General features: G+C 32.6%; 5 protein-coding genes and 1 long non-coding RNA gene across 11 annotated transcripts; all 6 read left to right on the top strand.

Annotated features, from left to right (window-relative positions):
* The first annotated feature begins 21,253 nt into the window (after positions 1-21,253).
* LOC148619596 (uncharacterized) lies at positions 21,254-33,124 on the top strand. The gene is made up of 9 exons (XM_088579685.1): positions 21,254-21,341; positions 25,879-25,995; positions 26,632-26,753; positions 27,041-27,152; positions 27,737-27,823; positions 28,441-28,542; positions 29,841-30,038; positions 30,331-30,403; positions 31,831-33,124. The coding sequence occupies exons 1-9, from the start codon at positions 21,296-21,298 to the stop codon at positions 32,663-32,665; spliced, it is 1,692 nt and encodes a 563-aa protein (XP_088435811.1). The 5' UTR covers positions 21,254-21,295; the 3' UTR covers positions 32,666-33,124.
* A 4,655-nt stretch (positions 33,125-37,779) lies between these two features.
* Positions 37,780-46,932, top strand: LOC148619595 (uncharacterized). The gene is made up of 4 exons (XM_088579686.1): positions 37,780-37,866; positions 42,204-42,458; positions 42,778-42,850; positions 44,846-46,932. Exons 2-4 carry the CDS (start codon positions 42,257-42,259, stop codon positions 45,639-45,641), a joined length of 1,071 nt encoding a protein of 356 aa, XP_088435812.1. The 5' UTR covers positions 37,780-37,866; positions 42,204-42,256; the 3' UTR covers positions 45,642-46,932.
* Positions 46,933-57,356: 10,424 nt separating this feature from the next.
* On the top strand, positions 57,357-74,122 carry LOC148619594 (uncharacterized). 2 transcript variants are annotated; one of them, XM_088579684.1, is made up of 9 exons: positions 57,357-58,207; positions 60,578-60,700; positions 62,836-62,963; positions 63,817-63,982; positions 65,745-65,828; positions 66,046-66,153; positions 67,223-67,372; positions 67,859-67,928; positions 73,155-74,122. In XM_088579684.1, exons 1-9 carry the CDS (start codon positions 58,150-58,152, stop codon positions 73,777-73,779), a joined length of 1,512 nt encoding a protein of 503 aa, XP_088435810.1. In that variant the 5' UTR covers positions 57,357-58,149; the 3' UTR covers positions 73,780-74,122. The 2 variants fall into 2 exon arrangements, with proteins under 2 accessions (XP_088435810.1, XP_088435809.1); XM_088579683.1 differs by having other exon boundaries at positions 60,566-60,700.
* A 10,891-nt stretch (positions 74,123-85,013) lies between these two features.
* On the top strand, positions 85,014-95,823 carry LOC148619593 (patched domain-containing protein 3-like). 4 transcript variants are annotated; one of them, XM_088579681.1, is made up of 9 exons: positions 85,045-85,190; positions 85,559-85,742; positions 87,292-87,543; positions 89,234-89,298; positions 89,731-89,797; positions 90,649-90,861; positions 91,411-92,182; positions 93,074-93,274; positions 93,972-95,823. In XM_088579681.1, the coding sequence occupies exons 5-9, from the start codon at positions 89,792-89,794 to the stop codon at positions 95,405-95,407; spliced, it is 2,628 nt and encodes an 875-aa protein (XP_088435807.1). In that variant the 5' UTR covers positions 85,045-85,190; positions 85,559-85,742; positions 87,292-87,543; positions 89,234-89,298; positions 89,731-89,791; the 3' UTR covers positions 95,408-95,823. The 4 variants fall into 4 exon arrangements, with proteins under 4 accessions (XP_088435805.1, XP_088435807.1, XP_088435806.1 ...); XM_088579680.1 differs by lacking the exon at positions 87,292-87,543; XM_088579679.1 differs by lacking the exons at positions 85,559-85,742; positions 87,292-87,543 and having other exon boundaries at positions 85,014-85,190.
* A 4,935-nt stretch (positions 95,824-100,758) lies between these two features.
* On the top strand, positions 100,759-110,184 carry LOC148619592 (mitotic spindle assembly checkpoint protein MAD2A-like). The gene is made up of 5 exons (XM_088579677.1): positions 100,759-100,856; positions 101,915-102,061; positions 103,529-103,649; positions 106,440-106,543; positions 107,466-110,184. Exons 1-5 carry the CDS (start codon positions 100,787-100,789, stop codon positions 107,630-107,632), a joined length of 609 nt encoding a protein of 202 aa, XP_088435803.1. The 5' UTR covers positions 100,759-100,786; the 3' UTR covers positions 107,633-110,184.
* Positions 110,185-112,725: 2,541 nt separating this feature from the next.
* Positions 112,726-118,843, top strand: LOC148619591 (uncharacterized). 2 transcript variants are annotated; one of them, XR_015921619.1, is made up of 6 exons: positions 112,726-112,926; positions 114,147-114,235; positions 114,747-114,866; positions 115,807-115,988; positions 116,412-116,531; positions 118,525-118,843. It is a non-coding gene; the product is annotated as an uncharacterized LOC148619591 (long non-coding RNA). The 2 variants fall into 2 exon arrangements; XR_015921620.1 differs by lacking the exon at positions 114,147-114,235 and having other exon boundaries at positions 112,730-112,926.
* Positions 118,844-144,179: the final 25,336 nt, after the last annotated feature.

The raw sequence follows: 144,179 nt of genomic DNA, 5'->3' as shown, positions 1-144,179 counted from the left end.
ATGACACAATGAACTCATTGATTGTTATGGTATGGGAATTTCCGGCATGAAAACAGATTTATTGTAGTGTGTCTGGAATTAGAAGAAATTTATTTATTTCACAGATGCACCTGGCCCATTTTCCAGTGTTCAGTTTTTTTGTGGGGTTGCTTATCTATCCTTCAGTTTAAAATTTAATCTTTTAGTTGATTTGAAGTGGAATGTCAAAATAATGTCATCTGTTTTCTACTATTATTTGCTAACTTGAGACCCTTCTTTTTAATAAAACGAAATTCGACAAACTTTGTCTCTGTCTTCCTGTCATTGTGTTGATAAACAAGGGCATCTTCCTAAAATATCAAGTCCGTGCGAAGTAAATATAATTCAATATTTGTTGTACAGTTATTATGACAGATTTGGTAACATAGCTTATGATGTAATGAGGCATAACCTTTGTACCTCATATGAGGTATGGTAAATCGTTCAGTTTGAATTTGCTTATTTTACATTTGCTTATATTTTGCTTTGATTTGCTTTTTGATTTGCTTAGCTTAATTTTGCTTAGTTAGATGCTTTTTCTATTTGCTTTGCTCTTTCAGTTTTCTTTAATATGCTTATTTTTATATAATATTGAAGTTAACGAATGAGAGTAACTATTTTCATTTTGATCTTTTGGCAAGTTTTATACTGTTTCTAAGGACACAAAAAAGTAACTTTCGATCAGATGATATTTAAGTATTCAATGTATTAATTTTATGAATCTGTGACGCAACATTGTGTCGACTATCTAATGCCTAACATAGTGCGATTACAGTACTTCAGGTTGCAACATTACAACATCAACTAACACGATGAGTCCACTTCGACTCGAGAATCGTTAAAATCCTTCAAAAATATTTTGTTCTTTTGTTTCAGCATTGACGTTTTGATCATTTGTTTCTAGTTTTGTTGTTTCTATAGTATTATTAATTATCTATTTGTCATTTTCGCTTTTTTGTTTATCTATGCATCAAACTTGTCTCATGTTTTGTTTTCTGTTTTTTTTTTAATTGTTCTGTTATAGTGTTTATAATATTTGTTTCTTAATTGTATTATTCACACACTATTTCCATCGAATATTATCTTTTCAAGTATTAAAATATCAAAATCATTAAATTATACATTTCTACAACCTCAGTAATGTTTTCGTTGACAGACCGCTATTGGCGATTCAAATCAACATTCGAATAAAATTCATACTTGCAATTGAAGCCTTACATCGATTCATAATAAAATCGGCCTAAATAAAAAATTATAACGTGGTTGTATAAAGGTATGTATACTCAAAACATTACTATGTTACAATAAATGGTTTGCAAACAGTCATGGTTATTGTAACAGTTGATAACTCCTTTCTGTGGCATTAATTCAATGTGTATCCTGAAAAAGCTCTTGGAGACAATCATTTCAAGACTATTATCAGAATATATTAGCATTAAAACCTCTAATTTTACAACACTGTATACTTCTAAAAACATTATACATCGTTGTTTTTCCAAAAAAAGATGGTACACCTAGATACAAGTATATAGTTCTCGGTAGAGATTCTCATACTTTGTAAATTACTTCCAAATATACAGAAGAAAATGTTTACCTAATGCTGGAATTTTTAATCGATAACATATTTGTCCAGTGTGGTGGACGTGTTTTTCAATAAACGGTCGGTATTTCAATGGGAACAAATTGTGCTCCTCTACTTGCTGACCTACTCCTTCACTCTTATGAGGCTGACTTCTTTCAGATAGAAAGAAGCAGAGCTTTTGTATCGCGTTAGAACTCTAACAACTAGGTTTTTGGGACAGGGTTATGTTGCTTCAAGATTGAAGTCATCACTACAGAAGTTTTATGGTCGTCATCATGAAGTTGTGGATTGTTACGGTGTATCCATCTGAACCATGAAAACTGATTTATTCAATGGGTCATAATTTTCCTTTCCTCGTTTGTCTACCTCGGACTTGACTTTTTTACGAGCAACTCGGCGAGTGTTTTCAGAAAAGCAGAGGATGCTTACCCTACCGGTGCACCTGGTCAATGCTCCCAGGTTTTAGTGGATTCCGAGTTGCTCATTTGCTTTTGTTACTTTGTATGTATGATTTTAGTTACTTTATGTTCTTTGTTGTGTATGACTGTTTTCCATGTCTGGTCTTTGTCCCTGGATTACATTCTTTTGATAACCGCTATAACATTGGTTCCCTTGATTACTCTTTTAATATATATAGTTTTCGACTACTAATATTTTTTGTATTAATTGGACTCTAGTTTGTCGCCATGTTAGGTTTGCATATTTTATCGTATATAAATTGATAGATCACTGAAGTGAAAAAAAAGGTTAAGGCATACATTGATAACTCAACGAAACTTACTGCTGTTTAATGCTGATACTCACAGTGTAAGGAGGAAATAATCATATTTTTGCTATATACTATTTTGTTTGTTTTTTTTAATCAATCCTTGGCAAATTTTGTAGAGTAAAATCAGAAAAGCAAGTAATTATAATTGTAAAATGGAAAAGAACGAATCAAGTCAACATCGTTGTATTGACAATAATGCATATATCTATAAACAATACAAAGATGAGAACGGTTTTATTGTTAAAAAATGTAGTATTATGACCCAAGCTTGTCTTAAAATAATGAGAAGAAAATTCCCGGAATGACTTTATTCGTTTCGTGTTTAATCAATCATATGGCGGAAATAACTAAATAAAAAAAAATAAATACAAAATTATGTAAAACAAGAAAAAAGAGGTAGCGAAAGGGAATCGGTAGACAAATAGACAACAGAAAAATCAGAACACCAAACACTTAAAAGTGTGCACAGATAAAAAAAAAAACGGGCTGTGTGAATGCCATTTGCATACAACTAACGACTGCCGTGACGATTTATTCAGCTAGATATATTTTTGTTTGCCAAAAAAAATCATTTCTTTTGGTTTTGACTTACTCACAAAAATCAAATATATCAATTGAAACATAAACCATAAATCTGTTTTCGGTTTGTATACTGTGATCTTCCCTCAATTAATTTTATATTCCAAAACTCTGCCACAAGTATCCATACAAAACATAATTCATATTTGGATCTGCAAAATACTCACTACCAAGGCTCTATCTTTTCGAAACTATTAACTTTCATACATATAGCTGCCAAAGAGGTCTTTAATCTTACCACGAAAATTGTTAGTCCCGTAGTGGTATTAATTCAATGGATCCTGACAAAGTCGAAAGATCTTGTGGAAACTTTCAATGCTATATTATTATCAGAATATTATAACATCAATACCTAAGATTTTTCAACCTGTAATACCAGTATTCCTTATACTTATTTGAAGTCGCGTATCAACATCAATATACATCATCGTTACTCAAAAAACAAAAAGACGGAACACCTAGATACAAATACGAAGTAATAGATCAGTTATAAATTTAACCTACAGGTACGAGACCACAATTATAGTTCCTATAATAATAGGGGATTTTTCAAAAATTTTTTAGAAACACTTCCTTTCAGAATTTCTCATACTTTTTGTGCTCAAATGGAAGAGGAATAATGAAATTATTTTAGTAGATGTGTTGAAATGAGAAATTTGACATTTAGGTTGTGATTTGGTGAGGTCAAAAAAGGTCAAGTTTGTGACATCCAGAAGCCATTTTGGGTCATTTTTTAGGGTATCTCTGTGTTTATGCATAAAATTTGAAAAAATAATGGTAAATTTTTTTATATTTTTTATATAAGTTGTTGGAAGGTTCAAATTAACGTCCCTGAAAATCTGAATTGAATTGCGCCGGTGGAATTTTTTTAAATTACAGAAAGGCTATAAAGAAGACAGTGGGAAAATTAATTGTGGTTTCGTGCCTAATAGAGAGGTATGTTTGCATACAAAAACAGCTGATATGGCTACATTTTTATATTGGCGAGTATTTTTATGTTTCATATGTGTAGTAGAGGTACAGTACTATTGAAATATATCAAATTTACTATATTTTGAGGAAATTTTGCATAATTTAGCCATTTTTCAAAAGATAGGAGATGGATATCTCAAATTTGGACATTTTGTGGTTTTGAGGAGTACCAAATCCTCGTTTTGAGAAATATTCCTACTCAATCTTGCTTGAAAAAGTAACTTTACAAAATGGATGCCTTTTTTCAGAAGTATCATCAAAAGCTAGAGGAAAAATGTGCCCTTGGGCTAAATGGAGAGTGTTTTATTTGGACAGGGTCATGTACACCAAATGGCAAATATGGGGTCATAAATTGTAGATTTCCTGGTGCCATTGGGTGGAAATTATTATATGTGCACAGGCTTGCATACATGATACAGCATAGGGCTGCACAGTTAGCAGCTGTTGATGTATCACACCTGTGCCACAATACCAAATGCATAAATGTAGCTCATCTGGTGTTGGAACCACATGGTATCAACAACAGTAGGCAAACATGTGTGTCGAAAGGGGAATGTATAGGTCACATTGCCCCCTTTACCCCCTGTTTAGTGCACCTTAAGATGCCAGATAATAATTTAGGTATTTTAATGGATTTAAAAGAAAATGGGCAGGGGAAAGTGTTCATTTATTCATTAAATTTCATTTTATTCGTATCAATATAAGAAATCTTTTTGAAAGATTTGGGTGGTCCTTAAAAGGACCTTTGATTTTTTTAAGCTGTCTGTCTTTTACTTAGGCATCTTCTTCTTGCAGTATGCATCATGCATCAGCTCATCTGGTACAGGATCTAGTTGCCCTTTTACATAGTCTGGTCTCTTTTTGTGGAGCTCTTTATGAATCTTGTGTTCCTCCAGTCTGACAGCTGTCTGTTGTAACCTTCTTATCTTTACTTCAGGTTTCTGCTCATAATTCCTTTTGTAAGTATACTCTCTGTCCATTTTATCAAAGAAGGTCTCACAGTCTTCGGACACTTTAATGTTCAACTCTTTGCTTTTCATCTTGGCTGATGTACCAGGTCTGTTGTTGGTCCTGTGTATTGCAGAATGAAGTCTGCCTTCCATGTTTTTTCCATGAGTTACATTTTTTGGTAAACTCACACTCAATGCACGATGAACTCCTTCATTTTTATTTGTTGTGTGGAACATTCTCATGCTATTGACTGCTTCCTCACTAAGTATCATTTTCAGTAGTTCTAGCAGTATAATTTCATCAATTTCATCTATTTTCAGCACAGTGATGTTGTAAGTGCTTAGGTAAAAGGATCTAGTCCACCAGTTATCACTGACTGTACCTTTGCATACCACAGACTCCTTAAGGCAAGATGAACAGTCTCCACCATAACACTGGACTGTAGTTGAAAGGATGGTAGGTAATTTTTTACATACTTTTTCTGTGTCCTTGTTATATTCATTCATTAACTGGTTCAATATCATGGAACTGCGACACTTCAAGTCCAGGCTAAACATTTTCTTCAAGTCTTTGTTCTCTTCTTTAGTTTGTCCATGAAACATGGTCTCACTAAACTCAGCTCGCATTCCCGCTCGGAATTGATGTTGGCTTAGATGTACTGGGTCCGCCAGTCTCTGCACTTCCCACATAGGATACAGTACATGTATGGCATCTTCTACTCCTTTAGCGGAACGTGCATCTCCATCTGTTGTGGCATAACGGATAAGCATACCTTGCAGTGCAAGCTGATTTCCAATTTCTTTTCCCATGGCATATTCTGATATTGGTATAGTTCTATGAAGGGTAGCAGTACAGTCTTCATGGCCTGGGCACTCTGCATCAAATCCCTTTCCTCTGAGCCAAGCTCCCTTCCAACATAGCTGGTTTAGTGAAGATGATGCGACTACAAACTTCCATGGAGTATTTTGTTCAATCGCAAGCATCTGTGCCTGTGATGCATTTAACCCTGGTTTCTTCCTGCTGGACCTTGTTGCAGTTGGGTACCTGCCATCTAAGGTCACATCTATCACATTTGCTGGTTGTCCCTTCTTTTTGTTGTATGCCTTCACTTGTTCAACCTTATCTTTCATGTCGTCCTTGTTCTGCTTTACCATAACTTTAGAAATTCGGTCGGTGTTTCTCTGCATACCACTCTTGCATGGAGGTGGAACACTTACACGCGCTAAAATCTCCTGGGTCTTGGTGCTTCCTATTGGACTATCTAGTCCTGCTGAAACTAGCGCAATGTTAGTACCGGCTGGATTTGGCCCTGGCTTGTTGTTTTCAACTTCTGAGTACAACTTTGCTAGTGTTGGAGTCACAAACCAACAGTTTGCACACCGAACTCTGTACATGATACAGGCACCCCATTTTCTGTCACTATGTGGCTCCATCCATGGCCTCTTACAAGTTTTTGGTGTTTCCCTGTGCTGTTGGTACGCCAAGTTGAACATGTCAAACATCTTTTCACTCTCAATAATATGAGAATTATTTGATGTCACCTTTTCTTTGTCTGCTTTCAGGAACCGTGGCCGCAGGATCATACTGGATTTAATCACACCACTTCCATCTTCTTTTACCACTTGTGAGCTGTCAGTCCTGGATACGGAATCAGCTTTGATGTCGTCTTGTTGGTGATCTTGCAGATTCATTCGGATGTAAGCTTTTGACTCTTCTTCATCTGATGAAACTGCATTCTCAAAAACGAGACCTTTCGACCACGGAGTATGACCTTTCTTGAACCGTCCAGCATTACTAACCTTGTGGCTTCCTGCTAGACCAGTTTTGCCTTTGTTGTGTGGAGTATTACCATCAGTAAACATATTTGAATCTTCTTCTTGCATGGTTCCGCAACAAAATTTGGTATGATTTTAGTCTCGAAAGGGCTACTATTTGTACTTTTTGGTTCTTTTGATAGTTTAGGTGAGAATTTCTAGATGCTGACAATGTTTACTTAGTTCTAATAAGGCTCAGGGTGCAGTCTTTTACTCATTAGATCAGATAATTTGATCCTAATAGGATACTAGACTGCCCCCTGAGTGATGGGGGGTTTTCAAAGAATCATCAAAAGAAAGCCAATATGGTGGTTTAATTCCGTATTATTGATAACAAATATTTGATTTGGGATTGTTTTTGTACTTTTTAAGTAGATACTAGTAAAAAAAAATAAAATGCCTTTAGAAAAAAAAAAAAATTAAATTGACCATTTTTGCACCACTATATTATAATTTTCGTTCTTTGAGACCCAAATGTGATAAATCAATTTTGTTTTCTTTAAAATGTGAAGAAAAAAACTTGCTGTGATGAAAATTTCCTAAAATACCTGTGTAATTATTCAAAAATTTTCTTATCTGAAGAACTTTATGTATGAGTATGCAACCCTGAGCCTTTAGATTATTGGTCATATTGCCACCTGTAGAAAATAATTATTTACACAAATACTTTTCAACTTATCAAGAATCTGTAAATTGGGGCTGTTTTCTGAATTATTAAAGTAATTTACAATATTTTTTTCTATTTTTTTTATGAAGTAGAAGTATTTTTAATTTTAGCTTCATTTGATTCAATTCTATTTTTTTCCATATTTGGAATTTGAAAAAAAAAATTAAACCACTTTAAAACTATTTTGATAAAAGAAAATTTGTAATTCAAATACTATAATTATCCAAGAGAAAAAAACACTTTAGTTTGTGAAAATATCTCCAAAAGTAAAAAAGTTATTGCAATATTGATAAAAGTGGTCATATCTAACTTTTGGAATTTTTCAGATAAGAAAGAAGAGCTGCAAACAGTTTTGGGTAGCTGTCTTTGAAGCTGGTTTGTGGACATGATAATGAGCCGATTTGATCGAAACTTTGCAGAATGATTGGAAATATGATGAAATAACAGAAGATGGTTTTTTATTACAGTATTTTAACTTTAGCGCATCTAATAGGTACGAGACCACAATTATCTGCCCTTAGCTTTTCGTTGTATACGAATATAGTTCCTATAATAATAGGGGATTTTTCAAAAATTTTTTAGAAACACTTCCTTTCAGAATTTCTCATACTTTTTGTGCTCAAATGGAAGAGGAATAATGAAATTATTTTAGTAGATGTGTTGAAATGAGAAATTTGACATTTAGGTTGTGATTTGGTGAGGTCAAAAAAGGTCAAGTTTGTGACATCCAGAAGCCATTTTGGGTCATTTTTTAGGGTATCTCTGTGTTTATGCATAAAATTTGAAAAAATAATGGTAAATTTTTTTATATTTTTTATATAAGTTGTTGGAAGGTTCAAATTAACGTCCCTGAAAATCTGAATTGAATTGCGCCGGTGGAATTTTTTTAAATTACAGAAAGGCTATAAAGAAGACAGTGGGAAAATTAATTGTGGTTTCGTGCCTACAGTAGTGAAGAAATAGGCCAGCGAGTAGCAGAATATGATTTTTTACACTTGAACATCGGCCATTTGTTAAAAAAAACGCGTCCACCACACTGGACATATAATTGATAAAAACTCCAGCATTTTGACAACATCTTCGGTATATTTGGAAGATAATTTAGGATTGCTTTTTTACAAAGTATGGAGACCAATTTCTTCACTGCTGTAGGCTATATTTATAGCTGATCTGGTCCTCAAATGGAAGATCGTTGAGGCAGATCCTACAATCTGAGTTTACACTATAATGATGACGCTTTGTCTTTAAGCAATTCTAGTTTCATGGATTTTATACATCTTATCATCCCCTAAAGAACTTGTGATAAAGGGTTCTGCAGACACTATGATGTCATCCTTACTTCTTGACCTACGCTTTAGAGATCGATTGAAAGAGTAATTCATGAACAAATTATACGACAGACGCCATGAATTTTCATTCCGTTTTGTCTACGATCCTTTCATCTGCAGCAACATCCCTACATCACCTACGTGTGGAGACTTGTGCCATATTACAACTTATACGTCGCCATCATTAACTCGTGGATCGTAATGATGTATTCATCTGCACTATGAGAACCGATTTGTTCATCTTGTCATAGTTTTCTTTTTCTCTTGTGTTTACCCCGGGCGTGACATTTTATGAGGAACTCGGCGGATGTATCTAGAAAAGCAGAGGACGCTTACCCTAACTTTCCATTTGTTGCATGCTCCAAGATTTTGTTTTATTTTAGTCCGGGTTGTATTTACCTATATATCTTTGTACGTGTTGTCATAGTTTTTTTCATGCTCTTGGTTATGCGTGTGTATTTTTCCTATACCAGTCTTTATCCTTGAATTATATACCTTTTGAATTCCGGTCGGATATTGATTTTTTTAACAAGTACAAGTACAAAGATGATTGTCAGATTGAGACAACGCTTACAAGTATGCACACTATCTACACAGTCGATTGCATAAGACGTATTTAAATTGTAACGTTCCAATTATCTAGAAATGGTAGGATGTGAATTTAAATGTAATATAGTAACGGTAAATTCTTCAAAGATAAGATATACCAACATAGCAGATGGAAATTTAGTAAATATTTCTACTGAAGGGAAAGGTTTGTATAATTCACGAATAAAAAAATCTGTCAACTAAAATCTGGGTGTAGATATTGGTTTCAGTGGTGATAATTGAAAAAGTCAAATTAGTTTTAAAGACTAAAACAATTGTGTCTGAATATAAACAAAAGTTTGTGTCGAAAGACAAGAAACATACTAGTACTGGTATAAGAACATTACGAATAATTGTGTAAAGTAAATTGTCTTGCAATGACTCGCTTCTTTTAAACACATTTTGGTCCCTTTCCTGTATATTATCTTTCATCTAGATTTCTAAAAGTCTCTTCGTATAACAATAATTATCAAGGTGAACAATTATCATAAAGAAATAAAAAAGTTTTCGCTGCCAGGAAAAAGTCTTTGTTTACTTTTGTAAATTACAACTATATTTATCAATGACACTGATTAGTGAATGATGAATTTAACGTCTTTATGTTACACTTTTGCACTGCAATCGGCTTGTTATCATAAAATATAGCATTGCAGTTGTCATATCATAGCCATTATGAGCCCTGGGTAAGGAAATCAGAATATAAAGATGCTTTGGTGGTGAATGGATTATATGCACTTTTTTACCCTTTCTTATCACCTTTTTATGACTATAGTTCAGGTAATCAGGACGTTTGCTGAGGTGTATTTTAAATCAAAATATTTATGGCACACAATCGTAAAGAGGAAACCAAACAAAATACGGCACGATTGTTTTCATTAAAAAATAAATAATTTTTGTCATCTATTACGATGTTATGTGGAGTGGGTGAGGAATGTAAGATGATAACCAATATCGGAAAGAGCACACTAAGAGATTACAGATTAGTCTTGTGATATTAAAGATACTTTTCGCATTTGTATTTGTATATACACTTAATGAACAGTTTCATTTTACCGTAATTACCGATGCGGACTAGATTTGCGCACACTCCAATTTGAGTAGATTGGAAGTTTATTAATGAATAAAGATTTAAGGTCCTCTACACAACGACAGTCTGTGAAATAAGGAAAACATGGATACTTCAATAGTGTTGGAATGCGTTGATATTTGAATATTTGTCTTTTGGTTTGGAGAATTATTTGTTTTTCATTTATTGGATACATATCGTTTGTTTTTTTTATCCATATCATTTTATTGTATCGCAAAAGTTTGAGATTAAAAACTGAAATAAATAAATCTGCTAAATTTGCAATGTTTGAATGTTTTTTTTTAATTTTTTTTCTGCTGCAGCCGAAAAGCCAAATATTTGAAAACCACATGTAAAGATGAAGATAACTGATTTTTTTCAAATTAATTAAAATATATTTACTATTTTGCCGACAAATCGTTTGCAACAACTGACATTGTTTTCCAAACAGAATTATTGATTACAGAGAGAGATGTGAGCACTATTTTTGATAAAACTGTCTAGACTAAAAATGCTGTTGAAACTGTTAATGTTGATTCAAGTGCAATCATTTCTGTCATGGTTAACGTTACAGGATATGAAGTTATAGATGACAGTTTTGATATAGGTTTTAGTTGGTAGGGAGCGAGTCTCATTATTCACACTGAAGATAGTAATCAACGGTTGTGAAAACAACCAACGACAAATATGTATCGATTTAGAGAGTTTTTAAAGAAAGTCTTAACTGATTATTTACTGAAATGTTTTACGTAAACTAATTCTCTATTTTTAATGTAAAAGCTACAGCATCAGAATGATGTATACATATATATATATATATCTATATGTTTGAATACTTTTAGCATTGGTTTGTAGGTTTTACACTAGCGAGCTGTGTTTTGTCGTCCTAATTACTGTTATAGCAGTATGCTTATTCCGGTTTGTATAACTTACGGTTGTGTTTAAATAAAGCTTCTAATAAAGCAGAAAGTAGTTTCAACAATTGTACCTTCTATCTCTCTTATTCCAAAAATAATGTCTTAGAAGTGATAGTGTCATAGACATATTTAAAACAAAAGCAAGAGAAAGTCTGGGGTCACCACTGACGTTACTATGTTTAAAGAAACGCTCTATCGTTAAAAAGACTTGCGAAAGATAACCTGATTTTAATCTTCATTCACGTGACAACCGAAAAAAGGAAAAAAGGCAAAACTCGATTCAAGTTCAAAACAAAACTTGACCTCTTATTAATTACAACCAACAATATTTTGAATTTAAATCTCCTGATTACACTCAATGTATCAACATAAAATGTATACTAAAACCGGAGCGAAGGCGAAATCGTATGTAACATCAAAATAAGTAACAAAAACATGATATATCTTATTAGATTCATATTAAAGTAGGGATGTGAAATTTAGTATTGGATCTATTAGATTTACTGTACTATTCACGGAGGGCAAATGAAGAATATGTTTTCAATGTTTTATTATGCGGAAATAGCAAAACTAAAAGACTTCGCAATAATTGAAATTCTGTTGATTTTATGGATAGAAAAATCATATCCTTGATAAAAAATCTGTATTCCGTTAAGGTATGATATAGGCAATGCACATGCCTTATGGGTACCCAATTTGAATCATTGTTTGAAATGTTACTATGATACAACTGTAAGTATGATTTGTTTGAGAAAAACATATTCGGTAATTACGGTAGTCAAGAAAGCGCTTTGATATACTAATTAAATCATAATTGCAAAATAAAAATATGCTGATGAGCACCCATTGAAACAGTGTAACTTTACGGACTTATTTACACATGAGGGCGCCTTTAAGAAATAATGCATTTCCCTATTGTTTTCATAATGAATTATATTTCATCAAAATTAATGATGTAAAATTAATATAAAATAACACTGTTCTCTGATGTCAAAATGTTATTTATGGGAATAATTTGGGGTCATTCGACGCAAACTTACAAGTGTGAATTCATATAGTATACTATACTGTGTTAACTTTTAATTTACATTGAATGGAATTGAATAGAATTACCAAAAAGTTGGCACAGATGAAGTAAAGGACTCTTTCGCCGAAAAGAAGCCGAAAATAGTAAATTCAAAAGATAATAAAGAGAAAGCATTTCCACAGTGCAATGGCGACAAAAATACTCCAGAACATTTATTCTCAACCACAGTCCTCTAATGAAAATGAATATTATCACTTTGATTTCACACTCCGTTCGGACAGTAAGCATAAATTTGTGTCAGATGGCGAATATGTCAAACCAAAAGCTACAACCGCGAGTATATTTAGTCAACTTGGGATGATGGAACTCCAAAAAGTAACAAACTGCTCTCGCAGTGTAGAACTAGAAATAAGCTTATTATGTTGCAAAGTTTTCCACTCAATCCCTTTGGATATAGAATGGATTTGAGACGCAATTTTAGAAACAGTTCAATGATAAGGGAAAACTCAAAGATTTATTCAATGACAGTACCGATTGATGAAAACGATGCTGGTGTGTGTTAGATTTTACTCTTATAACTACTTGAGTGTTTACAATATCTAATAGATGTGACATAATATAACTGTATAAAAAGAACTAAACAAAAAAATAAATAATTGATCATTTTGTACTTAACTCATTCAATTTCGATGGCGGCACAATTTCAGTATAAAAAATTTTTTTTTCATTCAAATACTCTTCGATTATTACTCGTACTTATACTCAATAGAAAGATAAGAAATTACAAAAGTCAATTTGTTTTAAAACGTTGACCAAATCATAAACTTACGATGTATATTATAATTCCATTGAAGCATCAATATTTTAATACAACACAACAAAATATAGGATTATCATATTAACACATGTACGCTTTTCTAATATATCTGTTTGAGCCAATAGTCACTATTATTCGTGCAATAACCCTTAATTTTACAGTAATATTTTTTTCTTGTGTTCCTAGAGTATTATTTTTTTTTATTTCAGTTCTGAATTGTAAACATTGTTCTAATGATATTACCCAAGGTCAAATTATTGATATTAGCATTAGTGCAGTATGAATGTAGTTTTCCTTCGACACTGTTCATTTTCAATTAATATGTTCAAAAACTATTAATCAATTCATTTTCTTCCCATTTTATTTGAAACATGATCAACAGACTTTGATTTTTAGTCATACCTTTTAGAGGTGTCGATTGGCAAAATTGTACTATACTTTCTCGGTCAGTTATAATCAGTACACGTCTTCAACACTGACAAATCATTGTTTATGTAAGATGGACAGTAATTTTATACGGATCCGTGCCCGAATAAGTCGTTTAAATTCGCCACAACTCGATATTAGCCACTTGTATTCCATGTTTTAAGTCCTTTTTGTACAGTTTACGGTTGTTTGCTAATCTATAAAAACCTTAACTTTGTGTTGGCCAACTAATGTGAAAGTACTATTGTTCGTGGTGTACCTATTTTCGTGGTTTTCGTGGGAAGGTCATACCACGAATTGTGTTCCCCCAACAAAAAGAGACTTCCATTGAAGTGTATACTAAAACTCTCAAAACCACGAATTCAAGAACCCACGAGCTTGTGATTATTCCCTAATCTATGATAACCGGTATCCACGAATTAAAGTACTTTCACATTATTTGATTGACTTCGGTTTGTTGCTTTTTTAGCAACAAAAGCTTGGAAGAATTAACAGAGAGGCAATAATTTGTAAAGTTTACCATTTAATTCTTTTTGTCTTCCTTGAACATCCTATATAAGAGAATGTCCATAGAGGACCCAGGCAGAGGGTTGGACATGTCAATTTATTTCTCAAAAAATTTGTATTCATAAGAGATCAAAAACTCGTGTTTTCTTAGAAATTGTTATTGGTTTGTAAGTTACCGAAATGGCATGAGCAAAATAAATTACATATAAATAAGTATAAACTGTATAAAAGGGAAATAACTATTTTGTCTGCTGATGTTTTGCTTTCTTTTAATTTGGTTGGTATGTTATGGAACTTTCAATACATCTTCTGTGTCATCCATTTTTGATACAGAAGAAGAAATCCTGTTGTTTATTCGACACCATATTAAATATAACATCGCATCGGAACAGAAATATTGGTTGAATAAATTTAATTCTGTGTCGACCATGCCAAAAAATCTGCCTGCTTATTACATGGACAGTCTCTTAAAAGTTTTAATCTCTGTTTCTCTATATGGGATAAAATAAGTAATTGATAAATTTAGAATGTTATTATTCATAAAAGAAAAATAACATAAAATTGATTTGGCAACTTGCCAACATCTATTACTGAGAATTGTAGATTTTATAATACTACATGATATCAATGGTTATTCGGCTTTGATAAGCACAGGGAAGGAAATGGTTCAAACCGAATTCAAACACATGTATTGATCGAGTTTCCCTGTATTCAAAATAATAAATGTATCATTATAATCATGATAGCGATATAATTATTCGTTTTTGAAGGAGTGGTGGCTGTTTGTTTACTATAGTTTTGTTTTCAAAAGAAAATGTAAATCCAACATTTAAACTTTTATGATTAATTTCGTTCATTCATATTTCGTTGGTTGGAAAAAGTTTTTGCCGATTGACTCCAGTATAGTACATATTTTACTGGTGTAGTACAACAGGCCTCTATATCAGAGTTAGGATGTCTCTTTATATAGATATAATTATGCCTTTTTCCAAACAAATCAATATCTGTTCTGCTTCCGGAATTCGTCTCCAGGTTGTTGTGATTCTTGTTTAAATCCATTTATTTTAAGAAAACAAACCTCAAAATCACCTGAGCAACTTAATAACAAAATGAAAGTTAATTTCTATGTTTGTATAGTGGTTCCGACTGGTGCGGTGGTGACTGATTTGACTAATTCCCCTTCATTCCATGGCGACTACTGTTTCTAGCTATTTTTGTTCTGTACATTGCTATATGTTTTGCTGCTTTTAAAGTCTTATCAATTTTATTAAGCTCATTTATGAGTCTCTTGCGCTGGGTATTGTAGACCTCCCCCTTTTTTATGGCTTCCCCTCCAGGGCTTGCTTGGTGACGTTTTTGTCGTCCTTTCGTAATGTATGTCCAATCCTTTTCCATTTCTAGATCTTAAAATCTGCATTATAGGTTGTTGCTCAGTTCCAAATCTCAATTGGATATTTTGTTTAGCTATCTTATGTTGAAGATGTTTCTCAGGCATTTTTTAAAAAAAAGTTTGTTAGGATTTTAAAGATGATGCAGTCTACCTGCAGGTTTCTGTCCCATACATTAAAATAGATTAGACGTTAATATTAAATATTTTTATCTGAGTTCTAGTTCTTAAAGCACGGCTTCCCCAAACAGACTTACGCATGGTAATTACCTGTTGCAGTTTCGTTTTCCTTGCTGTTTTATCCTCATCGGTGCCTCCTGATATACTGGCAATACTCTGGGTAAGTAAAGTTTTGGACGTCAACTATGAGGAAGTCGCCAGTCTTTTATCAATATTTCATATCATATATATGAAGTTTTCTGTGGGTTGATGTAGGACTTGTTTATTTTGCTGTTGTTTGAAGACTGCTGGTCTGATTTTGGGCATCTTGAAAGCACATATGTGCAGATGTCACAAGCAGTCCCCCTTGAGATGATATAAAGGTCCATCAAATGCTTTTTAGATCATCCAATGCTGTTTTGTTTTTCAAAGAGTAATCAAGGAAACCAAGGTTATAGCGGTAATAAAAAAAATGTAATCCAGGGACAAATACCAGACATGGAAAGCAGATATACACAACAAGGAACAAGAAAAAATTAAAAGCATACATACAATGAAACAAGAGCAAATAAGAAACTCGGACTCCACAAATACAAGGAGCATGGACTAGGTGCACCGGTAGGCTAAGCGTCCTCTGCTGTTTAGAAACACCCGCCAAATTGCTCATAAAAAGTCAAGTCCGGGGTAACGATCCACGAGTTCATGGTGACGACCATAAAACATCTGTAGTGATGACTTCAATCTTGTAACAACATAACCCTGTTCCAAAAGCCTATTTCTTAGAGTTCAAGCGCGATACAAAAAGTCTAGTCTGCAAAGCTTCGGCAAGCTCTGGCATAACGTTTGTGATACGAACACTTCATACGCAGGTGCTGAAGAGATGTTGCCACAGATGAAAAAAAAGTTGACAATTCTGAATGAAATGAAAAGTCATCAGGTTTATCGTAAAGTTTGGTCAATAGTTTCCCTTTACCATCGATTTCTAAGTTCAAAATATGAGGCTGACTTCACGGTGTCTGTGTTATCCTTTATCTCAAGATCTTTGGGGTAGATGCAATGTATCAAAACAGATTAAAGGATCTAGCTAAACGATATTTTTCGGATCAGATCAGCTACAGAGTCAGCCTCAAAAGAGTGAGGGAATAGCTCAGCATGTGGAGGAGCACAATTTGTTCCCATTGGAATGCCGACCGTTTGTTGAAAAAACGCGTCCACCATACTGGGCGAATATGTTGTCGATTAAAAATTCCAGCATTTTGTAGACATATTGCTTTGTATTTTTGGAAGATAATTTGGAATTATTTCTTACAAATTATGAGGAATCTCTACAAAAAACTATATATTTGTGTTTAGGTGTACCATCTTTTTTGAAAGAAAAAAAAACAACAACGTATAATGTTTTAAGTCGGGATTTTAATCGAGTATGGGAAATAGAAGTTTTAATGTTATTATATTCAGATAATGGTCTTGAACTGATTGTCTCAAAAGATCTTTCGAATTTTTCAGGATCCACATGGAATAACTACCACTACGGGAGTTAAAAGTGTTGTGATAGGACTGCAGACCCTCTTTGACAGCTGTGAGTTCAGTCAACTACCGTTATAAAAAGGAGAGGAGATATAGGACAATCTTCTCAAGTTGTTACAGGAAATGATGGTTCAGTCATAGTTACATTGTGTTTTCTTGGCAGGAAAGTTGGCCTTGTAAGAGTTTTACCATTTTGATAAAAAAATTTTTTTGTGGAATTCCATAATGTCCAGGGTTCCAAAGGACCTGGTGGTCAATACTGTCAAAGGCCTTTAGAAATCCAGTGTGGATATATTTGTCTATGAATGATCTTTCTTGCTTAAAGCAAACTTTCTTCATCTCTTAGTTTCTTGTCAAATTAATTTTTCATTCCGCGAGGGATAATGCTGCACAACTATGTGATAAGAATGGATAACAAAGTGATGCCTCTCCAGATGTAAGATTGTGTACTATCACGTTTCCTTGCAAATTTTACAAGAGATCCATTTCGCCAGTCGTCTGGTATTTTTTTCCGTTTGACAGTTGTAATAGACCATGAGCTGGAGTATCATCTAGGGCTTAAAAAGCTTCTGCTGGTATGTTGTCAATGCCTCAGCTTTCCCATTCCTGCAGATTTCCAGAAACTTCAGTCAGTTCAGCATAAGTTAAGTTGTTGGTTCTCCCAGGTGGATCTACAGTAGTCGTCTGTTAATTACACCTCTGAAATGCTCTTTCAATATCTCAAGGTGTTCTTCAAATTTTGTTAAGGTGTTGTTGTCTTTGTCCTTGATTGATGAAGTTGATTGTTTACCCTTTAATAATTGCCTTTTTTACCATTGTCACATGCGTTTTCAGCTTCTTTTACCATTGTCACATGCGTTTTCAGCTTCTTTTACCATTGTCACATGCGTTTTCAGCTTCTTTTCCAGGTGTTCTTCATAATTATGTTTATCTTGCTTACAGCTTTTTTTCACCTTTTTAATTTACTGATATTCTGTTTTGTGCCTATCTGATTTTTGCAGTACGAACAATGCCGTTGATTTGTCTTCCTTGGTTGAATTTTTGCAAGTATTTTCAGACATCCATTGTTTGAAGTTTGTTTTTTTTTAGGTGGCCTATTGTTTTTTTAAGATTGTACAATTGACTCCCTAGTTTTACTCATGTTGTGTTGAGTTATCATCGTATTTTCTAGTGTACTAAATCTGTTATGAGGTAAAATTTTGTAGTCTTGAATAACTTTTTGGTCACTGAATTGATAAACATTAAATTTCTTTTTCCTTGTCTGTGTTCTTTTGGATGAAAGTAGCTTTGGTTTTAGCTGGCAATGAATAGGTGATGATCTTACGCTATATCAGCACATCTCTTAATGCGTACGTTTGCTGCGCTGACCTCCACCGTTTGGATATAGCAATATGATTAATTTGGTTTTCCATATCTCCTGTTATCGATACCAATTTTACTTTTATTAGGGGAAATCGTGCCACCAATTACTAGACTGTTTATGGCACGAAAATCAGCAAAGAGTTCTCCATTTTCATTCATTTCACTCATTCTATTTGGTTGTATTTCTCTTTCTCTCCCTTTACTATCCTTTTTATCTCCAAATTATCATGAGGATGTCTCTCTTTGGTTTTTCAATAGTTTGTAATGGGTTATAAAAGTCATATTTCTTTTCTTTGTTGATAAGTAAACATGGATTGATGTTGTTTTCTGAAATTGGTGTCAAACCTGGCAGTGGTGATTCTAGGTGATACAGGATTCAATTCTAACAGACCTGCTTAGTTTTTAGGGAAAGCATGAACTCAACACCTTTATCATTGAGATTAGTAATGTTGCTGTTGCCTGTTGCCTGAATAAAAAATGGTATTAAAATGAAAAATGGTGTCATGCCAGATGTATTCCACCTGACTTAACTTGGTCTTAAAATTCAATATTGTATCTGTCCATATCTTAGGCAGCTTGAAAGCTCTCTCAACGTTAATACAATGTGCAAAGGTAATTATGGTGAATATTTTGCCAGATGAATTTTCGGGATCACCATCATGTTTGAGGTTGAGGTGGTGAAGTGGAAGAATACAGAAGACCAAATCCAGGTTTGCTAGGTAATAGAACCTAATGTTGTGTTTTCTTTTTTCAATTGACGAAGATAAAAAAAAATGTTTTTTTTCCTCGGTACTTCAATTCAACAACCTTTATATTTTCATCAGTAAATTTGATTTGAATTTCAAACATGTTTGTCTATTGTGCAGAGATTTAAATTCATTATATATGTATCTATATCGTTTTTAGTATGGAAACAAACACATTTTTTTCTGGTCAAACAGACGTCATATTCTCGGTTTTGTCAAAATGTACAAGTTTCTATTCATACAGATAACCGTTTTGGAGGCTTAATTCGCTAATGTCATAACTGCTGATATTATATTTACTTGTTTCTTCAATTTTGTCAATAACAAGCAATGACAAATGAAATACTGTCAGGACAAAAAAGTGTGAAATAGAAACTTGCAACATTCATTATATTTCAAATATTTAATGTTGTATCAAAGAACTACAACAGTTGATTCCTAGCACAAAAAAAAAACTTGTTTGAGTAGAAAAAGTTTTATTGTATTAGTTTTGGCAATCATTAAAAACTTTTGATGACCTGTAAAGGTTTAATTGTTCGTTGTTTGGTGAATGACTCACTGACGTAAGATGTGTAAAAAATGTGATGCTTCTATTCATATTTGTTACATTCATATAAATATTTCAAGTACTTATTCAACACTAAAATTCACTGAAATTATTGATTTATAAAACAGTCTTGCTCACCTAAAATATATTGTCTAATTAGAAGTATGGTATTAAATAAATGTACATACATTGGTACCTAAAAGACGAATGATAGCTCACACAAATGTCCTTTGTTATAAAGTTTAACGCAGCATTTGAGCTTAAAAAAGGCTATCAAACTAAATATTTAAAAAAATGTGAAGCCAGGTTTTGGTACTTTGTTCTTTATATGTAAGACAAAATTAATACTTAATATTATAGAATAAATGCATAGTAGGCACCGTGCTTTTTTCAACAGTCAAACTTTCCGATCGCCATTTTCTTGAAAATAGGCCACAAACAATCAATAAGATTATCAAAGTAACAAATTAGAAGTATAGGAAAAGTCAGCAAACGGAAAACAATGTACTCTCTCTCTCCTTCTCTCTCTCTCTCTCTCTCTCTCTCTCTCTCTCTCTCTCTCTCTCTCTTATACGTAGACAAACACTTTTATGGAATTACTTTAGGTGATATCGACGATAATTTTAAAGTTTTTCCATAAAAATTGTTTAATGAAAAGTTATTCATAATCCTCAAAATCAAATCAATATCTGAATAATTTAGAACATCATCCTCTATAAATGCATTAAACATTTTTAATTCTTGCAAACTCAATGTATTACAGAAAAAATAAATTACAGAACAACATGACAATAACAATTTTAAAATTGATTTCTAACATTAGCTTATAAAATCCATTGAAGGAAATAGTGAATGTCAATTTATGAGAAATGCAATACATATGTAAATGAATCGAGTATTTACTTCCTGTTGACGCAACGAATCATATACAAAAACAAAAACCCTGTTTTCGGTCATTGTGTCTTGTTCTACGTGAGCTGAGATTAATCTCGTGCTTCAGCAAACAAATGTGCTCTTAAATTATTTTCAAGTACCTTTTTCCTCCCACTTACGATCCAATTAATTGCATAAAAAATAATGCATTTTGTGTGTGTGTGTTTTTTTTTTTTTTTTTTTTTTTTTTTTGCTTTTGTTTCTTCAAATTTCTACATTATACATAATGACTGAAATCATATTTTTGGTTTAACAAAACATTAGTTAGGTTTGGTGTCCTGAATTTAGCAGTATCTGAATTTTCCAAAAATGGGATTGTCCAATTTTCCAAAACAGTCGCATTAATTCAATTCTACAACTTACTGAACTACAAAACGTCAAATGTAGTATAATTTGATCGAAAAAAATTCAGGCTTCACACATAAACATTTACTAAATATCAACCCTATAAAAACTCACATTTGAATGTTCAGCAATCTATATTTAGTTAAATAACAGTTTAACTATGACCTTTGAATTCATAATCAAATGTTTCCGCATGGAAACTGTTTCAAAGGAAATAAATCAAATCAATATTTATCGCTTTCGGATACAAAGAAGGTTAATATGGATCGTAGATCAAGTTTATTGTATTTGTGTTTATATATGTTTGGTAAGAAAATTAAATAATTACTTTAGCAGTTGTTACCTGTGATTGGAGTCAAGTGTTTGAATTTTACTTTTTTGAAAAAAAAGGTCTGCAGCATGTTCTTAGTAAATGTTTCGTTACTTTGGGTGAGTGGAATAGTACTTGTTGTCCCCCGTGAACATATTTCTGCTCTCATTCCAGACGAACAAAATAAATTAAGGTCCTAATTATTTTTCAACATAACATTTATAAATGAAGTAACAAACTGATAAAATCTAGCCAGTAGTCAAAGGAAAAGTCCGTATAACAAAATGCAATCAGCGCATAAACCGGAAAGTTGGAAAACCACCGCAATGATCCTTATCTTTGTACATGCATTTCCAATTTAAATTCAGAGACGTTTCCTTCACTGCTATTTACATGTAATAGTTTTTTTTTGTATTGTTTTACTCTTTTCCTAATGAGTCGTCTATATTTTGTCCATTCGACCACGTCTTTTGGGGAGATTTAGTAACAAAAGAACAAATATAGGCTTTGTTAAATATTCTAAATACCATCAACTGAAATTAAAAAAACCCCTCAAAAACAGAATGACATTAATTGCTTGTCAAAGCGGGAAAAGGTGATTAGAAGAGTTTCACTAGTACCACTGTATCGAAGCAAGATATTTTTTATTTCATCTTCTGTTATATAGTCACATAAACATCATGTATCGTTCTTATTCTTAGATATACGGAATACTCTGTCCAACTATTTGAAACCGATGACTTGGGATTACTCCTCACAAAAATATACTTTAAACGCGATGGCTACTTTCTTCGATTTGTTAATTCCCAATTATTTTAAAGCAATATTTCTTCAAACCCTGTGTAAACAGTTTCTACACCACAACTTTACACGACTTGCAAGATCATGCCGGTCTTAACTGATGCTTTGTACCACCTTAGATTTTTTTTACAAATAAGCTATTGGAAAAAGGGTATTGTGCCACAAAACTAAAATCATCACATCAAAAGTTTTATAATGACAAAATGAACTCATTGATCGTTAAGATGTGGTCATGTCCACTATGAGAACAGACTTGTTGTGGTGTGTTTGGAATTAGAAGAAACTTTTTCTACAGTGTTAAGTTTATTTTGGGTTACTTATCTATCTTTTAGCTTAGAATGATCTTATTGTTGATTAGAACTGGTCTGTCTGTTTTCTTGGTGTAGCCTGTGTCACGTGGTTACTGATAACTTGTTTCCCTGTCAAGTTAATCTCAAATAACTTCTGTTATTATTCATTTATTTAAAACCCTGCTTTTTTGGTTAGAACCAAACTATATTCTATATCTTTCACTCTACTGCACTCGAGAACAGACTTGTTTTGGTGTGTTTGGAATTGGAAGAAACTTATTCCACCGATGCATCTGATCCATTTTCCTAGTGTTAAGTTTATTTTTAATTTGGGTTACTTATCTATCTTTAGCTTAGAATGATCTTATTGTTGATTAGAACTGGTCTGTCTGTTTATTTGGTGCAGCTTGTGTCACATGATTACCGATAACTTGTTTTCATGTAAAATTAATCTCAAATGTCTTCTGTTATTATTCACTTACTTAAAACCTTGCTTTCTTGCATAGAACCAAACTCTATTATATACCTCTCACTCTACCACACCCCTTTTACAAAACAAGTCTTGACACTCCTGTTTCTGACCTTACGTCAACCTCATCATTTTACAGACTTGTTGCCATCATATTGGATATAGATTTCCACAGACTCTTTAAACCAGATTGTGTAAAAAGTCAAGAAAAACGATCATTTGTTCAACTACCATTTGTCAAGAAAGGTATAGATGCAATTAATTTGGATAACATTCTCCATAAAAAAAACGTTACCAACCAAATTCACCAATATTTCAAAGACAAATCCATACCAAATATTTTATATTTCTGTAAGTCTATTGTTTGTGTGATTTTAGTTACTTCATGTTCTTTGTTGTGTATGACTGTTTTCCATGTCTGGTCTTTGTCCCTGGATTACATTCTTTTGATTACCGCTGTAAACTTGGTTCCCTTGATTACTTTTTCTCCCATTGCATCCATTTTTTTCAAATATAAAAGGCTATTGCAGAACCTCGAGATTGAGGACATCAAGGCTAAACCACCTGACTGTTCTGGCAAAATCTATCCATTCAAATATGGTCCTTCCGGTCACGTCGTTACGGGAGATTTAACCATCATCGAATACGAATCTCTGCGTAATATTCTTTCTAAAGGTCCCAAGTACAGTGAACCACGCTCCATAAAGTTGTTATGGATGCCGAGGAGGACTACGCAAGAAAATGGATAAAACATGAACAAGTAAAGACATTGACCATCTGTCAGAGTGGTTTAAGGTCGTGAGACTTTTAATTTTGGAACGAATGCAAGTTTTAAGTAGGTCAATGAGTGCCAATGCTACATTAAATTTCAAAGACCCCGATGTAGCAAACACATTGTCTACTATACATGACAAATATGTTGTTGCACCAGCAGACAAAGCCCAAAACAACATTGTTTTGTCTGTAAAACGTTTTACATCCAATGGTTATTATCAGGGGTAGACGTAGAAAATAATAGCAGTGATAAGACATATACTGCTAAAACACTCCAAAGAAGAGATTGTGGAAAACCATAAATCTGTGCTATCCTCTTTTGATCTCTCTACCAAGGAATATGATTGTAATTTACCGTCTATGTACTGGATTCCTAAACTCCACAAGAATCCATACAGACAACTTTTCATAGCTGGATCTGCAAAATGCACCACCATACCTCTTTCAAAACTTTAAACTTCTATACTAACAGCTGTTAAAGAGGGCTGCAGTCCTACCACAACACTTGTTACTCAAGTAGTTGTATTAATTCAATGAGGATCCTGACAGATCTTTGGAGACAATCAGTTCAAGACTATTATCAAAATATAATAGCATTAAAACCTGTGATTTTTGTCAACCCTGTATACTTCTATTCCCCATACTCAGTTAAAATCCCGACTTAAAAACATTATATATCGTTGTTTTTCAAAAAAAAGATGGTACACCTAGATACAAATATGTAGTTCTTGATAGAGATTCCTCATACTTTGTAAGAAATAATTCCAAAATATCTTCCAAATATACAGAGGAAGATGTTTACAAAATGTTTAAATTTTTAATCAACTTATTTGTACGATGTGGTGGACGCGTTTTTTTAAATTTCAAACCGGTCGGCATTCCAATGGGAACAAATTGCGCTCTTCCACTTGCTGATCTATTTCTTCACTCTTAGCAGGCTGACTTTATAGCTGATCTGATCCAAAAGAAATAATATCGTTGAGCTAGATCCTTTAATCTCAGTTTGCGCCATACAGATGACGTATTATCTTTAAACATTCCTAATTTCGGGGATTTGATACAAATCGCACCTTCCACAAAACAATTGAGATAAAGTATACTACAGAAACTGTAAAGTCAACCTCATATCTTGAACTACACCTAGAAATCGGTGGTAATCGAACACTATTGACCAAACTTAACGGCAAAGGTGATGACTTTTCATTCAGAATTGTGAATTTTCCTTTCATTCGTGGCAGCATCCCTTCAGCACCTGCGTTAGGATCAACTCATACATTATGCCACAAACTACGCAGACTTTTTATATCGCGCTAACTCGTGGATTGGATCGTTATGGTGTATCTATCTGCGCCATGAAATCTGATTTATTCAACGTGTCATAGTTCTCCTTCCCTCTGTCGTCTACCCCGGACCTGCCTTTTTATGAGCAACTCGGCGGGTGTTTCTAGAAAAGCAGAGGACGCTTACCCTACCGGTGCACCTGGTCCATGCTTCCAGTTTTCCATGATATTAGTTACTTCATGTTCTTTGTTGTGTATGGCTCTCTTCCGTGTCTGGTCTTTGTCCCTGGATAACATTCTTTTGATTACCGCTATAACCTTGGTTCCCTTGATAATTCTTTTCACAAAACGAATAACTTTCTGTCTCTCTCTTCTTATCATTGTGTTGTTGAAAAAGGCATCTTCCTAAAAATTTCAAGGTAATTAATTCCGAAACGACAGTAAGTATGTCCTCTTTCAAAAAGACAAATTGTAGGGTCCGTAATAAATTACAATGTTGGTGGATTGCAACATCACAACATCAAGTCCACTTCGACTCGTTAAAATCCTTCAAAAATATTTTGTACACTGGTTGTTTCATTATTGACAAAGCAATTGTTTTGAAACCAGATCGTGGCCATACAACTTTTTTATAATTTGTTTCTAGTTTTGTTGTTTCTATTGGATTATAAATTAAGTATTTGCCCTTTTTTGCTTTTTTGTTTATCTATGCATTTTTCTTGCGTTTGTTTTTGTTTTTGTTTTTTTTTGTTTTTTGTTTTTTGTTTTTGTTTTTATTTGATTTCTTATAGCGTTCGTAATATTTGTTTCTTAATTGTATAGTTACACACTATTTCCATCGGATATTGTCTGTTCAAGTATAAAAATATGAAAAGTATTAAGGTATATATTTCTACAACCTCATACCTGTTTTTTGACAGACTTCACTGTAGGCAATAAAAATCAAAATTCGAATAGAAATCATACTTGTACTGCAAGTCTTCAATTGATTGGTAATGGAATCGGCCCAAATGAAACTGAAACTTGGTTGTATGAAGGTATGTATACTAAAAACATACCAATGTTACGAAAAATTGTTTGCAAACATTCGTTGTTATTGTAACAGTTGATAACTCTTTTTCTTCAACAAAAACTCGTTCACAAATATATTTTGTATTGGTTTGCTACACCGTGTAAATGGACAGTTCTTGCTTCTTGTTTGCTCGTTCAAACCATTTACTTTAATTTTGAAGTATTTGAATATCTTGTTGACGCTTCGGTATTTTGTTGTCGAAAATTACAATAGGAGGAGATGATTGCCGTGTTTTTAAACAGGACTGGACGTCACGTTAGAAAGACGATTTTTATCATTCAGTATAACTAGTTTCAATTTTACAGACACCCATGCTGGTTATAGTCGCATATCTAATGATTAGTCAACAAACTTTATATATATATATACTCTGCCACATGTTATTCATGATGCCATATCGACATTACTTGGAAAATAAACGTTTTCCCGGTCATCTAAAGTTACTTTTATACTAGAATATACACCTGTTGATCGGGAATAATAACGTTTTGATCTTATAAGACAAGCTGATTCGGATGAAGCGTACTTTTATCTTAATAATGCGTTGCAAAGGTATATGTTATATCTACTGACATTGCTTTTCACCATTGATTTATTTTAGATTATGCAATTAGCAATGAAATGCTGGTAAATGAATCGAGCTACAACTTGACAAGTATGACTTACTCAACATCAACGTGTGCGTTTCTATGCAATAAATGCTGTCATTATTTTGGGTTGCAGGTACTTTATTGTGTACAGGACATGCCTTTAATATATCATTCTTTCATTTAATACATAATTTCATCATAATTTGCTTCTATTGAAATGAAGATAATGCGCTCCAATTCTAAGCCTCATACAGATGTATGTTTGCAAATATGCATAGCAGGCTAACTTGTCGGTTTTGTTTGAACGATTCACAATAATTTAAAGGGATAAAACAGTGTATATATTTTTATGCTACATACTTTTTATGTTAATGATAAAGTAAAGATAAACTTAGGCAAATATTTTGTTTTGTTTTGTAGAGAGAAACTAGAAAGTGCTATTGCATCCCTTCGGCAAAAGCACAAAAATATAACTATTCAAGTATACAACATTGTTATGACAATAATACATGTATCTATAAGCAATCCAAAGGTAAGAACAGTATTATTTAAAAACAAATATTAAGTACTCAACTTGTTTTAGAATAAAAAACAATATCAGGAGAAGATACTATAAAAGACTGTGTTCGTTTCAGATTTAATCGATCATATGGGGGGAAAATAACTAGATAAATAGGATAAATAGTAAGTTATGAATAACAAGACTAAGAGGTAGCAAAAGAGTTTCAGTGGACAAAATATTGCCGGAAAGAAAAAATGAACAACAGAAGAAATTGAACAACATAAACATAAAATGCGCACAGAAAAAAAAACGAATAGTGAAAATGCCATAAGCATACAACTTATTCAGTGATATATTATCTAAAATGACTGTAGGGGAAACAAATTATTTCTACTGGGTTATAAACTTAAATATATTACATCTTATATTAAACGAAATAAAAATTATAAGCTTTTACAATCAATGAAAAAATGAATCATGAAAAATTTAAATTACACAAAAACCGTAAACTTCATTTAGTTAGTTGAAATATAGCTTAGAACATATTGATTGAATACCTTGAATAATAAACCTCTTAATCTTAACTTATAAGAACAATTTAACTTCTTTCTTAGGAAAGTATCTCAACTTATTGAAATATGCATCAGATAATGAAAGTTACATTGTAAATCTGAATATTTCCTGTGCAGTGGAGGGGAATGGTAAGTTACATATTACTTACAACGTAAGTTCATTCAGTAAAATCATAGGTAACCTTAAATCATATGTAAACGTTGGCATTTCCAATCGTTTGGGCAAGAGTTTCAAGGTACTATAATTATAATATAGTATTTGATAAAACAAATATAGTGCAGTTCAAAACGTGGTTTATATATCCACCTGGAATGTTTACTTTAACTTCATGATTATAATACAGTTATAAAGTTATTTATTAATTATTGTCTTAAATAATTGAATGAAAACAGCATGGTAGCTGATTATGGTCGAACAATGCAATAGAATCACAATAAAAGTACAAAATCAATCAATGGATAATTATATATGTTATTATGACCTATTATGCCATATGCTGCTACCACACTCTCCAAAGCAGAGAAAGTGGAAAAAACATAAACCAGGTCTACGAAGTAATATATCATCTATGATCTTTGCCTACAGTAGTGAAGGTAGTGAAGGTTTACTTAAGTTTTTCAACAAGTACAAATACAAAGATGATTGTCAGTTTTAAACAACGCTAACAAGTATACAAATTATCAGAACATTCAATTGCATAGAACTTGTTATGAATTGTAACGTTAAAATTGTAAATAAATGGTAGGCACTGGATTTGAATGTAACACAACAGAGATGAAGCCTCCACGGATGAGATGCACCAACCTGGGAGATAATAATTTGATAAAAGCTTTTCCTGAAGAAAATGGTTTGTACTTTTCACAAAAATATTGTCAACTGTAATCTGTGTGTATAAATTGGTTTCAGTGATAATACTTTAAAAGTCAAATTTGTTTCAAGGACTTAGACAATAGGTTTTGTGTCGAATTAAAACAAAATGCGGGTACTAGTATGGATTATTATTTGAAAGAAAAATTGTCTGGAAATTACTCGCGTATTCTAAACACATTTTTGTCTCTTTCATTTGAATTCTAAAAGACTCTTCGTATAGCGAAAATTATCGAAGAGAACAATTATCAGAAAAAGTCTTTGTGTTCTTATATAAATTAAAACTACACTTTATCATTGACACTATTGCACCGTAATTGGCTTGTTATTGTGGATTATAACTGCATCTTTCATATTATACCTATTATGAACCCTAGGCCATGATATTAGAATATAAAGGTTTTATGGTGAACGAATTATATGCACTGTTTTTCCCTATGTCCATAGTCCAGATAATCATGACGTTTGCTGAGGTGTAGTTTAAATCTGATATTTATGCCCTACTAAAGTAGAGCGGTAACCAAGCAAAATATAAATTAGCACCCCAAGATTGCATAATTATTTAGAAAACCATGCCCATAGATTAGACTGTTATCGCGAAAAATAAGCAGGTACTTTCTTCGTCAAACTCCGTGGTACGGATATCTTCAAAATTTCTCAAAATTTCATCGCCCCTCATCATTTTTTTCCCGTTTACATCATGCTCGTTTTTTTGGTAAAAAATGAATAAACTTTGTCAACTGGAATGGGCGTGGAGTGTAAGATCCTAGACAATTACGGAAATGGCTGGCACACTAAGCGATTACAGATTATTCTTGTCATATAAAAGAGATGTACTATGTTTTATGATTCTGTTGATGTCAAAATTCGAAACTTTGTTAGAAATATTAGAAAGGGAATATTTTACATGTGCAATGATTTAATTGGTTTGTTTTAGAGCTCACGACTTTGCGTTATTTTTACGAGGTTTCAATAAGAAAAACATGGATACTTCAATAGTGTTGGAATGCGTTGATATTTGAATATTTGTCTTTTGGTTTGGAGAATTATTTGTTTTTCAAGTATTGGATACACATCGCTTTTGTTTTTGTCCATATCATGTTAATAAATCGCAATATATTGAGATAAAAAACTGAAATAAACCTGCTAAGTTCGCAATGTTTGAACCGTCTTTAATTTTATGTTGCAGCCGAAAAGCCAAATATTTGAAAAGCACATGTAAAAGACGAATGTAACTGATCATTTCAATTTAATTAAAAGATATTCACTATTTTGCAGATAAATCGGTTGCGACAACTGACATTGGTGTACAACATGAATTGACTATACAGAGTGATGTGCACACTACTTTTGATAAAACTGTCTCAACTAAAAATGCTACTGAAACTGTTAATTTTGATTCAAGTACAATCATTTCTGCCATGGATAACGTTACAGGATATGAAGATAACAGTTTTGATATACGTTGTATAATTGGTAGGTAGCTGTCTGATAATGCCAGACATTGATTCGTACTACAGATAGTAATCAACGGTTGTGGAAGCTATATTTGTTTTTACAAAAATAACTTATCCGAGATTACGTGAATGGAAAAACAACAACGACAAATTTTCATTTATTTAAATAGTTTTTTAAAGAAAATCTCAACAGTGATTATCTATGAAATGTTACATTTTTATGTATACTAATTCACCAATGTAGAAGCTATATCATTAGAATAATATACACATATCTTTATGTTTGAATACTTTTATACATTGGTTTGTAGGTTTTACACTAGCGAGCTGTGTTTTTGTCGTTCTAATTACTGTTATAGCAGTTTGCCTTTTCCGACAAACAAGGTTTGTATAACGTACGGTTGTGTTAAAATAAAGCTTCTAATTAAAAAGGAATAAGTTGCAACACCTCGTCATGTTTTAGCACAAATTTACATCAAACTTTTTCCAATAAGCAATTCAACACTTCACAGACTGGAATTTCAAATGTTGATAAGATTTCACATTGTTACAGACTGTTTGTCCTCAAACTGTATTCAACCGCAAACAAAATTATACTTCTGAACGGGTTTATGATCTCCAAACTTGATGATTAGGTTGTTATTTTCTTTCAAATATCTTGAATTATAATGATATCTTTTTTACTGATTATTGTTCTAGTATATAATCCATTATTCCTTCGTAAATGGAATTTGCAATGTGCGACGGCCCATGTAAGACCAAATCATTCATATTCGTCTTACCTTAACTCTTTCTCTCAACCAAAGCCTTCAAAGTGGAAGCGTCATAGACTTATTGAAAAAAAAGGCAAGAGAAAATTTGAGGTCACTTTTGAAGTCACTATGTTTCAAGAAACGCTCCACCGTTACAATGATCTGGATTTTTCAAACTCGCGAAAGATAACCTGATGTTAAATCTTCATTCATGTCAGCACCTACTGTACTAAAACTGCTACTTGTCACCTATGTATCCAACAGATATATATTGATCAAATAAAAAAGGCAAACCTTAATTCAAGTAAAAAACAAACTTGACCTCTTATTAATTACAATATACGATATTTTGAATTTAAAACGCTTGGTCACAAGCAAAATATCAACTTAAAAATGTATACTTAGGACACATAAACATATATAGAAAAATACTGATATACGCTATTAGATTTATATTGAAATAGGGATGTGAAATTTAGTACTGGAGACTAAGATGATTTATTATTAGATTTACTGAACTATTCATGAACCGATAATTATAAATAATACTTCAATGTTTTTTCATGCGGAAACTGCAACTAAACGACTTGGCAATAATTGAAATTCTGTTATTTTTATATATAGAAAAATAAAAGTTTCCTTGATCAATAATCGGTATAATATAAGCAAATCACGAAGATTACTTAATTTGAATCATTTTTGAAGTGTTAAAATGAAAAGTATCACTTCCTGGAGAAAAATATCAGGATTCAGTGGTTACCATTGCCAAAAGTGGGCTCTGATATGCTTATTTAATAATAATTGCAAAAATAAATATATTTTTATGCGCCCCCATTTAAACAGTGTAACTTTATAGACTTATTTACACTTGAGGACGCCTTTTAAGAACGTTATGTATGTTCCCATTGTTTTCATACTTAATTATCAACTTCAATATTAATGATGTCACAATGTAAGATAACTTTGTTTCTTCGGTGTCAAAAAGGTTATTTGGGGATAAATCTGGGGTAATTCATGTAGTATAGTGAACTGTGTTAAATTTGAATTTATATTGAATAGAATTGAAAAGAATTCCCAAACAGTTAGCACAAATGAAGAAAAGGAATCTTTCTCTGAAAACAAGCTGATAATAGCAAATTCAAAACATGGTGCAGACAAAATATATTCGCAGTGCAATGGTGACGAAAGTACCCAAAACATCTGTTCTCAACCGCAGTCCTCTGATGGAAGTGAATATCATCACCTTGATTTCACACTCCGTTCAGACAGTAAACCTAAATTTGTATCAGACGGCGAATATGCCAGACCACGAACTAACACCGTAAGTGTATTTGATCAACCTTGGGATGCTGGGACGTCAAAAATTAACAAACTGTTCTCGCAGGTCAGAACTAGTGTATACGATAGTGCCAAAAACATTAAAAATTCAGTTATGAAACGAGAGAAGTATCAAGAAAATCCGACGCGGTCTAACAAAACAAAATATTATTGTAATGATTGGCAACCACCATTTTTACGATACCGTGAATCTCTGAAAAATTATACAAGGAAAAAGGTAGAAGACAATTCGATCGAAATTAATGAAGATAGGATAAGTGAAAGCAATAGATTCGAAGAAGAAATGAATTCTGGACACAAGCTTGACGGTCTATTCCCGGTTCTTCCTTATTCTGAAAGATTAAATGTGGTTTGTGATAATATTTACAGTGAACCAATTAATAAAAGAATATCTTTCCGTAATAGACTCAGTATGTTGTCAAGTTTTCCTCTCAAGCCCTTTGGATATAAACTGGATTTGAGACGCGATTCTAGAAACAGTTCAATGATAAGGGAAAAGTCAAGAATTTATTCAATGGCTGAACCGATTGATGAAAACGATGAAAGTGTGTGTTAGTTTTTTACTCTTATAACTGTTCGAATGTTTACAATAACTTATGAATGTGAGTTATTGGTAGTTCATAGAACTGGTTAAATATTACTGTATAAAAAGAACTAAAAAAAAGACAAAAATTACAAAACTATAAATAAATAGATTCATCGATTTGTTTAAAAAAAAAACCCTATCCATGTCATAAAGCTTACTTAGTATATTATAATTCCATTAAAAAACATATATAAGCAAAAGTTACTGTATACAACCCAATAAAGTATAGGCGCAGATTATTGTGTAACACTCGCACGCTCTTAAGAAATCTGCTCGGATCAATGGTCACCAATATTTATGAAATAACCCTTTTATTTTACAGTAATATTTTTTTCGTGTTCCTGAAGTGTTATTTTTTAGCTGCATGTATGAATTGTACACACTGTTCTAATCATATTGCACTACATCCAATATAGTGATATCAGTAGTAATGTAATATGAATGTAATTTTCCTTTGTCAGTGTTTATTTTCAATAGATATGTTTAAACAAAAAACTTGATTTGATTTGATTTCCACCCCCCTCATATTGAAATATGATCAATGAACTTCGATTTTAACCCAGTCCTGTAAACTGTTCATAAGCATTCAGCATATATTTTGAGTCAGAGTGTCCACTTTTAATACCGAAAAAATCCCTGTTTTTCCGACACCACATTGAATTCAACTTCACATGGGAACAAAAACATTGATCGGATGAAACTCCTGTGTTCATCATCTCACATAATCAGCCTGCTTTCTATATGGACAGTCTCTTAAAGTTCTGAACTATTTGTCTCTAAAAACATAGTATAAATACATGTAATTGATAAATTTAGAATATCACTATTCGCTTTCAAAAGTATACACAAATTAGATTTGGAAATTAGCCAACACTATCTTTTACTGAGAATTATAGATTTTATAATATTACATGGTATTAAAGGCTATTCAGTTTTAATTAGTACAGGGAAGGAAATGGTGCAAACTTAATACAAATTCATAAATTGATGAAGTTTCCTTGTATCCACAAAATAAATATATCAATATCATCAATGTTACTATACATCACTCGTTTTTGTGGGACTGGTGACTGTTTCTTTCCTGTAGTTTAAAAAAAATGTAAATCCAACAATTAAACTTTTTCTGACGAAGTTCATTATCCCATATGTCTTTGGTTATGGGAAACAAAGCATTTGCCCAGTAGTTCCCATATAGCGCAAATTTCACTTTTGTAAACATAGATATCCCTAAGCCATGTAGTAATTCAGATAAGTGCGAAGGCGACCTACTTGACTAATTCTACTTCATCCCATTGAGAACATAGGGAGACTACATTTTTTGTCCATCTTTCCGGTCCATAGCTGTTTTGTTTGCTTCTTCCTAGGTCTTATCAATTTTAATAAGCTCATGTGTGAGTCCCTTGTGCCTGGTGTTTTACGCCTTCCTATTTTTCAGTGTTTTATGTGTTCCAGTCCAGAGCTTGCTTTGTGATGTTTATGTCATTCTTTCGTATTGTATGTCCAATCCACTTCTATTTTGTACATTTTACAAATCTTTGTTATGGGTTAATGCTTAGTTCCACATTTCACTATTTGATATTTTGTTTTGACATCTATTATTGAAGGCGTTTCTCAGACATTTACTGGCGAAAGTTTGTCGGGATTTTATAGATACTGTAGTATCTATACAGACTTCTGATTCATATAGGAAAACAGATTTGATGTTTGTTTTATTTTTTATTTTTTTTTTATCAAACTGCTAGTCTTTAAAGCACGGCTTCTCCAAACAGGCTTAAGCATGGAAAATGCCTGATGTGCTTTCGTTTATTTTTTTGTTGTAGTATCCTCAACTATGCCTCTTGTTGTACTGACAATACTCCCAAAGTAAGTAAAGTTTTGGACGTCATCTTTGAGGAAGTCAGGTAATCTTTCTGGTTAGTATTTACTTTCATAGATTTAGTTTTCTGCGGGTGTATGCAGAGACCTGTATAATTTCCTGTTGTTTCAAGACTGCTGATCTGATGTTGGGCACCTTGAAAGCAATGGGATAGTCTGCAGATATCATCAGCAAATTCCAGGTCTTCTTGACTTCATGTAATGCCTTTAGGATCTTTGAAGGCTGTTTTTTTTCACACTTTGACGTACACCAGTTGTTACAGGGAATGGTTCTGTCATAGTTCCATTGTACCATTCTTTATCATTTTGATGATCTTCTATGGAATTCCATAGTGTCCAAGGTTCCAAAAGACCTGGTGGTCAATGCAGTCAAAGGCCTTTCCTTTTGGAAATCCTAAAATTGCCATTCTAATGTCTGTTTTATGATAATTCTCAGTGTTGGCATTTGGTCTACGTATAACGCTTGCCTAAAGTCAACTTATTTATCTCATAGTTGTTGTCAACTTCATTTTTCATTTTGGTTGGCATAATGCTGCACAACAGTTTGTCAAGGATGGATAACAAAGTGATGCCTCTCCAGTTGTTGGAATTTGATTTATCATCTTTCTTTGCAAATTTTACAAGAAATCCTTTACGCCAGTCGTCTGACACATCCTGACAAATTTATTCAAAAGTTGCAATAGACCATGGACTAGTATCACCTAGGGCTTAGAAAGCTTCAGGTTTTATGCTATCAATGCCTCTTGCTTTCCCATTCTTCAGATTTCTAATGACTCTAGTAACGTCAGCTAAAGTTACGTCGTTGGTCCTTCTATTCAGTGTCAGCCAACTTCTTGGATCAGGTGGATCTACTAGAAGTTTTGTCTGTTAAGTACAAGATGGAAATGCTCTTTCTATATCTCAAGGTGTTCTTCATGTTTGGTTAATGTGTTGTTGTCTTTGTCCCTGATTGGTGTACTTACCACTTAATTGCCTTGTCACTTCTGCCACATGCATTTTCAGCTTCTTGTTCTACGTGTTTTACATAATTCCATTTATCTTCCTGACAGCTTTTCTTCACCTATTAATTTTATGGATATACTGTGTTTGTGCCTATCTGATTGTTGCAGTAAGATCCATTTCTTTGAACTTGCTCCGTTGGTTGATTTTCTGACACGAGTTTTCAGACATCCATTGTTTGAGGTTTGGTCGAAGGTAACGCATAGTTTCTTCATATATGTAACAATTGAATCCCTAGTTATTTCCCATACTGCATTGATTTCGGAGTTGCCACTGTATTTTCTAGTGTACTTTATCACTTTGGCTGTGAAATTTGATAGTCCTGAACAACTTTTTGGTCTTTGAATAGATAAATATAAAATTTCTTTCTCCTTGTTTGGTTCCTTTGCCTTACAGTAGCTTTGGTTTTAGCTTGGCAATAAATAGATGTTGATCTAATGCTATATATATATATATTAGCTCCTCTCTTATTTCGTACATTTTGCAAAGATAACCTTCACCGTCGGAATACAGAAAGATGTTCTATTTCGTTTTCCAGATCTCCGTTGGCGAATCGATGTTTATTTGTGAAATCTGTCATGGAAAAAAGCATGCTACCTATTACTAGATTGTTTATTGGACAAAATGCAGCAAGTAGTTCCCCATTTTCATTCATTTCATCCATTGGGTCCTATTTCTTTTTTCACTCCATTTTCTAACATATCTGTACCAATTATTGCATTTCTGTCTCCAATTTATCATAAGAATGTGTCGCTTTGGTATAGAGTGTACAGAGTGTACAATAGTTTGCTATAAGTTGTAGAAGTCATCGTTCTCTTCTTTATCTGCATTGATTGTTGATAAGTAAAGCTGGATTATGTTGTTTTCTGAAAGTTGGTGTCATACATGGCAGTGATTATCCTAGGTGACACAGGAGTCCATTGTTTAGCTTTTTGGTCAGCATAAACCCAAGACCTTTATTATGAGGGGAGGGGGAAGTGATGTTGCTATTGCCTGAAAAATGATGGTATTGCCAATTGAACATGTTGGCATGCCAGATATATTCCATCTTCCTTCTTTTAGACCTAAAATTTTAATATTGCATCTGTCCATTTCTTTGGCGTCTAGCAAGCTCTTTTCATTTTGGTTCAATATGCGGCGGAATTCTGGTTTAATATTTTGGCATTTAATTTTTTTCACACGTTTGTAAATTTGACTTGAGCATGGCGTTAGTATCCAATTGAACTATACCATCACTTTGTCGTCGTAAACTTCTTTCTATTTTTCCTTTATTAATCATCCATAAAAAAAAACAAAAAAAATTTGATGAGCTCCACAAAAGTTACTATTGAAAGAGTAATCAAGGGAACCAAGGTTACAGCGCTAATCAAAAGGGTGTAATCCAGGCACAAAAACCAGACTGGACAACAGATACACACATCAAAGAACATTAAGTAAATCATACATACAAAGTAACAAAACCAAATGAGCAACTCGGACTCCACTAAAACTGGGAGGATGGAGCGGGTGCACCGGTAGGGTACGCGTCCTCTGCTTTTTTAGAAAGACCCGCCTAGTTGCCCATAAAAAGTCAAGACCTTGGTAGACGAATGAGGAAAGGAAAACTATGACACGTTGAAAAAATCAGTTTTCATGGCGCAGATGGAAACACCATAACGATCCACAAGTGCATGATGATGACCATAAAACTTTTGTAGTGATGATCTGGTAGCAACATAACCCTGCTCCACAAGCCTATTTGTTGAAACGTCTTTGTTCGTCGAATTCTGAGAGTTAATACTTATGAGGAAAAAGCATATTGTTTGAGAATTTTGCTTTAAAGTTCAACATACATAATTACGAATGGAAAAGCAATTTGATTGAACCATAAAGAGGAAATAAAAAATATTTTCGCGATGATTTTTTTTTAAACTTGTGCAAGCTATCATCAGGCAGAGATGTTTAAATAATCTTAACAACATAAACACAATTTTCAGATTTTTCTTAATTGTGAAGAATATGTAAAATTATTGATTTTTTAAAGGACACTTTGGTCGAAATATTTTAAACAAATCCTATATTACACGGTAAAAAAGGTTTTCCCCTGAGAAATTTTATTGATGCATTTTGAAAATTCCGCAAGATATTATTAGATAAAAAACAGAGCTTACCATCGACATCTAAATATGTGTTTACTTCCTCATTAGATTCGTTTTGCAGGAAATGCAATCAATAAAAATATATACCACTTTCCATTACAAATGACAATGATCATGGAATTAAGAGTGGTTTTCTGTCTATAGGCTCATGCATGACTGGTAAGACATACAGATCGGAATTATGTACTTATGATCAGCCAGGTTTAACCCAGATTAGCTTAAATGACCCGGATCGTTTTTATTAGTAATGTGAACGCCTTAATTGGAGGCAATGCCGATTAGTTTATTGTGATGCGAATGGGAACAAATTATGCTGCTACTCGCTGGCTGACCTATTCCTTCACTCTTGACTGACTGATATGATCCTCAAGAAGGAACATTGTATTTTCAGGTCCTTTGATCTCAGTTTCCACTATATGGACGATGCATTATCTTTAAACAATTTTACAATCGGGATTTTTATACATCATATCTACCCCAAAGAACTTGAGATAAAGGACACTACAGACAGTGTGATGTCAAATCAATATGTTGATTAGAGATGATGGTAAAGGAAATGTTAAAGACAAACGCGATGACTTCTTATTCCGTTAGTTATCTTTCCTATTATCTGGGACATCATCCCTTTAGCACATGCGTATGAAGGTTTTATATCACATTCATACTTAGTATCAGAACTGTTACGCCGACTTTTTGTACCGTGCTCGACTTCTCACAATTAGACTTCAAGAATAAGTTTATGCTGCTAAAAGACTGAGGTCTTCACTACAGATAATTTATTGTCGTCATAATGAACTCGTGGTTCCATACGATGTATCCATCTACACCATGAGAACCAATTTCTTCACCGTTTCAAAGTTTTTTTCTTCTCTCGCCTACTCTTCTAAATTCTATGAGAAATTCGGCTGGTGTGCAAAAGAAGGGGAAACTTACCCTACCGGTGCACCTGCTCTCAGTTTTGGGTGGCGTCAAAGTTGCTCATTTGCTTTTGTTGTTTTGTGCGTGCTATTTCATGTCCTTTGATGTGTTTATCTGTTTGCCCTAGCTGTTCTTTATTTTTTTATTATATTCTTTTAACTTTTGCCCCAAATCTGTGTTACCTTGATGACTTTAAAAAAAATATTTCGTTGATTCAGAATTAGACTTCACCAATATTTTAAACATCTATTATCAACAAAGGGGAAATTCCAAAAGGGGAACTAGATGAACAAATGCATACAGGAAGTATTAACATGGATTAACTGCGGTTCGTTTGCGAACGGGGTATATATCTCCTATATGCATTTGATGAATGAGAGGAAAACTACGTGTTTATCTTTTAACTTTTTCTTTCATCAGTTACAGATGGATTAAGTTGTTATACCGGAAAGACAATGTTCTTCCATTTTCATTTTCATATATCTAGACATAATATGTGAAATTTTATTTTTATTTCAAGAATTATAACATGGGCAAAATAAAACAAACAGTTTGTATTATTTTAACGCCAATCTCCTTCTCCAAGAAATGCTTTAATATTTCAATCTCAGTGTGGTACAATTAATGTTGTTCACTGTCATGTATTAAGACTTTTGAAACACCATGCAAAATCATTTGAAATTTTGGAAATGTTCTAAACTGTTATAGGATGAAAAGAACAACGTTCAGAAATATATAAATCACTGTTCCATGGATTTGTTTTGTTTTGTTTTGTTTTGTTTTTTTTTTTGTTTTTTTGTCTTTTATAATTTACTTATCTGTGACACTCATTTCCAATTACAAAACGTTCGACAACTTTTGTATCATTTTCATATAATGCTGTTGCAAAAAGGAGTAGGCTATTTTAAGAAAAAGTAGCAATACAAAAAGTACAAGCAAGGGGTATTTCATGGACAAAACAAGCATGGGAATACTGTAAGACAACAGTCAAAGAACAATAGTTTTTTTTGCGAGAATGAACAGTTTCTGTCTGTTGTTCATTAAATGACAAGACAGATCCGATGAAAAGGTAACAAAACCATAAAGAAGGGAGGTAATTTTCAAATAAGAAACATGCACTCTATATTGATAACTCATGCCAAAATGACAACCGTGTTTGTATTAGCCATTTACCTTGTTTGAAAAAAAATGAGTGAATAACTCTCGATTAACTGGAATGGCTACTGTGTTACTATTTGTGACAGGTGAGATGCCCATAGGAAAATCTAATTTGTCGCATTTGTCATGCGGTTTAGTTGAAAGTTGTATTTTTTAGTTGAAAGTTGTATATTTGAGATGATGTTTTTTAGTGGTTTAACTGTTGGGGCAGCACCATATTTTTATAGATGGTTTCAGTGTCTCTGAAGGATTAGAATCTATAACAACTGATGTTGATTTTGTACTTATTGAATTTTAAGAACTCCAATTCCAAAAAATGGACCTTACTGCTTCTCTTATTTAGAAAGGAAGAAAGGATGTCCGTGTCCTCCGATTTCCTTTTCTTAAAATTTAATCAATAAGTTGGTCAATTCCTTAAGAAGTAATAATGCTCCGATAACGAGCGTTAATGTTGGTTTCATTAATAAGTAATTGTGAGAATATTTGAAGCTCCTTTGGCTAATGTGTTGACACAATCAATGAGCACAATGTCTACCTTATCTTGCTCATTTGCTTTTGTTACTTTGTATGTATGACTTTAGTTACTTTATGTTCTTTGTTGTGTATGTCTGTTTTTTTCATGTCTGGTCTTTGTCCCTGGATTACATTCTTTTGATTGCCGCTATAACCTTGGTTCCCTTGATTACTCTTATCGTGTCACGAGATATGTTGTATCGATCCGAAAATTTTTTTTCTCAGCCAACTATTCACGGTTAGGTTGGCATTACTCAAAAAGATTAATCTTACCTATCACCTGTTATATTGGCTGTGGTCAGACTTTTGCTATGTCATTTTTGTTTCATTTTTCTTATTCGTCGCTTAATTGTTGTTTCATTGCATTGCCTTTATTTCGTTTCTATTGTGTTTTGATTTGATATTATACCATTTTTGTATTCCATGATTGAATTTTTGAATACAATTTCAAGATAATTTGAAAGTGTCAGATAATTTGGCAGGAACATTATTAATGTAGATATTTCTTCATAGTCAAACCTTTATTTCTTTGACATGATCCACGGAATACGATTCAAATCCATTTCCAGTACAATAAGACCTAGCTCGCCTGTTTTTCTAATAACTACTGGTCATGCCACAAGCATGTTGACAAAAGGTATATATAGACTATTATGTTTAACACAAGTCTTGATAGCAAACGTTGTACCCCAAAGGACTCTAAGCCTATCATGTTTTAGAGATAGATTGATATAACAAGAAATAAGTATAATAACTTGTAAGTTGTATTTTTTTATTTATTAATCCTTCACAAGTACACCTGTATTTGAGATAAAAGTTCCATTAATAATATGAAATGGACTACTACTTTACAGACCATGAATGCTGTCTTAACGAAACTTGTTTTGAAATTAAGGTTTAGTTAAGTTAGTCAAGTTGTGTTTAGTTCCCAAAGAATCATACCTCTTCACATAAGTTTCATTTTAAACAACATCAATGTTCTAATACGTTACTGGTTTAGACAGATTTCAGGATTATTTCGGGTTTGATTAAGATATCTTTCATTGTGTAAATCAATAGCAGGACTAAGGATTGTGAAGTGAAATATATAGCATCGTGCGATTTCAAACATTTTTTCAAAACAAATAAAGTTCGGTTTAATTCTTATGATGAAATATTACAATTACATATGTTTCTATAATTTTATTCATTCCCTATCATAGATAAATATAAAAAGAAGTCGACAACACACAGGGATCAATAAAAGTAATTGATTGTGAGCATGGCCTATATAAATAGTTCTAAGATATGTTTCGTCGACTCAAAAAACTTAACGTGTAAATGGTATTGGCGTATTTAAATAATAAGCATAGTAAATTTATTTGCTCAACTTTGACGACATAACCTTGCAAACACCCAAGATTGTTATATAGATGATGTGCTTAACTCCCCTTAACAGTGCACGATATTAACTAGTGCACGATAATAAACACTTTGATTTGTATTGTTCTTAAACAGCGTAATTATGTTATTTATTTCCTTTTTATCATGTTACAATAAAAAAAGTTCATGGTATTTTAATATTTGATGATTGGCAGTGGGACTCTGAGACAGATGATATTTTTGACAATTTTTTTTCGTTTTTTTTTTACTTAGGTTAGGGAAAGGGTCATTCTTTGAGCAACATGTAGATAATAGTAAAAGTGAAAAGTAGTTATTTTGAAGGAAATGCTCGACGTACATAGCCACTTGTGTTTTTCGTAATATTGATCACTAAACATAAGATTTATTGTCGAAATAATGTAACAAATAATATTTGTTTATCCAAAAAACCTATAGTGCAATTCCAGTACTCATAATAATTATAGTAGATTATTGAGGGTTATGATATTTCACTTAAATAATCATTAATATATTACCCATTACAGACGAAACTGAATGAACTAATGGTATATCGCTGGGAGTGGATAATAGGTCAAATATGACAACAGATTGGGTTCCGACAACAGAATTATCTACTTCTAAAAATAAAGAGAACACCACTGATTTATCTCATTCTGGCACATCAATCTCCAGTACAACAGATACTATCATTTCTTATTCAACTGCAAACATTACCGCCATGCTAAACGTCACAGAAAATTATACTAAAGATGATACATTTAATATACGATTTCTGGTTGGTAGGTTGAGTGATTTTAAGGAAAAATCAAGGATTTTGAAAGCAAAACCTACTTTATCAAGTGTCAAAAATACTGATCGCGAAACAACGACCAACATTTATCAGTATCGATTATTTTCCAAGAAAACGTCCCACTCAAATAATGAACTGACATATCATACTTTGTTGTGAAAATCAAATTATGGGCCTTGTTTTGTTTAAGTGATCAGAATTTCATGTGACAGCCAATATAGAATTTACATTTTTCTTTTGTATTTATCTGAAAAATTAATAAGAATATCTTGTCTGTATTTTAAATGATTTCACTGATTTGTTTTAAGGTTTAACACTTGTGATTTGTACCTTTGTGGTTCTGATTGCCGTTCTAGCAATAGGTCTCTTTCGACAAACACGGTATGTATAATATGTGATTCGAATTTTAATAAATATAAGATTAAATTTAGTTTTGTTTTAAAGATTTTTTTTTTCTTATCAACTACTTTTGAACTTGCATAAATGGTAACGTTGATAAAACATAGGTATAAACAATATTTCACATGTTCGAATATTTTGAACTATATCTTTACTTAAATTGTTTTAAGCCAGTTGATTGACTTTTTCTCTGTTCTGCAAGATGCGGTACTTTCAATATACTTACTTGGCACAATGGCGCCAAATAATTCTTGATATGATAGGATTACCCTACCAATAAGGCTTTGATGTTCACATAACCAACTTTTTGACAGTTTCTTAAATAAGGCTTTGATGTTTACATAACCAACTTTTGGACAGTTTCTTAAATAAGGCTTTGATGTTCACATAACCAACTTTTGGACAGGTTCTTAAATAAGGCTTTGATGTTTACATAACCAACTTTTGGACAGTTTCTTAAATAAGGCTTTAATGTTCACATAACCAACTTTTGGACAAGTTCTTAAATAAGGCTTTGATGTTTACATAACCAACTTTTGAACAGTTAAGTATTGCAACAAAAGTTTTGCTTCTTCGAGTTTTTTTCCGTTTAGTGCTTTGAATATGAAAAAAAATGTAAAACCTGAAATTAGAATGGATCTTTGTTTAATCCCTTATACATCTTTAAATGGAACATTTAATATGTCAAAGTCAAACTGGAGTGTAGATTTCTTTGTTAATTTAAACAAAACAAGAAAAAAAAGACAAAGTATGTGTTGAATTGTAATGTTATTCCCCTTCGCTGTTTATTTCGTTAAATGACTTTCTATGTACTAGATGTCCTATTTTTGTAGGATTAGGTACGAAATAAGAAAACAACGGTAATGAAATGTTCAGTGTAAGTATTTCTAAGAATCAGGCAAAATCTAATCGATCTCATAATAGCATTTCACTCAAGGATGCTTCTTATATTTGAAAACACAAATATTTGATCTCTGCATCACTGAATTTTCTCAGACATTTATTTAATAGAATGTTAGAAAAATGATATGTTTTGACAATGTTATCTGCCCTTGTTCATTAAGATTGCATTTCAATGCAATTACATCTCAATATATTGCCTTTTTACCTTGCTTTTGGTGGTATAAATAGTCTAATGAAACTATAAAAATAGTGCGTTTTTATATCATGTTTCAACCACTGCCTGATTCTTACAGATACTGACTCTTACTTACTCTATTCAATTAAAACGATTCAAATTAAAGCAACATAGGGTTTTAAAATTTGGCTTGCTTGATTATATTCATAATATATCAATAGAAAAATATTTTAGTTTGAAAGTAAAATTGCAAGTCTATGTTTTAATAATTGTTTTTGTCCTATACCTATCTTTAAATTTATTATGATACCGTATTTGTACAAACCAAGCATTGTCAGATTTGCAGCAGTTCTTACAGAATCGTTTCCTTACTCATTCAATAAAACAATTATATAGTCATTTTTCAGTTAAAGATTCGTCTGCTCTATTCAATGCATACGTATTTTTTCGTAAAGAGTCCTTGTTAATTTTGTAAAATATTCAATAATGAACATAATTATTACTCTTGTTAAAAAAGATTGATTGACAGCACCGTAAAATTCAAATTTTGCAATATGATAAAAGCTTGTTGTTCAAGATGTCCCAATATCACATCAATCGCAATGATAAATAAATGCACTCATTTTGAATTACATTATATCATGTATACAATGATTACCACAAGAAACAATATAAAGTCATTGATTGCGTTTATCAAAAAATCTCAAGGCTTTCGTATGCATATTTAATCAGTCTTGAGGAGCACTGCAACAAAAGTTATATGAATATAACAAAATATATCAAACCCCCACCCCCCCCCAAAAAAAACCCCAAAAAACAACAAAAAACAACAACAACAACAAAATTATCTTATATTATATTTTGTACTCTGTTCACAGTTGCTTATTTTTATCAATTAGGAATGATAGGATTACCCTACAAATTGAAGATAATGAAGAAAAGGAAACCCTCACCGAATGTAAGTCGACAACAGAAAATTCAAAAGACAAAGTAACTCCACACTCCAATGTCGAACCACCAGCTAATAGCATGCATTCGAAATCAGCACCCAATAATAATAGTGGATATCATCCCCTAGATTTCACACACCGTTCAGACAATAAGCAGACATATGTGTCAGACGAAGGGTACGTCAGACCAAGAGCTAACACTGTTAGTATATTTGATCAACCATGGGATGCTGGGACCTCAAAAATAAACAAACTATTCTCGCAATTCAGATTGAGTGTATATAATAGTGCCAAAAACGTCAGAAATTCAATCTCAAAAGGAAATATGAACCAAGGAATCCCCACTCGATCGGAAAATGTAAAACCTTCCAATGATTGGCAACCCCCATTTTTAGGAAAGCACAATTTTGCAGATAAACAAAGATCGGAAATGGTTGATACTCATGCTATTGAAAGTGACGAAGATGAAAATAGTTCTGGGACAAGTCATGATGGTCTATTCCCGGTTCCCCCATATTCTGAAAGACTGAAAGTGAAATATGATAATATTTACAGTGAACCAATTGATCAAAGAATATCGTTCCGAACCAGACTCAGTATCTTGAGAAGTAAACCTATCAAAATGCCATTTGGATTTCAACTTGACCTGACACGTAATTCTAAAGACAGCTCAATAATACGAGCAAAGTCAAGAATTCATTCAATGACTACGTCCATTGATAAAACTGATGAGACTATGTGTTAATGCCCAACTTAAAACGGTGTTTGAGCTATCACAAAATTATATGGATGCGTTTCGTTTGTCATTCATTTTGTCTTCAAGACCTCATAGGACTGTAAACTATATCACATTTTAAAGGCATCTAGAAGTTACTCACTAAACAGGCACAGAAAGTAAAAAAAATCTCAAAGTTTAACGCTTTCATAATTGTTTTAAAAATTAAAATATTGTGACGCTGTGCAAATGAAAGTTAGTACTCACTGTTGATTTGTGTGAGCACTCTTCAATTGTAAATACGTCATGCATTTGTGTATTGTGTTTTTTTTATAGTTCATTGCTCCAGTTTAAGTTGGAATTCTCATTAAATGTGTATAATATACAGGCAGTAGTGTAGTTGGTTAAAATATAATGATCTTCATGAAAGTATGAGATTATAGTTCTAGCACGCTCAAACCATCGTTACATTAACTATTAATCGATTACATAAAATTACATGATCGTGGTGATGTTTTGATCGACTCTTACAGCTAGTTGAAAAGGACCAGTTCCAATTCCAATACAAATCTTGGTAGGCTACTAAGTAGTTTATATAGCTCTCTAGGTAGAAATCTACCCTACATTATACCAATGTGTCTTACTTAACTACCACAGAACACCCGTGTGATCTATTGGACACTGTCTTTTAAGTTTGAATAGCTGTCAATTATGATGAACTTAACCTCTAAAGGTCAAGTAAATACAACTCACTGAAGCCATTTAGATCATTGTTCATTTGTTTACTGGTACTTTTTCAAGTTAATATTTTAGGTCAACTCATATTACATTCACTGTCTAATAATGATACTAGTATTTACAATCACTTCAAAACATTTCTTAAACATTTTTTTAAACTGCTTAATATTGAGCAGGTCTTTAGAGCGACTGGTGCATGCATTTATATTGCTAACTGAAAACATGGCCATTTTGCAAGAGTGTAATGAATGTTAACATAACTTTTAAGCTTTTAAAACTACTTCAGCTAGAAATAATCACAGTTTAACAATGTATGAGCATCAAATTCTTGCTAAAAAAGTTTCAGCATTCAGTTCAATTAAGTAATTGAAATTAAAAATTAGGCTTGGTCTATGAATATTTTAATACAATGAACAGTGTTATCCAATCAGAAACAAGTAAACCACTTGTATATAGAGTACATGCTACCCAAACATAGTGGTGAAGGCATGATATAAAAGATATGGTCATCATAATTGACAGCTATTCAAAATTAAAAGGCAGTGTCCAAAAGATCACATAGATGTTCTGAAGTAATTAAGTAGGACATATTGATATAATGTAGGGCAGATTTCTACTTAGAGAGCTATTTAAATTACTCACTAGCCTACATAAATTAGTATTGGAAATGGAACTGGTCCTTTTCAATTAGCAGAAATTAGTCTAGTGTGTTTAAAAAGTTTAGTGACAAATGAATATATAATAAAAAAAAAACATTGATTTTTTTTTCTCTCAATGAAACAGCATTAACAATTTAAAGATTCACCGTTAGAGTAATTGGGTCCCTTTTCATTTCAATAAGATTATGTTTTGTCACCTAACTTTCTTCTTGCCGATACACATTTCAATTTAAATCCACCGATGTAGAACTTGAGGTAAATGAAAACACGTACGCGCCACCATATTCTGTCTTCGATTTGGAATTTGACAAAAAGTGAAGCTTATGATTAAGTTTTAGGACAAACGAGACGGTTTGACATTATAATTATCTATTATCAGTCATCAATATCAGTCGTGTTAGGTTAAGGGGTGTAACTCAATATCTATATTTGTTCCATAGATTTTGACATCATTGTTGGTCGTTTTTTTTTTCCTGTTTTTTTGTTTTTTGTTTTTGTTTTTTGTTTTGTTTTTGTTTTGTTCATTTATCTTTGTACTATGTTTTCATGAGGAAATGCAATAAGAATTTATTAAAGCTCAGCAGTGTTTTTCTGTTATCAGGATAGTGTATATGCCATTTAAACATTTTAACAACTGTAAGTCGTTAATTCCATTTAAAGAATAAAGTATTGATTACATATAACAGAACTATTTGTGTTTGACTATCTATACTTATAAATAATACAGTAACAAAAATGACCGTGCTAGAGTGAGAAATAAATTTTCTATGATAAGAAATACAAAGTTAAACATGAAAAATCTCGAATGAAGATTTTACATTTTGTATTTTCGCAAATGTCGAAAATCGAACTAAGTGTTTGATCGAAATTTTAGTAACAGAAAAGTCTAACATTGAAATATTCTCATGAACACCGACACTTCAAGTAATGTTTAATAACTAGAAACTTAAACACATCTACTAAAATGTTGTTTTTGTCTTATTTCCTTTCAATTTATAGTAACCGTGTTAGCATACATTAAAGGCAATGTTTCTGAGTAAAACACACAAATGTTACAAATTCATTCCATTTCGCACTACAAACTTTGAACTATAGTATATAAAAATAGTACTAAAAAGGGAATATCGAGTATCTTTAGTATTGCTTAGGTATTGGGAATGCCTTTGCATTTATATGTGAACTCTCTTACTCCTGGCATATAAAAAATGCTAAACTTAGGAAGTTCCGAAAAGTGAAAATTTGTATTCCTTTTGATTGATATTTACACTTCATCAGTGATTGTCACATGATTTCCGTTTGGGTTTTTTCTTGTATGATGGTAATTTGGTCATTGTCCCCGGACTCCGTGAATCTAATCGTGTACTGTTATGACAAGATAATAATATTTGCATTGATAGCAGCAATAAGGTAAATAGTTTTTTTTCTAGAAATGCTATAAAGTATGAAATATTGCATTTACATCATATCAAATCAGTATGAAATCAAGTTATACAAAAACTTTCCGTGTGTTTATAGTGGTCATGGCATTTGATTACCTAAAAGGAACAGTCGGCAGCATTATTTGTTTCTTCAAGGATTGCAAAGTAGTAATATGCTGAAAGAGGCATAAAAAATAGCTACAAATATAATTTCTGGATTGTAATTTTGTTTCCAAACTATTTAAATTCGATTTATATCTTACCTCACACAATTTTTCTTTGACTCTTTTTCTGCACTCACAATTAATGCAATAGCAAACACATGTTATATATAATTGAAATATCAATTTAAAACATAAATATTCTTGTAATATCATATTGTGCGCACATGCCATTTATTTATCAAAATAGTTTTGCGTACGTTAACTGACATGTTGAATATCATACGAATAATGAAACGAAAATTAGAATTTTTTTTATATACTTGATGAATGTGCTCCTCATAAAAATAATAAGACTTTTGTACGTAATTATTGTATTTTGACTATTTAAAAAATGCAGAGTGCTCAAATAAAACACGTTCATGTACATATTGATAATTTTGTGCCAATAAATTAAAATAATGAGCACACAGTAACTAAATATTTAAAGACAAACTAAAAGCAGTTAATTTGATACGACAAAAACTTCTTTAATCAATATACAAAGTGCACACGAGCACACTAAGACTGTAGTAATCATAAACCATGTGTGAAACGTGTACAATAGCCTGTTATATACTTTTCGAAATGAAATAATAACAACCAATAAAAGGTAATATATACCAACAGGTTCAATATCGAAATATATAATCTACACAAAAAACATTACCCATACGATAAAACAACAGACCCAATTACACTTTTTCAGTTTGGGTGAGTATTGTTCAAACACAATTCCCAATTTTTCGAGTGTTGACTCAGATTGGAGTTATACAATGATGTATTATTGTTAATTTTTTTCAAGTTAAAACAAAAAAAAAAGAAACTTCTAAGCAGTATACAGCAGCTGGTTCATACAAATGTCATATATTGTTTTTTTTTCATATTTAGCCAAATACAGCTATCATCGACCCAATATGAAGGTCTATGGACATAATACGGGGTTCAATACGAAAACACTCGTTCTATTACCCTAATGCTAACAAACGGAAGTTCGTATGACATACCTTGTATCAACACAAGATGAAAAGAAAATATGTTGTAGATTCAAAGATTGAAATTTCAGCAAATTTATTTCAATGGTTTGTCAAATACCTTGAAGCTCAACTTCTGGAACAGGGCTATGATGCTACAAGATTGAATTCATCACTACAGAAGTTTTATGGTCGTCATCATGAACTCGTGGATCGTTATGATGTATCCATCAGCACCATGAAAACTGATTTATTCAACGGGTCATAGTTTGCCTTTCCTCGTTTGTCTACCCCGGACTTGACTCTTTATGAGAAACTCGGTGGGTGTTTCTAGAAAAACAGAGGACGCTTACCCTACCGGTGCACCTGGTCCATGCTCCCAGTTTTTAGTGGAGTCCGAGTTGCTCATTTACTTTTGTTACTTTGTATGTATGATTTTAGTTACTTTATGTTCTTTGTTGTGTGTGTCTGTTTTCCATGTCTGGTCTTTCTCCCTGTATTACATTCTTTTGATTACCGCTATAACCTTGATTCCCTTGATTACTCTTCCAAAGGGTAACGTATTAAAATCAAGTTAATTTGACCACGATTTTTTTTTTGAAATTTGAAATTTGAAATTATTTGAAATTCAAATAACAAGGAAAATGAAATATCAATCAAATTCATTACTGTTCTAAACATGACTTTTCGTTAAGACAAAAAAATTTCTACATCATCTGTATTGATGACATTGGATAGTTTTATAGAACCATACATTGTATATGTCACCACGGTGAGAGCATGGCTTTAAACTTATTAATACCCTTATCAGTTGTTGATTTATTTTACATTACATTAAATAAGCCACTCTTATTTAACGTATGTTTACCTTCCTATAGAAAACAAACTGTCTAACATTCTGTGAGATTAAATGGAGAAGACCTTCTAAAAATACAAAATTATTCTTAAATTTCTTTACAGTAATCATAAGTTGTCTATGATGTGGTCTTTTTATCTACTTCGTACACGGCTTGATATTTGCGATATCACACCATGAAAGATATGATATGAACTAGTGATATGTACACTTTGGCGTTGGGATTGGTTGTTGTGTGATTGTGTATCGTTTTCTATAAAACCTGATAGGCCAAAAGCGACGTTGTGATGTGTGATGTTTCTAATGTTGTTCTCCCGACACGTTGTTTGTGACTTCGTCCACGGATGATCACTTGATTTCCGCCATGACAGATGCCGAATATCAAGCAGCAAACCAATTCGAAAGAATTACGAGGAAAAAATTAATAACTTGTCAAATACAAATATCGCAAAATATATACTCTCTTTACTGAATTTCTTGCCGAGGCTCATTTGTTATTACGTCAAATTCAAATAACCTGAGTTGATATTTTGGGACATTCAACTTTCACTCATTATGAAACTTATAATCAATCAATTCATATTTCTAACGGTATATTTTTTCACAATGTGGAATCGTTAACATGTCTTAAGCATTCATATGAATTCTGTATGTTGGTGTATTGTAATCGTACCAGTGACCTTAGGTTAGTATTTGTGTTTGTTCGTTAGTATTCTTTTGATTTTTTCAATGTCATAGCGACAACAAATGGCATAGAGTCATGGGCATCAAAAGAGGCAATGACTACGCTTACACGCAATTCAGTGTCAACAGCCTTTTTATCTGTAAAAAGAAATTGACAATAAAAGTGTGTTCTACAAGAAGATGGTTTTGAAATCAAGATTATACTAGGTGGGCAATAATCAAATATGTCAATAACTTTATTTATATCACTGAATTATGTATTTATATATTCACATGGAAGAATTATTTACAGGCACACTCACTTATATAAGGAATATATAATTGATAGCGGAGATAATAAAAAGAAGAAAGTGGAATTGTAACTAATTCTACTATAGTAATAAAGAAACTATTGCCTATTGTCTAAAGAACATTGCAGAAATCTGAAACAAATGATACCAAATTGATGTTATTGACGATTGTTATGTTTGCTTGTTTGTTTTATTTTGATTCCCTTTGAATATATGTATTTAAATGTTTAGATTGACATGTACTTGTTTGTTTTTGTTGCTGTATATTGATGTTATTGTCTGGAATTTAAGAGCTAAATAAGTTTTTTCTTTAATATTGGTATGAAGGAAGATTATAACCGACATTGCCACAACACGTGTATTGTATTGTTTATTATTTTTTGTTCATAAGTACTTTTTTTATTATTTATATATATTATTTTTTTCTGGGTTCACTATAAGCCACGTGTTCAGTCATTAACCTGATTTTTTTCTTGTGTTTTTTTTTATCTATATTACGAAAAAGACAGTATGTTAAGTTCTCCAGTTATTCAAATGGCTTGACAATACACTTGCAACTATGTATATATAATTAATCATTTTTTTTCAATTTTGTAAGGTCATCCTAAGATAAACAGTTATAAAATTCATAATATGTGGAATCTACCATGTATAGCAATGTAGAATATAATACTAAAATTCATTTTAAAAACTTTATATAATACAATTATAACTGTTGGACAATTATTTCAATTCCAGCAAAGTTAGTGAGTTTGAATGATCTATTTAGGCTGGATTACCGTAGACATAGCGACATTTTGAGGTATTTTAGGACGGCAAATCTTGAAGAAGAAAAGTTGTAGAGAATTACATGCAATATGAAAGAGTAATCAAGGGAATCAAGATTCTACCGGAAACGTTATTCAGGGATTCAGACAAAAAAGGAAAACTGACACACACAAACCTTGAACTTGAATAAACACATACAAAGAAACAAGAGTTATTGCGCAACTCGGACTCCGTTAAAAGCTGGGAGTATGAACAATGTGTACCGATAGAATAACTTTTGGTGGAGATTGATACGCCGTGACGATTCGAAATTATGAAGACGACCATTTCACTTCGGTAGTGATGTAATATCTATTTTGTCAAATTCATTTTGTACTTGACTTGATAAATGGTCGGATTAGTTTTTTTTTGGAAATCTTGTTATCACACTTATTCAATCTTGAAGCATTATAACCCTGTTCCAGAAGCTATAACTATTTGTAAAAAGTCTAGTGCGATACAAAAATTCAGCATATTTACAAGCAAACTCGGTCATAACGTTTGAATATTTGAAATCCCCGACGCAGGTGCTGAAGAGATGTTGCCGCAGATGACAAGAAAGTTGACAATACGGAAGAAAAAGTCATAGCGTCTGCTGTAAAGTTTGGTTAATAGTTTTCCTTTCCCATCGATCTCTAAGTGAAGGTCAAGATATGAGGCTGACTTCACAGTATCCGTAGTATTCTGTATCTCAACTTTTTTGGGATAATGCAATGTTTTAAATCATCAAAACTAATTCGAAGGATTCAACTTAACAATATATATTCTTTTGGAAAACAAGAATACTTACAGTAATGATTGTCATCCACAATTTTTGAGAAATTATTATTCTGTAGATAATCAGAACTAAATTAAGGAGCTTGAAGCACAATATTTTTTTTAAAAAAGGTGCAATTTGATAAACAAAAAAATCGTATATTCAGAAAAAAGGAGTGCAACGAATTAGAGTAATCAAGGGAACTAAGGTTTCGACAGAAATCAAAAGAATGTAATCCAGGGACAAACAGCAGAATGAAAAAAAAAAAAAACAGACACTCAACAAATAACATAAAATAATCCAAATTATGCATACACAGTAACATAGGTAAATGAGCACTAAAAATTGAGAGAATGGACCAGGTGCACTAGTAGGGTAAGCGTCCTATGCTCTTCTAGAAACACCCTCCGAGTTCCTCATAAAAAAGTCATGTCCAGGGTAGACGAAAGAGGAAAGAAAAACTATGACATGTTGAACAAATCAGTTTTAATGGTGCAGTTGGATACACCGTAACAAACCATGAGTTCATGGCGACGACCATAACACTTAGATGTTGTAGTAACAAAACCCAGTTCCAGAAGCCTAAATGTAAGAAGTCTAGCGTGATACAAAAAGTCTGTGAAGTTACGGAAAGCTCTGGCAGAAAGTATGAGTTGTGATATGAAAACTCCATACGCAGGTGTTGAAGAGATGTTGCCACAGGTGAAAGGGAAGTTGACAAATCTAAATGAAAAATCATCACGTTTGTCGTAAAGTTTGGTCAATAGTTTTTCTTGACAAAATCTAAGTGTAGGTCAAGATATGAGGCTGACTTCAGAGCGTCTGTAGTATCATTTATCTCAATTTCTTTGGGAAAGATATTTAGAATCTTGAAGTACAATGTCTCTAAGAAGGCTTTGATCAATACATTTGTTTTATTTATTAGGCCGGTATTGAATATGGGGCCATTGTCTGGTATAACTGTACATTATATGAATCGAATTTACTTGAGAGTGTTCAAGTGGAGGCATTATAAGTAGTCTTCCAATAAATTCCTCAAAAACAAATTTAAAGATGTATGAGGAACTCGGATTGGAACCTTTATACAAGCGCCGTGACAAAACACATGCTAAATTTGATGAATAAGATGGTTAATAGCATTGGTCCAGAATATTAATCGAATATTATAAGACCTTAGAATATGAACATACACGACTATTATCTTAGACATCAATAATGATAACATGCGTTTGCCTGTCTGTAACACTATGGCTTATTCTAACAGCTTCATACCTTCAACTATACGACTTTTAACCAGCTTTCTACATTGACAAAACATAGCCTGTCTGTTTATGTTTTCAAAAAGAAGCAAAATTCAGTCAGCCATAAATGCTTCAACATAGATAACGGATGGAAAATATATGGCTCTGTCAGTAGAGGTGTAAAGCTAGCAACCTGAACCTTTACTTGCAGCTTCATCACTTGACTGACAGTCCAATCTGTCCTCAAGATGAAGACACGGTCGAAGATAACAATCACTTTTTCATGGTTTGTCCATACCGTCAACTTCGGAGGTTATCACTGAAGAATGTCTGAATGGAACTACAGATTGACTTTAATTGATAAAACATACTATATGGTAATTAACTCCTGACAAATAACAATAATGTTAAGATGGTGTTGGCTGTTCAAATTCATATCAAGAATACTAAACGATTTTGGTAGTACAAAATTATATGGTGCTGATGGTAGTTTTGTTGACAGACTTATGTATATATATTTACTTCCTACTTTGTTAAATAAAAATATTATTATGAGAAGAAATCTAGAAACACTTTTCAAGAATTGTGATTTAATTTGATGATTGAAAATGAAAATTTTAAATTCTTTCTATTTGATTTTTGATTGAGTGTAAAAATAACCATTTTTGACGATACATCATTTTGGCTAACGTATTTTCACTAATGTTTACACATTTCATTTTCCAAAAGCACAATTTTACTTTATTTTTTAAAGAAAACCATCGAAACAATTTATAATGATTTTTTTTCAATATTCCATCGGAAATAGAATTATCTTTCTTTAAACGCATTCTTTTACATATGATATTTTGTATTGTACATATCACCATGTAATTAATGTTGCCTTGTATTGAGAGGTATGTACATATGCCTAGCCTGCTTTCCATTCCTATTCATAATAATTTATGAATAAAATATGTTTAAACTATATTGCCATTCTTTCGCAGTGAAATGATGTCATTATAAAGTTATATATTATCTACAGATAGTTTTTTAAATTATCTTATTTTTATTCTCCAAAACAAGATGGTAACAAGCAGTAGCGTCGACAGTTCAGGATTTATCTATTAATATAATAATATGAATTCAATATATAGAATATTTAAAATGTCAAGGGCAAACAAAACTGAATGTACTGGAGCGAAAATTTTCAATTCCATTTATAAAGACATATATAAACGTCTCAGAATGTGACGACTCTATTCGCTATAATGCTTTCTCGGATAAATTGATTCAGGGAAGATAATGCAGCATAGAAAGGTCTGAAAAATTCCCAACGATATTTGCGAACTCGCTCCCCTGTGACATCTATGGCAACACTGCCTCAAAAGGCCAGCGCACCAGACCACTCGGCCTGTTAGGTTTTATTAAAATATAGCTTTCGCTGGCCGGGTCTTTCCTGTTTGTAGGATTATTCTATGCCAGTAACTTATCAAACCATATATGGTAGTACGGGACAGCTCACCTAGGTGTTGTTATGTAGGATAGGGGATCAAATTAACGAAACAAGTCACAACAAATCAATATTATACAAACGTCTGAGAATGTGACGACTCACTCTTTTCCATACACTACTTCCTTCGATCAACTTCAGGAAAGAAAACGTAAGCATAGCAGGGTCTACAAAATTCCCAACGATCTTATAACTGTCAAATTTACGAAGCAAATTTTTTGGTGGTTCCCTCCGCGGGACTCGAATTCGTACTGCTATGACATCTATGGCAACATCGTCTGCACAGAATCCAGCGCCCTAGACCACTCGGCCACCTAGGCTATATTACAATATAACTTTCGCTGGCCGTGTCATTCCTCCTCGTAGGATTAATCTGGGGCTGTAACGTAGTACAGCGTGTATCGTATACAGCTCATCTAGGTGTTGTTATGTAGGTTAGAGGATCAAATTAACGATACATGCCAAAACAAATCCAAACATAAAGTTCTATAAATGTTTTAAATATATCAAAGAGATTTCCATTCGTTCGCGTAAAGTTGATCGATTTTAGAATCACGACCGAATATACAAACTATGCTTTGTGTTGAGAGATAATAAAATCACCGGATTTTAATTATGTAAAATTGTCGGAAAATCATTTTGTGAATCATTGTTTTAAGATCAGAATTAAAGGCCGTTACTTTTACTAACATATATCTGACGAGTTTCGTTGAACATTACGTCGATGATCATTGACGATTAAGTGTTTGTTAGAAAGACTAATACAGTTATAAATAATCCTAGTAAAACAATTAGAAAACTAAATTTTGATGACAATGTTTTGGTTAGTAAAAGTAAAATCGAAATAGAATGACCTCTATAAAGGGTATCAACATTACATTGTTTTACAATTGTTTCTTTATTAGTGTCGTCAATATTCCAAAATTCTAATGCAATAATTATGTAACAAGGCTTTCCATTGGCTTTACTTAAGCGTATAAATCTGAATCAACCTGTCGGAGGCAATTCATAAAATACCGTGATCAAGATTTTCGTTCAAAGCAAGAATATTTGTGAATTATCATATAATTTTTTTCTCTTCCAAAATGCCTTCTTAAATAACATATTAACCACGATTACTAAACCGAAAGGGAAATTCCAAATCTCGCTATTTTGAAACAAACTATTTTCTTTGTGATGGAATTTAGAAGGCGTTTAAGGTGCTGTCAATGTTGATCAACGAGGACTCTGCTGGTGTATGAATGAAAGACAAAATTTAACACTTAACATCTCAGTTAGGAGAATTGCATTATAATATAAATAATCGTTTTGTATTTAAAGCCTTGCAGTCGTCCATCTGTAGGTTTACTGGCGCAAATATCCATTTACCTGGATTCGCTGAGCATCGCTCAGGTAAACTCAATTTGCAACAGAAAATTACAGATGGCCGTCCGCAAAGCTTCAAATACAAAACAGATATCTCTTAAATATATGAAATGATTTAACGGTATAGAAAACATATGAAATAGTAATACAAGTGTTGACGTAAAAAGTATAAGTCACTTAAATGTATAGCACGCCAAAAAAACTATGAAATACAATGTTTAACGGAAATACACTATCCATGGCTTTGTTCGCGTGTTTACAGGAAACCACACCAGGGAAGTTAAATTTACGACATATATATGCTAACAAAATATATGAAATGTAACTTTAGCAGTAGAAGGATATTCAATTTTAAGATACTTGGTGTATCATTCAAGGAAATCTCAAATTCAGATTTTGTTATGATCAATGTGTTTTCTTTCGAAAGAGAAAAGCCAGTTTTTATAGTTTTTATACTTGTTTCATTATAATTCGTTAAAATACTTTTCACTTAAATATATCAACAATGAAAGTAATATCATCAAAATATTCATATTATGAACAAAAAATATTATAAGCTTTTTAAAGTGGCAGTTCGTACAAATCTAGGGCAGAAAATAATTAATGTATGTCAGAAACCCACCAAGTTAACTGTATTTCTCATTCAGAAACAGTTACATATCACACACCAGTTTCAGTTTGACATTTGAATGTTGCATTTTTAAGATAGAATTACACAGAGTGTACAAGAAACTGGCGTTTTGGAAAAGTTATCGTTCTTGATTTGTTTTAATTTATGTTGGAGGTTATTTTATACTTTTCTTTAAAATATATTTCTGTATACAGGATGGACTTTTGGACGTAAAAATACGGTGTATTTTGTCGCAAAAGCGTCGCGTGTTAGCTGGGGTTTAATTCGCCTTGAATCAGTTAACCATTTAAAGAGAGCAAATTTTATATGGATTGGTACTGTAAGTGTATCAGTGCTATATAAACACTTGAAATATTGTTTTCGATTTAATTTCCGTCCGAAAAAAAAATAAGCCGGAAGAAAATTGGATGTGTTACCGCGTTATATATGTCGTTGACAATGAATGCTATTAAGATTCTCATGTATTTGCTTTCGTGGTCTTTAGGTAAGTGATTAGATATGTTAGAATGTACAAATCCATTCAATTAGTAATTATCTTTGTTTTGTTGTTAAATGACAAAATGAATATATATATATATATATATATATATATATATATATATATATATATATATATATATATATATATTCATTTTGTCATTTAACAACAAAACCAAGATAATTACTAATTGAATAGATATATATATATATAAGCATATTTCATAAATAACCTTATATAATAAAAACTAGTCACAGTCAGTAATGGGGTAAGTGTAACTGTAATATTTAATCAGTTGTAATCGATTATCTTTTTTTTTCAATTAATCATTGTGATCATGTGAATCTAAAATCCGAATACAGGTAATTTAATTAAATCCATTACTTTTCAGAAATATCATGTAAAACTTTTTCATTACTTTCTGATACAAAAAAAAGAAATAAATCTCAAATTATGTCTTTGAAAAATCATAAAGTTGTGTTTCTTGTAACTAGTTATGTAGTTAAGCCTGTCCCAATTTTTAACAACGAAAGAGAAAATATTGTGGTGAAAACAATATTCTTATGAACACTTAGGGATTTCACTAATGATATATTGTCCTTTAACCCATTCAAGTACATTTTAGTTGAAAAAACATTTTATCATCTTAGACAATTTTTTCCCTCAATTTGGTCTTATATATGTTATGCAAATATAAGGAACTTATTACATGTATAGGTTTTGATTTTTTTTAAATTCGTATGCAATAAAGTAGAACCCACTGTATGTCACACATTATGAATAAAAAGTGAAGAGTATTGAAAAAGTTTGTGAGAACTTCCAAAAAACAGATCAGATGTTATGTTCACTTTACCATTGTAAACAATTAATCAATTACTTTCAGAAATGGTGTTACCATTATTTGTTTTAATGCTACCTTTGGTAAAGTTATTGTAATTTAATCAATTTCATTGCAAGCAATAGGAACTATCTCTGATTGAGGCAGGGTTTGTTTTCTCCTTTAAAATATGGATAGTCTCATTTCAACCAAGTGAAATCGCCTTATTTCAACTCTTTGTTTATCTGAGATTTCCCGTTGCGATGGGTCATTGTGTGCTGTGTATCATTTTCTATAAATCTTGATTGGTCGAAAACGACGTTGTGACGTTTCTTACGTTGTTGCCCGACACCATTGTCGACGTCATAGATGAAAGATAACTTGAATTTCCACAATGCCTGATGCCTATGTTAAACGGCCAAGATATTCCTAATACATAATAAAACAATGGTTTTATAACTCGTGAAAGTTGAATATCGCAAAATAATAACTCTAGTTTTTTTTTATTCAACATCATAAAATACAAGTTTTGAACAATCATAGTAATTTTGAAATAGATCCTGCATTCCCGTCGTCCAGAAAAAAAACAATAATAACCATCCTAAATTCTAATTGAAATCTGTGTCCGAAGCCAATTACACACATCGCTTCCGATGAATAGACCAAGATCTGTTGATTTACATGAACAATAAATAAACAAATTGAAACAATTGAAAATTAAATAAGTTTTTAATTAAATAATGCTACTCATATAGTATCGCGGTAGAAGTTGGATGTCATTACTACAGACGTTTTATTGTGGTCATCATTTACTCGTGGATTGTTACGGTGCATCTATCTGCACCATGAAAACTGATTTGTTCAACTGGTTATAGTTTCACCCTCTTTCGTCTACTACTGACTTGACTTTCTATGTGCAACTCGGCGGTTGTTTCTAGAATAGCAGAGAACGCTTATCCTACCAGTGCACAAGGTCCATGCTCCCAGTTTTTAGTGGAATACGGGTTGCTCATTTACTTTTTTACTTAGTAAGTATTATTTTGGTTATTTCATGTTCTTTGTTGTATTGTCAGTTGTCCATATCTGGTCTTTGTCCATGGATAACATTCTTTTTATTTCTGCTAGAATTTTGGTTCCCTTGATTGTTCAATCTAATGTATTAGAAAATATGACAATATTTTTACTAAGCAACTTTGAAGAAATGGCGAGATTTAGATAATAAGCAAAGTTCCGATCCGTTGTGTAATCTGGTTAGGCACTGTGACGTTATTTGCATCAATTGGTCAGCAGTTCAAACTTTCAATACTTCTCAACTATATGATATTTTGATTCAAAATTTATTCTTAATTAGTACTGAAACCCACTGTGAAATTAAATAATGAGTGCTGATGTTTCTAACACCTTTTGAGCAAGTTAAAAGTGTAAATCATCCCAAACCAGTTAATTACTTTCGTATAATCTATTTGCATATTAAAGTCATTCCTAAAACAATGCCAAAAAATTAAAATATTAGATAATTAATAAATGTAAATTAATGTTGGAATAAGTTTATTCAACAGGTTGTTTAGCCAGCAAGGATATCGATAGAGATTTGTTGAAGAAAAATCAGTCTTGCACAACACAAAGAGTTACATGTAATAAAACTCAAGTGACGACAATGACGACAAAGTTTGTTTATAAAGGTACATGTATGGATATTTTTAAAACAGTAAAACTGTAAGAGACAGAAGACAATACGGATGCTAAAAAATACATATTTTATTCGAGTGTAAACAGCAGTATGTCCAATCTTTACTTAATTTTAAATTAATCATATTGCTATGCATAATCAGTGGAAAGAAATATTACACAATTAATCACATTTGAAATTAGTTCAAAAAGGTGTGAGGCCCTTTGTTACAATGAAAATGAAGAAACTGAATATAAATTACACAAATGTACAAACTGAGAACTCTCCGAACCAAAAGTTCATTTGAGCTATTTTCATTACTTTGCGTCCTTCGTCTCCTTTTTTGTGATTTCTTGTCTTTAAATACTTTTCTTTACTTACCAACTTCGGTCACCAGCATCCTTGGATATCCACATAGTAGACATGTGTCAGTTATGTATTTAAAGCATGAAACATGGTCACAATTGCAATTTTTAGATCGCAAGGGTCAAGTCACCAATTGCAATTTTTAGATCGCAAGGGTCAAGTCACCAATTGCAATTTTTAGATCGCAAGGGTCAAGTCACCAATTACTAGATATATCTCAAAAAGATATAAGAAAATAAATATGATATCCTTGTTGTTTAGCGTGAAGAATATTTAAACAGTCTATATAAGGTCGAGGTTGTATGAGGCCTCCTTATTGGTGTCATTGCCCACTAAATGTACAAAACTAACAATTGTGATCTTTTAAGTCTATAACTTGAAAATCGTAATACATATAGATTTAATATTGTTTAGCTGCATAGTGTGATCTCTGTTTTCGATATTTAAATTAACTGTGTCTTTAAACAATCAACAATCCCAGATTCAGTGATATCATATATCGCATCTACCCTACAGAACTCATGATACAGGATATTACAGACAATATTAACTTAACCTCATATCTTGGCCTACTTTGGAGATTGATAGATATTATCCTTTAAATAATGCATACAAAATTGCTATTGGATTATGTCGCAGGATGACTCCTTGTTAGACACATGTATATTGCCCTTGTAGGTCGAACACTGGTGTTTTCCAATTTTTGGCCAATATTTTGAAAATCATAACTAAGAGAAAAAATCCTACGAAAGATGAAATGATCTTTAAAATAAGGCCAACAAAATCTCTGTTTAGTCAAATATTTTACCCTTGAAAAGCAAAACATTGCGTTTTTTAGTTATTTCGCCATTTTTTGAGAAAAAAAAATAATTTCAGTAATGATATTTCGAATGATGAAGGGATCCTTTAGATTAGACCTATGAAAGATTCAACTGCGATTTGGCAAGGAAACTCCTATCTGGAATTAATGTCATTGAAAAAAACAAAGGATATTTTTGCAATATTGGCTTATATAATAAGACCTTTAGAGAAAGGGACTATTTTCCTATTCATGACATCAAATATTCATAAGGTGCTGTAAATAGTTTTGATAATCGATACTGGTCCTATTGGTGAGAAACATAGTGAAATTTTGCGGCAATGAATTTGCATACGAGCGAGTTATTACACCTACTTTAGCTTAAATGTATCTCTTAAATGGTGAATAATGTCGAATTTTAATTTAAAATTCATAACAATACATGTATTCAATCTGCATGTTAACAAGTATATTGTGGTGTTTCACCATATCTGTTTCCGTTACTTTTCTATTATGTTACAAATATCAACCTAATATACAATAGATAGTAGGATGTAGCTTGAATATAATGTTAATACTTATCTCAATGGTTTCTAGGTTCGATATTTATGGGCATATAAGGCTGTTTCACAAGGAGTTTTTTTACTGTTTGATACTAAATACAAAATACAAAAACACCACTCATGTCATCGATACTGCGGTACATTAACCAGCATATACAGCATTAAACAAAATACATAGTAAGATCTGAATCCAAATATAAAATGTAAACAAGATGTAGTTAAATGGACAATTTCTAACAAGTGATACATAGGAGATGCAGCCTCAATGTTTTACCGCTTTTAATTTCAAAATACTGAGAACATATGAAAAATGCATTTGTTATTTGTAAGATTAAATTGTTTTCTTGTAAACATAAATGCAAGGAATCGGGGGAAACGAAACAAAAGAAAATATTATACTATTCGAATTTATATTGACAGGTTGTTACTATGAGAATAAACATACATCAAATTTGATGAATGAACGTCATTACAATTTAACAGTTGAGGATTTCTCGACAGTAACATGTTTCTCCTGTTGCAAGAAAGACGATTTCGTCGGATTACAGGTACCTGTGTTTACCTTAGAAGAAGAAAAAAATCATGTTATATAAAGTACTAAGAAATAATATTCATGTGGAAAAAAAATATAATCTTGAAAGTTTAATTGCAATTGGGAAAACCAAATGATTAGTTTATAGCATTGTATACCCGATCGGTTTCAAATCTTCAATCATCTCACTGTTTGTTTTAAGAAAATCGATGATACGGTAAATACACTTTTACCATACCACTCCTAATAGAGGAGCAATACAGTGATCGGGTTTCCTGCCTGTTCGTCTGTCATCATATATTCATTCATCACATTATCGTATTCATAACTTTCCCAAACCCTTTGATGTATTTAAAAAAACTCTCTAGTAAGTATTTATGTGCAATGTTATTTTTTATAGTTTTATACCGCTAGTTGGACTCTTATGAAATTTACAAAGTGTTTATTAATTACTGTCAATTTTGTGCCTGCTATATGTATTTTTATTTCATATCTGATCAGATTTGAGATTTTATCTGCTTATTATGGACTCGTCCCTCTTACTAGTATTAAACGAACAGTAGTTGGTAAAATTTTGCTACTTGATGCATTGCTATGAAATTTTTTGTTAGGTTGATAAGGTGTAATTGGAATATGTCTATACTGATATGAGAAGACATCAGTGCTCACTCGCTCTAAACTTAGTTTTCTATCTCGAAAGCTGGTATTTTTCTCTATTAAATAATTAACAACCAGATAACTTTTACAAACACGCTCCTTTTTATATGTGTTGTTCCATGAATACTGAATTGTGTCATGTTGAAACTATCATCTTACCAATAAATCGTATTAATGCACAGCGTAATATTTTTATGCATGTCTGTCTTCAGTACCTTGGTGATAAAGACCTTTACATTTTGAAGTGTTTTTGTATATCAAAAGCAACAAAACAAGCAATGTTTCCTGTTGGTGCAGAATGTGGATCCCAATATTCAGTTAGCCATGATGATTACAATCTGTTCAAATACGTTTATGTGTATGGACATCTAAAAACAGGTGAGTTATAGGACAAACTATATTAAGTACATATAGTTCATGTGGATTTAAAAAATGAAATTGTGAATGTCTCTAACGTGTCTTGTTTTAAGGTTTAAGAGACAAAATATGTGTTAGATGTCGTATAATATCTAACAGGATCGTTCATATGACTTAATTTTCTAATGTTCTGTGTGAAGTAAAATTAATTGATTGCATGCACTTTTTTTCATTTCTAACTATTCCTTGTGGTTTTGTAAGTTTGTTTCTAAACAAAAAGAATACATATATCTGGGTGTAATACTTAAAGAGTAATCAAGGGAAAAAAGATTGTAGCGGTAATGCCAAAAAATGCAATCCAGGGACAAAGACCATACTTGAAAAACAGACACACAACAAAGAACATAAAAATACCCATACTCGATACCATCAGAGGTTGTCCTATTCAGTTACATCATGTACTAATGTTCGCGTTCTAGATTTACTTACGATGAAGTATCATTCGGTTAACGAAAGCTATATTATATAGCCTAGTTGGTCGAGTGGTCTAGAGCGTTGGACTTGGAGCAGGCGTTGTTGCCATAGATGTCAGATAATAGAAGGGATTCGAATCCCGCTGAGGAAGCGACCAAATTTGCATAGCAAATTTGGGAACTCGCATCGATTCAAGATTTTAGGTGTAGTTTAGACTTGCTTATATATATGATGACGTAAGCATGAAAGGGTTTGAAAAATTCCCAACGATGTTAGATTAGTCAAAGTTGCGAAGCAAATATTTGGTTGTTCCCTCGGCGAGACTCGAACACGTACTTCTGTGACCTTTATGGCAATTTTGGGAATTTTTCAGACCTTTCTATATATATATCTCAGTTGGCCTAGTGGTGTTGAGCGTAGGACTTAGTGTAGCCGGTGTTACTATATATGTCAGGTAATAGAAGGAATTCGAATCCCACTGAGTAAGCGACCATATTTGCATCGCTTACCCAAGGTTGTCTGAGGTTCTACAATCTTGCGTGTTTTATTCGTTTTCTTAGTTCGAGTTTGTTTCCGATTTTATATTTGAATTGAAATGACCTACATTTTACAGTTGATCATGACGTATAAATGGTCACGACCCTGTAAATATTGGTTTATTTAAAATAATCATTGACTATAAATAAAATGTAAGAAATAATCTATCAATTTCGTCTATTTCCCACTGGCTGGAAAATGTTTTCCATGACAGAAAAATTTACGTTTTTTCGTTGAAGGAAAAACATTATTACAGATAGTTTTGTGCAGAATTATGCAAACTACAACTATTTCATTATTGCACGACAACATCTCTTAAGAATCATATTTTAAAATAGTTGAGTCACTACTCCAACGTGTTTGTTTATACACTATTCTAGACATGAAAAATGTATGGCATACTTTCAAATAGGAGAGAAGGCAAAACAGGCACGAATTATATTCTACAATCTTGGATTTTAAAACACTATTTTAATATGTTAAGCAAAAAATCTGTATTTTATGAATGTTCATGGTTTATGGTGACTAGAATTTTGCAATATTCATTTTTATGTCAGAATCAGTATATTATAAATGGTTATTGGTATAATCTTACACAATGGATGAAAAGATTCTTTGTGCATTTTGAATGAATTTCGACTACAAAGAATTGTAAAACACATCCTTTAATCACCAGTAGTGTCTGATGCCTAGCATTGGGACATAGTTAACGTAATATAACCTTCGTGGAAATACATAATTCTCATTTTAATTTTTCTTATTTGCAATCAAGGTATTCAGACAGATTCGAGACAGAGTACAATTGAGGCGAAAGAGTCCACAACTTTAGCAGATAAATTAAATGATACCAGCAAACGTAAGTCTGAATGAATGAAATACTTAGTATTAGCACAAGATTAAAAGAAAATATTCACATTCGACTGGCAAAGGGTACATTATTCACTAAATGCAACAATCTATGAGGCTTAACATAATAATTTAGAATATTAAATACATGTAATTAGACAGATAAAGACAGGTATGTATCAAATTGAATCTAACATATATATATATATGAACACCATTTTTCACAGGGATAAGAGTCTGTTGCATGGTAGAAAATACATTCTATGAAAGAGGAACATATTTTAAATGTGAACGTAATGAGAATACAACCATGAACAGATCAGTGGATATAATAGGTATTTATCTTATAAATGATTGCTCATTTATTTCATATTAGTTAATATAGACAGGATTTCTGAAAACGTATATACATGTGCAATTTTCATAACGAAAATATGTTATTGAACCTCGTTTCAAAAACTGTCAACTAAATGAAGGCTACGAACAAAATTACCAAACTGATCAAATCGAGGCAGAGTCAAAATGAAAGACCGTAAATTAAATAGCAATATCAGGGTAACAACCTGAACGTTGGCAACCACAGCAATGGTCCTGGCGTGGTACATGCAGGCATTCAAAATGAGTTGTGGATTTAACCAGGTTTCATAGCGCGATACACGTCCCAATTCCATTACGGTTAATTATTTCCGAAATATTTGCGACAAAATTCGGCAACATAAAATAGGCACCAGCCAAAATCGATAAAATCAGTAGTCAAAACAGTATTAATGATAAGAACGATAGATAAGTGAAAATAAATAGAACTTACTCAAAATAAAACATGTAAATCCAAACCACGAATTTCAAAATAAGCCTTGAATTTTGATACACAAGTAAAACATACAGAAAATTAATTTGTAGACATTATGATAATCTATCATTTACATGTATAATCTGATTGACAGAGACAGAATATCTTCAATAAGATATGAATACTGGGAAAATAACTTTTATGCAGGGTTTTAGACGTTTTTTTATAACCTTGGTCCAAATCCTGTCTCTGAGGCAACGGTGGCGTCTTTTAAAAAATCAGAATAGTCAGCTACTAGCTCTGACATACCATATCAACTAAGAATTATAAACGCCATATGCAAAGGAAGCTGGTATATTACTGCACAAAATGGTCTTGTTTGTCATATATTTTTGTACTGAGATGATTACAGACCTCTAATTCGAGGTGAAGGACTAATCATTCAATACAAACAGTTGTTTCCTTTTTAAAAGTGGAAATAATCTGTATATTGAAATAAAACAATCTGTATATTATTATCAGTGGATGTAATTTATATTGTACTAGTAATTTTAGTTTAATGTTTGACTTTCTACCTTTCCGTTCATTTGAATATCTTAAATCTTTAACTAAAGCCACAACAAAGGCCAAAAACTCATTAACATCAAAACAGACCAAGACAACTAAATCAGTGCCGACGTCCGATGCGACAAGTACTTACTTGAGTCCAACCTCAACAGAATATGTTTTGACAAAAGATGGTTTTGATTTACAATTTACACTAGGTATGAATATATTCATATATGTTAACTCACATGTTTTTAAATATATTTATCTATTTTATTTTAGTGTATTATTTTAAAATTACATTCTATATCTTTCTTATAGTTACGTTTTTCCTAATCTTTCTTTTTGACCAAATTTAAATTACTACATGTAATGAAAAAGTTTTCACTTTGTTGACCAATGCAGGTCTTTTCTGTTCCATGAATGATGCCATTGTCTTACTTTCCTTACTTGTAACTTGTAAAAGCAAAAGATGATACCTTGTTTTATTTGACGTTTTTTAGACTTTTTACTTCCTATGTTTTAATTGTCTGTGCTGTCGTGAATTAAGATAATTTATGTCAATTTATACTACTGGTATATAGGGGATTGGAAATGGGCATTACCTTACTACATGTCTTTGTATTTTTCATCTCTTTCGATCACACTACATTTATTTCTACTTTTTCCTTGTATATTGTCTTAATGCATTTTATTTATTCAAGGTTTATCGACAATTTGTTCAGTTGTTGTCCTGCTTGCCGTGATGTCTATTTGTATGTCACGACTTAGACGGTATGTTAATTTCTTCAGTGAGAGAACGTGATCAGAATGACTATATACTTACAACCTAGGCAAAGACCATTTTATTCTCGAGGATAGGGGAACATAGATTTCATGCTTAATAAGATTTTTTTTTTCGCTTGCTATTTTTTTTTTCTTTCAACAACAACCATTTTCATTTGAAAATCTACATTGTTAAGTAATGAGAAATATATTGAATCATATTTTTGTTTTGTCTATGGATGAGTAAAAAATTAAATTTGGCTCAAATTTGGAATAAATATTTTTTTTCAAAATAATCTCTCCCTCTGTATAGGAATGGACGGTGCCTTAGTATGTGTAGTTTGATAATAAGTTTCTATCCTGCTAAATCAATGTGTCGTGACTAGTATCGTTTGCTGCATTTATGTACATGTACATTTTTGTCTGCATTTTGTTATGCCACACCCACTACTATGAAGCCTGGGAATCTAAAAACATTATGTGAAACAAAATGAAATCAACTCTGCGGGGCACAATAGGGATAAGTTATAGTTAAGCAAACACTAACTATATTTGAAAATAACTTTATCGCTTTTTTTTATTGCAGTATGAAAATATTGTAAAAAGTTTCTTAAAAAGCAGTCCACCTAAGAATCAAGCGGTGGGTGATTTATCGATGTCAGACATTTGACTTGCAATATGTAGGGTTTAATGGAAAAACAAGAATTAATATAAAAAAATGAAAAATGTTTTCACCGTAACCATAGGAACGACCATTCCTTAGCAACCACCAATTTTGGGCCTAAAAACACAAAAAACATCACAATTTGAATGTATTTTTTTATATCTAATAGTGGAATAAAAAAACTACATAATTTTATTAATAAACTATGTCTTAGGAAAAACAATTTACAATAAAGTACAAAGCAAATTAATTGGTTTAGATCTGGTTACCATAGCAATCAAAATTCTTAATTTTGGACAATTTGAAATGTACGAAAATAGGCTATGTTCAGACCCGTTTTGCTAACAAGAGCAAGTAGATATTAATTCAATGTATGCATGGATGTGTAGTAAATGCTCTCCAATGAAACATATCAATCATAAAATATGTCGCATGTCTTTGTTTTTTGCTCATCTAGACCCAAAATCACCCCCTGTAAGGACTTTTCTTCTTCTTAACATTTTTCATACAAACTTAACCATAACTTTTTTGCCTTTTTACTAAGATATCTGACATTTGGTATGTGGGTATTTCACGCCAAGGTTGAGTGTCATGTACCAAGGTGGGTGACTTTTGAACATGACCTTTGATCTTATGGTCAAATGACCTACACAATTTTGGCTTAAGTTAATGACTGATTTCATGCAATATTTCACCTCACAGTATGTCGTAAATGTAAAGAATCACTTGCCCTTCATCACTTGATTGTGTGTAACTCCAGTAGCAGTACTATTCTTTGACATCTGTTCTGGAATATGTGTTCTCTAAATTTCAAAATGGGAAGAACTCTGAGCTTAAATGATTATACCCCACGCAATGCAGCTGCGCAGGGTATAATGTGTTTGACCCTTCCGTCTGACCGTCAGTCCATCTTAAGTTTTCCGGACATTTTTTAAACAATTGCAGGTATTGAAATATTTTTTGGTTAATAAGTTCACCATGATAAACAAAAGGTCAAGTTAACTTTTCGATAATTTTTACCGAAATTACAGGCTTTGTACTTACCAAAATTCACAGAAATAATCGGTTTCCTGACATTTGCAGATATTGACATGATTTTTATTATAAATTAACAGTGGTAAGTTACAATACAAGTTTGTGTTTTGTTTCACTCCGATGATTTTACCGAAATTACGTGCCTTGAACTTTGCAAAATTTACAGAAATAATCGTTAAAGAACTTTTTTCGCTTGCAGATAATGACATGATAAGTTCACAATGATATGTTACAGGTCAAGTTTACAATTTGTTCCAATAGATGATATTTAATTTAGATAAATTAAAAGTTAAATTAATGAAAGAGTAATCAAGGGAACCAGCGGTAATCAAAAGAATGTAATCCAAGGACAAAGACCAGACATGGAAAACAGACATACACAACAAAGAACATAAAGTAACTAAAATCATTGAACGTCTGACGTTTTAAACTAACATTCTGAGTAACAGAATTTTGTTAGAAGAGGTTGGTTTTCTCGTCGTATATTTAAGCTGGGACGAAGGTCAGTGTGACCTATTGTCATCACTTTGTGTTCGTTGTAGTTGTCTGTTGTCATAGCTGACTTTTTCATAAATCTTTTTTAAATTTTATTTTGTTGAATCAGCATCCAAACGAAGTCTGCAACCTATATTTTACATTTCATTGACTACTAAAGTTTACTTCTGATCTCATATATGGACAATAATAAGTAGAAAGATCATGTAAACTTGTTGACTATAAATTAAAGTAGTTCGCATTTTACAATTATGCAATATATTCTTAAATGCCACGACAAGATGAAATGTATAATTTTAGGTTACCCATGTTTGGTTCTCACATAGTTTCTAGACAGCTACAGGTAGTAGATGTAGGGTAACAGGCCAGTAAACAAACATCTGTTATATTAGCTCTCCTTGCCAAAGGCCAAGTAAGCTTATGCCATCATTATTGGCGTCCCTCCTCATCGACAAATTTTCGAAATTCTCCTCCTCCAGATAATTTTGCTCAAAATGACTGTTGGGATTTATGATCCGTGAAAAAAAACATAGCCGCCCTTACTAGAAATTGAACATAGGTGTCTAAAGGCTTTTTTTAAATAACTCAAAATAACCGTTGCCTTTAGCGTAATTCTGGCAGGGGATAATATTGTCCAGGAATAAGAGAAGACTTATGCCGAAATTTTGCAAACGATATTTACAATTGATGTAGGAGTTATGACCCCTATAAAAGTTTTTTTGGCATTCCTCGTATGTACAACTTTGAAAATATTCTCCTCAAAAACAATTGTTCTGTATGGTATTCCACACAAAATAAATGTTCTTGATCCATGACAAAAACATAACCCCTGTTACTAGAATAGAACACATGGGTCAGAAAGCAATATTTTGAAAACAACTAAAAGGTTGTTGCCCTTTTCTGGAGGATTATATAGTTCAGCATCGTAAGATTGACCAATACCAACATTTTCGAAACGATTCGTCTACTAATGTAGGAATTATGTCTCCTGAAACAATTCTTATTTGTTCCACATGTACATATGCAATTTTGAAAATCTTCTCTAAAACCAATTAAGATCAGTTAATGGAAATAAAGCATATTGATTCTGTAGTCTATTGTGCTCGAAATGACTTGTGTTTTTAATCCATTAAAATGTGTATGGCTGCCTATACTAAAAATGGAACATAGGGGTCAGAAGAGTTTTTGTTTTTAAATAATTCAAAAACTGTTGCCTTCATCAAAATTCTGGTTCAGGTCATAAAATGCTATTAAAAGCATTTCCTGCATTTGACTATTCAGTTAATTTTAACTTAGCCTGTCTCATTGCCAATTTTTTTCTGATAAGCAAACGGTAAACCAGGTGAACGATTCAGGCTCTCTGAAGCTTCTAGTTATCCATTTATAATGTTTCTATAATATATTGGAAAATTTAACGTTGATTTTCCAATTGTTCTTCTCTAAATTTCTGGCACAAAATTCCATGTTGAGTAAGTCACAGTATTGTGACATTATGTTAAAACAAAAAAAATATAAAACATTTTGAAATTTCTGTAAACAAGAACCTACATGTTCATGTTTACAAGAATAATCATGGGAACCAAGATTCTAGCGGAAATCAAAAGAATGTAATCCTGGGATATTTTGATAAGAAGATGTGCATTTCAGTAAAACAGGAGTTAAAAATGAAAATGGGATATAATGTCAAGAGTTGATCAACAAAAACAAGAGATATTATTCTTGGGTCTGATTGAATTCTCTCAAAATACAGAAATTAATAAAAACAATTTAGTATCAGTCATATCTGTCCTCATTAACACTCATCAAGTCAAACGTTCATATGTTATTTGACCATGAGGTCAAAGGTCAAGTTCAAATGTCAACCAATCTAGTACGAGGCGCCTCGCCTTGAGAAAACATAACCCCATACAAATATCGGATGTCTAAGTAAAAAGACAAAAGAAAATTATAGCCCGGACAAAATTTTGTATGATATTTGGCCAAAATTTTGTATGTCATTTGACCTTGGAGTCAAAGGCCAAGGTCAAAAGTCATACAATCTAGAACATTACACTCTATCTTGATGTGATTTGATTAAATGTCAAACAGGTCAGATATCTAAGTAAAAACCCAAAAAGTAATGTCACAGACAAAATTGTGTGTCATATTTTGCCAAAATTTGTTTGTTATTTAACCTTGAGGTTAAAGGTCAAGGTCAAAGGTCACCTACTCTGGTGCGTGACACTCTGCCCCGAGAGGATATACCAACATACCAAATATTAGATGTCTAGGTCAAATGACAAAAAAGTTATGGTCTGGACAAAGTTTGTATGAAAAGAGTTAAGAAAAAAAAAAGTCTTTATGGGGGTGATTTAAGGTCCAAATGAGCAAGAAATAAAGATATGCTTCATATTTTTATTTTTGATATGTTTCAGAGGAGAACATCTACTACACATCCATGCATACATTTAATTAATATCTTCTTGCTCTTGTTAGCAAAACAGGTCTGAACATAGCCTATTTTTGTATATTTCAAATTGTCAAAAATCAAGAATTTTGGTTGCTATAGTAACCAGATCTAAGCCAACAAGATTGCTTTGTACTTTATTGTAAATTGTTTTCCATAAGACACACTTCATTAATATAATTATTTAGTTAGGTAAATTTCCACCATTAAATATAAAAAAGTACATTAAAATTGTGACATTTTTGTGATTATTAGGCCCTAAATTGGTGGTTGCTAAGGAGTGGTTGTTGCTATGGTAACGGGGAAAACATTTTTCATTTGTTCATTTTATTCATTGTTTTTTTATATATCCAACTGCTTTAAAATCAATTTGGATAAAATATCTGACATAAATCAATCACTTTCAGTGAAAATTGTATGATTCTTAGGCGGACTGCTATTTGATAACTCTACCATCTTCCATTTACGCTAAATAAAAAAAAACTTCAGAATTGTTTCAGTCCAGAACTAAATGTTTGTTTTTAATTACTTTTTTGAACTTTGGGACTTTAAAGATAACATTAATATAAGCATTAATTCAATATTTAAATTCCAGCGTAGGAAAGTATTCCTTTCATACACCCAAAGCTGTAGAAAATGAAACGCTGACGGACAGCAACCACACTAAACAGTCATCACAACTTACATTCAAAGAAAGTTATAGTTATCCAAAAGATACACTATTTCACCCAAACAAAGATGACGAAAGTAATCTAGACATTTATTCTCGACCGAAATTCTCTGATGAAAGTGAATATCATCACCTCGATTTCACACTCCGTTCAGACAATAATAAGACATTTGTGTCAGATGGTGAGTATGCCAGACCAAGAGCTGACACTGTTAGTGTATTTTATCAAACTTGGAATGCTGGGACTTCAAGGATAAACAAACTATTCTCACAATTCAGAAGCAGCATATATGATAGTGCAGGGAGTGTAAGAAATTCAATTTTCAAACGAGAGGTGGGTCATGGAAACCAATTACAATCTGAAAACATTTATGCTGATGATTGGCGAGTCCAAAATTTGAACAAACCCGATACCACGGAAAAATATATAAAAGGAGACAGGAACGATATTGATATTGAAATAGACACACTAGAACCAAACAAATATCATGACTTAGAACAGGAAAGGAGTACTCGAAATAAACATGGTGGACTTCCCCTGAAAGGCTGAATGTAAAGTGTGATGAAATGTATAGTGAACCAATTAATAATAGAATATCTTTTCGACATAGGCTCAGTATGCTGACAAGTAAAACTTTCAAAATGCCTGTTGTCTTTGAACTAGATCCTATACGTAATTCTAGCAGCAGTTCGAAAATGAGAACAAGTTCAAACAAATACAGTGGCGCTGAACAAATTTGTGAAAATGATGAAAGTCTATGTTAATGAAATGAAATATTGTTTTTAGGGTTTGAATAGTCGTGATCACTTTTTATAAGAGAACAGTTATTTGATATTCATAGAATGTATATAGAATATGAAGAATAGAAATTAAAATAAAAGGTATATCTTTATTTAGTGGGCAGTTGTTCCAATACCATGCAGGTGAGAATACCAGTGAAATAAGCGAAGGAATCAAACAACTAAAAAAAGTATCAAGACTTATCATAACTCTCATTCCGTTTGGTCATATATTCATGTTCTTATACTATTTTAGATAATTGATCACGAAATATCTTGTTCTAAGATTTTCATATATATGTATAGTACCATTTATCCATTCGTAGTGGGGGGGGGTTATAATAACGTAAATTATTGATTTATATCAATAGTCAGTAGTCCTTTTCAGTAGCCTTTTTATATTTCATATATCAAAAAATTATTTCGCTATTTCGATTTTCGTAGAAAACAGCATTATTTGATCAACATCGAAAATAAAGACTGCTCTAAGATTATCTGTCAACGGTACTAACAAGATACCCCCCATCCCCCAAAAAAATAAAAAAAATAAAAAGAATCAGAAAAAAAGTGGAATCACAATACGATCATTCTTCTGTAGAAATTGATAAAATTTAACTTGATTAAAAAGGACTATCTGCTAGAATTTCTTTTTAAATTAGCTTTTTGAAAAGAATGTACAGGTTAAATATCGGGAGAAATAGAAGCTTAGACAGCATGATAAAAGAATTAAACTGTATATTTCAGTCTTTTTATAGTCTTTTTTAGTCTTTTGTATGACAAAATACAGACAAAATGTCATCTCGTCGTGGTATAGGCAATTATGCCTGAGTGGAGCTATACATAATGAGACTTGTAAAGTTTATAAAATAGTTACTTTCTTGTATTATTTCGCACAGTGCGTCCGTCACCAGGATGTCGTCAGTATGACAGAATATACATGCATTTACTTTTTTACATTTATATTCTGTTTGGTAATGGTCAAGCTCGCTTTCAGTATCTTACTTTGTTTTATTGCGCCTGATATCTTGACCTACGATAAGAGGTCAACAAAGGGAAAATACACAATAAACAGACATACACAACAAAGAACATGAAGTAACTAAAATCATACATACAAAGTAACAAAAGCAAATGAGCAACTCGGACTCCACTAAAAACTGGGAGCATGGACCAGATGCACTGGTAAGGTAAGCGTCCTCTGCTTTTCTAGAAACACCAGTGAAGTCACTATTTTAAAGTTTTACGGACGACATTATGAACTCATTAACTGTTATGGAGTGCCAAGACAACATATTTGTTCACGATATCGTAAGGTTTTCATCTTTTGTTCGACATGCACATCATGTGAGTAACTCCACATTTGTTTCTGAAAAAAGCAGGGGACCGACACACCTGATTCATACTCCCAGATGTTGGTGGATGTCCGAGTTTCTCATTAAAGTATTATTTAAATAATGTATATATTTTCAGTTGATAAATGATGGTTATGGTGTTTTTTCTGTGTTATTGGTCTAGTGTTCGTCCCCGAATCATGAGTGCCATGGTTCTTCTTTCAATAATGATCTCTTTGCCTTTCGTTTCATTAGTTTAAACATATTTATTCAGAGAAATACACATATCATATAATACAAAACAATTTATATATCTGACAGGATCTGGAAACAGGCCTCAAGGTCTTTACAGGTATATCTCCTGCAATATTGACAAAAAATATAATACAAATATTGCATGCACTTAATAACATATACTGTTAACAATTTGTTGAAAAGGAAATGGTGAAGAGTTTAGTTCGGAAAAAAAATGAAATTAATCACGTTGCAAGTCGGTTGATGAATCTCTTACTCTTAAGAATAAATTTCTGCACCGTGATAAACACTTGCTTATTTTGATCATCGGTCATCTGATCAGAACCAAAAAGTAAATTATCGGTATTTAACATAACTGGTAAATTTAGGGAAAATAGTATCTCATTGCGAAGTTCTCGATATCTATCACAATGTAATAAGAAATGAGAGATTGATTCACTTCTGCCGCAAGCGCAATTCTGTGAATCCACTAGGTTGCGAAAAAAAAAACAGTCTTTAAACATGTTTAAAGATTTGGAATCGTGTATACAATGAGGCAATTTATTCCATAATTTAATGGCGGACGGTGTAGCCGAGCGGCGGAGATTAAAAAGGTCGTCTAATTAAACAGTTTAAATTACCTAAAAGTCACATGGAATTTTATTGTTTTAGATAGTTAATTGATTATTCAACTGTCACGCATAATGTCGTAAAGTATCAAAAGTGGTCCCTTTAGGAATTTAGATACCATTTAAGTATAACACCTTAACGACCCCACGTACGATTCGACAAAGATTTTATGAAAAGTCTATATTTTGAAATCGTTTTTTATTCAAAACCTGTCAATACACACATCGGACTATCGTCTCGTTAATTTGTGAAAGGAACACGTACAGAATTGAATACATGTACACCTGTCGAAAGTTGTGTAAATTTATAGTGTTTGTTTTAAATCCTTTTCACCTCGCTTCAATTAATTAAAGGCTTATTGAAAGTGATTTTTTACGATTAAAGCAAAAGCAACGATGCGTGATTCAAAATAAAACAATGATTTTTAAATAATTCATGAAGTGAAATATTTTTATGAAAGTGCTGCGATTTGTCATAATGTGATTCCAAGTATTTTACAAACTTTTCCCGAATCCGATTTGATTTTACTTTCAAGGTCAAATTTTGCGATTTTGTAATTGCTCTTTGAAGTCAGTTGGTTGTTACAGTTACAAGTTTACACGCATTTTTTCATTCGCTTGATTTGTTTTCATAGTTCCGTATTGTTTTCCGGGTTGTTTTAGGTTAAAGACCACCAATTCAACCATCTTATTTTAAAAATTTAAACAGTTTCTGAAAGGAAAAACATTTCTGTACATTTTATAGGTGCATTTTGCTTCTTGTGATGTGAAGCCTAATCTCCATAATGATTTTTAAATATACCCCTATCTTGTGAAAACACTGGGATTTCCCATGCTATTTATAGACCCTTCACTTCCGGTGACCAGTACTGCACTGCAAGTCTGCTAACCCCACATGCCATTCTGATGATTGTGAGCTGACATATGTAGAATCATGCTGATATATAGTCATCTGCAGGTTAAAGTTAAGGTAAAGTCCAGAGAAGCCATTGAATATTGTGAAATTAGCATAGAAGCCTATGGGAAGTGGAATTAGTGGTTTTTAGCCTTAAGTTGAAGCCATGGCAAAATGAAAAGTTTCTTGAAATAGCTTTAAACTACTTGAAGATCTTGTTAACTTTGCCATGAGAGGAATACACTACAAAAATCCTTCAAAATATGCATTTTTTTAAGTTATAGGTCCAAATTATGGAAAATTGGTCTTTTTGGCTGATTTTGATGTCCTATCTTGTAAAAAGTGTAGAAAATTTAGTAAAAATATCAAATATTAAACTTTGAGGGCTATATTTACCTAAATATGGTAGTAATAAGCACTTGAAATCAAGTTTTGTGTAGATTTGAGCAAAAATTAGGTTAGAAATGAGGAAAAACTCACTTTCATTACTGCGGTTAAGGCCATATAAGCATTCCCCTATGGCAACATGGAAAATCCATTATTGAGCACTTTTTTTGCTTTAGGTGCCCTTTACTGGTCATGTTTTAATGTGAAAACACTGTATTTACAAATTTAAAGCCAAATATATCACCTTTTGTGAAAATTTAAAGATTTAGGATTTTTGACATGTGATCAAGAAAAAGGGGGAGGCATGTCAGAAATAAATTTTTAAAAATAGACCAATTTCTCAGAAAATGATTACTTTTAAAACTATTTCTTCATTAATATTGTTAAAAAACAAGTTGTGATTGATATTTTTTATTTGAAAAGTCAGAAAAAGTTCTTTGCAAATATTTAATGCATTTCAGTATGGTAGAATATTTTCACTTTTTTGCTCGCACAACTTGGTTACCCTATATTTAAAAATCAAATATTTAAAAAAGTGCTTGTCACATTTCACTGAAACTTTGCAAATGCATTCAGTATGTGTGTAGGAAGATACCTGTATAGTTATTTATTTTTTCTAAGACAAAAAGTGACCCTTTATTAAGATGAAGCCATGGCAAAATGAAAAGTTTCTTGAAATAGCTTTAAACTACTTGAAGATCTTGTTAACTTTGCCATGAGAGGAATACACTACAAAAATCCTTCAAAATATGCATTTTTTTAAGTTATAGGTCCAAATTATGGAAAATTGGTCTTTTTGGCTGATTTTGATGTCCTATCTTGTAAAAAGTGTAGAAAATTTAGTAAAAATATCAAATATTAAACTTTGAGGGCTATATTTACCTAAATATGGTAGTAATAAGCACTTGAAATCAAGTTTTGTGTAGATTTGAGCAAAAATTAGGTTAGAAATGAGGAAAAACTCACTTTCATTACTGCGGTTAAGGCCATATAAGCATTCCCCTATGGCAACATGGAAAATCCATTATTGAGCACTTTTTTTGCTTTAGGTGCCCTTTACTGGTCATGTTTTAATGTGAAAACACTGTATTTACAAATTTAAAGCCAAATATATCACCTTTTGTGAAAATTTAAAGATTTAGGATTTTTGACATGTGATCAAGAAAAAGGGGGAGGCATGTCAGAAATAAATTTTTAAAAATAGACCAATTTCTCAGAAAATGATTACTTTTAAAACTATTTCTTCATTAATATTGTTAAAAAACAAGTTGTGATTGATATTTTTTATTTGAAAAGTCAGAAAAAGTTCTTCGCAAATATTTAATGCATTTCAGTATGGTAGAATATTTTCACTTTTTTGCTCGCACAACTTGGTTACCCTATATTTAAAAATCCAATATTTAAAAAAGTGCTTGTCACATTTCACTGAAACTTTGCAAATGCATTCAGTATGTGTGTAGGAAGATACCTGTATAGTTATTTATTTTTTCTAAGACAAAAAGTGACCCTTTAGGTTACAGACCACCAATTCAACCAATGAGCATTTGGAACGTACGCAAAAATAGTCCTACGCAGAAATTACCCCTGTTCCTCATAGTGCTGTGAAAAAAGTTCTCATCTTATTTTAAAAATTTAAACAGTTTCTGAAAGGAAAAACATTTCTGTACATTTTATAGGTGCATTTTGCTTCTTGTGATGTGAAGCCTAATCTCCATAATGATTTTTAAATATACCCCTATCTTGTGAAAACACTGGGATTTCCCATGCTATTTATAGACCCTTCACTTCCGGTGACCAGTACTGCACTGCAAGTCTGCTAACCCCACATGCCATTCTGAGGATTGTGAGCTGACATATGTAGAATCATGCTGATATATAGTCATCTGCAGGTTAAAGTTAAGGTAAAGTCCAGAGAAGCCATTGAATATTGTGAAATTAGCATAGAAGCCTATGGGAAGTGGAATTAGTGGTTTTTAGCCTTAAGTTGAAGCCATGGCAAAATGAAAAGTTTCTTGAAATAGCTTTAAACTACTTGAAGATCTTGTTAACTTTGCCATGAGAGGAATACACTACAAAAATCCTTCAAAATATGCATTTTTTTAAGTTATAGGTCCAAATTATGGAAAATTGGTCTTTTTGGCTGATTTTGATGTCCTATCTTGTAAAAAGTGTAGAAAATTTAGTAAAAATATCAAATATTAAACTTTGAGGGCTATATTTACCTAAATATGGTAGTAATAAGCACTTGAAATCAAGTTTTGTGTAGATTTGAGCAAAAATTAGGTTAGAAATGAGGAAAAACTCACTTTCATTACTGCGGTTAAGGCCATATAAGCATTCCCCTATGGCAACATGGAAAATCCATTATTGAGCACTTTTTTTGCTTTAGGTGCCCTTTACTGGTCATGTTTTAATGTGAAAACACTGTATTTACAAATTTAAAGCCAAATATATCACCTTTTGTGAAAATTTAAAGATTTAGGATTTTTGACATGTGATCAAGAAAAAGGGGGAGGCATGTCAGAAATAAATTTTTAAAAATAGACCAATTTCTCAGAAAATGATTACTTTTAAAACTATTTCTTCATTAATATTGTTAAAAAACAAGTTGTGATTGATATTTTTTATTTGAAAAGTCAGAAAAAGTTCTTTGCAAATATTTAATGCATTTCAGTATGGTAGAATATTTTCACTTTTTTGCTCGCACAACTTGGTTACCCTATATTTAAAAATCCAATATTTAAAAAAGTGCTTGTCACATTTCACTGAAACTTTGCAAATGCATTCAGTATGTGTGTAGGAAGATACCTGTATAGTTATTTATTTTTTCTAAGACAAAAAGTGACCCTTTAGGTTACAGACCACCAATTCAACCAATGAGCATTTGGAACGTACGCAAAAATAGTCCTACGCAGAAATTACCCCTGTTCCTCATAGTGCTGTGAAAAAAGTTCTCATCTTATTTTAAAAATTTAAACAGTTTCTGAAAGGAAAAACATTTCTGTACATTTTATAGGTGCATTTTGCTTCTTGTGATGTGAAGCCTAATCTCCATAATGATTTTTAAATATACCCCTATCTTGTGAAAACACTGGGATTTCCCATGCTATTTATAGACCCTTCACTTCCGGTGACCAGTACTGCACTGCAAGTCTGCTAACCCCACATGCCATTCTGAGGATTGTGAGCTGACATATGTAGAATCATGCTGATATATAGTCATCTGCAGGTTAAAGTTAAGGTAAAGTCCAGAGAAGCCATTGAATATTGTGAAATTAGCATAGAAGCCTATGGGAAGTGGAATTAGTGGTTTTTAGCCTTAAGTTGAAGCCATGGCAAAATGAAAAGTTTCTTGAAATAGCTTTAAACTACTTGAAGATCTTGTTAACTTTGCCATGAGAGGAATACACTACAAAAATCCTTCAAAATATGCATTTTTTTAAGTTATAGGTCCAAATTATGGAAAATTGGTCTTTTTGGCTGATTTTGATGTCCTATCTTGTAAAAAGTGTAGAAAATTTAGTAAAAATATCAAATATTAAACTTTGAGGGCTATATTTACCTAAATATGGTAGTAATAAGCACTTGAAATCAAGTTTTGTGTAGATTTGAGCAAAAATTAGGTTAGAAATGAGGAAAAACTCACTTTCATTACTGCGGTTAAGGCCATATAAGCATTCCCCTATGGCAACATGGAAAATCCATTATTGAGCACTTTTTTTGCTTTAGGTGCCCTTTACTGGTCATGTTTTAATGTGAAAACACTGTATTTACAAATTTAAAGCCAAATATATCACCTTTTGTGAAAATTTAAAGATTTAGGATTTTTGACATGTGATCAAGAAAAAGGGGGAGGCATGTCAGAAATAAATTTTTAAAAATAGACCAATTTCTCAGAAAATGATTACTTTTAAAACTATTTCTTCATTAATATTGTTAAAAAACAAGTTGTGATTGATATTTTTTATTTGAAAAGTCAGAAAAAGTTCTTTGCAAATATTTAATGCATTTCAGTATGGTAGAATATTTTCACTTTTTTGCTCGCACAACTTGGTTACCCTATATTTAAAAATCCAATATTTAAAAAAGTGCTTGTCACATTTCACTGAAACTTTGCAAATGCATTCAGTATGTGTGTAGGAAGATACCTGTATAGTTATTTATTTTTTCTAAGACAAAAAGTGACCCTTTAGGTTACAGACCACCAATTCAACCAATGAGCATTTGGAACGTACGCAAAAATAGTCCTACGCAGAAATTACCCCTGTTCCTCATAGTGCTGTGAAAAAAGTTCTCATCTTATTTTAAAAATTTAAACAGTTTCTGAAAGGAAAAACATTTCTGTACATTTTATAGGTGCATTTTGCTTCTTGTGATGTGAAGCCTAATCTCCATAATGATTTTTAAATATACCCCTATCTTGTGAAAACACTGGGATTTCCCATGCTATTTATAGACCCTTCACTTCCGGTGACCAGTACTGCACTGCAAGTCTGCTAACCCCACATGCCATTCTGAGGATTGTGAGCTGACATATGTAGAATCATGCTGATATATAGTCATCTGCAGGTTAAATTTAAGGTAAAGTCCAGAGAAGCCATTGAATATTGTGAAATTAGCATAGAAGCCTATGGGAAGTGGAATTAGTGGTTTTTAGCCTTAAGTTGTAATTTGGCGATTATTAATGTTGTTGTTCGGTGTGTTTGTATATTTGGTGCGTTTGATTAGTACATTAATATTGATGAACAGTTTTGATACCGATGCGAAACAAACGCATTTTGCGATTAATTTTGACAAATGTGTTATTTGAAAAGACGAAACTGATAAGAAACTTTGAAAGCATCAAAACCTGGACGTGATAGTTTGTTTCGTTCATCTGCTTTACGCAGATTCCTTGCATTTTATGCTCTTGTAGATTTTAAGGAGTCCGATGTGTCCTCAAAGCCATTCATAGTGCAGTACCACCTCCAATGTTTCATTGCTTTATATGTAAGAGGAAAACTCACAAAAATATAAAACATTACACAAACTGCTTTCTGATGAGAGAATGAATGGTCTTGAGGTGGTTGCTTTACGGTTCATTGATAAATGTTGTTCAGGATTTCCAATAAATCCTTACTTGGTAATGCTGATTATCATTCTGCTTGTCTGACTACCTATTTGACGGTAAAGGCTTAAGCAGAACCTTTGGTATTCATTATAATTTTGTCTTCCGTCTTAAAGCGGTGGTCATCTTGAAATGGCGGCCATGTTGGATTTCTTAGTATGTCATTGCGCAACTTCAAATAGTAGCCGATTTGTGTCAGTGAGTGCAAAATTTGGTTCCATTCTGTATAGCCACTTCTGAAAATACTCTCGAACAAAAGTTCTGGAGAAAGAAGAAAAAATTATAAGAAAAGAAAGGAACAAAACCAATATAGTCCTTCACTTCGTTTGGGGAACATAATAACAAGTATTTTGATAAGCATGTAAGTGACACCAGCATACTTGTGAAAATTACTACAACTCCTCTTTTTAAGCATGATAACTTGGAAATTTACAAAAATGAAATGGTTTCATTGCGCAGTGAATAGTGAGCTAGAGTCATATTTCAGTTTTTTTTATCACAAATTATTTGAAAAAAATATTTGATTATTTTGTAAATAACAATAGAACTATTATATATATAATGGGTGTTTTAAAATTTGCTTTAAAAGTGCAACTTTAAAGATTAAAGTACAATAATGAAAATGCACCTGATCTGCCTTAAGCGGTTTAAGGTCTCCAAATTTAGGATAAATCTTTCCTAAATGTATATGCCATGAATGCGGTAAAAATTGAAACCAATGTCTAGGCCATTTATAAAAGACAAACTTTTATGTACAAAATCAGCCTTTTGTAAGGGGATTTAGTGTTAGACATAAGTATGCGTCATTATTACGTCATTATCAGTTTACAATTGTTGATTCCGTCGTGCATAGATCGATATATATTCCGTATGATCAGATTCTGTGTGTATTTTTAATCTTTTATGTTAATAAATAGAAGCTAAGACAAATTATGTAAAATTTTACATTTCAGGGTCTTTTCCCCGTTAAGAACTATTCTCTGTCTCCTGCCTGTGAGATAATTTTAACTCAATTCAATAAATTGCCAGAAATTCCATATTTTTACAGCTTGAATAATAACCCCTTAAGCCAAACACGATCAAAAGCTTTGCTAATATCGCAAAATACTACACGAACTTCCTTCTCGCTATCTAATGCCCTACCAAACTCATTTGTAATATAAACAAGTTGGTTAACTGCTGAGTCACCACGAGTGAAGCCCGACTGGTAAAGAGTAATAACATTCTGATCTAAAAGAAAATGGTGTATATATTTATAAACACAGCGTTCAATACATTTTGAAATGATGCAAAGCAGGGAACTTTACTAGGATTCCCATTTTTGAAAACGGGGCTTACATGTGCTTGTTTGCAATTATTCGGAAACTAAGCAATCGATAATCGATATATTAAACAAACTGCATAATGGGTACTTAAACTCTAATGACGCTTCTTTTAGAATCCTGGCGCTGATCAAATCAGGACCAGTTGCTTTGATAGTATCGAAACATTTCAAAATATCTCCAACGCCTTTCTTTTCATTCTTTCATCGAATACGTAACCCTGTTTTTTTCTTATATTACTTTATATTTTTCGAAACTTTTTTAAACCCTCAAACTTTAACGTTTTTTGTGTGTAGTTGTACTGGGAAGATTTAATGAAATATCATTTTAAGAACTCTCAAGGTGGTACGAACTATAACGGACGCAAAATGATAGCTCGAAACTGAAAGTTCCCAATAGCGACGCTATCGTGTGTAGATGTATGTAGATGATAAAAAAAATTAATGCAGTACTAAATATATAGTTGCACTGTAATTTGGAAATGGAATCAACAGTGGATATTTGAGGTGAAATTTATAATAAATATGTGTTGGCAAATTCAGATCAGCTACTGCTCTTTAAAAGAAAATTATTATATAGTGCATTCCAAGCATTTTCCTTGGCAGGTGTAGAAATACATGTAGCAAGAAAACAAAAGAAACTATCAAATAAAATTAGCACTCTGAAGCATGTGCAACAACATATAAAAAATGCGTCAAGTCCTTTCGACCCGTAACTCACTCGATCCCTGCATGATTTTTAAACCACTCTTGATTGAAAAAGATTGAAAAAAAAAACGTGACCGTTTTGATAATATATATGTACACATAGTTTAAATACTACCTGTTTATAACATTTAACCTACAATTAACCCCGGGTCATTACTATTACATTTTTTCGACAATGATTTCGGTCTTGTTTTAAAAAGCGCCAATCGTCCATGGTTGGATAGTTCCATGTACAAATGTAAAATATTTGAAAATTTTAAGTACAATTATCTCCCTCGAAACATAAAAAATCAGTTTTGGTAGCCGTTTGTATCACTGGTTGGTATATATATATTTTTTTATGGTAAGTACGTCCATGTTATCAATCTGGTTATGCCATTCTAATTGCGAACAATCACGTGGCGAGACAGTTGTATACCGGATGTAAACATTACATAGCAGTAATTACTATGGAGGGGGCACTTCTTAATGGTATTAATGGCACCCAGTACCTTTTTTGTTTTTGGTGGATCTTTTATTTCAGTGCGTATAACCGAGATGAAAAAAATGGTTGATAACTTGTTAAGAAGGTAAGACTGTATGCATAAATCCGATAATCAATACCAATAATTCATGTAAAAGCAAACCATCGATCTGTTGATCGGCCCCGTTGACCGTTTAGGTAGATACATAATGTATATAAACGTCCTTGTCGGCATAAGTAATTTATTTTCATATGTTAAAGTCCTTGATTAAAGCCAATTCATGATGCTATCAAAGTTATAAGAGAGTAAATCAGATTTGACATATTTGGTCGATTGGAAACAAGTTAAGAGATGAACAGATAATGTTAAACTAGTACATGTATTGTACTTTTTTAACGCTTTGTCAATGTTTATATACCGACGTAAATACATGTAGTTGAGAGGACATAGTTAACTAAACTTTAAATCCATAGTCCATAGAGACCAAAACATGTCGTCAGTATTCAACGATTACTGCATGTAGAAAGGGAAGAAGTCTAAATGCGCACCATGTTACGAGTTCTTTCAAGAGTGCCACTAGACGCCGGGAGGCAAACCACAGAGTTGACGACATGAAAGTAAACGTCCTTTTGAAAACATGTTCAGGCGAAAAACAACGTAAGTTCCTATCATCAGCTTTCTTGGGACTGGCCATCCCTTTGGATTGAATGTCAAAACCCGCATTATTTATTCACCATAACCCGGTTTTCAACTGCTTTTCGTTTTAGAAATTTTCATCTTGAACTTGACGCATTTTTCATAACGATCATTGTGGTAGGGATTGACAGTTTTCTTCCCAATACTTTTTGCTCCTGGCGAAGGCCGTAAACCGGAAATTTGGGCTCATATTTTTCAATTATTTTTGTTTTATTCATATTTTATTTGTATTTTTAAACGTGGTTTTCGTCTACTAATTCATCATTCTAGTTTACTAAGGGCTCTGCTTGTGTCCTGTAGTGCTCACTGGATTAGTTCTGTGTCTAAGTCATTGTCCATTCATTAATAAGTCATGTTCCTTTGGGAGTATTAGATTATGTACTGAGAGGGTTTCGTCTAATTTTGAATAAAATTATACATTGTGGTAAAGTATTTAATTTCTGGGTTTGTTGTTACGTAAAAAAAGAGTCACTTTCACCAAAGGGTCGTGAGTTATACAATCATGAATTTAATTTCTGTCCACGGCAGTTCATTTTTAATTTTGCAGAAGAAGCATTGTGAAAGATTGTTTTGTCTTGTCATAATTATCGTGATTATACATAAACAGAATGAGACATTTATATACCGATGTTGATATGGATGGTGACAGGGAGTGTTTATTGTAATATCAAATCCCAGATCCTTTTCACTGGTTAAATGATACGTATATGGAAAGCAATAATTAACAAATTACAACCTTTTATTGACAATTTACAACTTTGAGGAAAAAGACCCCTTCTCAACATAGCATAGCAATGTGTCATTAATTTTAGCTTAACTAACTACATTGAGAAGGCTATAGATATGATTAACACAACTTAGCAAGACGCTTATTACACATTCTAGTTCTTGGTGACAAAGTTCATTTTTTGCATTTTCTAATTAATTTAGTATCAACACCTGGTCATTTGCATATACATGTGGTTTCATTACATTTGATAAGAATTTTCTGTAATCATGGATACGTATCTTCGATGTGTCATTACAAGTACTTAGATGTAATATTATATAAATAGCTTTTATATAGTAGAGTTTGGTAATATTGCTCGCAAATGTCCTACAGGGTTTAAACATTTGGTTGCAATAGCATTGAAATTACTATAGTAACATTCCAAGACAATCCATGTATAAACTAGGCAGCTCCTATGATATGGGTGACACAGTGTAAATTTTATTCCACCAATTTTTTCTTAAATTCAGTTATTATGTTTATCCCATTTTAAGACAAATGAACACAGGGATTGTTCTGTACCAAAATCAGATGACTCTGAATACATGTTCAAAGGTCCTTAACAAATCAACTAAATATGAATAGGTCAAAGAATCATGACATTTCTCTTTCTTCAAAAGTTTCTATAGTGTTCTCGATGTATTTTTTTCTTCGTTTTTTTACCATTTCACTTAATTACAAAACCAAAAAAATTACAAAATTCTGCATATCCAACCCACTATCTGTGTCTTTCGCTTACAGTGTAACTTGGATTGTGAAGTTTCAAGCCATGTACAGTATCCATGAACTTCTGACCCTGTCTTGTATTTTTTCTCTTGGACAATAGAATTAGGCAGGGTAGTGACCTGGGATAATAGGTTTATTTATATGATACGAGGTAAACACGAACACAAAAGTATCATGTTCCCAACCTAAAAAAATAATTTCAGATCGAGATAATACGGGATAACTGAGCATGGAGTTTAGTGGGGCGTTTTGTAGTATTTGAAACAGGTGTGTGGTTAAATTAATTGTTAATGTATTTAAGCGCTAAAAGTCTGTACAAATGTTTTTTTTGTTTTTTTTTTTATTTTTATTAAAGATTTGACTGTATGATAATTGACAAAGATGAAATATGGTAGGAAGAATCGGTTTGATATCTATTTTGAATAAAATTATACATTGTGGTAAAGTATTTAATTTCTGGGTTTGTTGTTACGTAAAAAAAGTGTCACTTTCACCAAAGGGTCGTGAGTTATACAATCATAAATTTAATTTCTGTCCACGGCAGTTCATTTTTAATTTTGCAGAAGAAGCATTGTGAAAGATTGTTTTGTCTTGTCATAATTATCGTGATTATACATAAACAGAATGAGACATTTATATACCGATGTTGATATGGATGGTGACAGGGAGTGTTTATTGTAATATCAAATCCCAGATCCTTTTCACTGGTTAAATGATACGTATATGGAAAGCAATAATTAACAAATTATAACCTTTTATTGACAATTTACAACTTTGAGGAAAAAGACCCCTTCTCAACATAGCATAGCAATGTGTCATTAATTTTAGCTTAACTAACTACATTGAGAAGGCTATAGATATGATAAACACAACTTATCAAGACCCTCATTACACATTCTAGTTCTTGGTGACAAAGTTAATTTTTTGCATTTTCTAATTAATTTAGTATCAACACCTGGTCATTTGCATATACATGTGGTTTCATTACATTTGATAAGAATTTTCTGTAATCATGGATACGTATCTTCGATGTGTCATTACAAGTACTTAGATGTAATATTATATAAATAGCTTTTATATAGTAGAGTTTGGTAATATTGCTCGCAAATGTCCTACAGGGTTTAAACATTTGGTTGCAATAGCATTGAAATTACTATAGTAACATTCCAAGACAATCCATGTATAAACTAGGCAGCTCCTATGATATGGGTGACACAGTGTAAATTTAATCCACCAATTTTTTCTTAAATTCAGTTATTATGTTTATCCCATTTTAAGACAAATGAACACAGGGATTGTTCTGTACCAAAATCAGATGACTCTGAATACATGTTCAAAGGTCCTTAACAAATCAACTAAATATGAATAGGTCAAAGAATCATGACATTTCTCTTTCTTCAAAAGTTTCTATAGTGTTCTCGATGTATTTTTTTTTTCGTTTTTTTACCATTTCAGTCAATTACAAAACCAAAAAAAATACAAAATTTTGCATATCCAACCCACTATCTGTGTCTTTCGCTTACAGTGTAACTTGGATTGTGAAGTTTCAAGCCATGTACAGTATCCATGAACTTCTGACCCTGTCTTGTATTTTTTCTCAGGGTAGTGACCTGGGATAATAGGTTTATTTATATGATACGAGGTAAACAGGAACACAAAAGTATCATGTTCCCAACCTAAAAAAATAATTTCAGATCGAGATAATACGGGATAACTGAGCATGGAGTTTAGTAGGGCGTTTTGTAGTATTTGAAACAGGTGTGTGGTTAAATTAATTGTTAATGTCTTTAAGCGCTGAAAGTCTGTACAAATGTTTTTTTTTTACTTTTTATTAAAGATTTGACTGTAGGATACCTGACAAAGATGAAACATGATAGGAAGAATTGGTTTAATATCTATTACCATGGAAATGATTTTTATTGTATCCGTTGTGGTATTAATCAATAGTTTCTTTCAGATAAATCCGTCACGATACAATCCCGGAATTATATTGATGTGATGTTTAAAAAGAATTACGGTACGGTAAGTAATTGTAATTAATTGCTTCATTTTTTCATTATTCAATTGAAATTTGTTGTTAAAATTGTTGCACAACTTAAATACAGGAAGGACAAACACATTTATATACCTAATTAATTTACATTAAATGAGACTTTAAAGTTAACATAAACTCTTACATTGCTAGTTCTTTAGTTACACGTATGGTGTTACGTTTTGTTTTCCCTATTTTCAGTATAATATATAATGTATTGTGTATGTATATTATCGTTTCTGATTCCTATTTCCACGTTCATGTCATGTACATGGATTTGGATATATATATGAATTGTCCCACTATTGACGCTTCAGTATTCTTTTTTTTCTTGCCGATATATACCCCTTGGATCTTTATATAGCTATATTTAACTCCTTGCCTTGTAAATAACTACTACTGTTAATGATTATTTTATACAGGTTTTCTAAATGGTGTCATAACTAATAAAACGAAGAATTTCAAGAAAGATAACCTTCCAGGATGTCGGTATGTTACTAAATCAAATGGTTTTATCATTAGATAATGGTAGGAAGGACGGTTTTCTTTTGATACATATGTAAATTCGAGGCTAATGGCACCGAACATATTTATATGGGGGCTGAGATTATTTTGAAAAAAATATTCAAAATCTGAACCATTTTTTTTTACTCAGCAATGGTCAGAAAAAAAATTCTGATTCAATATTTTCCCCATTACTTAGCAATGTAAAATTTCCAAAAAAATAAATAGCTTTGGCTGCTGCCGAAAAGAAATTCTAAATCAATATAAAATCAAAGCCCCCCCCTTCCTCCGAGAAGAAAACGGTCTCTGCCTAACTGAATGAAACGATCTCCACATGATAATCCTCAAAGAGTGAAATGCTATACTGCCAAACAGCAAATTAAAGTTGCAATTCTCCACACACACTCACACAGAGAGAGACACACACACTTACACACTCATGCACCCACAAGACTAAATGATTGATGTGCTTGTGTTGGATATGTAAATATGCTGATTGCAGATGTTAGCCAGAAACCATGACGATTCGTTTAAATGAAGTTTTTTGTATTGGATGGCCAAAGGTGGGGAAATTGGGAAAGAGTGAGATGTATTTGGATACATCATACATATTACGATTCTTATGATTATTTTCCATAACATGTTGCCGATTGCTTTGCAAATATTGTATAGCAACCAATTTGTCTTAAAAAAATGACATCACTTTTTTATGTATCATATTCAGCAAGAAAAATCAAAACTTAAACCAAGTCAGTTATTACAATGTATTTGGGATTATGACCAAATTACCAACTGACTTCTCTTTGTCAAATCAGTAACATAATTATTTTTTTTAGTGTTTTTACCGCCTCCATCGAAAAGTTGAAGAAAATGTTGGAGGAGCTTTTGAAAAATATGGCCGGTTTATCGCGAGACATCCCTGGCATGCGATCATCTTTGTTTTGGTGGTAGATATAGGGTTTGGAATAGGGTTAATCACACTCACACGTGAAGAGGGCTTGGAGCAGTATGCCCCAACAGACAGCACCTCCATGAAACATCGAGAGCTGGTAAGTTCAGTATGTTCTAAATGTATAAAATTGTGCTTATAAATAGCAACTCATGGTCGACTCATTTTTGAAGATAACAGGATATGAAATTGTATTGTGTAGACTTTAATTTTTGGTTTTATAGTAAAATGTGCATGTGATTTATCCTAACTTGTTAATTATCATATTTTGGCGAGAATGTAGCTTACATATTTTCCGGATTTATAACACTTCTCGTGCTCTTATTAATTTAGATATGGGCACATGCACCCTGAAAAAGTGCGAGATCTTTTGATTCCTGTTTTTGTTTGTATACGTACGCGTAATTATTTATTTTATGAAGTAGTCACGATGCTTATACTATAAGCAGTTTTTGGGTGCAAGGCATTTTTTCGCGATTCAACCTTAGTCCGTTTTTATTCAGCTACGAATAACAAGGACAGAATAATATTTAAGACTAAATAACTATGATATCATTAGATTTTTTTACTTTAAGAAAATACATTCATACAAGATTTATTTTTGATTTCTTTAAAATATATAATTAAGAAAGAAACCGTTGTATTTCAGCTTATTGGTATGTTCAATGTTGACACATCAACAAACTATTACGCACAGAGTTTAATTTATCTTGACAACAATGCTGTAGTAATTGCACAAAGGAAAGATGGAGGAAATATTCTGAATTCTGCAAGTTTTGTGGAACTTTCAGCAGTCCGTGACTTTGTCACGGCTACAAATGTCACTTCCGGCGGAAATACTTACACCTTCTCAGATCTGTGTGCGAAACGGTTTTCTTCGTGTTACATCGATGGGGAATATATCTTGGAGACTGACTTTAATGCTGCACTTGGTGCTGGCACTATTTCATATCCAACATTTACATCATCGTCAGGTGAAATATTTACAATAGAAAACACTTTTGCACAAGCTGTTCCCCTTGGAGGGTACCTCTCGAGTGCAACTGCAGTGAGATTCAGATTTAATCTAGCTAACACAGACTTGGATCTTGCCAAGAAGTGGGAATACGCCTTCCTTCAAAGAATTAAGTCTTACTCAAGCAGCATATTAACATTTGAATATGCTCATTCTGGTAGCCTGGATGAAGAACTGAATGCTAATATAGCTGGTGATATTGCCTTCTTTGCTGTCACATTTTCCCTAATTATAACATTTTCAGGGCTTGTTCTTTTTGGAGGGAATGGGGTGTCTAATCGTTACAACATCGGCCAGGCTGCTGTTCTGTCAACTGGACTTGCTATTGTTGCTGGTCTTGGCTTTGTGAGTGCCGTAGGTGTGAAGTTTGCCAGTATTGTTGGAACCATGCCTTTTCTTATAATAGGTAAATTAATGTGTTAATATTTTAATATATCTTCACATTACATTAAATATAGTTCCATTATTGTACACATTATTTTTAACTACAGAAATCAAACTAGAGCATTTGTTAATGTATTAGTAGAACTACAGGAGATCTTATTTCAACAAAATTAAATATCTAAACCTAGAAAGACGAAAAAAGTCATAACGACGGAAGAAAAACAATAGCTGATAATACACAAAAATATAATATATTCTCCGCATTTCAAACTCGGTCAGATCTTCACTAGTCAGATACATGTATAGGCTCATTGACAATGTACACGTGTAGCCGTAGAATAATATTAGAGATTTTTTATATCATGTTTAGAATATACTTATACTATAGCATTACTTACAACGAAAACATTGACTACAGGAGCAGCTTGACTAGTATATAAACACGATTTTTTTAGTATTTATTTATTAGTAGGACTGCATATTTGGTAGCGGGAGATTTATTAATGTGTGACAATTGCGAATGGTTCTCATTATATCAAAAATTTGTTCATTTTGGTTTGTTCCTAGGATTGTTACAAATGTTTTTTGATAAAACAAGTATGTATGTAAGGTAGATACTAGATTCATCTTTTTAGAAATCTAGCTTTTTATTCCGAAGCTAAATATTTTATTTTTTTTTATTATTTCATACACGTGTGATATTTCACTCAAGCAGGGTATATAAAAGTTGTGATACGCTACTTTTGTTGTCTTGGGTTCACTACGTGCCCATAAAATCCTGAGAAACCTACCGAAAACTGCCTTTAAAGAATCTGAATGAGATGGCGCTCGCCTGGTACACCGTATTTTCGCTAGTCAATTAAGGGGGTTAACTTATGCTCCTGATGGGATATATTGTGCCACTTTGTTTTAGGTATTGGGGTTGATGATATGTTTATTCTGATGTCGGGTCTAGCAGCCACGTCATGTAAAGACGAAATAGAGACACGAATAGGAAAATTAATGAGAACAAGTGGAATCGCAATTAGCATTACGTCAATTACTGATGTCATCGCTTTCTGTGCAGGAGCCTCGTCTGTGTTTCCTGCAGTTCGCTATTTCTCTTGGTATACAGGTAAATGTATATATAATTAGAAATGATAGATTTATATACCCTCTAAAAATGATAGATTGATAAATACACTCAAAATGATGGATTTATACATACATTCTCAAAATAATAGATGTTTTGATAAACGTCTGAATAAGCACAATTTTTCATTTTTCTGTTTCATGGTACTAGCTTTATTATTCTAATTATATTAGTTATCCTTTTATTGAACTGGAAAATACAATAGTCTAGCAGTTCTCAAATAATCGAGAAGGTTTCGTATTCATTGGTGTCAGTAAACTGTGGCTTTGTTGGTTTGCTAATAAGTCTGAAAGATCGTATGATAAGTTATATACATATGGTTAAACTGTAACGTGAACTGCTGTAATTAGACAAGACACGTATTATTAGGAAATATTTACAAGATACTGGTTTAAATGAACTTTATACAGTGCATGTGATCTTTGAAATGTGTCTACATAAGTATTTCATTTTATAACATGTACAAAACGTACCAGTAAACTGTGTGACGTGAGGGTTTTATATAAAGTTTTTTTTTAGAGGAGTTCAATGGTTTTTGTTTTTGTTTTTTTTTAGAAGTGAGGGTTTTGTTTAAGATATTTTTAGGGGAGTTTAGTGTTTCACTTTGTTTGTTTTTGTCTTTGTTTTTGTTTTGTTTTAATTAATCTAAAGTCAACTGACATTTTGTTTTGATTTACAGGAACTGCGATATTGTTTTGCTATTTGAACTACATCACCTTCTATGTGGGTTGTATGACACTGAACGAAAAAAGGGTATCTTCAAACAGACATTTCATCACGTGTAGAAAAATTTCAAAAAGGGAAGAGGCCGAAAAAGAAGTCAAATCAAAGTGCTTTCTATTTTGTTGTACTGGTTCTCCGCATCAAAAGCGAGAAGAAATTGAAGGACCACTGGAAAAATACCCCAAACGACTTCTTACGAAAATTGTTCTTAACAAAATAGCGAAAGTTGTGATAATCGTATTGTTTGTCGGTTTTATTGGTGTATCTATCTATGGTGCTATCAGTTTCGAAGAAGACTTTAATCTGAAAGATTTGGTGACCACGGATTCATACTTCTACTCGTATAATGAGATTTCGACGACTTTGTATGCCCAATCAAGCACCATTTCTTTAAACGTCCAGTCTGGTGTCGATTACAAGCTGACATCAACGGTGCAGGCGATAAACTCTCTCCGCGACAATTTACGTAACGATTCATTTATAGATGACACATTTTTCTTGTCTTGGCTTGATGGGTATATGAGCTCTGCAAACTATGATAGTTCGTCCCAGGCAAATTTTATATCTGGACTTCAAACATTTCTGGCAACCACCGCCGGAAATCTTTATGTAAATGATGTCACAATTGACGGAAATACTATAGCTGCTTCCCGATTTCATGTACTGACGGAAAATATTGTCAAGTCAGGTGATCGCGCTGATATGATGCTTCGCGTACGAGAAATTGTCGAAAGGTCGTCACTACCTGTGTTTCCATATGCACCAGACTTCATATTTGTAGAGCAGTTTGTTGCTATTTTCCCTCAAACTATGCAAACCCTCGGAATTTGCGTCGCCGTGGTCTTCATAATTACCACTATATTTCTACCTCTACCGATAATGATTTTGTTTATTACTATAACCGTTGTCATGATTATGTCGTCTGTTATTGGTTTCATGCATTTCTGGGGCCTAACATTAAGTTCAATAACCATGATACATATTATTATGTGTGTCGGGTTTTGTGTTGATTTTGCCACTCATGTTTGTCACGCATATGCCCAAGCAGACGGACAGACGCGAAACGAAAAAGTAGCTGTTGCCATCGATCATTCTGGAGGACCGATCTTTAACGGAGCACTGTCTACCATACTCGGCGTCGTCATGCTTGCCTTTTCAAAATCGTTTATTTTCGTCTCGTTTTTTAAGGTTATGTTCATGGTTATGGTATTCGGACTTATTTACTCTGTTCTACTTCTACCAGTATTGCTATCTTTAGTGGGACCTCATTACCAACACGAAAACGAAAATACTGAAAATGCGACGGGCTCCTCTAAGGCTGGGGTCACTAGAAAAAGTGCAAAACCGTCATCTATTGATCTAAATGATGTTAAATATAATGCAACTGCTTGACAAAACATTTCATACCTACAAGAATTATGTGGACGTCAATTGTTTCCCTGAATAGAATCAACTGTCAATACAGATGCAAGTTGTGATGATGAAATTAACGATTTGCTTGGTTCAGCCACTGAAATAATCATGCAGTTACAGTGTACGAAGCAGTCGGCTCGGTTTGGGTAAAAAAAAACGTAACTTACAACCGCCCTTCTTCAGGAAACTTAAATGAAGGCGCAGAAATTGGGCTGTCCTTTAATCTTGGTTCATCGCTAATGAGGACATGTACAGAAATTGTCGATTTGAGATGCTTTGTTGGTTGTTAATTATCTATGATTTTGATTTATTAGCCATTGTTAGTGTTTTTTTACTAATTTATATGTATTGTTGTTAACAGTTTTTGTACGCAAATAATAGAATTCTAAATTTGTTATCCTATACTGCAGAAGCCCTAAGCCTGATGGTCATTTACAATTTACGTGGTTTAATGCTATTATTAGACTCATTCCAGTTTCATTTTATGAGCATGTAAATGTAAGTCCCTGGCATCGCAACATCAATTTTCAGCTTATAAAAATGGCACAAAAAGGACGAGGTATGTGTAAGAACAACAGGTTGCCTGCATGTTAAAGTAACTTTTTTAACTTTAACGTGGATATGGCTTGACGATAAAACATGATTTTATCATCGGGAGGCGGTTGATATGAGAGCAGCGAGGTACAGCATTACTCTAGTTATAGGTGAAACAAGAGAAGTCTGTCTTTTTTATCAAGATTTGTCATACTTGTTGCAGGCATTGTACATATAAATAGTTAGGGATTTTACAAAAGTATAGACCCAAGTACATACAAAAAATAGGAGAGTTACTAATGTGACAGAACACTACAAGAAACATTAAAGAGTAATCAAGGGAACCAAGGTTATAGCGGTAATCAAAAGAATGTAGTCTAGGGACAAAGACCAGACATGGAAAACAGACATGCCCAACAAAGTACATAAAGTAACTAAAATCATACATACAAAGTAACAAAAGCCAATGAGCAACTCGGACTCCACTAACAACTGGGAGCATGGACCATGTGCACCGGTAGGGTGAGCGTCCTCTGCTTTTCTAGAAACACCGGCCGAGTTGCTCATAAAAAGTCGTCGGGGGGAGGGGGGTAGACAAACGAGAAAAGGAAAACTATGACCCGTTTAATAAATCAGTTTTCATGGTGCAGATGGATAAAATACGAATTAAACGAAGAACACGTCACACAAAACCAAAATGGCTTTCAAGACATTAATCATGTTGATAGTTGAAGGTCATATCTGAAGGAAGAATGGAGAGACCTATGACGAAAAGAACTAGATTATAGAATTGGAAACCAACCTTCCATACCGACCAATCAGATCATGTCACTGCCATCCGCAGAATATTCGATTTGTCGACTTGTAATATTAGCATTTCATTGAGACAGGTAGTTAAGCAGGGAAACACTTTAAAAATAGACAACCGGGCCGGTTGTTCAAAAGCGAAATCCGCAAGAACAAGAGTCATCCACGGCCATGTGACCAATGCAGTAGACGCTTCTGTGGTAAGTTGATGAGCTTGCTCAATATACATTTCAGCGAGGAACGGTTTGGGTAAACCAAAAGAATTCCTCGCGGAAGTGTACATGTATATTGAGCCTGCACCACGCATGCTCATAGACTTTTCCACAGTTAGCACAGAAGGGTCTTAAATGTCTGGATGAATCTCCATGATAAGTCAAAGCCTGACACATGTATAGTGTATATAAGTTAGAAGGAAAATCGAGCCAAACAAGAATAAAACGTTAATAGAAAAAAAAAATCCAGAGACAAAGTTTAGTAAGAGAAAGTAGACACGCACATCAAAGTCCATGATGTAACTTAAATAGCACGCATGTAAAAAAAAAAGTAAATGAGCTCCCTGGACTCCACTTAAAACTTGGAGATGAGACACATAAAGCAGGACTTACAAAAAATTACCAAGAATGATCTTTTATATCTGACATGAAATATTGCAAGACTTGGATTGGTATAACCACATGTAACAATTTTTTTTATCTATCTTCTGATTAAATTATAAGTAATAAATAAAGAATAGTTTCTCTTCTTATTGAATAACGTTATTACAATATTTAGTAAAAACATGTATATTTTTTTTTCAAGTAATTACAAACAAAATTAATGCAACGAACACATTTAACATACAAAACTAATAGTAGGATTCGGAAATAAACTGAATAGCTTATACAAAGATCCGTGTCCTTAAGAATTAACTTGAAAGAAAAGACTTATAAATTAAATAATATGTTGAATGATTTATTTAATGACCAACTCAAAAAATTGAAAAAAATAAATTAACTTACAGATTTAATGAAGAGAAACAGAAGCAATAAATGAAAATAAGGCATTAATAGACCTTTTACTTTTGAAACCTCTGAACTTCTATATTTTGTTCGGCATTTAAAGCATGTGAGCCATGCAATACGTTTTGACAATTTAATATAGGTAATTTAAGTGCGATTGAAAATATGATTCTATTTCGAAATAAAGTATATTTGGAACAAAATAGCAAAAAAGTTTATACGACATGACAACAGCTGCAATTAGGAGATCCATCAATGTTATGATGGAACTTTGCTTGATGTTAGTTAAGTGAAGCGCTGTTCGTTCGCAATCGCCCTCATCGCGTACCAATATGATACAGATTCTAGTAATTTCTGAAGTTGTTCCAAGGTTTACTGATACTGGCGGGAAGTATTCAGAATACAAAGTTTATTCTAGTGCATTTTTTAATGCTTTGTGATTGTCTAGTTTACAATGCCCTTGCAAGGAAGCTATTAGTTTGGAACTAGCGTTTCAACGAAAATACTTGGCGTTTCCTTGTTGATTATCTTACATAATTATATATGTCTATATTTTCCATTCTGTCAGAAAGTTTTTTTTCCAATTCTGTTCCCTAATAAATTTATTAATTGATGTTAATTTAGTCCCACCCGTCACACTTAGCATCCCTTTCTAGCTTGTTGACCAAGAAATTGTATTTAAAGTTGTCCCAAAATGACGTCACCATATTCTATAATTACGATAAAAAGAACGATACGCCTTCTCAAAAGTGAACCTATCAAGAATGAATCGCATCTTACGTGGGATATTTATCCCATAAGCCCTTTTACTATAAAATCAATGTGGTCATGCCAGGAACCATTAGGAGATAAAAAAAAACAAGATATTTACAGGATTTAACTTCCAGAAGACCCTGGCCATTCATCATCAAGGGCTTTACCGACATACGTGAGACAATCATTGATTCATTTTTTTGTGGGTTGTGTTTACCAGTCAGTGGCATGTACTTTAGATCACTTTCAAGATCTCAGCAGCATTTTCAGGAGTGTATATCTACAGTTACTGTTACGTATACAAGTTAGTGTCATCTGTAAAGAGCTTGATATAGCTATACGCACAGTTCTAGTATATCATGTACATGATATGGACAATAAAGGACGTAGAATGGAACTTTGCGGAACACCCGCTTTTTAATCTGAGTTATTTCCGTCTCCTCGATAATTAATTTTAAAACCAGTATATAGCAAGTTCCCCGAAATTCCATATTTTTTAGTTTAAATATCAGTCCAGCATGTAAAAAAAAATCGAATGCTTTATGTATATCACTAACTACGACAAGACTGTGCACGAACTTAGAACTATATGATGTAGTATGCACGTACCGCTGGTTATAAGAAAGTGACTTTCTTCAAATCGAACCTTTAGTTTTTCGTCAGAAACTGGGATTTTAAACAATCTGATGATAATAAGTGATCAAAATTTCTGTAAATGAAAGATTGAAGAAATCTCCTTTGAGGATTTTATTCTTTTTTAAGCAAATTGAACCTTTAGGTTAGATATTTTAGCAGATTTATTGTATTGTCAAATTGGGTGTTAGAATTAGCAATCGCAACTTAATGAAACTTATAATGCATTAAAGAAATCGTCAATGCAAGTTCTATATCTCCTATTGAAATAAATGTAATAAAATCTGTGTTATATATTTGAAAATATGTTCAGCCACCCGTTTTTATCAATTCGAAGCAAGGGTATATAATATTAAGACAGATAAATGATCGTGAACCGATCAAAATAGATATGTCAAGTATTGCAGTATGATCGTGAACGGGAGATGCTAAGTATCAAAAACAAAAATATTATTACCTTTTCGACAATTTCAGCAAAACTGCAACTTTTACACAAATTTAACAAATAAAAAATTTAGATATTAAATATAAACCAGTCTATTAAATTGATTACCATTTACAACAAAGAACATGTATAATGTTCTTTTTATTTTCAGTATCCATTTATCAGAAATTGCAAAGAAATTGCAATAAAGGAGCAATATTTCGCCTTATATATTCTAACAGTTAATAAACACATCTTAATTATATCAATAATAAAAAATACAACAATATCATTGCTTTAAGTAAATGTTACATTTAGTGTCATTGTGAAGTCTGGAAAATTCAGACACTAGTATAGTTAAATGTGAAGTTATTGCTTAGCTTTCATTAATGAATGTAATGCATCTTATTTCTATCTTATACATAGCACATACAAAATATAGGGGTACACATAATTATAATAATGTTTTATGCAGATTTCTGTTCTCAATAATTATGTTAAACTGTCAGTTTCTTTGGGGAAGTACAAATAGAAGAGGTTTTTTTACCTGTACAACTGAATTATTTTATTTTTTTTTTTGGGGGGGGGGAATGTTCATGAATTTTGTTGTGCAATTTTCATTGGTCATATTTGTTTTTTTTTGTTTGATGTTTCTATATTGACCTCGTCTTTCTTATGTTTTTTTTTTTTATTCTCCTTTACCATCATAAATACACTTTTTGATATTTCTTGCATTTACAAATGGTAACGTGGTCAAGATAAGATGTAAATTTAAAATCAAGAATGATTACTATGATTTTTTAAATTTGACACCGCCCCACAAAAAAACAAAAACAAAACAAAAACAAAAACAAAAACAAAACAAAACAAAACAAAACAAAAACAAACAGACATTCCTTTTTATCGTTTCTAGTGGTTCATTTTATATTGGTCAGTAAATATTTATCTTCTCGGCCCTTTATTTGCGGCCGAATTTTTTCAGAAATATTTCCTTCCGGCAACACTCAGCCACCGAGCCGGCCATGCAGTTATCTCCAACGGCAACAATCATGATATGTATGTATATTTCTAACAGTTATAACGTATATAATCTAGAAGATCTAAAGATTTGTTTCAATGAGTACGGAAAACAATATTTCCTCGTTCCGACTCGTAACCGAGATTTACACTATAATTTAGCGGGAAAATTGACTTTCAATAATAATTAGCATGGCGGCAACAGCGACCCAAAATGCGATCACCTTGAAAGGCTCTACAGAAATTGTTTCTGAGTTCTTTTGTAAATAATAATAACCCGTTCATTTCTATTCTGAATAGACCCCATTCCTCTTGATTTCGTTCTTTTCAAAGCACGCTAGCTCGTGTACTTAAAATGTATACCAATAAACATCCGACATGTTGACTGTTGTGTATGAATCACTGGGTTATTCATATATTTTGCTTTGTAAAATATGACCTTTTCATTTATTTTGTCAGAATAAGGAGACCTAATCCCATGTATATAAGGAGTTTTTCCTTGACAATGATACATTACAATTTTCATCATGCATTTATTCTACAAATACGAAAATAATTACAACAGATGATAGGATGTTTTTGACTATCCATTTTATTCATAATGTAAGATGGACACATACATAGAGTACATATTACAGCACAAGACCTTTAAGTCTTATCACTGCTTTGTAGTATGAGTTGAGACTATATGAGAGAGCTTGCTGAAACTGCATTGTATGCTGACTTTTTACACAAGTGCTGACCGTTGGACTTAAGTCCAGATGATCATGACGTTACGGCAATAAAGCAAAATAAAAATTAGCCTCCAAAGACAGTATAATTACTTGGATTTGTAGAACTTCAGCTATTAAGCTTCTTCAACATGATTATATTGCTTTAAGATTTAGATTACCACTTCAAAAGTTTTAAGGTTGTCTTTATGAACTTGTGGATTATAATGGTGTATTGACCTTGTTCATTGTGTCATAGTTTTCCTCAATGGTCTACCTTAGAGGAGATATTTTTATGTGCAAATAGGGTGTTTCTATAAAAGTAGAAGACAATTACCCAATCAGAGCACTTGTTATGTGCTCATTTTTTAAGGGAGTTTAAATTGCTTATTTACTTTAGTTTCTACATGTGTGAATGTGTGTTACTTTGATTATTTCAAGTTTTTTGTATTGTGTCTGTTTTCATTGTATAGTAGTTACCAATAAGTTAAGTTCTTTTTTATTACTGTTGAATCCTGGTTACCTTAAAATTGATTTATGTTTCAATTAAAAACTAATGAATCATTATGCTCACTAAAAATCTGACATCAATTTGTTTTTTTTATTTTAGCTTTTGGAATCAACAGTATTTTGTACCAGCGAGGCATCTATCCTCCTGAAACGTTTACTAGAGTACAGAAATATGGGCTAACCCTTCTTGTTACCACAGATGATGCTCTTAAAGGTTATCTTGATGAAGTTATTTCACAAGTTAAAGGTATTTAACTTGGGGTACAGTAACCTGATTTCAACATGTGAAATGAAATACATCAATGACTGCACTTTCGGATGCATGTATGCAATTAATTTTGCAATAATGGAAAAAAAAATAGGACTAAATAGAATAAACACAGTTTTTGCATTGTTTTCCTATTGTGACCATTCATTTACAAACTAGATAAAAGTCAAGTTGTAAAGTTTGTGCCCCTAAACATTGTGGACACATTCTTTAATACCTAAAATTCTGATCACTTCCATGTATGGTTAGATACAAATGTATGTAAAAACTTATGAATATTTTGATTTTGTTTTGTGATAAGGCCAAATAAAAATATATGTGTGGTTCCAGTCAATTGGCTGACAGGGGCGTAGATGCATTCATCTTGCAGGATTTAGTGACATTTCAGGTCAACCTCCTGAGTTGTTTAAAAAAGAAAGAAATAATAATAATTTTCTGATCAAGCAGCCCTATTTTATTGAAAGAGGTGACTGGAACCACAAATATTTTTTTCTTTGGCCTAATCAGGAAATCACTTGTCATAGAATACAGGGTATCTTTGTATCTACTGTATTCATAGGGACAGAGCATCAGTAACGTCCTATATACATGTATGTAGGTCGTCTGTCGAAACATGAATGGCTCAATATCTCTGTCGAAAGTGACATAGTGATTGTTTGAATTTTTAACACAGAAGTACATTATGTGATTAAGGAAGTCTTAAATATTCCCATTAGTAGAAACATCAGTAATAGAACAACATAAGGTTGTATTATCATTAAAGTTCAATGTAACTTGAGTACTAATAGCTCAGCCCCTCATTGGTAAAATTATATTGATTTATGTCAGATTAATGTTGTTTGACATGGGCATTTGTACATGTTACTCCAATTGTGCAGGAGCTTATCCAGGAATGTCTTATAACTTCATAATCATTGGAAAAATTACTAGAAAAAATTGGTCTGATGGTTTAAAATTACATTTAAAAATGTGAGTAAAAAGTTTTAGAGAAGAGAGTTGTTAAAGGTCAGTGATCATGAAGTCTAAATAAAAAATTATAACAAGTCTAAACCTGTACTTGGACTAGTCTTGCAAGAGTTATGTCAGACTTAAAAATTGCCTGAAGTGGTGGATTTGAGTGCAGCCGCAGGGTTGCCATTCATCATAGTTGAGTCATCATTTGAAACTATTCATTGGAAAATATGACTGTCTCTCTTCCTTTGCAAATATACTACAAAAAAAAAAATATTTTTCTTCCTTACAGTGCAGCAAGATTTCAGCTATGTATAGATTAAAAAGAAGATGAAAATGAAATAGTTTTATCCAAGTTTCATTTTAAATTGAAACACAGTGAAGGCACAGATCCTCCACTGTGTAGGGTGGATAAGTGAAAACCTATGGTGACAAATTTGTGTATTTTATGTATTTTAAAATACTGGTAATACCATGTGAAATTGTTTATTTTAGAATGGTTACAACAAATGACTGTCAAGAAGCTTGTTGTTGTCATAAAAGATATTGACACAAAAGAAGTTTTTGAGCGGTGGCAGTTTGATGTTGAATGTGATAAATCTGTTCTCACTGATGGGTAAGGTCATTCATAGTTAATTTTAAGTCTTGGTTGGATGTTTGGCAGAGTCACACAAATAGCTGTAAAATTTGTATTCCCTGTTAAGCTCCGAAACAGTGTCTAACTTTCAAAATTTACTCTAGGCACTGCTGCCAGTCCTCAGAAAATGCAAGAATCTTGCCAAGTCAAGTAGAAGTAAATGTTGTTATGACATGTTATCCGATTGTCAAACGATGTTTAATTTGAATAATGTCAGAGAATTTCGAAAGGCCTGTCTGAAGCAGTAAGAGAGGAAATTAATTATTTCCGCTGGGTGGAGATGGAGTCACTGATACATGTACTTTGCCAAGCATGTGACATACAGGAGTCAGCAATGGCAACTTGTTCTGTGATTTGCGGGAGTCAGAGTGATATGTCTAGAGGTACTTGTCAGCGATATATGAAGTAGAGCCAAAATAAGCTGTTTCCCAATGCCAAAAGCATGATTATTTTCTCCAAATTTTCCCGAAATTCCCAAATCCTACTATTGATTTTTGTCAATATCAGTGATTTTTCAGTGACAAAAGACTTTTCAGAATGACAAAATAGTCTCATTTCGTCACCTGAAATCTTTGAAAGTACAAAAAGCATTAGGAGCTGTAAGCCCAACATTGGTAAAAGTGGCAAAAATGTGACAATTTTATTACCCCAAGCTAATTACAACTCTCAGCAGGTGTCAAAATTTAGTGTAAACAATCACCTAATTTGCCAATTACACTAATCAGGCACCGTACATGGAGTAAATGTTGATCTGTGACCACCCAAGCGTGAAAGTTGAAAAGCCAGTAACAATTGCTGCTTGGAAAATTCCTTTACTTCTCATTAACTTTGAATAAAAATGACATAAAAAGTAATTGATCAGTTATTTTGTACATCTTGAGCGTAAACTATTGAACATTTATTTTGGAATTGTGAGTTTGTACAAAATGTTATTAGTGAAATTGATAATTGGTTTTTTGATACATGGCATAAGCATACCATTAACTAAGTTAAATTTCATTTTTGGAAACACATCATATACTTCCAAGGGAGAACCATATAATATTATAATTTTAAATATCAAACAATATATTTATAACACACGCTGTTTTAAACAAATGTTATCTTTAACTGCTCTGAAAGAAAAACTTAAATACATGTATAAAATAGAAAAAATGTTATCTGTAAAAAACAAAAGAGTTGAACTATTTAACAAGAAATGGCAACAATTCCAAAATGTTTTAACATAATTGTGTCAATATTGTAAACAGGACAACAACTTATTCATTTAATTTTTTTTTCTCTTCTTTTCTAAATCTTTTCTGTATGCTATCCCTAGTTCCTTTTTTATCTTTCTGTAGCTCATTCTTTTTCTATAAATTGAAAAACACCAATTTTTGAACATTTATATATACATATTGTGTTAAAAGATGATTATGATGTATAATTGTGTAATGTATTGTATGTATATTGTATGTTGAAAATTTTGGAAAAAAAAATAAAAAATTATAAATTAAAAAAAAAAAAACTTGAGCGTAAACCAAATGTGGGTAATTTTGTCACTGCCCCGTTGTCACTACATTTAGTAGCTGCATGTCAGTAATATTTACGATCTTGAAACTATCATATATGCTTGCTATTAATGAATTCCTCAGGGACCAGTTCTAGATATAACTGAAAAATAATGTCAAATTTGTCATTAACTCGAGCACAACTCAAAATTGTGCCTCATGAGGCAACAATAGGGAAATACATGTACCTTCTTGAAAATATTTATATCTGTCCAATGTAGCACTGGTGCATGTTAAGGCAGTTCCATATCGACACTGTGCTAGATGTATTTTTGTTTTTCTACAAAGGGTGGGAATGCAGAAATATGAATATGACATGTCAAGTCGGGTCGTTACAAATAATGAGGACAGTTTTCTATTTTAGCTCCACAATTCACTTTTTCGTCACTTCTCATCTTTTGCCAAGGAAGACGTCACTTTCAGGAGTTATGTAACCAGCTGTATGATGAAATACAATTGTCTTACAAATTTCCCACTTGGTTGTATTTTTCAATAATTTTTTCCCCAAATTGAAGGACACAGGCACCTTTTAAAACCAATTAATAAATCACTGCCTGCAGGCTGTTGCTTCTATGTGATAGCTCACTAAAAATTTGCAAGAATAAATTTGTTCAACCTCAATCAATTCATCAGTTTATTTCTTAAGTCCTATAGTCCTCAACAATCTTCTAATGCTAGGTGTGTAATTTTTTAATAGACATTGTTGTCAGACATTTCTGGGGAACCAGTCTATACATGTACATTTTTACTTCTACATGAATGAAACATAATGTGCTTTCTGGAAAATTATGAATGTAGACATCATTCATTGTCTCTGACTAAATTTTGTTTCCATGGAGTTTGCATCCAATTCACTAAGTTAAGTATATGTACAATGCTGCATACTAGTATATGTACATGGATAATGATTTTTTTTTAACAAATACAAGCCAGTGATTAAAAAAAAAGGCTTTTTAATCACCATGCTGTGATTTAATTTTGGAAAAGTTTTCATAAGAGAAACTGATTCTCCTTTATACCCTGTTCTTGATTGTACCTTTTTTCCATTTTTGATTTCAACATGCTTGATAAAGCTACATGTTTCTCCAGTGGAGAGCAATTTAAACATCCAATTACTGACAGAGAATGTATAATTACATACCACCTGATATGTGAATTAATGTTATTTTTATGATTAAATATATATTTTATTATCTTATATCCTTTACTTCTTTTATAGGAAACCAAGACAGAAATCAGAGAAAGAAATTAACAAAGAGATTTGTTCTGTCCTAAGACAAATAACTGCATCTGTAACTTTCCTACCACTCTTAGAAAGTGCTTGTATGTAAAAGTATAGCAGTTTCACCATGCTGGGTGTCCAAACACAATGAACCAAGACACAGTGAATGCAGAACTGTTTGTAAATGTTAATCTAGACACAACAAACCATGGCATATCAAACTCAGCATTCCATTGTGTCCAGATAAACAGTACCTCTATAGTGTCATGTTCATTGTGTTGCTCTGGTTTGTTGTGTTAGGATACTTATTGTGTTCACTGTCAGTTGCAGTAGTCAAAATTAAAGTAGTTAGATCATGAAATTATTAATTGTCGTCATAAAATATGATATGGGGAGACTGCCCTTGGGACACAGAACACAACAATTGAACAACATAGAACAAATGAATTGCAATAATGAACTATGAACTTCATGAAATATTTAAATTGTCTCTTGTTTAAAAATAAATCATTCCTGTTAATGTTGATTGGTACTGTGGGAATATATAGATTGCTGTGATGCAGTAAGTTGCACTGAAAATAAACGATTGCACACATTATTGATCTGGCATCCTTCAGGTATGATGAGCTGTCCTGTGTATATTGAATCTCTGGTATTTGCCAACAAATTTCAGCATTACCATATTTGTGGTGTAATGACCAGGTACTGATGCATGATACTGAGCATTTTAGCATCTAATTTCAACAAGTCTTTTAAAAGCTATGAATGGATGGGACTGGGTTTGTTTTGGGATTAATACTGATATAGCCAACATAAAGGATTATAAAGATACGTGTAGCAGACCATCAGTTCTTACAATTATTAACAGCTTGTCAGACCAAATTTCTTATGGAAAGTATTCTGTTAAAAAAAATGGATCACCATTTCAGAGATGATTCACATGTTTAGAAATTAATTTTTCTTTCTACATGGAGTTATCTTTCTTTGAATGTTGCTTTATGTTCCTTTAATTTATTTCCTTAGGTGCTTTTGATTTGTTAGTTTACACAGATAAAGACTTAGAAGTGCCTGATTCATGGGGTGAGGATGGCCCTCAATTTATTGCAAATTCAGAAGAAGTCAGATTGCGTTCTTTTTCAACTTTATTACACAAAGTGGATGCAATGGTGGCCTATAAGAAGACTGATTGATGACATCATTCATGAGATTCAAATTCTGTATCATTCAGGAAGTGAAATATTCATGCTGAATCAAAAAGAAAGAGTTCTTCCATGAACATTGCATTGGAGCTTGATTTGACTTAAAATGGGAAGATGACAGATTTTTGTGCAGTCATATGCTGGTAGTGCTATGGTTGTACTTCAATACCTAGAGGTTTTATGTAAATGAGTTTAAATGACATCTTAAGCAAACAAAAACATAGCTATTTTGTAAAATGATTGAATTTCATACAGTTTATACTCTTTTACATACATATATAAGTATTATTTTGTATTTTACTTTAATTGTGTCTACTGTTAATATTCTGCTGTTGTATAAGGACTAGGTTTGTCTGGCCCATTAACCTGTAATTCACATTGTAATTTTTTTCCATTCAAAGACTTGTGGTTTGTTTCACGAAGATTTTTGATGTTCTGCTTTATAGTGTCCTTTCATAGAATAGACATTCTGTTGAGTTCAGACAGGTTTTTGGGATTGGCTTTTTACAAGTTTTTATCATTTAACTCAAGCATAGATCCCAAGAGGTGGTTCAAGGATATTATTGGTCAATTTTTTCCCAAAAATGCACTAACTGCTTGAAGTTACCTCCATTCTTTGCATCTCCCAATGCTTTACCTAACTGACGTAACTGACTGTTAATCTATTGTGATTCTACTACATGTATATTTTACTGGTACATGTATGGGACACCTTAGTGAAGAACTGTGAAGTCATCATGTATCAGTATTTGACCAAATTTGACACATGTTTAGAATATATTTGTACATTTTTATAGGAAACTCGGGTTCAGTTTTGAATTTGTTTTAATAAGCTGTATACAGCTTAGTTAAAAAAAGCTTCATCTTGCCCTTGTCTGATTATTTAAACTCTGTACATTTATACAAATTTTTCATTTTTGAAATCTTATTACATATGTACCATCCCTTCAGTTTATTTTGTTTAGTTCACTGAGAAAGGAATAATTGCTGAATTTAAAAACGACATAATTTGTTAAGATTTTCTAGAAAATATGCATGTATTCCTCTACTCCATTAATGTTCCTTTTTATAAGCCTGCAAAAATTTTACTTTTATCATTGTAAATAATGTACTCCAATATGTAGCTGTTTTCAAAAGAAGGCACTTGGATTTTGTGGGATAAATCATGAATTGGCAGTCTTCACGAAAGTTGAAAATTCTTGCAGGACATTCGGTCCGTCACTTGTCAAACTTTAGTCGTACCGAACACATTTATGCCGGACCAAAATTTTAGGGGGAAAATTAACAGATGCCACTTAAGGCAATGGGTGATACATCTAGAGTAGAATTTCTATTATAAGTTGTTCATATTTTCATTTGTTCTTTGTCATTACTGGTTTGGTACATGTACATGTATGCTGTTATTTTAATTTTGTTACAATGATGTACTTTAGGATCGAAACGTGTTCTACATTATTGACCTCTATTATATTTTTGATCACTCTGTTTTAATAGTTTGCAACATGTTGACCTGTATTTTTTTCATGAGAAGGTTCTGAAACTGTGACTTATTATCATAAGTAAAGTTTTTACATGAAAACAAAATTTGACGCGGTACTCGAGCCATGGCCTTCCTGACTCCCAATCACTGTCATATCCTTTTATTTTTTTTTTCTTTATTTTTTTTTGTCAGTCGTATTAGAGTATTTTTTTTTCTTTCTTCCCAGGCTAGGCATCATTATAATATTTCAAATTATCAAAAAGAAACATGGCTTGTTTACATTTTGATATGGTGGTTCCCTATATATTTCACATGACACCGCCATGTATATTGACTTAGTATCGTGCGATTTCATTGGATGATATTACCGAGCAACCAATCAAATCGTGTTATACAAATAGGAAAATTATTCCGGTGGCGTATAAAATAATTGCCAGACGTTCAGTCGGATGGTAAAAATGGGACTATCGAACCGGCTCAAATATTACCAGACTGGTCCGGAACTTTTATGAAGACTGAATTGAGTCTTAATTAAATTTTACCACGATGTTTCATGCTAGAAGTCAAAAGTTTGGATGTTATTTATGTGTTGTGATTCTAATGGCTGAGGAATTAAGGAAGAAAAATAGCCTTTTATAAAACTAAGAATAAATTGTTCACTGGCTAATTTTAGCAAGGTCTACTCTTTTTTTTGCCAGTATTCAAGTTGTAATTAAAAATTATGCTTCATTTGATATCAACACAATTGAATTCTGGTGATACTTTGATATTTGTAGAAGTCAATTCTATTCAAGGCCAGCATTATGTAAGACAGTGTATACTATATAAAGGTAAAATAGTTTACTTCACTTTTAGTCACTATTACTTTTAGAACTATTAGTACAGTACCATGAACTGGTGTGTTGATAAGATTGTTGTATAAGCCAAGACTGACTGTTTGACATAGTTTTATAATTCTAGACCTATAAATGTACATTATTCAATTTGTTTGTTTTATGAAAGCCATGTGAAGTTGAACTGATATGTTACAAAAAATTAATAGTAAAAATGATGTGTATTAAGATGACGGTGTTGTAATATCTTTTGTTTATTTACATGTGCAGTGAAACCTGTCTAAACTGAACCACTTTTGTAGAATTTGTTTTGGTTTTGCAGTTGTTTGGTTTATTCAGGTTCAAAATGTATTTTTTAAAGTAGCAGTCCTTTTAAGAATCAGACGAGGTGATTCATTCATGTCAAATACCCACCAAATTCAGTTTTATTTCTTGTTCAGAGACAGTTACTGGTAACATAACAGTCTTAGTTTTTTATTTGGTTGTTGCGCTTTTGAGATAAAAGTTATATAGATTGTACATGAAGTAAGCACTTTGCAAGAGTTACTGTTCTTTATTTGGTTTGATTTGGTTGATTTCAGTGATAGATTAAAGTGTATTATTCTTAAGAGTATAGATCTAATTACAGAAAGGACTATTGTCACATATAAAATATAGCATATGTACCAACACCAAAAAAGCATCATCTGATCCATGGGTTTGTCTACACCATAAGTCACCTTTACCATAGGAAGTGCCTGAATTTTATATGGATTGGTACTTAAACACAATGTGCAACAACATAATATATCACAAATAGCATAAATTCAGTTTCTTTAATGCAGTTATCATCTAACATTATAATTTTCCTGCATGAAAAACACTGGGTCAGAGGAGAAAAAAATATACCCAAAAAAAAAACATTTTCTTTTTTTTCCAATTTAGCTAAATTTAAGGTAGGAAAGTTCGTAAAACTAAAAATTAAAAAATACAGCTAATTTAATTTTTGCAAATTTAACAGAACAGCCTACCTGAACTTTCCTACTATTCTTACCATGCCGGAGGTGACATTCTAGTCAAATTGGTCTTCATATTTGTGGGTTATATTGTTGTTTGCATATTCAGGGAATTAACCGTATACTTCTTGATAGACTGAAATCAACCCATTGTGGACAAAAAAGTTAAGGTAACTTTATATGACTTTTCCAGAAAATAAATAGACCAACCTAGTGGAAGAACCAAATTTTAAAAAGGGATCCCAAAATTTTTTCTCAAGAAAAATGAGCATCATACATAATTCTTAATAACATATAAGCTTGACTATTACTTGGTCTTCATTGCTCCCAGTAGTGTTAAATGGATTTAACAATTTTTTTTAAATGCATAATTAGAAGGGCACCACTCCCTTTTGAATTCCAATACTCAGACCATCCTTGGCTCAGGGACTATATAATACTAGTAACTTTATTATTTTTTCAGCTCCCGATTGGCTCCAGTAAGTCACTTTTATTTTCATATACTTTAATGTAGAGGTAAATGCTCAATTTTTTTGCAGACAAAGTTAGAAATATTTAAATTACTTCAAGCATATCTTGTATGTCAAAAATATCAGTTGTAAAATTTTAGTTGTCCCATATAAGTAGCATTTACAATGAAATTGCTTGAAGTTTCCTTTGTTGTTATAAATAATAATTGCTCCCAATGTATAAACTGTATCCACCACATTGAACCGCTGGTTTTGTTCGTGTACAACTCCTCTGCTAGTCTATATTGAATCTGTCTGGATGTGAATTCTATCTACATGCGCATTTCTCCCTTACTTCGTAACCTCACACAAACACCGTTCCTGGCCTTTGTATTTCCCATACTTACTGTTACATGTAGTGTCCATTGATAGTTCATTCATTTACGAACTTTACTTGATAGAGAAAAGAAGTACATTTTTGTAACAAATGAACATGCTACTATTTTACTTACCGTGTGGTCAGGAACATCGATGAAGGAATGCTTTTTTGTTTAAAGATAAAACGACTTGAGATGATAGAATAACTTGCAATGTCACTTACCTTCTCCTGATATAGAGTTGCAAGTCCACAAAAGCCACACGGAACGACTATTGTCAACAGAAGATAGTAAACCGTGCTGATCAAAAGTCGCATAATGTGGTCTTTGGGTGTCCACACCTACCCCAAAGCCCGATGTGGGTTAGCGGGGTCGCTAGTGGCGTGGGCCCAAAAACCGGGAACGGGTTCCTAGGTTTGAAAACCCGGGAGGTTACGAAGTAAGCGTGTGACTGTCAGTTCAGAAGAGAAATTTCCATTTAGATAGTATTCTCTTCCAGTCCGTCATGTTGATAGACCAGAAGGGGATTTGTCACCAGTTCCGCTTTGATACTTGTTTAGTTGCCTTATATACCCAAACTGACGTCATTGTTACTAAGTATAACCAACCAATGCGTGTATTTGCATGTGTTGCTGACGTTTGCTTGACTTTCGGAATACTATGTACATTATTGTTACTGAGTTTTACCAACCAATGCGTGTATTTACATGTATTGCTGACGTTTGCATGACTTTCGGAATACTATGTACATTATCTTTACATTTAAGGATAAACCATTGTGTGTTTAATAATCCGAGCGTGTTTAAATAGATTGCACAACTTGTTTACAAGAAAAAATCAATTAAGTCGAATTATTGTCATAGGAATATGGACATAACAAACCGCAGTTCTACCTGTTGACCCATCATATTTAATATTTATTTTCGTACAAACAATATAACTACGCGTTTACACATATTTTAATGATGTAATGTTTCTAGAATTTCCTTCTTCAGGTTGTTTTACGAACTATGTGATGTAATCTCTATTCTGCAAAAGATCTACAAATCCGTATTTGTGCATATTTAAGTTATCGAATAAAAACTACATGCTCTGATTAGTACTGCTAGTCTTTATTCGAATTATACCACTATTCCTGGTGTTTACATACGGTAAGAAATATGTCTTGTTATACTGCATTGTATTAACTTTGTCTAATCGTGAAATAATAGCAGGTCGGAAGGTTGTAGATATATGAATATGTACAGTGATTGCAGCGATTTAGAAAAAGAATACTAAACAAAAATTACAATATTATCCCTTGAAACGAAAGTGCAGACTAGGATCTTTATGGTTATATAATTAACTCCCTTGTTCAGAGGAGTTACATTTTTTGGGGTACTTTATTGATAGAATTCTGCTACAGCTTCATTTAATGCGGAATAAATCGAAATCCCTTACTCAAATTCTGTTGATAGATTGATACAACACTAAATGTAACTCCACTGACATACATAGGATTAATCGGTACTGAATTTGTCTTCCTATTCCGAGGTCTGGTTTCGACACAATTTATCTTTAACTTCCTAATTACTTGCTTCTAATACTGCTGCTAAGAAGTTTATTAAAACACGTGTACAACATACAGAAATATGTTCAAGGTATACTTCTGTGTTTTTGTATGGGGGAGTGGGGGGGGGTAACTTTAATGGACAAAGGAAGACAACTCTAATACAATTACGGTGCACATGTTCACATTTTACCAGTAATTCACGCCACATGCAAAAGTATTCCGGAGGTTGGAACCTTCTTTTTTCCTTTTTTAGACTATTTCGTGCACACTTTGGGCAAAACTTAGCAAATGATAGTCTGAATCCCTTTAACAAAACCTATTGATCCGCGCCTGGCAAAATCTTACAAAACCTCCAGGAAACAAAATTCGAGGGAAAAAAAAACGTATTTTATTTCTCTGTTTAAATATGAAAATGTAATGGAGAAATGGTGTTTATCACAGTGAGACAAAAATAAAAGGATTGCGAGGTACTTGATATAGGAGTATGTAGTATGTCAGCATCAGAAATAATTCCCTAAATATCACATCTTAGGCAAGAGGTTTTGTTTATGAAAGGGGAAATTTGAATTAATATTAATATCGAAGTAAACACTGATCATGCTTTAATTGAACAATTATACCTAGCCTTTAATCTTAGTTGACACCTGCCATTCTTTGTCTAAAGTAATGCGTCAGTGGATTATGATACCAGGGTGTAACAAGTTTAAAAGAATGTCAAATGCTAAACTAAGGGTTAGTAAGGTACAGTTAACATTAGAATCAAAACTGGACATGTTTTTTCCGGACAATGTTTCTAGTTATAGAACAATTACTTTTTAGGAAAATGGTTAAAGTTCTATTAAAATACGGACCTTACCAAAGGTGAAATGGTGTTTATCACAGTGAGACAAAAATAAAAGGATTGCGAGGTACTTGATATAGGAGAATGTAGTATGTCAGCATCAGAAACAATTCCCTAAATATCACATCTTAGGCAAGAGGTTTTGTTACTTTCTGGAGTGTGGCACTAAATAAAAAAAAAAACTAGTATCACTTCTAAATAGCATTCTGAATATCTATCCCAAAGTGCATCTTTTAAAAAAAAAAACTTATAAAGTAATTATACATTCTCCTACAGGTAGGGGTAGTTTGATAATGAGACAGTTCAACGATCCATTAAAATTCTTCCTGGAGCCAATCAGGGACTATAATTACTAACTATATTAAAAATATAGAGTTCTTAGGTCAATGACGGATGGACCGGGTAGGGGAATTTGAAAAGGAGAGATTCCCTCTCATTATGATTAAAAAACCCTTTTGTAAATCGCGAAGTTTAACATACTAAATGATCAATACCGAATTTGAATGAACATCATTACGGTAGGATCGATCGCTATAATGATGTAACTGAAGTAATATCGGAGAGTAATACCATTGTAGAGTTGATTGGCTCATCGGGATTTGTTGTCGTCACACAGAAAATTCAACAGAGAGATCTCTGTCAGCTGGTAATCGGATCAAAGGTCGTGTGGGACTGCAACATTACTAACCTTCTACCAGGTATGGAATACGAATACGAAAACTTTACTTAGATTCAGTACAAATATAACAGACAACATAGGCTGTGGCTTAAAACCGAATGAACCTATGTATCAAGTAAACAAAACATGTAAAACATAGAGACTGAATATACAAACAGGCATGTAATGCTTAAAAGCAATTAAATGAACCGCAAAATACAAACTTGAACTTCACAAAACGTATAACATAGATAGAAAATAAAATAAATATAGTTACTAGCGCATTTTACAAGACATACATGGACATAATAAAACATTTTCGTGCACACACATAAAATATATAGGCATGATAAAAATGAGTAAAATATAAAAATTCGCGCACAACTACCTTGTAACACTGGTAAGCAGCAAAAACAGATAAAAGCGATATAAGCTTTTATGTTTTTTATCTAAATGTGTGCTTTGAGTTGGAAAAGCGATGTCTTGAGTCATTTGATAGGTGTCAACCAACAGATTCTGACTCGATCATATGACACGAAAATGGTACACTGAAACCTTAATGTGGATGTAGGTACGGGCGCATGGGAGACGGATTGTTTCGACCAAACCTTTTTTTTCTTCTTCTTATTGTTTGATTCGTTGATTTGATTAGAAATCGAATTTTTGTCAGCCTATGAGCCCACTTACTGAAAATATCACAAAGGAATGCCTAAGTATCACCAACTAATAAAAAAAATGACTCAGATACAACCTTAAATTCATAACATTTGAAGTGAATAATTAAGAACAGATTGCAGTTCTAAAAATTTCTAATGTAATAATTTGATACATGTGTCAATATATAGACTCACTATTGCTATAACTGTTATTAGTCAAAAATAATTGACATGTTAAGAAAATTTCAGAGTGAATCTAAAATTACCTGGACTAAATCGATGACTAGAATCGATCAGTTTATCTGACTCTAATTACTTTGATAGGAGCTGACGGTAAAGACGATCCTTTGTGTGTAGAAGCTGTGAAGACATTGAAACACTTCTCAACTTCTAAATAGTCAAGACGATGTCAAGCAGAAAAGCAGACAAGGTTATAATCAGATATGGTCCTTCTGGTCCCTGAGGAAGAGTGAAGCACAGGACTTGACGTTTGATTGGATTAGCAAGTAAGTGGTATTAATGAAGAAATTTGCTATTACTATAATTTTGCTTAACATTGATTTTTTATGTTAAGTTTTTTCTTGAATTTTAAGTTGTTTCTGCAGCTTTCTCAAATAAGCATTATGTATACCAAATGTACCGGTTAAGGAAATGTATTCAAAACTAAAATGTTAATCACAAACTATCGTTATGTAGTATTGCTAAAGACATGGATTTTTTCATAAGAAATGATATATGATTTTTAATAAAAACCGAACATGTTGAAGCTTTAAGAAAATGCATAGCTCGATAAATTTTTAACATATTTAGAGCTAAAATAAGTATTTAAAAAAATGTATGAGATTTGTAGATGAGATCGTGATTTCTCATATTTAATCAGAATTGCTACTAATTATTTATATATATATATGTATATGTATTTATCTTAGAAATGCTTACCGATATGGGACTAGAAGTGCAGCTGTTCCAGGTCCCGACCAAAGATTGCCTGCAAGTTGCGTATAAAGGCCGGGTTATTTGGAAAGGAAACCTTATGTCCATGCCTTTAGGTACTATTCCGTATTTCATAATTAAAAATATACTATTTAGAATTAAACCATGGATACCACGATTTTGTACCACAACAAGAAAATGAATTTTGGTAGAAAATATTGATATTAATTAAGAAGAAGACTAGTTAAAATCAAACCCAGAATTTATATACTGAATATTACATCGACAAAATCGAACTGGTGCCCTCGGAGTCTCGGGTTGATTCAGTATGTGATACAGATTTTAACATGTCATGGTCATTATATAATATATTTTAAACATACTTCAAGTATGGTATGTGAAAGGGTGCGATATAAGGAATGCGATTTAGGTCTAGGGGTGTTATATAGGGTATGCGATATAGGTCTTGAGGTGCGATATAGTGTTTAAACAAAATACAAAAAAGTTATATTTCAATCTAAATATATGATTTAATGCAAAATCACGACTTAATTCAGTCAGAGAAAAAACATGAACCTGACATACAGCCGACTGTCTGTAAACCTCACTGCAGAGAATATTTTTTTCTCAATCGGAGCACAAATGTAATTTATTGAAAGAAATCAACGTCTGCAACTTGGGCACATTCTCAAGCATTTTTCTGCATCACAATAAGTATTACTTTCAAGTTCCTAAGAAATGTTGACATTTGTTGAAGAGATTTTTATGGTGACCTCCGAAGGTGTTTACTGCTTTTGGAGATAAGTTATACGCTGGTCCAATACTCGCGTTTAATTATATCCGTTCTTTCTTCCATTACCTAATAAATATAAGTCTCAATGTAAATATTTTATATTTTAAACGTAAAAAAACTGTTAGAGACTGACATGTTTCGTATAGAAATTGAACCATCCCATTTTTTTGTATGGCAGTCGTCACTTACCTGACTTACTTCTCTCATTGATGAGATTTGATCTGTACTTAGGCAAGTTTTCTTCACAATTATCTGTATTCATCTGATTTTGCCTCACCTGCCCAAGTCCAAAACCCAAAACTGTCCTTCTTTTTTCCAACAGTTCTCAGCCTTTTTTCTTTTGTCTTCCCATTTTTTCCTCTGATGTCCATCGGGGTAATACTTGGGTGTGTTTTGTTTTCACAAGATGGCCTAACTATTTCCATCCTTGGATCTTTATTTGAAGGCTGATGGTTTCAACTTTTACATCTTACGTCAGGGTTTTATTTGGGGATCTTTTGTGGTCAGTGAATTTTAAACATTCTTCTTAGATAGAATGTATTCGATAATCACTTATCACCCTTCGTCATCTTCCATGTTTCACAAACGTATACGAGGATGATTATTACGTTAGATTTGAAAACTTCGTGTTAAAAATGCCGCTGATCCGTAACTTATTCAGCTTGAAGGAGACCGTTCTTGCATGTCCTCCGGATTTCTTCATTTATACCCCCTGTAGTGCAGGCTGTTGTGTTAAGTTAGATGCAGTTGTTATAGGGTTGTCAACATACAATGTTTGGAGTAATTCCCAAACAAAAACAATTGGAGAGAAAAAAATGGAGTTTTGCCAAGGTACAAAAATACAATTAGCATTATTTGACAAATATTGTGGTAAGTTTTAATAAAGATCGCATTTTCATAAACATGCCTGTGAAGGTGTCTTGTACTAGATAGATGCTTAATATAACAACAACAAAAATGAAGTACTGAATCCTCAAGGTGAGGTTAACACGCAGTAGCTGTATTCATTTAAACCTCTTATAATATGGAATTAACAAATGACAGTGATATCTTATAAACTCAATCATGTGACAAATTTCAAATAGCCAGGAAAAATAGTACACTCATTTCTCTTATATACATGTAAATTTTAGTGTCAAATTTTAACGAGTTGAATAAGAACGAGTTGATGACGTCACTGTTAAATGACAAAACAATGTCTATGAGATGGAACTTGCTATCGCTTATGAAAATCTGCTACTCCTGAAACCAAGCTAATCAGCCATTAATATAGTATAAGTATGGTTTTAAGATGACTTTTGAAACTGTCATTTAAGGTGACTTGTCGGCAAGCGAGAGCAATCCACACTGTATAACCATCATAGATAGAGTCCGTGCAGCCTCTCAGTAAAGGTTCAATATGGCCGCCCCAGATTAAAGATAAAGATTGTGTCTCAGACCTCGACATTAGGACAACATTCTGTGAAACCGTTTAGAAAACAGTATGTTTGATGTTTGGCGAGAAGATACTGATGACACTTTTGTTTGTTCTTTTTCATATTTGTTTTAAAAATCAGCTTTAACATACACGACAATCATTTGAAGAAAACCAAAAAAAAATATTCATATATCAATAAAACTTACTGTCAACCTGTATCTACTTTTATTCCTAACCTTAGCATAACTTTTTCAACTCGATGCATGACATTTGTTTAATAAATGTTTACAAACTCAACGCCATATGTAGCTTGAAGATATAACAAAGAAAAACCTTGAATTTTGGACAACACCATCAAAGGTTCATGAGAAACATTCTTTGGCATGAAGAATCAACTAATACAAATGCAATGAGTTTTTTCGTTCTGTTTTGTTTTACAGCGATATGCTGCATTTCAATGTCCGTTTTTTTAGATAATCATTCATATTTTTCCATTAATCAACGCAAAAGTCGACCAGCCTGAATAGGACTCACAGTCACCATGCTGAGTCATCTTTATGACTTCGTAAGAAAAGAAGTTTTGATTTCAGTATAAAACATATTTAACAAAAGAAGACAGTTTTTAACGATTTTCCTCTTAAAACTTTGCATTTTTCGTATCTGATAAAGTTTAAAAATCACTGTTTATATTATCCGTCACACTAAAAAAATTGTTTTTTTTTCATAACAAGTTCATGTGATATTTATTTGTCTATTTATTATTTTGTTTCATAGTTCAATTCCAACAAATGTTTTATAAGAATGTCTATCATGCTAATGGACAATTCCTAAAGTTTTGATTGGTTAGTATTTATGTGAATGTTTATTTCACGAGCCTTATGATTTGCGTCCACCAACCATCGTCATAAATATCCCCCCACAAAAAAAAACCCAAAATACTTTTCTAAAGCACCTTTAGCGTGTTTGTTTTAAGGTCATTTAGAGTAAACAATAAACTAGGTAAAGGTATATTCAATATTTCAAAGCTGTCTTCAGCTGTAAACCCAGCATGTACAGTACAACAGAAAGAGCTTGAAGAATTTATAACTAGTAATGCTACAGAAACGCAATCATTGGGCCGAAGTTGCGGAATGTCTTTTAGAGAAGTTTTTGGCACGTATAATATCAAAATGGTCTGTTTATTGCTGTTATATTTTGCTGACATCTGAAACTGATACTTCATAGTATGAAATTATTGATTGATGAAATGTTTCCTACCACTACACCTTTTAAAAGCTCCACGCGAAAACTTATTATTTTCACGTCAAAAATCTATTGTTAACAAGACATACCTTGACCATGATCTTTGTTCATGTATGCAATTCTCATGAAAATTAGTTAAAGGCAAAGTAGAGTTAGTTAGAAATAAAGTGTCACTTACACCTAGATACAAATATATAGTTCTTGGTAGAGATTTCTCATACTTTGTAAGAAATGATTCCAAATCATCTTCCAAATATACAGAGGAAGATGTTTACAAAATGTTGGAATTTTAAATCGACAACATGTTTGTCAAGTGTGGTGGACGTGCTTTTCAACAAACGGTCGGCATTCCAATGAGAACAAATTGTGCTCCTTTACTTGCTGACCTATTCCTTCACTCTTATGAGGCTGACTTTATAGCTGATCTGATCAGAAAGAAAGAATATCGTCTGGCTAGATCCTTCAATCTCAGTTTCCGCTATATAGATGACGTATTATCTTTAAACAATCCTAATTTTGGGGATTTGATACATCGCATCTACCCAAAAGAACTTGAGATAAAGGATACTACAGACACTGTGAAGTCAGCCTCATACTTTGACCTACACTTAGAAATCCATGGTAAAGGAAAACTATTGACCAAACTACGACAAACATGATGACTTTTCATTCAGAATTGTCAACTTTCCTTTCATCTATGGCAACATTCCTTCAGCACCTGTGTATGGAGTGTTCATATCACAACTCATACGTTATGCCAGAGCTTGTCGAAACTACGCGGACTTTTTGTATCGAGCTAGAACTCTAATAAATAGGCTTCTGGAACAGGGTTATGTTCCTACAAGATTGAAGTCATCACTACAGAAGTTTTATGGTCGTCATCATGAACTCGTGGATCGTTATGGTGTATCCATCTGCACCATGAAAACTGATTTATTCAACGGGTCATAGTTTTCTTTTCCTCGTTTGTCTACCCCGGACATGACTTTTTATGAGCAACTCGGCAGGTGTTTCTAGAAAAGCAGAGGACGCTTACCCTACCGGTGCACCTGGTCCATACTCCCAGTTTTTAGTCGAGTCCGAGTTGCTCATTTGCTTTTGTTACTTTGTATGTATGATTTTAGTTACTTTATGTTCTTTGTTATGTATGTCTGTTTTCCATGTCTGGTCTTTGTCCCCGGATTACATTCTTTTGATTACCGCTATAACCTTGGTTCCCTTGATTACTCTTCCACGGAATGACAGAACGGTACATTAATAAACTCTCTGACTTTCAATATCGGCATTGAATATGACTTTTCACGCTAATATCTCAGACATTTAATTTACATTTTTTTTAATTCACAATTTCAATATGCTCGATAAATTCTTGACAACTGCCAAAATACTACTCAATACAGTAGCTGGTTTACACACAAGTGTAGAAAATATTGTAATAAAATACGTTATTACAAATACATTTTGCAAACAGTGTAAATCAGGGGAAAAATACCGAACGCTAATCCGATGAATAACTCCGTCAAGTCCAAAATAAATCAGACAAAATTGACATTACCTCACCGGAGTAGCATGGTACCGCAATGTTCCCAACTTAGTACAGGTATTTCAAACGAAATGGTGAGTGAGTGAGGGGTTTTTTAACGTCCTTGACTACCTGTCGGGTTTCGCACGGACGGTCCAATTTGGTGGGCTAAAGAATTTTAATTGTATTTTTAACAAAATATAGAAATAAATAAATAAATAATGATAAATTAAATGAATAAATGTTAAGTAGAAAATTATAAAAGGAAAAAAAAATGATAATAAGGAAATATGAATGGGTGATTTATTGTTTTGTTTGTTTGTTTGTTGGGGTTTAACGTCCGAGCAGCAATATTTCAGCTATATTCAGACGATGAACATGAAATGGATGATAAAATGAACATGAAATGAAAAAAAAGGATGGGACACAAGGACAGTAGGGTCGACAAATTTTGATTGCCGCTGGAAAAAGGGGGGGATGGGTAAGGTCGGGCAATTTAGCCTCCTGTGGCGGAGCGCAAAGGTTCCTACTCCTATTGAATACCACAGCAGGGTTCTTTAACGTGCGAGGAACGTGGCATCTTTCCCAACACGGTGCACCACTATGGTTTGCGGTCAGGTTTTCCGTATTATAGCCTGACAACCCCAGCATGTAACATGCCAGGGGTACCCCATTCCACCACCTGGGGCACACATCCCAGTTGCTCTGTGGGCAGAGCACTTAGCCCCCGGCTAGGTTTCTGAGCACTATTTAGTCGCCTTTTACGACAAGCTTAGCGCTGCTGCAGGCCTGTTCTTTTAACACCCGGACCTGCACGGGGCGGTGATTTATTGAAACGTGGATTAATAAATTGTTACGGGATCCTTTTGTGTGTATTGTTTTTCTTTGTTTTTGAATCGAAAAACTAGCTTTTGATGCAGTGTCACATGGTATGAATAATCTTTTCAACTCCGTATAGGTTAACATCTTTAATAGTCACTAGAACACATACAGGTTATCACAATCCATATTATAAAATCCGAAGACAATTTCTATTATAATCCATATCATTATAAAATCCAAAGACAATGTCTATGCAACATTATTTGTTCGAAAGCTAACCTCTCACTGCCCTCCGTTCTTACACTCTTCATTTTATACTGACATCAATGGGTACTTTAACGGAACTCTTAATGTGAAATAGCAGATGTTTGGCATCTTTAGAAAGACACATTAGCAACATTGATCTAGTAAATGACCATGTCACAAAATACATAATGATTGAATAATATTGGAAAGTAAAAATAAAAATGAAATAGAACCAGGTAAAGGAAGTAAATGCCAAGTTTAATGGAGAAGAGTCAACGACAACCAGCCGGACCCAAAAGACGGAAGAACTGTGTGATTGCAAAATAGTGTATGCGTTTTAGAGTCAAATGGATGTGGTTTAGTGAATATCAAAAGGTGAAGTGCAAATTTAGAAATCGATAGTGTCAAAAAGTTAGTTACCAAATGAAATGGTGGGTTAAATCTAGACTTATAGCGCCCCAAACCTCCATCTTCCATTGTTGCGAGAATATACCGGTGGTGATTAAATAGCATTTGCATGCTGTAGTGCCATAATCAGTTAATCAGCACAAAGAATAATTGCAAAGAGCAATCATTACTCGTTGTTTTTTTTATGTAACTGAGTATTTTTCAACCACGGACTGATATCTGAAAAAGAATTTGGTGATTTTGGGATGCATTTCCCCAAATATCCCAGGTCCAGAAATCTGTTATACGCAGATATTTATGAAGTTCAGGGAAATCAGAGTAGTTTGTACTTGCTCTAGCGTAGCGAATCAATTGTGAACACCATTTGCAGGAGATAAAGTTATATTGATACACATGCAAATTCTTACAATATTATATTGTGGCTTCTGAATCAGGATTATCTTGATACAAGATTGAAATCATCACTACAGAAGACATTCAAGGTTTATTGTAGTAATCATGAACTCGTGGATCCATCTGCACCATGAGAACTGATTTGTTCATTGTGTCAGTTTTCCGTTCAATCTTTGTCTAGCCAGCAATTGACAATTTATGAGCAGCTTGATAGGTGTTTATAAGAAAGCAGAAGACTTCTATCCTGCCTCTGTACCTGTTCCATGCTTTCAGGTTTTAGGGAGTCCGAGTTGCACATTAACTTTTGTTTCTGTGTTACTGTTATTTTGGTTATTTCATGTTCTTTGTTGTGTGTGTTTGGTTTACATGTCTAGTCTTTATCTTGGTATATATTCTTTTGATTTTCGCTCGAATCTTGGTTCCCTTGATACCTTTTTGAGTCGTTAAATCTGAATTTTGACAGACCTCTTTTCATTTATTCATAAATATGTTTTTGTCTACTTTTGTATTCCGTAAAGTTCTAAGATATTCTCCCAAAACTTGGCATGTTCTATTTTGTTGAATGACACATAAGTATAATATATAACATAGTTTCAGAACTACGCTTAATGAATAGTAAAAATGGTGAATGCAAAGAAATGTCCTAAATATTGACTTTAGTGTAGTGGAACCTTCAATTCATAATTCCATAATGTAAATACAAGAAAAATGTTCTTGTCTAAATCTATTATAAAGGGTATTTCAACGTGTTTCTATGGCACCAGTTATGGTACTGGATTTGCTGGATCAACTTCATGGTGATTTTTAGGTACCTTTATACATCCCATTATCAAATTAATTTATTGCCAAAGAATATTCTCGGATTTTTTTTCAGTATTAGCCTATATTTGTATCCAACTGGGTCAAAAAGCCAAACTTTTTGTGACTCAATTATTTGAGCGTCTAAGGCTTCCTGGGATGGCATGTATGAACAAACTAAACTAATTTAGGCATGATCGTGTAGCCCAATGTCTCAAATTTACAATGGTACCAAAATAATTTTGCTGTAAAATGAAAAGAATGTACCCCGCCGAAAATCGCTTAAATTGACATGTTTTTTAATGTCAAAACCCCTATTAATGATTCAGGAAAAATGGCTTATTTTCTGTTTTGTATTATGACAATTTATACTTCTGGGATTCTTTTGATGATTTTTGACGATTTATGTAGTCAGAATTGTTAAAAAAAAAACAGCAAAAAACGGAATTAACTCATAGAAAAACTCATATTTGAGATGAGAAGTGCAACATTCATACGCATCTGAAATGTTATTTTCTCATAATTCAGTCATTCAAAATAAAATAAAAGCTCACTTCATAATTACAACAGATTAGAAACAATACAAGAAACTAACTTTTGATCAAATTGCGCATATCAAAGCATGAAAATGAAAAACAAAAGACAACAACGGCAGGTAAATATTTTTTTTAGAAAGTAATTCCGGATACATAATTAGTTTTGTTTTCCTAATTTAACCAAGTTTAAACAGTCACATGACAGTACTATTGCCGCCACGCCGATCAAAACTCCACCACCTACGGATCCAATAACTTGGGAAGAAACCCGTGTGTCCATTGCCGAAACCTTAGTACGTATGTACGCACGGGTCCTCTTTGGATGTATCCTAATATCTTTCTGTATTTCTTTAGCAAGTTCCCGCACGTGCGCCAACAATTGTTTCTTTGTCATGATTAACCAAGCAAAGCTTTGATCACCATTAGATAAACATTGACATGGACATGACGATAATACACCTGGGCTACTCGTGTCAGTATTACCAACCGTATTGGTTGGTTGTATGTGTGTAGTAGGTGTTGTACTTGTTTCTTTACTTGAGCTTTGGGAACTGTTCGAAAGATGGGTATTTTCAGTTGTCGCAAACTTTCTATGTTCATTGCAGGTTAGCTCTTTAGCAATACTAAAAGGGAGGCTACCTTTAAAGAAGAAATAATACATGTACTTGTAACAATGCGCTTGTTGTTCATTGAAAGACTATCATTACATTTATATAAGTGCATCGTTAGCACTGGAATTGCCAATAAAAACCGTTTGGTACCATTTTATGATCGAATCTTTCAATAGCAACAAACAACACGTATATAAATACGGTACATATGTGAATACAAGATAAAAATAAATAAAAAAAATCATTGTTCACTCTTTGTAAAGTCTTCGCGGATTATACAGTAGGAACACTCAAATCATTATTTTTCATCAGTCAGCCGATTTCTTGAAGCAAACAAATCAATATTGGCATTGTTGTTATTACAAAGAAATTTCTGTGCTCCTTCAACTGTTTAAATTCAGGTGTGTGTTGCGTGGTATGTACTTCATTTGTTCTTGGTTATTTTAGTTTCCGATCGTGTTTTCTCTAGTTAATTTCCCCTCGTTGAATTCTGCATTTTCTAAATAGTTTTTTTATTGTACTTAGATTGTACTGTAAGTTATAAAGATAGAGGCTTTTGATTCTCGTTCTCGTTTTGTTTAAATCCAGAATAATAACTGTTGAAAGTTTTCGAACCAAATATCGATTTGTATAAAGTCTGTTACTTCCGAGTACATCAATATGATGCATAGTTATCAGAATCTTGTACTTTGAGTCAACACAAAACTTGTTATAGACTAAGTGTAGACATTGTTAAGCGTCATATTTTTTTATCATAACATATTTACACACAAGAGATTTTTTGTGGTTAATGTTTTAATCTGAACTCTAAAAAAACAATTACGTCCTATGGTGTGGACCCATTCTCATAGATTCACGGAATTATGGGACGAGATTTTATAAGACCTACTATTGAAACGTTAACATTCGTATCAGTAATATTCTGTGAAATACAACAGGAAACGCCGTCCTGTTGGGACTCGATCATCAGTTTTTTTTGGTGAGAAAGGATCACTTTTACGTGTATTATAGTTTACAAAATACTGGTTCGCCCTGAAAACCCTTAAACTGACTGTTGGAAATAATCGAAAATGGTAGTTTAACTAATGGTCGATTGCAAGATTTATGTAATGGATTGTAAAATGAAGTTTCACATTCTATAATAGAGGTAATACGTGTTTATTTATCTTCGTTAAAGATCCAGGTATCATTCAAACCAGAATTTGTGCTTACTGCAACATAATTAACCATTGTAGGCATGGTGATAGGGGCTGTTTCTATGACTGTACCATCACCAATACCCAACTGAAAAATATCTGTATCCCAACTAATCCAGAACACACGAAAGCGATCACAGTTAAGAATTCTTGAGGAACTTACTGACTTATAACTGCAACATTTGCCCGTATCTCTGGTCAAACACCACTGGTAGCTTGTCGATTTATTATTGTCGTGACCAATTTTAAATTCAAAGAAAAATATCGGATAGTTGTTTATTTCGTTGGTAAGAAGTATTCTTGCTGAATTGCAACATCTGACGGAGAAGGAAAAATTCTTAAACTGGGCAGCAAACGCCTCCTCACTGAGAAAATTGTAATGGTTTGTGTCGGCAGAGCATGCTGGGATGCACAAGTAGGTACCTGAAATATGTAAAATGCTTGGGCACCGACCATTTTTATCCTGAGAGGACCCTTGGATTTGATATCAGATACGAATTTTTGTTCGCATAAAAAAAAATTATAAATGGTTCAATAGTAAGCGGATTAAAAAAAAACAACAAAACTAAACTTAAATTCTAACATTCTTTGCAGGCTGAAAGATTAAAACAATTTGAAAATACAGACAGTTTATACTTGAAGCAGCGTTTAATTTGTGTAGCGCTCGTTTAATCATAGCATATAATAATAGCATAGTATTTCGACCAATTAAAGCCCTTTAAATTGAAGATAAAACAAAAAGCAAGACTTATGAAACTCTTGCCTGTACACATATATTTGACATATGTTTTTATATGTTTACAAACCACACATTAAACATACTGAAGCATATGTTTAGGATAAATATGAATAATAAATAGAATACACATGTTTAAGATTAATTTTCATCTTTTGAAAAAAAATATGGGCCTTATTTTCTATAATTTTATCTCGGTCTACAAACAAACAAGTGCAATAAGGAATAATCTAAAACACAACAGGACCTAAATTGTTAAATTTAAGGTTTTTCTTTGTTTTTGTTTTAAGATATTAAAGTCTTTACTCGATTCTATCATCGATTGTATCAATTCTACAGAATGCTAAAATAAAAAAAGATGAGATAATGTTTTGAGATGCCCCTCATATATTGAAGGTGAATTCGGTTTGAATTGACAGACTGGTTAATAGGAGGACAATAGACACCTGTACACTATAGGTGATTTAAACCGTGTTAAAAACTGGACAGTATCATATCATTTGTGCAAATACTGATCCTAAAGTACTAAAAAGATTGAGCTTTATATTAGTTCAAAATATTGTATTCCACAATCCATTAAAAAACTGTCTAATTTCTTTTATCAGCTGTATCAAGCCCTTGTGTAAACAAGCATAGCTGTATGATGGGCATGAGCAAAGTCTTTTTTCTGTTTCTGTCTTTTTATACCATTTTCCGTCTTTTGACTATGAATAAATATGTTCCTACCTTAAATTTTAGTTGATTACTTACCCTTATAACCGTACAAAAAAACTAAAAAAAATACCAATGCGTTTCCGTTTGTGAAGATTGATTACTCATTTGGTAAATTCTAATCATATTATTATCTAACTACAAAAATACTAATCATAAGATTGTTCTAATTGAAGAACGACTCATTTTTATCAAAACAATGCAAATGCTTTCGGTATGAATATTCGTTGACTATAACAAGAAGACAAGTATTTGTAAATCGAACTAGAAATTGATTTAATTCTTTTGAAAGAAGACTTTCGCAATCCTGTAAATTTCCATCATTTAAAACAAAATCGTTAATCTCCTGATCGTGCATAAAAAAACTTACCTCTTATTGCTGAAATGAAATGAATTTCCAAAATAAAAGTCAATTAAAAAACAGCATTGCTACTATTCAGTAATGCAGCAATGTCTCTCCTCAAGTCTATTTTTATATTTTCCATTATTTACCAGTCCTCATTTTAATTCAATACTTCACGAGCATATTCTAACTACTTTATATTCCCTAAAATCCCAAAATCTCGTGAAAATGCAAATTAAGTAAACCAATCATTAACTTGTTAAACATTTTTTTTCTTAATCTGCAAATCAACATTTCTTAGCTCAATGGTCTTATAAGCGAACTAAAAGGGTAACTGAAGAATGGCTTACGTGTTAACTTTATATCTTAATCGGGATTAAAATTGTCATACATCTTATAATACAAAGAATGAAAGAATAATCTTCTTATTTTTACAACTTCAGTTTTATTGTGATTTTTGTAAAAAAAAACAAATTACCGAATAATATCCCTGCATCTTTCTTAAAGAAATACGTTTGAGACTAAAGTGAAAAAGCATCGTCTACAAAAACTCGAGATCTAAAAGTTTCTCTCTTACTTAAACTTCAAATGTTCCTCTGATATATTTAAAATGAAATCACAAAAAAACAAAAAAACAAAAAAACACTCAAATTGAAACGAGAGAAGATGTTAATCCACGATCAACTTGATTAAGATTTAAATATCAAATGTAAAAGGCAAACGGTAAAAGCAATATATAACCTTTTTTCAATAAAGAGTAAAACCGAACGATATATTTGTATTTAAACATTATTTGCCATGTCATTTTTGATTATGTAATCCAGGCATTAGTGACTTTACAATACGTGTGCATATTTAATTCGTTTTAATGAAACACGCTCATTTAAACTGATATTACTTTCATTAAAGTCGAAAGATACTTAACTTTCATTCTCACAAACCTTGATTTCAGGAAAAACACATCAAAATTGATAATCAGTTGTATGGTAGTACATAATAATGTCCCCAATTATCATTTCTAAAAACGTATGCGATGTCATGGACGTCTAAAACGATAACTTAAATTGATTGAAAGCACTTCTGAATACACATCAATGACCCTATTTGAAATGAATGACTTAACCGTTAGGTATTCTCAGCTTTTAAAATTACTAAAATGTGTTGCTTTTGTCTTTGGGTTTCATAAATTTATCAGGCCACAGGCAATATAAAGGATGATATTATCATTAGAACATGTCAGGACCATGCTCTCGATTGATGAATATGAAGAACCTCCTATTATGCAGTAGTGAACTTGAATTTGGCTATTTGAAACGTGTCTCACAGGAGTATCAACAAAGATATTGAGGCATCAATGAGAGTACAGTTCAGACACATCAAAATCCAAGCACATGGCCCAAAATGAAAACAAAAAAAAAGGGACGATCTATCTACACTATGTAGCATACAGAATAGAATTGAAAATAACATATAAAAATAGAAGGTACGGCAAACTATCCATAACACACACACACCTTAAACACAAGCAGTATAAAAAACGGAACCGATAAGGATCTGTCATGATTCCTCCTCAACAGGGGCGGATTCAGGCGGGGGCGTGGCGGGCGTGCGCCCCCCTAAAATTTGCAAAGCAATTGTGAGGGGTAGATTAGGTTGAAACTTCCATTTCTCGTTAATTTTACCACAAAAGATATCTAAATTACAACACTCTAGAAGAATATTTCAAAAAGTTATCCTAAAAAAATTTTAATTATGCCCTCCCACAATCTAAAGTCCTGGATCCGCCCCTGCTTACTATTACATCTTTTATCTTGAAAACAACATGCTTTTTTAATCAAACATGAATGTTTATGCGTGTTATTTGCCTGCCGTAACATTAGCAACTTGCAAAAGCAGATAACATATAACATGCAGAAAATATGATTTCATTAAATTGGAAGAGAAAAAACGATGAAAGAAAAAAATGAGATAGAAACTAAACCCCTTTTCACTTTATTTGTGCCATCAAAAGTAAAAATATAACAATGAAATAAATTAACAAACACAGGCCGTTTTTTTTTCATGTACCTATAAGTCATCGACAGATATCGTTTCTCGGGTCCGCTCGAGTTTTGGACCGATATCAATGCACTGTTAAATTCGATTAACTATAATAATATATTCACAATTATTAAAACAAAGTATTTTTTTGACGTTGTTTCCTCGTAGAGACTTATGAAAAGGTCGTAATAAAGTAATAAATAGTGAATTGTTTTTGCTGCCGTAATGACTAATAAAAGATTCTATTTATTCGGAACTTGTTTTGGGAACTGCAGCGTTTATAGAAGGAGATATTACTGTCTGTGGCGGCTTTTATTTGTACAGTGTGCATTGAAGTTACTCCCAATGTATGGAACTTCAATCGGTAAACAGAATCAATTCCTGCACCCGCTTTTATTTATTGATTTTACAGGGTAGATTTTCCATTCAAGTCGCCCAAGATCCTTGGACGATAAAACAAGATCCCAAAAGGACTAATAGTAAAAGACTATTCATAAGGAGACTGTGATAGAAATTACAGATTACTATGATTTAAGATGCAGCACTGAAAGATTCTACTATGTGCAATACAAGGAATGAAGCCTTGATATTGTATCAATTTAAACAAAAATATAGCGTATTAGTTAAAATCAAAACGTAGTTAGCTGATCCTCCGTGATCCTATATCACATCTACTACAGTTGAATATAACCTTACACATTGTGTAAACTGAACTACTTTTAAGGAAAAAAATATTTCTGTTTTTGTTTATTATAATCAAACCTTACTACAATCTTATTATGGGCATTCTAGAATATACAGAAATTACTTTGTGTGTCAGAGTGTCCACCAGTTCGTTCGTCTTGTAAACGCAACTCCCCAAAAGATGTTCAACATATTTTGAATAACCATTATTTAATAAAAAATCTTTCTTTGTATTTAATTATAATCCATCTGCACCACGGAAACTGATTTGTTCAACGTGTCGTAGTTATTCTTTCCTCTTTCGTCTACTCCGGACTTGACTTTTTATGAGGAACTCGTCGGGTGTTTCTAGAAAACCAGAGGACGCTTACCCTACCGGTGCACCAGGTCCATGATTCCAGTTTTAAGTTGAGTCCGAGTTGCTTATTTACTTTTTTACTTTGCATGTATTATTCCACTTATTTTATGTTCTTTGTCTTGTAGGTCTGTTTTCCTTGTCTTGTCTTTGACCTTGGATTAATACTTTGGATTTCCGCACGAATTATGGTTCCCTTGATTACTATTGAATAGCAAGTTCAGGCATCATATGTAGAGGTACTGGAATGAAGATGGTTACTTTAAAATGACTGCAAACTGAAATACGTTTTTCTAATGTTTTACTTTTTATAACATCGTAAGTTCTTTATATCATAAACCATGTAATTGATATACACAACATTTTATTAGAAAACTATGCAACACATATTTGTGCATGACGATATTATGATTTAATCAGGTTACTGTAATTGGCTTACACAAAAAGTGCTGTGGAAAGGATATAATATTGTAAGACAATCTGTATTTAGACATTCATTTTCTTCCACCAGATTTGACCTTCATTTGGCAACGTGGCTGTTGTTAAGCAGGAACTGGTCTCAGATCACCTGATTTCACTCATAGTTTTTAGTGGCGATTTTGCTTTCCGTTTCCTGTGTGTTCCTTTTAGTTCTTTGGAGTTTTGCCGATTTTCTTCGTCTATTATTCTTTTTGTTTTGCTGTGTTGTATTATTTATCTTCCGGTTCTCCCGTTTGTGCCTTCGAAATTACTGCACCTTCTTAGAGCAGTAAAGATTGTGTTAAGTGCGGTCATGTCGGTTCCCTATAAACCTTTGAATAATTATGTTAATCAAACTTTGTAGTGATATATTAAAGGGACAGACACGGTAAATGAACAAAAAAAAATGTTACAATTATTATCAATATCATTATCTTTTAATATATTTGTATTTACGAAATATCTGTTGTCTTCCCAATGTTAACCTAATAGCATAAATGTAGCATGTAAACCAAACCTCTGAATTGGTTATTAGAATTTTTGTTTAATAAAATACTTCAGACCTAACAACCTTCACTATCCTTCAATGTCTGGTCTTTATCCCCGGGTTACTTTCTTTTGATTTTTGCTATATTCTTGGTTTCTTTAAAACTCTTTCAAATGAAGCTCTATAGTTGCATGGTATAATAATACGGATAACAATGTTTTATCGCTATTGGATATGTGTTTAATTTACATTTCTTGTATTAGCAATGAGATAAATCATACAAAAGTAATTGGCATATTTAGTGTGTACTTTCGGCTTTTCCACATTTTTCTTACTTGGGGAAAATCGGGTATTAACATACTAGAAAAAGATTTCATCATATTGTATTCTTTATTATACAATTAGTTGCATAATTTGTATTTGGTCACGAAAAAGTATTTAAAATTTTGTTCACGATCCTTAACTTCCTCGGTAAAGATCAAACTGCAATACTTGACATAATTGTCGATCCTTTCATTATCAGTTATCTCACGTGACAGTATGACGATGTTGAAATAGTTCATTTCTTTTATTTCTAAGCGCTACTATGACTTCATTTTGTGTTAACACAAGGCCAGAAAGAGAAGAAGAATCGTACTGCATGTAACCTTTGAAGGATCAAATGAGGGTTACGAAAAAACTCTTCATAAAATTGATCTTTTTTCACAATGTTTTATTTATTTTAGTCAAAAATTGAAACATACGCATAGACCAATATATTCAATAAATGATTAAAGAAATTTGGTTTATAGTATTTTATCATGTACACATGTACAAACAAAGTTGACGACGCTTATTATTTACAATTTGTTTATTGGGAAAATAAGGTCCTGAATAAGGGCCCCCTTTTGTCAACTTATTGATTTACCATTAATTATCCTTATACAGCAACACTATAAAAAACTACACCTGAGCAACTGTAAATCTCTATATATATACTACATTTCTCAGACATCACGTGATTGCTTTATCTAATTTAAATATGTGAAACAAGTTATTCATATTCTAGATTATTTAATTAGTACAGTAAATCTAATATCCGATATGAATTTTAAGATATATTCAAAAGATAAGCTGATTACAAACATTGTATTTTACCGTTCTGAATAAACTATAAACATGAAGTCTTCTTATGGCTCAGAAAACGTCGTGATTAATTGCTTTTGGGTTCATGACAAATTGTTTTAGCAACTATCAATGGACATCTGTAAAAGAGAGTGTTAAACTAGAAATTAAGATGGCACTATCAATAGTTGTAGGTACAATTTTACTCTAGATGAGAATAACTACTAAATGTAAGAATGAACATAATATCTTACCTAGAAATACAATATACGAATTGTAATTTTTTTCAAGGTTTATCATGTTTATCATACCTATGACTTAAAGCATCCTCTTCGGTCATCTTGTAAAATCACACAGAAATATATGTTTTTAATAAGCAAATTGTGTTCAAAATGATGCAAAACAATTAAAACACAATCTTTAACTTATTTTACATTTAAACATTACAAGACAAAACGTTTGTTGACGCCTAATTGTCTTTTTTGAAATTGGATAAAATGTTAAATAATTGTTGTTTATACAAATTTTTATGCACTAGGTTTTGATAGTGAATATTCTCTTCAAAATCGCTATAAAATGTTGTAAAAGACGCCTACATTAAGGCTCAAATATCTTACATTTAGTTTGGTGACTTATGCTTCTATGATAATTTTACTGTATCTTCATCGAAGATTGTATTTGCGAAAAAAAAGCGAAATCTATATAAAAATAGTCAATTTCCTTTGTTGCATTTTCGTATTTTCTTATTATTTATTATTTATCTATTGGGTTTTAATTTTGCTTTCTGTTTGTTCAATAAAATCAATGAGGTATACATGAGCTGTATTCTCCCAAAATGCAGAAGCAAAAGACAGAGAAACAGGCAACAAACGACATACTTAAACCGTGATATCACACATAGAAAACATAAGTAAATAACTTCATTATTATCATTATTATGTCATCGATAAAATAAACATATGCATAGTAAATGGGTAGGACACAACAAAATAAAACGATTCAAAATTGAATGCAAATATGATAAAAATAAAAAAAAGATCTTTTCTAAAATGCCCAGGTACGTTTTGGTGGCTTAGGGATTAGGCGATGCAAGACTTTACAAAGTACATATAAGGGTTGTTTTTATTTCTTGTCTGTTTTGGGGTTTTTCTTTTGTTTGTTTGTTTGTTTGTTTTGTTTTGTGTGTTTTTTTTTTACTGTATCCTTATACTGTTTTAACCTGCATACGAAACCAATAGGTTTGTCAAAAAAAGAAAGACATTGATGAAATAAAATTTTCCCTGCTGCGCCCTAACTCTTTTGCGTACAATTTTCTTTCGATTTACAACATGTCCAAAGACGAACGCTTCTGATTCCTGATCTGATCCAGAACAAGGAACACCTTTTAGCTAGATCCTTTAATCTCAATGTCCGCTAAATAGATGACATATTAAACAATGCTAGTTTCGGGGATTTGATACATGGCATCTACCCCTAAAGAACTTGAGATAAGGATACTACAGACACTTTCCATCCATTTGTGGCACGTTATGCCAGAGCGTGCCGTAACTACACAGACTTTTTGTATCGCGCTAGGTTTCTTATAATAAGCTCTGGAATAGATTCATGTTGCTACAAGATTGAAGAAATCACTGCAGAAGTTTTATACTCGTTATCATAAACTCGTGGATTGGTACGGTGAATCCATCTGCACTATGATGATTTGTTCCACGTGTCATAGTTTTCCGTTTCTCTTTCGTGTAACTCGGAGTTGACTTTTTATGACCACCTCGGCGGGTGTTACTAGAAAACCAGAGGACGCTTACCCTACCGGTGCAATGGTCAATGCTCCCAATTTTTAATGGAGTCCGAGTTGCTTATTTCCTTCTGTTACTTTTTATGTATTATTTTGGTTATTTAATGTTCTTTGTTGTTTGTCTATTTTCCATATCTGGTTTTTGTCCCTGGATTGCATTTTTTTTATTTCCACTAGAATCTAGGTTCCCTTGATTATTCTGAAATCAGGCATCTAGAACACACTTTTTTTCATGTTCCATGATTTGTATTACAGCGAATGTGTGTTTAATCCACATCTGGAAATATGTCAACTGTATATGGCACTATTTAGTTGCATGTGAATGAAGACGAAGATTGCAGGATAAAAAAGTGACAAATTCTTTTCAATAAAGAAATTAATCTAAGGCAGATGTTTATGTCTTGTGTATTTGCATTTTAGCTGTTTTCACTAAAGATTTGAACCAATGCTTGATCGAAGAGGTGAATAGCTTCTGCTAATGTTGTTTGTGTTTAATCAAAGGTTCGTTGTGTTAAATGTACGCCTTTTCGATAAATAGAGAAGGGGACTGATATGGTGAAACGCAACAAATTTACTACAAAATAGAAAATAATATCGGAAGATGAACATAATCTACCAGAGTGTTTGTACCCATTTTCAACTTGCCATTATTTCGAAAGCATTGCATAACATGACTGAGACACAATTATTTTAACATGTCAAAAACACCTGGCGGAAATCAAGAAAGAGTTGATAATCGATTCCAAGCACACGCAAGTGTATACCAGAAATAAGGTTTTAGCGAAAGATGGAAGGATATCCTCCAAAATAATTGGCTATGTAGGAAGAATAGTCTTATTTACAGGCAATCATTTTGTCATGTGACATTTTCTATTTGCTAAACAACAAACGTCAGTTATGAACTCTCAGATAAAGATTTATTTTGAAGTAAAAGAATACATTTCCGAAGAAAATTTCAAACGTTTGAATGAGAATATTATTACAAGTTTTTCTGCTTTGCATTATGAAAAGAAATATCAAAATTTTTTTATATCATTATACGGTCTGAAAAAAAAAATGAAATAAAATCCATAACCTCAATGTTATAATCAATGATACTTTCTTTACCTTTTCAAAAGGAACATCATCGGATTATCTCTATTTTATTACTTCGTGAAATTACTTCTTGATATCTCTTATTTTAAAGGCAATTTATATAATTGCTATTATCCTTTTTTTCAGAACGTATGCCATCTGGTTTATCCATTAAGTACTATCTTAAAATTTGGTCTTGGTATATATTTCAAACACACATTATAACTGTTATAACACAGTTGAAACATGCAAGGGCATAAAAACAGAATAAATTTTCAACGATTATTCGCATTTTTTGTTTGTTTTCATAACTACCTATGCAATGATGCACATGTATGATTTACACACATATGAAGAAAAATTTATTTTTGAAATTATGTATTGTCTTTCCAGAAAATACAATTTATGTTAGTTTGTGAATTTCTCGCATTTTCATAATTTGAAAACATATTTTTCAGACCTTCTTTTTTGCGATTGACGGTCCTAAATTTGAACGTACACCTAAGCCTATTAAAAATATCAATTTCATGACCGATGAAAAAACTCTGTACTTGAATGCCGCATCGCCTGTAAACTAAATTTTTTACTATAAATCTCCAACCGACCTTCCCAAGTCCTCAAATCAATTACAGTTAATATAAGAATTATCAAGGGAACCAAGGTTATAGCAGTAATCAAAAGAATGTAATCCAGGGACAAAGACCAGACATGGAAAACAGACATACACAACAAAAAACATGAAGTAAGTAAAATCATACATGCAAAGTTACAAAAGAAAATGAGCAACTCGGACTCGACTAAAAACTGGGGGCATGGACCAGGTGCACCGGTAGGATAAGCGTCCTCTGCTTATCTAGACACACCTACCGAGTTGTTCATAAAAAGTCAAGTCCGGGGTAGACAAAAGAGGAAAGGAAACCTATGACACGTTAAACAAATCAGTTTTCATGGCGCAGATGGATACACCGTAACGATCCACGAGTTCATGATGATGACCATAAAATTTCTGTTGAGATGACTTCAATCTTGTAGCAACATAACCCTGTTCCAAAACCTATTTGTTAGAATTCTAGCTCGATACAAAAAGTCTGCGTAGTTTCGGCAAGCTCTGACATAACGTATGAGTTATGATATGAACACTCCATACGCAGGTGCTGAAGAGTTGTTGCCACAGATGAAAGATAGTTGACAATTCTGAATGAAAAATCACGTTTGTTACTCAACTGCTCGTCCGTTTTATTACATTATGGTATAGTTGTAGTACTGCCATTTAGACCAGAATATTTCATCGTCTTCTGATTCCTTTATACTTTTTCCAATTGTTATCATCGTTGTCTTCATTTGGCAATTTATAGTGTTGCAAAATGTGATATAAATACTGCATCTTCGCGTCTTTCTGAATATCTTTGTCAGACGCGTTTAATTTTTAGTCATTTTTTTTTACAACTAATGACAATAGTTCTGAAATCAACTTTTATTGAGAAACCTATACCAACTGTATGTTTCACGTGGCTGTTGGTAAATATTTTCTGATTAAAAGTGCCTTTATGCCGGTCAACAATAAGGAACGTAAGATGAAGTAGAATTAAACTAGATGATAACAACAACGGAAAAGAACTTCAAAATACGTATCCGACACCAAGTGTACAACGTAAGATAGAAACAATGAAAGTCGTTTAGGTGTTGCGTATTTACTCATTTTATTATATCTTGTATAAGCATTGTTATTCTCATCTTATGTGTTTACAATCTTGACGCCAATGCATCATGCATAAATTGATTATAATACGTAGAAGTAAGTGAGGACTGTTAACTAGGTAATTAACTTTGAATATATTTATAAAGAGTAATCAAGGAAACCAAGATTATAGCAGTAATCAAAAGAATGTAATCCATACAAAAAGGTGTCATGTGGACAACGAAAGTTTTAACAGGTAGCAGTATCGTATTGCATATCCCTGAGCGGGTGTACGTCAAAACATGGATGCTATAAAAATATAGTGCATTTTCTTTTTGCCTCTCTACAAACTAATGTTTTGTCAAAAGATATGAACAATGACTTATAGAATAGAACAAACATCACACTGTAAGATGAAGAACTTTTTTAAAAAAGAAAATCTAACATAGTAACATAAAAATGTTCTGCTGAAAAGGTTGGTTTGGTGAGTGCAAAACGAAAGTGAAAGTATCGAAAATGGCTATTTATAGTTCAAGACTACATTTCAGTCCGATCTTCGTGGACTCACCCTATTTGCTTTGCAGGAAATTATTTTTTCACATGTTCTTAGAAATGCTACATAAGTAAAAGTTTTATTGAATCAATGCACATATTGTTTTCAAAAATTCATAAAAATATGCACTTCACTATAGAAGTCTATGGGAAAATTAATACGATACTGAGACCAACATGTTATAAAAAATTGTCTAAAGTTAAAACCGAACAGTTCAACGTGGAGAATTCTACGATCTTCCAAATTTTCACTACTTTACGTATGAGGTGGTAATAATGAGATTAACACCTCCTTTTATGCATACATGTTCCTAATGCGTTGGGTATACTGAAAAATAATAAAAAGAATATATTGATAGTGGTGCCGGTAAGTAAAATGAAAGTCATATTTTGTCTCATTAAATCTTAAGTTTGATGCTGAAAAGTAATTATATGACCATTACTGTTTCCGATTCCATCAATCATGTGACGATTGCACTGCATTGAATGATGCTTTTACTTTGAAATGAAGTAAATATTTTATGTAAATTTAATTTTAATTTCAAAATGTATAGTACAAATAAGGGAATGACAATTTCTTATTTATTTTTCATGCATCGTTTCGCGAAATGCCGGAAAATTTGTAAAAATATCGGTTTCGTTGCGCAAAAAGTGTGCGTATACCGGTATATAGGTATTTCAATAATGTTGTCTTATCAGTTGAATTATTTTATTCTTTTATTTTCATAATAAAACAGAAACTTGGCATTGGTATTGTACGGTATGTATTGTTTATCGTCTTATCAGAGTGCTTATCATTTTGGCTGAAATGGTGCAAGTTCTTCAGCTTCATTTTGATAAAAGTTAGATAAATTATAAATTATTTTCATTAATTAGGTGTGTATACGTATCTCTTTTGATTAACTACAGTTGGCCATGAAATCTCAGCTCATGTAGATCATAATGTAGAACTGTGTCAGATAAAAAAAACTAGGTTTCCAGTAAAGCATGCCTGCTTACTGGGTTAAAAGGTTGTCAACTGTTTAGAAAAAAATACTAACCTTCTAACCCTTACTTATTTATGGTAATATAAGATTCAAGACACGTATGATGATATACAATACTGGTAGTGGAACCTTGATAGCCAGGCGACGAAAAATTTACAGAAGATAAACTTTTAGCTGAGTCGGCCAGGTATCTGACCAGTTATGTGAAAAATTCGCTCTACTATGTATTCGGACACTCTACTTAATTTTTAAAATCTGCGCTTTGAATTTAGTTGGGAATCGATCTGTGTTTGGACAATAGGCTTTGAACTTCAGGAGCTGTGAACGAGATAATGAATAAGCTTATGCATTACATTTGGATACATATGGATGTGATTTAATTTTCAGCACTATGTGCCTAACTAGATTCATATATAATACTTTTGCGGATTTTTTTGCTTTCGTGATAATTATATGTATAAATGCTTGATTGTCTATGTGGAAATATACCTCTTGCGGAATGGTTTTCCCATGTCATGAGTGTTGCGAGTATTTAGGGTAAGGTAAGAAAGCGAAGCTATGTCTTTTCTCTTATCTTTTCTCTTATCTTTCTCCAGTCAAATATTAGACCACGTTCCCATAAGCAAATTTCCAGAATAGAATATATTCTAGCCCCCATTTTAGTCGTAGCAGCTGGTGTCTGTAAGAAGCTCGAAGCAAAGTTATGACAGTGACATAATTGAACCCCTGTAAAAAGAAGTATGATTCTCAACTTGACTTCATCTCATTCTTTTTAAATCGCATTTGTCCTTTAAACTACAAGGCTTAAAGAAAATGAGCGTCACAATACTACTGGTTATATTATGTTTCAATTGATCATGCGAGAATTATTATCATGAAGGCGTTGTATTAAACTTTGCTCTAAGTCACAAAAAGAACACTAATATTGCCGAAATGATTTCTACATCACGCTGTAAAAGGAAACAGTCTTCTGATTATTTCCTATTTATTTGTATGAGATTTGCGTATTCCCTTGCATTAAAAACAGTATCCTTGAACGCTTTCAACCTTGTGTTTTATATTTCTTTATGGCAATGTTATACTTGTAACGGATATTCATTCAACGTATATTGTCATTGTTTATCATTTATATTAAAAAGAAGTTAGATGACATGATGATAATGCACAGATTATCGAATCTTTTCCTTCTCTTCAACGTTTTTTTCTTAATATAATAAAACAAAACGCAATAGGCAAAAATGTTTCTGAGTGCAATAGCTACAGAAATTTAAACTATCATAATACAATGCATGGAAATACCACCTTTTTAACTTTGACCATTGAAGTATGATATCTAGATAATAAACTATCATACTTGTATTATACAACAGGAAGAAGTGCAATCATATGAACTATTTCATGTGTGTGCCTATTACCTTGACTTTATCAGTTCGGTAATTTTGTTATAATCATTAACTGACAAACACGAAAAACGTTTACATGTATTCCGTAGTATTTTTTTGTGATAATCAAAGCACGAAGGTATAGTATATAGATCTTGAATTTCATTGGTCAGAGTTATAAGATGATTTGTTTTGTGCATTGTCTTGTTCATCCGGAATTGGTAAGTTTCATTTAAGAGTAATCAAGGGAACCAAGGTTATAGCGGTAATCAAAAGAATGCAATCCAGTGACATAACAAAGACCAGACATTGAAAACAGACATACACAACAAAAAACATGAAGTAATTAAAATCATACACATAAAGTAACAAAAGTAAACGGGCAACTCGGACTCGACTAAAATCTGGAAGCATGGACCAGGTGCACCGGTAGGGTAAGCGTCCTCTGCTTTTCTGGAAACACCTGCCGAGTTGCTCATAAAAAGTCAAGTCCGGGGTAGACGAAAGAGGAAAGGAAAACTTTGACACGTTGAACAAATCAGTTTTCATGGCGCAGATGGATACACCGTAACGATCCACGAGTTCATGATGACGACCATAAAACTTTTGTTGTGATGACTTCAATCTTGTAGCAACATAACCCCATTTCGGAAGCCTATTTTTCAGAATTCTAGTGCGATGCAAAAAGTCTGCGTAGTCTTGGCAAGCTCTGGCATGACAGATGAAAGGAAAGTTGACAATCTTGAATGAAAAGTCATCACGTTGGTTGTAAAGTTTGGTCAACATTTTTCCTTTACCATCGATTTCTAAGTGTAGGTCAAGATATGAAGCTGACTTTGCAGTGTCTGTAGTATCCTTTATCTCAAGTTCTTTTGGGTAGATGCGATGTATCAAATCCCCGAAATTAGGATTGTTTTAAGATAATACGTCATCTATATAGCGGAAACTGAAATTAAAGGATCTAGCCAAACGATATTCTTTCTTTTGGACCAGATCAGCTATAAAGTCAGCCTCATAAGAGTGAAGGAATAGGTCAGCAAGTAAAGGAGCACAATTTGTTCCTATTGGAATGCCGATCGTTTGTTGAAAAACGCGTCCAAATATGTTGTCGAGTAAAAATTCTAGCACTTTGTAAACATCTTCTTCTGTATATTTGAAAGATGATTTGGAATTATTTCTTACAAAGTATGAGGAATCTCTACCGGGAACTATATATTTGTATCTAGATGTACCATCTTCTTTTTTGGAAAAAAAAACAACGATGTATGTTGTTTTTAAGTCGGGATTTTAACTGAGCATGTGGAATAGAAGTATACAGTGTTGATAAAATCATAGGTTTTAATGCTATTATATTCAGATAATAGTCTTGAACTGATTGTCTCCAAAAGATCTTTCGAATTTTTCAGGACCCACATTGAATTAATACCACTACGGGAGTAACAAGTGTTGTGGTATGACTGCAAACCCTCTTTGACAGTTGTAAGTATAGATGAGGTTTGGTGGTACATTTTGCAGATCCAGCTATGTAATGTTGTTTGTATGGATTCTTGTGGAGTTTAGTAATCCAGTACATAGACGGTAATTCACAGTCATCGTCCTTGGTAGAGAGAACAAGAGAGGATAGCACAGATATATGGTTTTTCACAATTTCTTCTTTGGAGAGTGTGGTAGCAGTATAGGACTTATCACAGCTACTATTTCTACCTCTGATAAAAAATTTGAAGACAAAAACAATATTGTTTTGGACTTTGTCTGCTGGTACGACAACATATTTGTCATGTATAGTAGACAATGTTTTTGTACATTAGGGTCCTTGAAAACTGATATAGCATTTGCACTCATTGACCTATTTAAAACTCTCATTTGTTTCACGGCCTTTAACCACTCTGACAGAGAATCAATGTCTTCTTGTTCTCGTTTTCTTGCGCAGTCCTCCACGGCATCCATAAGAACTTTAGAGTTATTATTCCAATTTATGAAGCGTGGTTCACGGTACGTGGGACCTTTAGAAAGGATATTACGCAGATGGTTCGCTTACGATGATGGACAAATCTCCCGTAACAATGGGACCAGAAGGATCATATTTGAATGGAGAGTTTTTACAAGAACAGACAAGTGGTTTAGCCTTGAAGTCCTCAATCTAGAGGTTCTACAATAGCCTTGTATAATTGACAATTTTGGATGCAATGGATGAAGTATAGGAATATGAAATAATTGGTATGGATTTATCTTTGAAATATGGGGGATTTTTGTTGGTAACTTTTTTGTGATGTCAAGACTTGTTTTGGAGTTTTAAGGGAGTGTAGTATAGTAAGAGGTATAGAATAGAGTTTGGTTCTAATGTTATGAAGTCCAAGAGGTTTTTGTATGAAAGGATGGAGACTATCTATGGAGACATCATGTAAATTAGGTGACGTATAGTGGCGATGGCCATGACCCCTTTCCCCTCCTTTGAGTTTTGTCAAATAAATTCATCACATGTATGCTATTGTTATATTGGCTTGAAAGATTTCCTATACTTTTGATGTTGTCATTGCATCCACAAGGTATTGCAGTATCTAGTCTGCGTATCTAGTACTCCTCTCATTCCCTACGATAGTTTTTACTTAGAATGGAACTGTTCGTATGGTGGTAATTTTTTTTCTAAAAAACGAACTTTCATAGAGAGGATTGAATGATCTTGTTGATTAAAATGTGATAAACTGTAGGGAATTTGGTGATATTTATTCCCGAACGATGACCACACATTTCTGTTGTTTTTGTTTTTGTGTTTCACCGACATATATCAGACCGCATTCTAATCCATATATTAAGTTTGTTTATTTGCAACGTAAGTCATCGTGACATCTTGTATGGAAGGTTTTGTTTGTAAGGGAACTAGAGGAGTAAGAGTCGGTTATAAGAATGTGGCATGTTTTGCAATTTTTAATACCACATTTTGATATAGTACAATGTGGTACGTCATCGACGTAGTCAAATATCGTTAAAAGTGATGGAACATGGTTTGATTATTTTGAAATAGTCAGAATTTTTGTATTGGAATAGATGGTCTGCAGACTGAACGTGTGATTATGTACTTTTTGTTGGAATGGTCGGGCATTATCCATACCAGATGTGAATGTGCTAAGATTCCCATCTGGGAATTTATTGGTATTTTCATATTGAAATACCACTCGGTAGTGGCCATTTTTGCTTGTGGAACAAAGATCCCCTGGGGGTATTCACAAGCCCAATTATCAGACTTGCAAGACCCGATTTATATCAAGTACATAATCTTCGAAATTCGCAATGTCACAAAATCATAAGCACTAAAACAATGAGGTTTCATTCCTTGTATCACACTACAGTATTACACACGCTTAAATGTTTGGTGCTTATACGGCTTCCCAGTTCG

Source organism: Perna viridis, chromosome 4 (assembly GCF_037379345.1).
Source record: "Perna viridis isolate PV_CMFRI_1.1 ecotype Kerala chromosome 4, ASM3737934v1, whole genome shotgun sequence".
In the NCBI taxonomy this organism is placed as follows: Eukaryota; Metazoa; Mollusca; class Bivalvia; order Mytilida; family Mytilidae; genus Perna; species Perna viridis.
The sequence above is the reverse complement of the archived record's forward strand: the minus strand, read 5'-3'. Positions and strand labels throughout refer to the sequence as shown.

Excerpts from the sequence above, each read along its gene's own strand:
- LOC148619596 (XM_088579685.1), top strand. The coding sequence starts at position 21,296 with ATGGATCGTAGATCAAGTTTATTGTATTTGTGTTTATATATGTTTG. Across the intron at positions 21,342-25,878 it reads TTTGTGTTTATATATGTTTG|ACTTCACTGTAGGCAATAAA; the intron begins GTAAGAAAATTA and ends GTTTTTTGACAG. Across the intron at positions 25,996-26,631 it reads TGAAACTTGGTTGTATGAAG|ATTATGCAATTAGCAATGAA; the intron begins GTATGTATACTA and ends GATTTATTTTAG.
- LOC148619595 (XM_088579686.1), top strand. The coding sequence starts at position 42,257 with ATGACAACAGATTGGGTTCCGACAACAGAATTATCTACTTCTAAAAAT. Across the intron at positions 42,459-42,777 it reads TAATATACGATTTCTGGTTG|GTTTAACACTTGTGATTTGT; the intron begins GTAGGTTGAGTG and ends ATTTGTTTTAAG. Across the intron at positions 42,851-44,845 it reads GGTCTCTTTCGACAAACACG|GAATGATAGGATTACCCTAC; the intron begins GTATGTATAATA and ends TTTATCAATTAG.
- LOC148619594 (XM_088579683.1), top strand. The coding sequence starts at position 58,150 with ATGTCGTTGACAATGAATGCTATTAAGATTCTCATGTATTTGCTTTCG. Across the intron at positions 63,983-65,744 it reads GTATGGACATCTAAAAACAG|GTATTCAGACAGATTCGAGA; the intron begins GTGAGTTATAGG and ends TTTGCAATCAAG. Across the intron at positions 67,929-73,154 it reads TGTATGTCACGACTTAGACG|CGTAGGAAAGTATTCCTTTC; the intron begins GTATGTTAATTT and ends TTTAAATTCCAG.
- LOC148619593 (XM_088579679.1), top strand. Across the intron at positions 90,862-91,410 it reads CCATGAAACATCGAGAGCTG|CTTATTGGTATGTTCAATGT; the intron begins GTAAGTTCAGTA and ends GTTGTATTTCAG. Across the intron at positions 93,275-93,971 it reads CTATTTCTCTTGGTATACAG|GAACTGCGATATTGTTTTGC; the intron begins GTAAATGTATAT and ends TTTGATTTACAG.
- LOC148619592 (XM_088579677.1), top strand. The coding sequence starts at position 100,787 with ATGGCGGCAACAGCGACCCAAAATGCGATCACCTTGAAAGGCTCTACA. Across the intron at positions 100,857-101,914 it reads AATTGTTTCTGAGTTCTTTT|CTTTTGGAATCAACAGTATT; the intron begins GTAAATAATAAT and ends TTTTTATTTTAG. Across the intron at positions 103,650-106,439 it reads AAATCTGTTCTCACTGATGG|GAAACCAAGACAGAAATCAG; the intron begins GTAAGGTCATTC and ends CTTCTTTTATAG.